The 144,179-nt window shown below is 43.1% G+C and overlaps 9 protein-coding genes across 14 annotated transcripts in view; 7 read left to right on the forward strand and 2 right to left on the reverse strand.

Annotated features, from left to right (window-relative positions):
- Positions 1-927, forward strand: part of LOC110488894 (fatty acid-binding protein 10-A, liver basic) — a 1,347-nt gene extending 420 nt beyond the window's left edge. The window contains exons 2-4 of the mRNA XM_021561342.2: positions 122-294; positions 519-608; positions 812-927. Coding sequence (XP_021417017.1) covers positions 122-294; positions 519-608; positions 812-862 — 314 coding nt within the window. The 3' untranslated portion in view covers positions 863-927. The remainder of the gene's footprint in view (positions 1-121; positions 295-518; positions 609-811) is intronic.
- An 8,099-nt stretch (positions 928-9,026) lies between these two features.
- LOC110488899 (serine/arginine-rich splicing factor 10) lies at positions 9,027-13,770 on the forward strand. 2 transcript variants are annotated; one of them, XM_036947491.1, is made up of 6 exons: positions 9,027-9,144; positions 10,911-11,015; positions 11,950-12,053; positions 12,338-12,527; positions 12,649-12,699; positions 12,944-13,770. In XM_036947491.1, exons 1-6 carry the CDS (start codon positions 9,137-9,139, stop codon positions 13,170-13,172), a joined length of 687 nt encoding a protein of 228 aa, XP_036803386.1. In that variant the 5' UTR covers positions 9,027-9,136; the 3' UTR covers positions 13,173-13,770. The 2 variants fall into 2 exon arrangements, with proteins under 2 accessions (XP_036803386.1, XP_021417030.1); XM_021561355.2 differs by lacking the exon at positions 9,027-9,144 and adding an exon at positions 9,387-9,622.
- Positions 13,771-18,774: 5,004 nt separating this feature from the next.
- Positions 18,775-23,219, reverse strand: pnrc2 (proline-rich nuclear receptor coactivator 2). The gene is made up of 3 exons (XM_021561369.2): positions 23,054-23,219; positions 22,206-22,424; positions 18,775-21,778 (listed from the first exon to the last, which is right to left on the reverse strand). The coding sequence occupies exon 3, from the start codon at positions 21,750-21,752 to the stop codon at positions 21,282-21,284; it is 471 nt and encodes a 156-aa protein (XP_021417044.1). The 5' UTR covers positions 21,753-21,778; positions 22,206-22,424; positions 23,054-23,219; the 3' UTR covers positions 18,775-21,281.
- Positions 23,220-33,553: 10,334 nt separating this feature from the next.
- Positions 33,554-44,130, forward strand: cnr2 (cannabinoid receptor 2). The gene is made up of 3 exons (XM_021561380.2): positions 33,554-34,189; positions 41,153-41,267; positions 41,432-44,130. Exons 2-3 carry the CDS (start codon positions 41,183-41,185, stop codon positions 42,529-42,531), a joined length of 1,185 nt encoding a protein of 394 aa, XP_021417055.1. The 5' UTR covers positions 33,554-34,189; positions 41,153-41,182; the 3' UTR covers positions 42,532-44,130.
- A 4,197-nt stretch (positions 44,131-48,327) lies between these two features.
- LOC100499584 (akirin 1(1b)) lies at positions 48,328-72,598 on the forward strand. Its single transcript, NM_001195162.1, is given in 5 exon segments — positions 48,328-48,564; positions 68,395-68,538; positions 71,650-71,778; positions 72,267-72,338; positions 72,523-72,598. Coding segments are annotated over 5 exon segments (561 nt in total). The 5' UTR covers positions 48,328-48,359; the 3' UTR covers positions 72,534-72,598.
- An 8,510-nt stretch (positions 72,599-81,108) lies between these two features.
- On the forward strand, positions 81,109-89,455 carry LOC110488922 (rhomboid-related protein 2). Of its 5 annotated transcripts, XM_036947532.1 has the most exons (9): positions 81,263-81,644; positions 82,766-83,017; positions 84,233-84,381; positions 86,387-86,499; positions 86,903-87,003; positions 87,107-87,167; positions 87,295-87,356; positions 88,104-88,295; positions 88,441-89,455. In XM_036947532.1, exons 2-8 carry the CDS (start codon positions 82,781-82,783, stop codon positions 88,278-88,280), a joined length of 900 nt encoding a protein of 299 aa, XP_036803427.1. In that variant the 5' UTR covers positions 81,263-81,644; positions 82,766-82,780; the 3' UTR covers positions 88,281-88,295; positions 88,441-89,455. The 5 variants fall into 5 exon arrangements, with proteins under 5 accessions (XP_021417085.1, XP_036803419.1, XP_036803427.1 ...); XM_021561410.2 differs by lacking the exon at positions 81,263-81,644 and adding an exon at positions 81,109-81,256 and having other exon boundaries at positions 88,104-89,455; XM_036947524.1 differs by lacking the exon at positions 81,263-81,644 and adding an exon at positions 81,219-81,256 and having other exon boundaries at positions 82,742-83,017; positions 88,104-89,455.
- Positions 89,456-93,489: 4,034 nt separating this feature from the next.
- On the forward strand, positions 93,490-96,104 carry LOC110488936 (gap junction alpha-9 protein-like). Its single transcript, XM_021561423.2, has one exon. The coding sequence runs from the start codon at positions 93,500-93,502 to the stop codon at positions 94,988-94,990; it is 1,491 nt and encodes a 496-aa protein (XP_021417098.2). The 5' UTR covers positions 93,490-93,499; the 3' UTR covers positions 94,991-96,104.
- Positions 95,948-99,728, reverse strand: LOC110488943 (c-Myc-binding protein). The gene is made up of 5 exons (XM_021561436.2): positions 99,590-99,728; positions 96,954-97,026; positions 96,811-96,859; positions 96,364-96,493; positions 95,948-96,251 (listed from the first exon to the last, which is right to left on the reverse strand). The coding sequence occupies exons 1-5, from the start codon at positions 99,602-99,604 to the stop codon at positions 96,207-96,209; spliced, it is 312 nt and encodes a 103-aa protein (XP_021417111.2). The 5' UTR covers positions 99,605-99,728; the 3' UTR covers positions 95,948-96,206.
- Positions 99,729-100,913: 1,185 nt separating this feature from the next.
- Positions 100,914-119,940, forward strand: LOC110488952 (ras-related GTP-binding protein C). The gene is made up of 7 exons (XM_021561449.2): positions 100,914-101,338; positions 103,405-103,608; positions 107,150-107,349; positions 111,091-111,205; positions 116,131-116,273; positions 116,537-116,685; positions 117,086-119,940. Exons 1-7 carry the CDS (start codon positions 101,156-101,158, stop codon positions 117,235-117,237), a joined length of 1,146 nt encoding a protein of 381 aa, XP_021417124.1. The 5' UTR covers positions 100,914-101,155; the 3' UTR covers positions 117,238-119,940.
- The last annotated feature ends 24,239 nt before the right edge of the window (positions 119,941-144,179 follow it).

Here is a 144,179-nt window from a genome sequence, read left to right on the forward strand (position 1 = left end):
TTTTGAGAAGGAGAGAGGACGTAAGGAATCAAGGAAATACAAGAGACTGAACTATAGATTCCCAACTATGACCCAAAATGAAAAGGTAAGCTAATGAGTCATCCTCCTGCCCGTCTATCAGCCCTCCCAGAAGATGTGATCAAGCTGGCCAAAGACATCAAGCCCATCACTGAGATCCAGCAGAACGGCAATGACTTTGTCATCACCTCCAAAACTCCTGGCAAGTCCGTCACCAACTCCTTCACCATCGGCAAAGAGGCCGACATCACCACCATGGATGGCAAAAAGCTCAAGGTAGGCAATCCACATTTACCTGTCTGTGTTGAATCTATACTTATGAAAGTATTGATTGATTGACTGATATAATGTTAAATCGACAGGTTTGAACTGAAGTCCAATAGTCTTGTATCTGCAGTTAGTGTATGTCTTGTTCACTCTTCCAAGTTTCTAAGCTCGTCTGTCCTCACTCGTTATTGCCACGCATTACTGATCACCTCTCTCTTCTCTGGCCCCTATAGTGCACTGTCAGACTGGAGGGAGGAAAGCTGATGTGCAACACAGATAAATTCTCCAGCGTCCAGGAGCTCAAGGGAGGAGAGATGGTTGAGGTAATTTGACCTAATGTTGGTAGCACTGAAAAATAACACACTACACATCTGTCAGTACAGCGTGTCAAATATAAGCATATACAGTTGTGAAATATGGGGCGCAGGTCAAACAAGCTGTCTATTTCTACATTAGGTGGTTTTATTTGTATAATTGTGACCTGACCACAGTAACTAAACACTTTTCACTACCTTCCCCATTTCAGACGCTGACAGTGGACTCTACGTCACTCATCAGGAGGAGCAAAAAGTTGTGAACCTGGAATGGTAGCAGGCAGAGGGGCAGTCCTTGGCTATTTAAATAAACTTGCTTGACATAAAACGTGTGGTTTATTATGTGTGCTGTGAACATGCTGCTGTGCATCATCTAATAAACAGTGAACACTGATTGAATAATAGAAAAGTATTCCATATATATTTCACATATGATTCAAAATACACAGTCTATCATTTCACTGTGCCCTTTCAAATACTGAATAGGCCTACAGTGTGATAATTCACACTCAAAACAGAAAAAAGTTGGATACATCAACTCATTTCACATTGTAAAACAAACCACTGAATCGCTAATGCATCATTTACTTTCAAGATGTACAACTAAAAGAAAAGCTGTGTCTACGGATTTCACATGACTGGGAATAGAGATATGAATCTGTTGGTCACAGATATGCATCTGTGGGATCAGAAAACTAGTCAGTATCTGGCGTGACTTGGGTTGCACATTTTGGGGAATATTCAGAGCTGGAAACTTTCCGTGGGAATTAACGGGAATATATGGGAATTAACGGAAATCTATGAAAATTAATATTAATACCATTTAAATGTAGATGTTTTTTGCATTGGATATATTTACCATATCAAATGGGGACAGAAACATAAACATTTTACCTTATCATAAGTAGACAATTTCAAATGAATAAATCCTTCCAATAGAAAAAACTAAATAAATGTAGTTACAAATTGAACTTTAATCAAATGAGTTGACTCTTCTCATGGGAGGATTTCACTGAACAACAAAAGAAAGGGAATATCAAATGATCCCCAACGATCCATCACATCTCCCAAAAACGTTTTCAACATACAGTTGAAGTCGGAAGTTAACATAGACTTATGACGGACTCAATAAAACTTGTTTTTCAACCACTACACAAATTTCGAGTTAACAAACTATTGTTTTGGCAAGTCGGTTAGGACATCTACCATTACCAATTACCACAAGTAATTTTCCCAACAATTGTTTAGAGACAGATTAGTTCACTGTATCACAATTCCAGCGGGTCAGAAGTTTACACACTGTGCTTTTTAACAGCTTGGAAAATTCCAGAAAATTATGTCATGGCTTTAGAGGCTTCTGATAGGCTAATTGACATAATTTGAGTCAATTGGAGGTGTACCTGTGGATGTATTTCTAGGCCTACCTTCAAACTCAGTGCCTCTTTGCTTGACATCATGGGGAAATCAAAAGAAATCAGCCAAAACCTCAGAAAAAATTGTGTAGACCTCCACAAGTCTGGTTCAGCCTTGGGAGCAATTTCCAAAAGCCTGAAGGTATCACATTCATCTGTACAAACAATAGTACGCAAGTATAAACACCATGGGACCACGCAGCCGTCATACCGGTCAGGAAGGAGACGCGTTCTGTCTCCTAGAGAACAACAACATTTAGGTGCGAAAAGTGCAAATCAATCCCAGAACAACAGAAAAATACCTTGTGAAGATGGTGGAGGAAACAGGTACAAACGTATCTATATCCACAGTACAAACCATTCCTATAATTGACAGAACTTGAAGGCTGCTCAGCAAGGAAGAAGCCACTGCTCTAAAACCACCATAAAAAAGCCAGACGACTGTTTGCAACTGCACATGGGGACAAAGATCGTACTTTTTGGAGAAATGTCCTGGTCTGATGAAATAACAATAGAACTGTTTGGCCATAATGACCATTGTTATGTTTGGAGGGAAAAGGGGGATGCTTGCAAGCCGAAGAACACCATCCCAACCGTGAAGGACGGGGGTGGCAGCATCATGGTGTGGGGGTGCTTTGCTGCAGGAGGGACGGGTGCACTTCACAAAATAGATGGCATCATGAGGCGAGAAAACTATGTGGATATATTGAAGCAACATCTCAAAACATCAGTCAGGAAGTTAACTCCTTTGTATGATTCTCAATCAGAGACAACGACAGACAGCTGCCTCTGAGAACCACACCCGGCCAAACACAAAGAAATGGAAAACATTGAAATAAAGAAACTACAATGCCCACCCTAGTACCCGCTCACCCCCACCCCCCAAAGGTGCGGTCTCCGACCGCAAAACCTGACTCTAAAGGGGAGGGTCCTGGTGGGCTTCACTTTGGTGGCGCATCTGGTGCAGGGACCCTCGCCACCGACCCCAGACTGGGGACCCTCGTAGCGGGCCCCAGACACGGCACCCTCATTGCGGGCCCCGGACTGGAGGCCGTCTCTGGAGGCTCCGGACTGGAGGCTGTCTCTGGACTGGAGGCTGTCTCTGTAGGCTCCAGACTGGAGGCCGTCTCTGGAGGCTCCGGACTGGAGGCCATCTCTGGAGGCTCCGGACTGGAGGCCGTCTCTGGACTGGAGGCCATCTCTGGAGGCTCCGGACTGGAACCCGTCTCTGGAGTTTTCGGACTGGAGGCCGTCTCTGGAGGCTCCGGACTGGAACCCGTCTCTGGAGGCTCCGGACTGGAGGCCGTCTCTGGAGGCTCCGGACTGGAGGCCGTCTCTGGACTGGAGGCCATCTCTGGATGCTCCGGACTGGAACCCGTCTCTGGAGGCTCCGGACTGGAGGCCGTCTCTGGAGTCTTCGTGCCATGACTCCTTACTGGAGGCTTCGTGCCATGGATCATCACTGGAGGCTTCGTGCCATGGATCATCACTGGAGGCTTCGTGCCATGGAGCATCACTGGTGGCTTCTTGCCATGGAGCATCACTGTAGGCTTCGTGCCATGGAGCATCACTGGAGGCTTTGTGCCATGGAGCATCACTGGAGGCTTCGTGCCATGGAGCATCACTGGAGGCTTCGTGCCATGGAGCATCACTGGAGGCTTCGTGCCATGGATCATCACGGGAGGCTTCTTGCCATGGATCATCATGGGAGGCTTCTTGCCATGGATCATCACTGGAGGCTTCTTGCCATGGATCAGCACTGGAGGCTTCTTGCCATGGATCATCACGGGAGGCTTCTTGTCATGGATCATCACGGGAGGCTTCTTGCCATGGATCATCACTGGAGTTTTCTTGCCATGGATCAGCACTGGAGGCTTCTTGCCATGGATCATCACTGGAGGCTTAGTGCCATGGATCATCACGGGAGGCTTCTTGCCATGGATCATCACGGGAGGCTTCTTGCCATGGATCATCACTGGAGGCTTCTTGCCATGGATCAGCACTGGAGGCTTCTTGCCATGGATCATCACTGGAGGCTTAGTGCCATGGATTATCACTGGGGAGACGTATGGGCAGTCTGGTACGTGGAGCTGCCATAGGGCTCACCAGGCTGGGGAAACATACACAAGGATTAGTTCTGGGCGCAGGCTGATCTTTCCATTAAGCTGCTCCAGTGGGCTTGCTCCGGGAAGTACACCTGATGGTCCCACTGGGCACAGACGTCAATTCAACGTGTATTCCACGTTGGTTCAATGTTGAAGGTGTCTGAATACTTTACGAATGAACTGTACCTAGTATCAGGCATAATTACATGTGGCCATTGACTAATTTTATAAAATTACTGCAAAATAGAGTTGGTGATTGAAATAATCAAAACTGGGGTGTATTAATTACGTCTTTCAATGGAAACTTTTACCGTTTTAAGAACCAAAAGGATGCAAACAGAGCAAACAGAATGAAATGGGGATGGACCTCCCTAAATTTGTCCAATACAAACTCTTGTTGTCCTTGCTAAACGTCTTCCGTTTGGAGTAAATGGTTTCTGCTGCAAAACGTTTTGCAACAGACAAAGTTATTTGCAACAGAATCAACGTAAGGAAAGTGGCCCTACATTGGTGTTCCGGTGCGGGGAGTGACACACCCAGGCTGCGATGCATGTGGTGATGGTCATCCCGTAAAGCATCGGCGCCAGAGACACATATTCTCAAACCCTGTCTTTAAAGTGGACCTACCCGGCTGACCCAAGTGGTCTGGTCAAGGTTGTGGTCCTTGTTGCCCGGTTGATGGCGTTCCGAATGGACCCTCCAGCTAGACAAGAGACCTCAGGATGCGTTTAGACAGGCAGCCCAATTCTGATATTTTTCTCACTAATACAGGGGTGTCCAACTCATTCCATGGAGGGCCTAGTGTCTGCTGGTTTATGTTTTCTTCCTTTCAATTAAGACCCGTAGCACTCACTTCCGTCATCATGAAGTGCTTTGAGAGACTAGTCAAGGATCATATCACCTCCACCCTACCTGACACCCTTGACCCACTCCAATTTGCTTACCACCCCAATAGGTCCACAGATGCACACTGCCCTAACCCATCTGGACAAGAGGAATACCTATGTAAGAATGCTGTTCATCGACAACAGCTCAACATTTAACACCATAGTAACCTCCAAACTCGTCATTAAGCTCGAGACCCTGGGTCTCGACCATGCCCTGTGCAACTGGGTCCTGGACTTTCTGACGGGACGCCCCCAGGTGGTGAGAGTAGGAAACAACATCTCCAACCCGCTTATCCTCAACACTGGGGCCCCACAAGGGTGCGTTCTCAGCCCTCTCCTGTACTCCCTGTTCACCCATGACTGTCTGGCCATGCACGCCTCCAACTCAATCATCAAGTTTGCAGCCGACATAACAGTGGTAGACTTGAGTACCAACAAAGACGAGATGGCCTACAGGGAGGAGGTGAGGGCGTACACATCACAGACAAACTGAAATGGTCCACCCACACAGACAGCGTGGTGAAGAACGCACAACAGCGCCTCTTCAACCTCAGGAGGCTGAAGAAATTTGTCTTGTCACCAAAAACACTCACAAACTTTTACAGATTCACAATCGAGAGCATCCTGTCGGGCTGTATCACCGCCTGGTACGGCAACTGTAAGGCTCTCCAGAGGATAGAGAGGTCTGCACAACGCATCACCGGGGGCAAACTACCTGCCCTCCAGGACACCTACATCACTCGATGTCACAAGAAGGCCAAAAAGATCATCAAGGACAACAACCACCCGAGCCACTGCCTGTTCACCGCGTTATCCAGAAGGCGAGGTCAGTACAGGTGCATCGGGGGTTGTTGGGACCGAGAGACTGAAAAACAGCTTCTATCTCAAGGCCATCAGACTGTTAAACAGCGATCACTAACATTGAGTGGCTGCTGCCAACATACTGACTCAAATCTCTAGCCACTTTTTAATAATAAAAAATTGGATGTAATAAATGTGTCACTAGTCACTTTAAACAATGCCACTTTATATAATGTTTATATAACCTACATTACTCATCTCATATGTATATACTGTACTCTATACCATCTACTACATCTTGCCTATGCCGTTCGGCCATCGCTCATCCATATATTTATATGTACATATTCTTATTAATTCCTTTACACTTGTGTGTATAAGGTAGTTGTTGTGAAATTGTTAGATTATTTGTTAATTAAATATTACTGCATGGTCGGAACTAGAAGCACAAGCATTTAGCTAAACCCGCATTAACATCTGCTAACCATGTGTATGGGACCAATATAATTTGATTTGATTTGATTTAGACAACCAGGTGAGGGAGTTCCTATCTAATAAGTGACCTTAATTAATCAATCAGGTACAGGAGGAGCGAAAACCCGCAGAGACTTGGCCCTCTGTGGAATGAGTGTGGTGCACTAATTGATCTTTTGACCAATCACATCAGATCTTTTTCAGAGCTAATCTGATTGGTTAAAAGACCAATTAGAGAAGAAGAAAAAAATCAGAATTGGGCTAGATGTCTAAATGCAGCTTAAGGTGTGCTGAAGGCCAACAAACACTAACAGGAGAATGCAAGTAAACTGAGTTATTGGCCAAATATTCTCAGCCTGGTATTGGACTGAGAAATCATATGTAGAATAAAAGGTGTAACCGTTCAGTAGTTATAGAACTCAGTTTGTAGCATTTCATTTGCACAACATTGAAACCATGAAGGGCACCTAGTTCAACTGCACTGGGACAGACATGATTTTTATTCTATGCAAAATCCCATATTATACAGTATATTATAGAATGAGCAGAGCTTTTGCCTACCCAAAATCATAAAAGTGCATGAAAATTATTATTTTGTTCCCCACTTTAGAAACCACACATTTTTAAACAAGTCATTCCAGTAAACTAGACCACTGAACCCATTCAAACAATGTTTAAAATAAATGTACAAACATTTAGGGTGCACACTTATCACAAAATTACAAACCTTCCAAAGAAAGGAAGGGGTGGAGTATCCACAATCAAATACTTGACAGAACATGTACATGACTAAAATAAAATCTGTATTCTGATTCAAAGAATGTGTGCACTCATTCAATTCAAGACGACAGACAATGAAGGGGAGATGAATGCTTACACATTTGAAATGACTACTTAGATGTGGCTTTTAAAGTCCAACTTTCACTAACAACCAATGTAGTGAAAGATATCACATTTTCAAAACCCATCAGACAGTTGGGTTTCAGTACCACCTTTGAGTGACTTTGCATAGGCACACCTAACTGAAAACAACCAGGCAAGTTGTGAAATGGTACAAATGAAATGAATGAAACTTGTGACATTTTTCCATATTTTTTTTATGGTTTTGTTTGAAGACACACACACACACAATCACATGCACAGATAGGCTCGCTAGGCCTACACAAGACACTTCAGTATCATGGCATTCACACATTTTGTTTGTGCATGCCGCCACCTATTGTGCGGTAGTGTATAATGTTACATATTGATACAAACAGAAAAATGCACCACCAACCAACCCTACAGTACCAGTCAAAAGTTCATACACCTACTCATTCAAGGGTTTTTCTTTATTTTTTATTATTTTCTACATTGTAGAATAATAGGGAAGACATCAAAACTATGAAATGACACATGAAATCATGTAGTAAACAAAAGTGTTAAACAAATCAAAATATACAGTGCCTTGCGAAAGTATTCGGCCCCCTTGAACTTTGCGACCTTTTGCCACATTTCAGGCTTCAAACATAAAGATATAAAACTGTATTTTTTTGTGAAGAATCAACAAGTGGGACACAATCATGAAGTGGAACGACATTTATTGGATATTTCAAACTTTTTTAACAAATCAAAAACTGAAAAATTGGGCGTTTCCAGCTACAAGTCATTTACAACATTAACAATGTCTACACTGTATTTCTGATCAATTTGATGTTATCTTAATGGACAAAAAAATGTGCTTTTCTTTCAAAAACAAGAATTTCTAAGTGGGTGTGTGTGTGTGTTACGAGTGGAGAAAAATACTCATGGGAGGCAATCAAAAAGTGTCAAATTTGAGATGGTCTATGCATATTCATGAGGCTAGCATAGCATCTCACTCTCCATTGCATACAGGCAGTTGACATCAATATTTTTAAAATTCTTCAAATAACAAGATGTATCCACCAATCCACATGTTGTTACGTTACAGCCTTTAAGTGTTTAGCAAATGGTAGGCTTGTCACATACAGTACCTATTTTTCAACATCCGGAAAAGATGCCTTTGCACATTGGAACATTGGACATTGGAATACATCAGGGTGTACATCTCAAGCACACTGGTAAAACACTGGTGTTGCAGTAATGAACATTTACCAACAGATGGCAACAATATGCCCTTGTACACACATAACAAGGACTGGTCAATTAAAACAAAAAAAATGTATTGCCTGTTGAAGTTGCATTATTTGGCTAATATTAGGTAGTGTCATATGAGTTATCCTGATCTTGCGAGCTTACATTCTGTTTCACTACACGGATATCAGTATAGCGAAACAGACCGTAAGCTCTCGCAAGATCAGAATGGTTTGTACAATGCTAAATAAAATGGTCTGGTGGCTTCAAGGAAATAAATTGTTAGAAATGCCAGGGTCGATTTCTAGTCCATCTGCCCCTGCTGCATACCTCCCCAGACCACTGGTTACCAGGGGCCATCACTAGTTAACAGTCACAAAGACAAAAAACCCACCTATTTCTACATTTTCTCTTCTTAAAATCAGATTTGAAACCTAACCCTAATATTGTCCCTAAAAAGCATATTTTTGTTTTCATAAATGTTTACGATATAGCCAATTTTGACTTGTTTTGGCTGTGTTATCTAGTGGAAACCTATCACCTTTGTGACAAAAAATATCTATTGGATTTTTCCAGTAATTGTCTTCAAAGTTGATTCGTTCCATCACTCACAGCTGAAGATATGAACATTTTAATTTTCATCCAATGTCTGCCATGCTTCTGGATGACGTGATAGCATTGTTGATGCTCGCGCTTGCTCCAGTGTGCACTGAGAAGGTGTTACTGACTCTGTAAAGCAGATTGCAGCGACCCCGAAACGGAGTATGCGAATGTGAGTAGATTACGTTGAAAACAACGTTCCAACATGGTCGACTGTCTCCAGTTCATATTTACCTCAGTGCTCGAGACCCTTCCACACAACTTTCTAAAACTAGGCCTTGGGGGTGCGTCTTGGTCAGTTTAGCTCAGAAAATGCTGCACTCCTCAATGGCCCCCTAATCGTACATAATTAGCGGGCCGGCCGTGGTTACTCATCATTTAACATCTAAATAGCCCTTGCCCAAATTGCCAGATGGCCAGGCCACCCCTGGTGGGCAGGGCTAAAATAATGTTATCTGAGCCTGCGCGCTGGCCTCTGTTCGCGGATAGATGAGACCACCTCGCTGCTTTTTGCTACAGCTAGAACAAGTCGTATAATTTACTGATATTATATCAGAAATTTCAACCGTAACAACAAATTTTACAATGGCTAGGTACATGAGGCCACCTAACCCATCACTCTTCATTAGAAACATCTCAGACGAATCCAGGTAGCTATGATTAAATCATTCGGACGGGCTAACGCTAGCTAACGTATGCTAGCGAGCAACGTTAGCTAGGTGGCTAAACTGTGTTTACTGATTTTTAACTCTAATTTACAATGAAAACTTGTAGTTAAGTGTTGTCGGTTGCTAGTTGTTTTTAAGTTTGTATGATGGGAGACGTTAACGTTCGTTGGATAGCTAAGCTGGTTACCTGAAAACGTTAGCTCGCTAAGCTTTGTATCAAAGCTAACGTTAGCATGTCTGCTAGGCTGCACATGAGTTTGCACCAAATAGAATGGTTTGCACAACAACAGGAGAGTTGTTTGAACCAATTGTGAATAACTTAATTATGCTGGCCATCTTTCTACCTGCGAGGTTGCCAGCAGTGGTGGAAAAAGTACCCAATTGTCATACTAGAGTAAAAGTCAAGATACCTTAATAGAAAATGGCTCACGTAAAAGTCACCCAGTGTAATCTTACTTGAGTTTAAAAAGCATTTGGTTTTCAATATACTATAATATAATATCAGTATTAAAAGTAAAACATATTTATATTAAGAAAACCAGATGATGCGATGTTCTTGTTTATTAAATTGTATTTACTGATAGCAAGGGGCACACTCCAATTCTCAGGCATAATTTACAAACAAAGCATTTCTGTTTAGTGAGTCCACCAAATCAGATGCAGTAGGGATGACCAGGGATTTTCTCTTTAGGTCCGCGAATTAGACCATTTTCCTGACCTGATAAGCATTCAAAATGTAACGAGTACTTTTGGGTGTCAGGGAAAATGTATGGAGTAAAAAGTACATTATTTTCTTCAGGAATGAAGTGAAAGTCGTCAAAAACATATGAAATTAAAGTACAGATGCCTCCAAAAAGTACTAAAGTGGTACTTTAAATTATTTTTTACGTAAGTACTTTACACCACTGGTTGACTGTTTCTTGCCTTTTGCCAACTCCATATCATGGAACTGGCTGAACCAGTACCTGGGCTTAACTGGCATGTATGCCAAACATGACAATAAGTGACAGGAGTTGGCATGATGGCACAAACAGACTGGCACTCAGGCTACCATCTACCTGGCTTGTAATGCATGAAATATCTTTTGTCCAATGTCACATTTTATACCTCCATTTCTATGGTAAGTATTATGCCAATTTACTTGAATCCGAAGGTTATTGGCCACAGTTGCAGGTTTGAACTTTGAATCACACTGGTTTAATATTAGCCCAAAAAGGTTGTACTTCGCTGGCCATTAGATTAAATGTCCTGTCATTTCGCAACACTTTAGGCCAGAGGAACTACGCCGCGAATTTGGTCGTTATGGGCCTATTGTAGATGTCTACATTCCACTTGACTTCTCTACACGGCGACCAAGAGGATTTGCTTACATTCAATATCCTTTATACTCATGTAATGTATTAATGAACATGTCTTTCATTCGGTGCGTTATTATTCACACGCGGGTATTGACAGTATTGACTGTCGCACGTCTTGAGTTTGCCTGCTGTTTTGAAGTATTTATTGTAAATTTGTCATAAAAGTAGGCTATACTGGTTTATGGGAGGGGAACATTTAATGTTAAACGCAGTAAAAAATGTGTACAGACATAAATCAACATCTCTCCTAACTAAAATTGCTTCTGTTACCCTAGAAATGTTAAAGACGTACAGTTCTGGAGAAACCCCAACAAAGAATGTAAAGACTGGTGTAGAGTAGTTTCAAGCCAAAGGGACCATAATGATTTCAGGCGACAGGAAATAGTGGGAGAAGAACACAAAGAGCAAAGTTAAAGCATGAAGATACAAGGAGGAGAAAAGAGGGCACGAAAGGCAGCTGTTTGACTACCAAAGAGAGGAAAATTAAAGGATGTATTGGGCGAAGACAAGCCGGAAATCTCAAGTTCTTCTGCCGAGCAGTTAAAGAGCATAAAGATCAAGCTGAAGCTTAAAGGTAACAAGCTTAATGTTTTGTATCCTACCAAATAGAACCCTTGCTCTTCACCTCCAAATATTTTGCTCTGTGTGTTCTCTGTACAAAAGGGCAAGACAATTATAACTTAATTGTAAGCAAGTTTACTGAAATACGATTTCAATGTTGCATTTGTGTGGCCTTTGTTCTCGTTTCCTCCCGAAATTTGAACAGAAGTTTCAGCTTCATGTTTTTATTCTTTTAGCTTACTATTATTCCATGTTGGCACACAATTGACTTACCAATTTGAAGCTTCCAGCCTCTTTACTGAATTTTTAAAATACTTTCGTAGTTGTATGTGTGCATACGTCTCCCCATTTCCACAAGTGAAAGTAAAAAGCCTTAACAGTCTGTAGCACATTCGAGGACGTGCGAGATGCAGAGGATGCCCTCCACAACCTGGACCACAAGTGGGTGTGTGGTCGACAGATCGAGATCCAGTTTGCACAGGGGGACCGAAAAAGTAAGAATGGGTTTTATTTAGGTGCCCTGTATGAATGCACTATTTACTACCTACCAATCAATTCAATGTGAAAAATGTCAAGTTTCACCGTCAACAGTTTACCCAATAATCTAAGTTGGAAAGTCTAACTAGGCCTACAGCTTCACTTTTATTGGTAATATCTTGACTCGGGTCTCTCAGACTAGTGAAATCATTGCCAACCTGCATGCCAAATTATTTTTAAAACCCTTCTTGCTCAACTATCCTTGTGCCCAGTACTTCATTTTAATGACTTGTCCCTCCAGCCCCCAACCAGATGAAGACTAAGGAGAGCTCTCCTCGCAGAGGGTCCCGCAGCAGCTCCTTCTCCCGCTACGACGACTACGAACGCGGCGATGGCCGTCGCAGACGCTCTCGCAGTCGCAGCTACGAAAGGCGCCGGTCGCGTAGCCCTTCCTGCGACCGCCGTCCTCGGAGGTCAGAGAGCCCTAGAGAGTGAGTTCCTCGATGACACTGAAACTAAACCACTGTTTCGCTTGTCAAGTAATCCTCCCAATTGCAGACCGAAATGCCTTTGTATACAGACTGGTTCTTACTTTCACTTTTCTCTCTACAGCTCTCGATCATATGGCAGGCACAGGCGAAGCAGAAGCCATGAAAATGACAGGTATCTTTGTTTGAAGCCTGAAATGTGGCAAAAGGTCGCAAAGTTCAAGGGGGCCGAATACAGTGCCTTGCGAAAGTATATCTATTATTCATTATTCTGACTTGTCTAACACGACACAGTGCAGTGAGATTGCATTTATAATGCACAAGCCTATGTGGTTTCAAAACACTACAGTTGTCAAGTCCGTGTATTCATTAGTGTGTTGACTGATTGTTCTGTTCATATGCCATCCTTTTTTCTACAGGTACAGGGGCCCTCCACGTGAACACCACAGGATGCACCACGCACCCCCGTCTCGTAACCGCTCTGCATCCCGCTCCCCCTCTCCTCCCAGATCTAGGCCCAAAGACACAAAGTCTCAGTCCAAATCCCCCAGCCCCGTCAAGGACTTCCACCCCTCTTCTGGCTCCCAGAAACAGGCCTGTCGACGCTCCTACTCCAGATCTGTGTCCCGATCTCGCTCCAGATCCTAGGACCCCACCACCCTCAAACCCTGTTATTCTGTAGCTAAAGATATTTTTGTTCAACACTACAACATATGAATATGGTATCTAGGGAGTGGTTATTCCACACCCCACCTCGGTTCATTAGTTGAGTTATTATGATATCTCTGGGCTGATGCCATACAACAGGAGAGCTGGTTGTCCCTACAGATGGATAGTACTTTTTTTTATGTTAGTTCAGTTTCATTCACCTCTGGAAAAACATTGTCTGTTTTTGATTTACATTCATATCAGTTTAATTCTATTAATTGAGAACCCAATGGATTTAAGTTCAGCACATAAGAATTGGTCAACTATGAAATGCAAAGGTACAGTTTTGGGCTAATGGGTATTAACCTCTAGCTACAGAAGAGTCCAAAAACCCATTTATAAGAAAAAACAAGTTAAATCTGGAGTTTGCAGTGATATCTAGCCATCAAGTTAACTGCTTTTATTTTTGTACATTTGATGTTGCTGAAGTCTCCCGCATTTTTTTTATTTGATATCAATTGTTATTTTGTGTTCAAATCGAGCAGCGGTGTTTTCTTTTTGTGGATTAAAAATGTTACGTTTTAACTTTTGTTAATCATCTGAGTTGTACAAAGATGTTGTTCTCTTGAAGCTACAAGACACCGGACAGTTTGTTAGGTACACCTATTCCTAACAAACTGTCCAGTGTCTCGTACCTTACCCCCCTCACCCCCACCCCAACAGCCAGGACCATTCTGCAAGGTGTCAGGCGTGTTCCACAGGGATGTTGGACCATGCTAGTGCAATGGTATCTCGCAGATTGGAGACAACACACATACATTTCCGCCTGTTTGATCTCATTACAAAGATGCTCTAAGTAAAATGAACTCGCTGTCATGTTCCAGGTGCTGTTTTTCCACTCAGTTGTCCAGTGTTGGTGATTGTGTGCCCACTGGAGCTGCTTCTACTTGTTTTTAACTTATAGGAGTGTAACCCGGTGTGGTTGTGTGCTGTAATAGCCCATCAGTGACAAGCATCAACAAGTTGTGCGTTCCGAGATGCTGTTCTGCGTCGCTTAGGTTACTCGTTTTGTCCATCCTAACGTTCAATTTAACAATAACTGAACGGGGACTTCCGTTCAGCCATGTGCATTAGTGATGTTGGGCGATTAGGCCTGGCTTGCAGTCGGTGTTCCAATTCATCTCAAAGGTTTTTGATAGGGTTGAGGCCAGGGCTCTGCAGGCCAGTCAAATTCTCCCACACCGATCTCAACAAACCGTTTCTGTATGGATCTCGCTTTGTGCACGGGGCATTGTCATGCTGAAACCATTTATTCCTCCACCAAACCTTAGTTGGCACTATGCATTCGGGCCGTTAGCATCTCCTGGCATCCGACAAACACAGATTTGTCCGTCAGATTGCCAGATGGTGAAGTGTGATTCATCACTCCAGAGAACGTGTTTCCACTGCTCCAGAGTCCAATGGTGATGAGCTTTACACCACTTCAGCAGATACTTTGCATTGTGCATGATCTTAGGCTTGTGTGCGGCTGCTCGGCCATGGAAACCCATTTAATGATGCTCCCAACAAACCGTTATTGTGCTGTGGTTGCTTCCAGAGATATTGGAACCGAGGACAGATTTTTACGTGCTTCAGCACACCTAGATGTTTAAACTTCACAATAACAGCACTTACAGTTGACCGGGGCAGCTCTAGCGGGGCAGAAATTTGATGAGGTGGAATCCTATGATGGTGCCACATTGAAAGTCACTGAGCTTTTCAGTAAGGCAAATCTACTGCCAATGTTTGTGTATGGAGATTGCATGGATGTGTACTAGATTTTTATACACCTGTTAACCACTGTGTGGCTTAAATGGCCAAATCCACTCATTTGAAGGGGTGTCCACATACTTCTCTCTATATATAGTGTATTTACTGAGAATATTGTTACTAGTGATGGGCACCATTATCAGTTGCATTTTTCCATTTATCGGTTTGTTTAAATACATGGCAAATTTGCAACTGAGCGAACATTAATATTTTCACTTCCACAGCTCTGTGAAGTCCAGACAACTGCTTGTGGATTGCCTTTTGGTGCCAGGTGTGAATGTTCTAGCATACACCTACGTAACCAGTTTAAATAGAATGGGAAATCACATCCAGTTGAAGGACCATCAGCAGGCTGCTAAGAGAAAGTCTGTGAGGGTTTTGTGCCTGCAGGAACAGTCGTGTGCTTTTTTTTGACATAATTGCGAAGAATAACCCGATTTTAAAAGGCCTTGCTGGTATCGATAAACAATATAAATATAATTCCAAATGATTAATGATGGTCCAGGCCCACTACTAATTGTTCGTCTGGGACGTCTAAAACACTATCCATGTTAAATTGTTACTGATTATTTAGGTCGAGGACAGACTGATCCGTGGAGAACGGACACCAAATTAGAATGGATGTTGGTTAATGCACGTGGGTGGGTGCTTAAATGAGTCCTATTTCACACATGTACAAGTCTATATTAATACGCATGTGTAAATTTGAAATGTGTTTTTTGCATATTCCAACTCCCCCCGAAACACCCCTGGAGTGTGATTTATAAAATACCCTATTTTCTAATTGGCCGTCGGCCCGTCAAAATAACAACTCATTTGCATTTTTTTGGGCTACGGAACGACTACCAATGCTATTCTACACATTTTTCCATGAGACAGAGAAAATGTATTTTTAAAGCAAATCACCAGCTTTTCTACACATTTTGCAATGACATGCTTTTGGGGTCTTTCCCGCCTGCCACAGAAAATACTAACAATATGGGTCGTGCTCCCCCTGGTCAGTAATAAGGCCCTGACTACCACTGCTATACAGACAGGCAAGTGCAAAGGCTATTTGTATATTGATGGAAAATGGCTGTCAACCACGTTTCCATCCAGTTTTTATGCGAGTATAGTTTCATTGTAATTTTCTAAACGACGGGAGGCGTATTATTATTTTTTAAATAACTCCGATTGAAGTAAATTTGGAGTCACGTGATGATATGGTGTGTGGTCCTCCCATTATGACTTAGGGAAACCATGCAGTTTATTAGGCTACAGATGAAATAAATGATATACTTCACAGGATGGTGAAGGTTGTTGCTGTTTTCCAATAAATATCGGTGACATGATCGGTACTTGACTGCCGTTTGACAGATAACATTATTCTCGCTCTCATCCATAACCTCAAGTAGACCAGGCAAATCCCGCTGTATCTGCAAACCATGCCAAGCCCAGCGTAGGCACATTTGCTATTTAACGCAACAGTTTTTATGACAAAACTATCAGTTGAGTTGAAAATACAATGGGAACACATTGAACTTTAGATGTGTATTCGGTGCGTGAAAATTGAAGTGAAAAGTATATTTTGTGCGCACTAGGTCATCACGGACTGATTTTATACGGAACAAGTCCATTTGGTGGAAACATACTACTGGTGGAAACATACTACTGGTGGGAAAATGATGCGAATATTTGCTTTATGCCGATTCTAGAATATTCGCATGAAAATATTTCAACAATTGGATGGACACCTAGTTACTGCAAAGCCGTCATCAATGCAAAGGGTGGCTACTTTGAAGAATCTCAATTGTATTTTTGAGTTGTTTTACACTTTTTTGGTTACTACATGATTCCATGTGTTATTTCATAGTTTTGATGTCTTCACTATTATTCTACAATGTAGATAATAGTGAGAATGGAGAATGAAAAACCCTTGAATGAGTAGGTGTCCAAACTTCTGACTGGTACTGTGTGTGTGTACAGTGCATTCGAAAAGTATTCATACCCCTTGACTTTCCACGTTACAGCCTTATTCTAAAATGGATTAAATAACAAATCCTCATCAATCTACACACAATGACAAAGTGAAAGCAGGTTTTTAGAAATACCTTATTTACGTAAGTATTCAGACCCTTTGCTATTAGACTCGAAATTGAGCTCAGGTGCATCCTGTTTTCATTGATCATCCTTGAGCTGTTTCTACAAGTTGGAGTCCGCCTGTGGTAAATTCAATTGATTGGACATGATTTGGAAAGCCACACACCTGTCTATATATGGTCCTACAGTTGACAGTGCATGTCAGAGCAAAAACCAAGCTATGAGGTCGAAGGAATTGTCCGTAGAGCTCCGAGACAACATTGTGTCGAGGAACAGATCTGGGGAAGGGTACCAAAACATTTAGGCAGCATTGAAGGTCCCCAAGAACACAGTGGCCTGCATAATTCTTAAATGGAAGAAGTTTGGAACCACCAAGACTCTTCCCGAGAGCTGGCTGCCCGGCCAAACTGAGCAATCGTTGGAGAAGGGCCTTGGTCTTAGAGGTGACCAACAAGCCAATGGTCACACTGACACGAGTTCCTTTGTGGAGAAGGACAACCATCTCTGCAGCACTCCACCAATCAGGCCTTTATGGTAGAGTCTCTTGGTCATAGTTTTGATGCACCTGTATTGACCTCGCCTCCTGGATGATAGCGGGTGAACAGGCCATGGCTCGGGTGGCTGAGGTCTTTGATGATCTTCTTGGCCTTCCTGTGACACCGGGTGCTGCAGATGTCCTGGAGGGCAGTGTGCCCCCAGTGAGGCGTTGAGCAGACTGCACCACCCTCTGGAGAGCCCTGCAGTTGCAGACGGTGCAGTTGCTGTACCAGGCCGTGATACAGCCCGACAGGATGCTGTTGCACCTTCACCTCAAGTCTGTGTGGACCACTTCAGATTTGTCAGTGATGTGACAGGAACTTGGAAGCTTTTCACCTTCCCCACTGCACCCTCGATGTGAGCGTGTTCCCTCTGCTGTCCATGATCCGTGATACAGCCCAACAGGATGCTGTTGCACCTTCACCTCAAGTCTGTGTGGACCATTTCAGATTGTTAGTGATGTGACAAGAACTTGGAAGCTTTTCACCTTCTCCACTGCACCCTCGATGTGAGCGTGTTCCCTCTGCTGTCCATGATCAGCTCCTGGCACCACTCTGCCAGGGCCCCTCACTTCCTCCCTGTAGGCTGTCTAGTCATTGTTGGTAATCAGGCCTACCACTAGTGTCAGAGTTGCATGGCCACGCAGTCATCGGTAAACAGGAAGTACAGGCGGGGGCTGAGCAGGCACCCCACTGGGGGCTGAGCAGGCACCCCACTGGGGCCTGTGTTGAGGATCAGCGTAGTGGGGGTGTTGTTGCATACTGTCACCACCTGGGGATAGCCCATCAGGAAGTCCAGGACCCAGTAGCACAGGGTGGGGTGCAGAACCAGGGCTTAATGATGAGCTTGGAGGTACCATGGCATTGAAGGATGAGCTGTAGTAAAAAATAAAATAAAAAATACATTCTTACATAGGTGTTCCTCTTGTCCAGATGAATCCATTGGGGCGGTATGCAAATTGTAGTGTGTCTAGGGTGACGTGATCCTTAACTAGCCTGAAAGCACTTCACTATGACAGGAGTGCTAGTTACCTTCACTTACTGAGGAGACGAATATTCTATGAGTGTGTAATCATCAATATAACCATGCGTAACTTTCAAATAAATACAGTAAGCTGTACTAAATGTGTGAAATGGTTTGGAATAATGAGCGCATTCAGGAAAAGACAGACACAAAGTAGGGGGGAAAGGGAAGGGATTTTATTTTTTGGGGGGTTACTTTGATCAGACCAATTAAAGCAGTACTTTAGTTTTTTTTTGTCAAATTCAAATCAGGTCTGGACATGTGGCATAATTTCATGAGCATTGGTGACAGTGAACAAATGGGACAAATTAAGAGCCAATTTGTTGAGAAACCGTTCAGTTTCAAATTTAGGATGAAGAGCCTTATACATGTATGAATCATTAGCAGAAACCAACAGGACATCTTTGTTTTAAAAATAAACAGCAATGCATTAAAAACACAGATATCAAAACAAAAGCAGTTGAAAAACAGTTTCACAATAACATAGGGCCAAATTCAATTATCTTCTAGCAGAAGAACAGCAGATAATTGAAGGTGGTTTTTAGATATACATTTTTGGTCAATGAATAACATTACCTAATCAAAAAATATAAGTCCATGTTGGTTCAACAACAAAAGTTTGCAATGTTGGGTTAAAATGTAGGCACAATCAAGTTGACAAACTCAATTCAGGGCACATTTTCCAGACAAATCATAAGTAGTCCTAGATAAAAATATATATATATATATTTCAATGGAGACTATCCATTGAAATAGTTGTTTTAATCCAGGTTTGGGGTTAATCTGTCTGGGAAACCAGCCCCCAGTGGCCGTCTTCAGGCTGTAGCACACCTGGAAACTAAAATAATTTAACAATTCATACATATCGAAGTCAACTCAAAAGGTCAAATGTAAGTTACGTTTTTTTGCACACTGCATTTTTTTTTTACCCTACACTGTGCATAATACAAAATAAAAAACATGTGCAAGATTACTGGCAATAATTACACAGTGCAGGGGTATTGACAAATGCTATAGGCAGATTTCTTTTTTACAAAAATATTCAGTATTTGAAGTCAAGACATGTCCTTAGCATGACTTATACATTCAGTGTTATTACTAAAAAATACTTTATCAAGCAGGTTTAAAAACACCCTGCTAAATGTACATATGCTACAAGTATTTTTTATACATTTCATTATTTACATGGCTCTTTAACTTATTTCAAGCTCGTGAGCTCTGTTTTGTCGTCTCTAAGATGGCCATTACAGTTCCCATTCTGCAAAGAAAATAAAAGACTGCCTCCCCTCAAATTAGAACCTAGAGGGAGATAGTCAATTAACCATCCACCAATAAAAAGGGCCTCTCAGCCTGTAACTTCTGAAAACAATTTTGATTGCAGTGCAAGAATAGGGTGCAGGAGGCAGTGAGTATCTGGAGATTGCTGCTGGATACTTTAAATGTAAACAGATCCACACTGGCCTTGCGCCTAACGTCCTCTGTGCCACGTTACGCACTTCTCTCAACTTTGCACTTCCTCGTAAGAAACTACCACACAGCAAACAGGGCCATGACACAGGAGATCGAGGTTGCGAAACTTACAGTCCCACATCCCTGTTGAATCTGGCCCTCTTCCGCATTGTTTACTGGGTGGGGTTTCAGTAGGGAAGGAGATAGTTTGAAAGTGGCTAATAGCAGTACTGATTGCATTGAAAAAGTGACCCAGAGGACCAATTCCCTGCGCCACTCAAGCCAACGTGGTTGATATGGCACTGGTAACCACGTCAGACATACAAAGGAGAGATGGCGAGAAAAAGAAAAATCACAACAAAAAACATTGCTTTGGTTAAGACAAAACTGACTCATTGATTAACTACATCACAAATAGACAAAATAATTGTAGGATAGAGCTGCAGGCCTTGGACCAGCACAACTGCCATAGTGCAGTGCGCACAGCGCAATAAAAAAGTACAGGAGTTGAACGTCCAAGGCCTGTGTGCCATGGCCTCTACACTTCAGTTTGAGGTTATTCTTGTGACCTGTACTCACTACTACAGCTGATTCTCGCCTGAAAGATAGCTCTGGTTTCCCTGCAGAACAGTGGCTTTTACATCCCCCAAAAACAAGATGGAAAATAATAAGTCAAACTAAAAAGAAATGCTACTATTGTAGATTGTGCTTCAGGCAGCACCAGGTTATCAGAGGTGAAATCCTTAATGATTAACAGAACTTAACGTGCCAAAGTAAGAATTACCTGTCCACAGAAATGGACTGTAAATGAGACCGCATGAACATGTGTATACTAATATCCAACCCTACCGTTTGGGAAGAGAAGCCCACAGACTTGCTATAACGGCCAACAAAAAAAGAACAAAACAAAAAAAAGAACAGAGCACGACGGATATCCAGTTCATCGTTAGTGACAGAAACAGACTCCAATGAGAACAGTCTCCCCCACCGACAAGGCTGCAGCGCTGTAATATCTGTGGTTTCTCAACAAAAAGGGTGTCAAACATTTGCAGAGAGATTTTCCAGCAAAATGCCTCCCACCCTGCGAAGACCTCAAATCTAAAATAGCTAAAAGTGTATTACAACGCTGGGGCATTCTAGGCAGGCAGGAGTCTTCAGAGGGGCATTCGTTCACACATTGGCTTTGAAAGACCAGGTCATGGGAGTCCATCTCTAGGCATGCACCTTGAGGAGGCTCTTCAGCTGGAAGGCCATCATCTCCCTGCTGTCACGGGTACCCATGGGGACCCAGTGGCTGGGGGGCTTGGGTAGCACGCTGGGGGAGGGTGGCTCGCTGAACTTGGCCCCTGCATAGCTCGGGCCACCACACTGGGCAGCCAGAAGTGTGTTCAGGTGGGACACAGCGCCCTCCCAAATCTGATCATAGGTGTTGGCAAAACGGACAGAAGCATTTTTCTTCTCAGCCGACGCGGCCAGCCGCGCCTCTGGAAACCAGGGGTAGGCTGCTCCCTTGCGGTGGCCATGTTGGTGAGGACCTCCCGCAGCCCCTGAGGATGCTACTGTTGTCATTCCATTCTGATCGCGGACAACTCTCTGCTTGGCCCGGCCCAACTGATGGTTCTTCTTGGGCAATGGGCGCTCTGGGTGGGACACTGGAATGTTGTACCTCTCTCCACCTCCCATACTGTACTTTTCACACAGTGTGTCACCTGAAGGAGGAAATCAAAGTTAAACTTGAAGCAATTCATTTCTAACATTTACAATTTAGTCGTTTTGCAGAAACGCTTATCCAGAACATACAAGTGCCTTGCTCAAGGGCATACAGATGTTCCACATTGTCAGCTCAGGGATTCGAATCAGCGACCTTTCAGTTACTGGCCCAACACTCTTAGTGCTAGGCTACTGTTACATGCTGCCCAAAAATAAAAAATTACAATTGTCCCCGGTTGACAAACCCCGTTTTAACAATCAGGTCTAAAATATACTTGATTTATATTTAAGACGGGCAAAATAGAACAGAACTTCTGGAACAAATGTGCATACCTGAATCTACTTCAAAGAGCTCAATTGGCTACGTGCAAAAACTCAGCCCTTCCCCCACCCAACTGGGAAAACAGTGTCGCATCCATTGCCTACCTCTTTGTTGTTAGAAAGTTGAATGTGCAGAGATGTTTCCTTAATTTCTCCTTTCCAATTGGGCTCCAGGTCCTCGAAGTAGTCTTCGATCTACTTCTCGCTGCACTTTTAGGTCCAGCAAGAACTGGAGTTGTCATGTGCCAATGAGCGTCGTTTTCCCGTGAAGCCGAGTAGAACATCAATTCACTTCAGCGCACGAAAATGCTCCAAGGCGGCGAGCTAAACAATAAAATGTTTTTATATTAATAATTCGGGTAAAATAGCATGATACTGCTCGCAGCGTTAGATAACAAGCCAAGTGTGTAAACTGTTGATGTTACAAACTGAGAATGGGGACAGCTTTCGTGTGCCAAACATGCATCGTCACAAAGCCAACTAATAATGTTAGCCAGTGAGCTAACTACATTCTACAAGTAGCAACAGTCAGGTAAAATTCATTTAAACTGGTACTGTAGTAAAATAATGGATATTCGTTGGAATACTGGAAAATAAAGCAGGTAGTTAACTAACGTCCATGTTTAGCTATGTAAAGCCACCACGTAAACAGCTAATAATCCTCTTTCACTGGCTTCGAAGAATGCGAACGTCTTCGTCAGCTAGCTTGGTGAACGTTAGCCGCATACAATTTTTTTTTATTTTAAATACGCATAGAGTAACCGTAATGTGTGCTTGTTAACATTACTATACTAAAGTTATGTATTCAGGGTTATCATCATTGTAAGTAAATAGCGATCCATCTAGGTCACAAATCTGGCAACAAAACAAAGAACACCACTCATATGTATGGCGTCACACATTCTAGCTAAATGAACTTAACCAATTTAGCTAAACACAACACCGGCTCTTACCGACTTCCTCAGGCTTGGTTGGTAAAAGCCGTTTGTCAAATTTTTTTTATTGAAGTCTGAAATCTCTGGATGGAGAATCTAGAAATGTGTGGAGCTTACACGGTGTAAAAGATATGTATACTTATATTCCCTCTCGACTGTCTGATTTGCAACAAAATGGAAGCTCGAGCAGGTATATGTAACTGCGCTGGCTGGGATCTCACCAATCACAACAGCTATGTGACGGAAGGACCAATCGGAGAGGCGATGCACACGCATTCATGTCTGTTGCCAGACTGTTGACGTCAAAAGACAAACCTCCCGCCCTAAGCTTCCTTTGTTGAGGTTATTTCCACGAAGAACTGGTGAAAACAAAGAAACCCACCCTTTAAATTCAAATCAAATTAAACAAATCGACATTTGTCCTTCAAACTTGACATTCAATAGCTGCTGTGTCGGCAAAAGCTAATACTGGGGTTCCGAATAAACGATTGACAAAATATTTCATGATACGAGTAATCTACACTAACCAGTTTTCCATCCAACCGTTTTATGCTAGCTGTTAGCTAGAGTGCACGTGCCACGACCAGAGTGGGCACATTCGCTATATAACGGGAAATGTGTTGTGACAAAACCATCAGTAAAGTGGGAATTGAACAGCAAAAGTAATTTTTATGTGTACCAGGTCATCACGCACAGCCTTTTATCAACAACAACAAGTCCATCTGATGGAAATAGAACTTGTGGGAAAATCTGCATTTTGTTTATATGGGTTTTTTATAATATTCGTATGACAATCTGTTGCCAATTGGATGGAAACCTAGTTTGTGAAAGAAAATCTGTCAGAGATAAATTCCTGCTGAGATTATGATATGATTGGCGACTCAATAGTTCAGTAGATTAGTTTAACTGAGCTAAAGGGTGGAGCTGCGCTTTCAGGGAGCAGGATTCTAACACGGAAGCTTATAAGAAATCCCGCTATGCCCTCCATCAAACAGGCAAAGCGTCAACACAGGACTAAGATCGAATTGTACGACACCGGCTCTGATGCTCGTCGGATGTGGTAGGGCTTGCAAACCATTACAGACTACAAAGGGAAGCACAGCCGAGAGCTGCCCAGTGACACGAGCCTACCAGACAGCTAAACTACTTCTATGCTTGCTTCGAGGCAAATAACACTGAAACATGCATGAGAGCACCAACTGTTCCGGAAGACTGATCACACTCTCTGCAGCCGATGTGAGTAAGACCTTTAAACAGGGCACTATTTACAAGGTCGCAGGGCCAGACGGATTACCAGGACGTGTACTGCGAGCATACGCTGCCCATTGGCAAGTGTCTTCACTGATATTTTCAACCTCTCCCTGTCCGAGTCTGTAATACCAATATGTTTTAAGCAGACCTCATAGGGCCTGTTCCCACACCTGCCTAAATGACTACCAACCCGTAGCTCTCACATCTGTAGCCATGAAGTGCTTTGAAAGGCTGGTCGTGGCTCACATCAACAACATTATCCCAGATACCCTAGACCCACTCCAAATTGCATACCGTCCCAACTGATCCACAGATGATGCAATCTCTATTGCATTCCACACTGCCTTTCCCACCTGGACAAAAGGAACACCTGTGAGAATGCTATTCATTGACAACAGCTCAGTGTTCAACACCATAGTGCCCTCAAAGCTCATCACAAAGCTAAGGACCCTGGGACTAAACACCTCTCTCTGCAACTGGATCCTGGACTTCCTGATGGGCCGCCCCCAGGTGTTAAGGGTAAGTAACAACACAACCCCATGATGATCCTCAACACAGGGGCCCCTCAGGGGTGCGTGCTCAGTCCAATTCCTGTACTCCCTGTTCACTCATGACTGCACAGCGTGTGGTGCCAGGTCAGAGACCTGGTCGTGTGGTGCCAGGACAACAGCCTCTCCCTCAACGTGATCAAGACAAAGGAGATTATTGTGGACTACAGGAAAAAGAGGACAGAGCACACCCCCATTCTTATCGACGGGGCTGCAGTGGAGCAGGTTGAGAGCTTCAGGTTCCTTGGTGTCCACATCAAACTAACATGGTCCAAGCACACCAAGACAGTCGTGAAGAGGGCACGACAAAACCTATTCAAGTATTTATTTATTTTCCACCTTTATTTAACCAGGTAAGCTAGTTGAAAACAAGTTTTCATTTGCAAATTAGGTCAAATAAGGGAGTTAAGGCAATAAATAGGCCATGATGGTGAAGTAATTACAATATGGCAATTAAACACTGGAATGGTAGATGTGCAAAAGATGGATGTGCAAGTAGAGATGCTGTGGTGCAAAAGGAGCAAAATAAATAAATACAGTATGGGGATGAGGTAGATAGATGGGCTGTATACAGATGGGCTATGAACAGGTGCAGTGATCTGTGAGCTGCTCTGACAGCTGGTTCTTAAAGATAGTGAGGGAGATGGGAATCTCCAGCTTCAGTGATTTTTGCAGTTCGTTCCAGTCATGGGCAACAGAGAACTGGAAGGAAAGACGACCAAAGGAGGAATTGGCTTTGGGGGTGACCAGTGAGATATACCTGCTGGAGCGCGTGCTACGAGTGGGTGCTGCTATGGTGACCAGCGAGCTGAGATAGGGCGGGGCTTTACCTAGACTTGTAGATAACCTGTAGCCAGTGGGTTCGGCGACGAGTATGAAGTGAGGGCCAGCCAACGAGAGCGTATAGGTCGCAGTGGTGAGTAGTGTATGGGGCTTTGGTGGCAAAACGGATGACACTTGAATAGACTACATCCAGTTTGCTGAGTAGAGTGTTGGAGGCTATTTTATAGATGACATATCCGAAGTCAAGGATCGGTAGGATGGTCAGTTTTACAAGGGTATGTTTGGCAGCATGAGTGAAGGAAGCTTTGTTGCGAAATAGGAAGCCGATTCTAGATTTAATTTGTTATTGGAGATGCTTAATGTGAGTCTGGAAGGAGAGTTTACAGTCTAGCCAGACATCTAGGTATTTGTAGTTATCCACGTATTCTAAGTATAGGTCCAAGATGCTTCTAAAGAGCTTCTACCCCCAAGCCTTAAGACTCCTGAACACCTAATCAAATGGCTACCCAGACTAATTGCATTGCCCCGCTCTTTTACACCGCTGCTACTCTCTGTTGTTATAATCTATGCATAGTCACTTTAATAACTCTACCTTCATGTACATATTACCTCAACTAACCTGTGCCCCCATACATTGACTCTGTACCGGTACCCCCTGTATATAGTCTCGCTATTGTTATTTTACTGCTGCTCTTTAATTACTTTTATTTCTTATTCTTATCCATATTCTTATTCTTATCCAACTACATTGTTGGTTAGGGGCTCGTAAGTAAGCATTTCACTCTAAGGTCGGCACCTGTTCTATTTGGCGCATATGACTAATTTGATTTGATTTGAAAAAGTATTATGTAATCTCAGATGTCATCACAAAACCAACTCAGTAGCAGCCATGATTTGTACATAGTCTATTTCTGAATATAACAGTACATCTTAAGATATTTATAGTGGCTTGTATTTATTTTTTATTACGGATTTAACATGGTTTCTCGTATTTGAAAAAAAGAAACAACATTTAACCGGATTTCCTGTAGCGTGGGTGGTGATTCATGTGAAAGGAAGAGAGCAGCTGCAACAGGCTTTCTCAAGTCTGGGCAAATTACTATCAGCGGTTACTTGCTAACAAAGGGCCCATGTATCACCATCCCCCTCTCCCCTCCCAAATCCTCAGGTTTCACGCTGTGTGACAATACATAGATCAAAACCTGCAGGCCGAGTTGTTGAAATTGGGGTCAATCTTGAGAACAGCAGGAAGGGTGTCCATTCCTTACCCACCCATGAAACTATGTTTGGGGACGGAGCCTGATTGGCCATCACCACGTACGCGTTGTTGTTTTGGCCATTAGTTTCTCTCTCTGGTCAAAGAGAGTCGCCAGTCTGGGCTTCTTGATTGCTGGCTTGGTTCCTTCTGCCTGTGGGGTAATTCACTCCACAGGTGGTTGGGGGAGAAAGGGAAGGCTGTAGTTTGGACAGCTGTTACGTGTTACAATCAACAACTCACACAGTTACAGTGCATGGCTGAAAGGGCCTCTATTCCTAACCCAGGTTCGTATCCAGGCTGTATCACATCCGACTGTGATTGGGAGTCCCATAAGGCGGCGCACAATTGGCCCAGTGTTGGCCAGGGTAGGCCGTCATTGTAAATAAGAACTTGTTCTTAACTGACTTGCCCAGTTAAATAAAATATATATATTTTTTTATTTACTTTTTTTGGGTGAAAAATACATTTTTCATCCTACTCACTGGGTTCATTAGAGAGTATTTAGTTTATTGTATGTGCATAGCAGGCTTCTCCAGCCAGTGTTGTTATATGAATAAATTGTGTGCTGTAGATATTTCTCAGGTATTTTCTCAAGATGGTAATAAGGTCCCTATAGCTTATTCCCTTTATATGTTTTTTTGTGGTGTATTTAGGGTTCAGGATTATTGACCATAGATCACAAGTTAAAGACCTTTTACTAGATTGCGTTACATAACCTTGCACTCTCAATAAATCCCACACCTAACTGGGTCACTGGTGGCCCTTATGTAGATAAACGTAGCAAAAAAAGAAAGATCCCTTTTTCAGGACCCGGTCTTTCAAAGATAATTCGTAAAAATCCAAATAACTTCACAGATCTTCATTGTAAACGGTTTAAACACTGTTTCCCATGCGTGTTCAATGAACCATAAACAAGTAATGAACATGCACCTGTGGAACTGTCGTTAAGACACTAACAGATTATAGACGGTAGGTAATTAAGGTCACAGTTATGAAAACTTAGGACACTAACGAGGCCTTTCTACTGACTCCAAAAGAAAAATGCCCATGGTTCCTGCTCATCTGCGTGAACGTGCCTTAGGCATGCTGCAAGGAGGCATGAGGACTGCAGATGTGGCCAGGGTAATAAATTGCAATGTCCGTACTGTGAGACACCTAAGACAGCGCTACAGGGAGACAGGACGGACAGCTGATCATCCTTGCAGTGGCAGACCATGTGTAACAACACCTGCACAGGATCGGTACATCTGAACATCACACCTGCGGGACAGGTACAGAATGGCAACAACAACTGCCCGAGTTACATCAGGAATTCACAAACCCTCCATCAGAGCTCAGACTGTCCGCAATAGGCTGAGAGATGCTGGACTGAGGGCTTGTGGGCCTGTTGTAAGGCAGGTCCTCACCAGACATCACCGGCAACAACGTCACCTATGGGCACAACTGTTGCTGGACCAGACAGGACTGGCAAAAAGTGCTCTTCACTGACGAGTCACGGTTTTGTCTCACCAGGGGGGATGGTCGGATTCATGTTTATCGTCGAAGGAATGAGCATCACACCGAGGCCTGTACTCTGGAGCGGGATTGATTTGGAGGAGGAGGGTCCGTCATGGTCTGGGGCAGTGTGTCACAGCATCATTGGACTGAGCTTGTTGTCATTGCAGGCAATCTCAACGCTGTGTGTTACAAGGAAGACATCCTCCTCCCTCATGTGGTACCCTTCCTGCAGGCTCATCCTGACATGACCCTCCAGCATGACAATGCCACCAGCCATACTGCTCGTTCTGTGCATGATTTCCTGCAAGACAGGAATGTCAGTGTTCTGCCATGACCAGCGAAGAGCCCAGATCTCAATCCCATTGAGCATGTCTGGGACCTGTTGGATCGGAGGGTGAGGGCTAGGGCCATTCCCCCCAGAAATGTCCGGGAACTTGCAGGTGCCTTGGTGGAAGAGTGGGGTAACATCTCACAGCAAGAACTGGCAAATCTAGTGCAGTCCATGAGGAGGAGATGCACTGCAGCACTTAATGCAGCTGATGGCCACACCAGATAGTGACTGTTACTTTTGATTTTGACCATTCCATTTCTGTTAGTCACATGTCTGTGGAACTTGTTCAGTTCATGTCTCAGTTGTTGACTCTTATGTTCATACAAATATTTACACAAGTTTGCTGAAAATAAACGCAGTTGACCGTGAGAGGACATTTATTTTTTTGCTGAGTTGAGGATTTTTTAGTTTTGGCGCACTATAGTCAGCCACTGTCAAGATGTAGGTCTGTTATTAACAGTATTTTCTCACTCAGTGTCTGTGTTTCATGTCTCTGTTGTTTGATAAAACACTCAAATGACATGCCCCTAAACCTGACCTAATTTTACCATTGCAAATGTTACCTAATGTTAACTTGGGTGGGAACATAAAACAACAATAGTGCAAGTCCTAACATACTACACTAGAAACCACAAAGACCGAATTTATAAACCGTTTCCTGCTATCATACCACTAGGTGTAAATGTGCTGCATCCTCTCTGATAATGGACTGTCCATTCGTACACCGTGTCTGGTTCGTTTGAAGTAATTGCATTTACCATTGCCATGGAGCTCTCTCCAAGCCGTCTGACAGTGACGGTTTATTTCAGGACACGTAAGGAGATCTGCCCTCATTTTATACAATTATAGGAGGATATCTTCTGTTTTCAGAGACGAGAGCAGCACCTCAGACCAGACCTCCATGAGAACAATAAATATGTCTCGCCTGTGTCTGATTTCAGCTTCCATGTTTTACATCAGAGCATGTTTATAATCTGTGGTAATAGTACACCGATGACAGTATACACTGTGAGTCTGTGACTTATTATAGAACCTACTGTTCTAGATTTTGAAGGCCGGGATTACGTGTTAAATATTTATAGCAGGTCCAAGTCTACGGGACAAAACAATTGTATAACGGTTACAAGGGATGAATTCCAAATGTGCTCGCCAACGTCTAACACTCATCTGTGTCTCTCACTGTAAAAGAGGGTTGTTGCAACATTTTGCCCGTCTATCAAGCCGTACACCTTGAGTGAGTACCCAGTGTGTACTACACAACACCGTGACAACTCCTTGCAAGGGTTGGGCCTCCTCAGGCCAGAAGCTATGTATGGTATTTAGGGCATTGGGTGGCTCTTCTAGGTCACAAAGGAGTATAGAGGAGGTACACATAAGATGTCACATAACCCACGTTGTCGCACTCCTGACATGGGAACACAAGCTAACCCTCTCACACTCACCCTATTTTAGGCAAGAGGTTGGGTGTGTTTGTGTAGAATTCATGATGACTACAAATGTAGTGTTTAGTGATGCATGCAAAGAGCTGAAAGGAAAACCAACAGGCTGTTGCAATTGCGTTTTACATTAGGTAATCTGTTGTAAGCAAATTACCAACTGTAATACAATGACTTTGACTTTGTTCCATTCATCTGAAAGGAGGGAATAGGACACAGTCAGACTACACTAAGTGAGGGGTCATATCAGTGCCTTTTTTTCTCTCTTTAAGTGAAGCGGTGGTAGATGGGAAGGAAATGTGATCTCGAGGAGACAGCACTCAGCATTATGGCCATAAAAATAGGAAACCTGCCCTGAAGCTCTTTCTCATTGAATGTATAAGGAGAAGATACATTTTTGCATTTGGTTCTGGGTTGTGAGACTGTTTTTTTCGCTTATTGTATAACATTTAAAATCATTCAATGAATAACCATAAAAGGTATAGTAGGTGCCAAATGCTGAGCTTGTGCACCTGTTGAGACAATGCCAGAAATGAAAAAGTGGAGGAGCCTAGCTGCCTGCTTGTAATCAGATTTCCTCCCTCTCCCCAGCCAAATTGGTCAGGTCACCTGGAGAGGAGGATAGTATACTGCCTTTACATCAGACACGATAGTATACAGGGCAGTGGAGAGGAGGATAGTATACTGCCTTTACATCAGACATGATAGTATACAGGGCAGTGGAGAGGAGGATAGTATACTGCCTTTACATCAGACATGATAGTATACAGGGCAGTGGAGAGGAGGATAGTATACTGCCTTTACATCAGACATGATAGTATACAGGACAGTGGAGAGGAGGATAGTATACTGCCTTTACATCAGACATGATAGTATACAGGGCAGTGGAGAGGAGGATAGTATACTGTCTTTACATCAGACATGATAGTATACAGGGCAGTGGAGAGGAGGATAGTATACTGCCTTTACATCAGACATGATAGTATACAGGACAGTGGAGAGGAGGATAGTATACTGCCTTTACATCAGACATGATAGTATACAGGGCAGTGGAGAGGAGGATAGTATACTGCCTTTACATCAGACATGATAGTATACAGGACAGTGGAGAGGAGGATAGTATACTGCCTTTACATCAGACATGATAGTATACAGGGCAGTGGAGAGGAGGATAGTATACTGCCTTTACATCAGACATGATAGCATACAGGGCAGTGGAGAGGAGGATAGTATACTGCCTTTACATCAGACATGATAGTATACAGGGCAGTGGAGAGGAGGATAGTATACTGCCTTTACATCAGACATGGTCGACTCTAGTGAGTGGGTCAATGCCGGACCAGGCCATCTTTTTCAGTCCAAATGTGTTCAATATATTGTATAACATTCTTCTATGCGTGTTGTAAAGCTAAAAAATAGTAAAACATGAATTTACTTCAGATTGCCTATGGGTAAATTAGTTCTTATAACCTGATTAGAATATATTAACATATTTTTTTATTTAATATGTCCTAAATGACAGTTTCTTAATTTAGATAGGCTAATAAAGTATTGTAATTTTCGTCCCGGTGGGATTTTTCTAATTTATTATTTCTACGCAACAAACTTCTGCTCAGTTCCTCTACAAACTTTTACCATTCGTGAGTTACTCCAATAGGTATAGTAGTTTTTGCAGATATATTTTTTCTTCACTCACTGGTTCTTATTGTCGCCCCCTCTTGTTTAATAACAACATTACATCATGGTTGTCTCATCGTGCATGGCCATAACTTAAATAAGGTTGTCATAGCAAAAACTCGGTGTCACTGAAAATAATTTCTGTATAGAGCAATATGCAGGAAATACAACTTTTTCACAATGAGGGGAATCTTGACACAATCATGCCATAAAAGGGAAGAGAATAAAGAACAGAGCATATTCAATTGGTGTTTCGAGCTCTCAGTTGTATAAAAAAACAAACAATGGTACCATGCTGAATAAAGGCTGCAGTACTTTTGAATCAGTGAAAAGGTTATCATTATCAACCCTGTGGAGTAAACACAGTATTTCATTGCACTTAACAGGCAATTTCTGCATCACTATTGGCTGGTTTATAGGTAGCCAGAGGTCACAGTCTCGGTCTTTTCTGTTCTTTAACCTTGTTTCTTCACACACCCTGAAACACAGCCCACTCTCACAGAGAGTGCTCTGTCTCCTCCCAATGCACAATTTTAACTGTTAATGTGCAAATGGAATTGACAAAAGGCAGAAAGCATGAACATGTTAGTACTTCAGGGACTGCAAACGGTCTCTTTTACTGCACTTTGGGGAAATGAATAAATTTATACATATATTGGAGAAATGGAAAGGTGAGGTTGGAGAGATGGGGATTAGCCAACCTCTCCATTCATGAGTATTATATGTTTTAGGACATTATTTAGGACATTACAGAGTGATGGCCCGCCCTGAAATAAATCATCTCTTATGACCTTTAATCATGACCTGTACGACTTCAGAACCTGTAGAATTTGTAAATGTAAAACTGGATAGCAAATAGTAATGCCCAGCTCCTAAATGCATAGTCTCACTCAGGTGACATAAATGTATGGCTTCCCTTTCTTTTTTTTTACTTCATCCTTCCCCAAGCAGTTTCAGTATATTCTCATGGTAGACCAGTGTCTCACTCTCACTCACTCACTGACTGGTTCTGGGGAGTGGAGATAGGTGGAACTGACTGGCGCTGCTGTGGCTGATGTAGCTGTCATCAGTTTGGTCCATCTTCCTCCTACAACACAGCAGAACTGACAGAAAATAATCCACACTTGCCTTTATTATTTTAGACTATGATGAGTCCTTTCCCAACAATACAGAGTTACTGGGATTGGACCCCCTCTTTTCCCTTCAATTTTCGCCTAAAATGACATACCCAAATCGAACTGCCTATAGATCTGAAGCAAGGATATGCAAATTCTTGATACCTTTGGAAAGGAAACACTTTGAAGTTTGTGGAAATGTGAAATTAATGTAGGAGAATGTAACACATTAGATCTGGTAAAAGATAAGATACTGGGGCGAAGGTTCACCTTCCCTAAGCACACAGACAAGACAACACAGGAGTGGCTTCGGGACAAGTCTCTGAATGTCCTTGAGTGGCCCAGCCAGAACCCGGACTTGAAACCGATCAAACATCTCTGGAGAGACCTGAAAATAGCTGTGCAGTGACGCCCCCCATCCAATGAGCTTGAGAGGATCTGCAGAGAAGAATGGGAGAAACTCCCCAAATACAGATGTGCCAAGCTTTTAGCGTCATACCCAAGAAGATTCGAGTACTGAGTACTTATGCAAATGTGATATTTCACTTTTTTTTACTTTTAATACATTTGCAAAAATGTCTAAAAACCTATTTTTGCTTTGTCATTATGGGGTATTGTGTATAGATTAGCGAGGGAAAAAAACAATTTACTCAATTTTAGAATAAGGCTGTAACATAACAAAATGTGGAAAAAGTCAAGGGGTCTGAAAACTTTCCGAATGCACTGTATATGGGGGTTAGAATGATGCTGTCTGATTTTTAGTCTGTGACCCATGTGCTATTTTTTTTTATAGCATTTATGAATTGGTACCTCGTTGCATGCTTTAAAGTGACTGTTTATAACATATAGGTCCGTGAAAGTTGTATTGCCTTGTTGCAGTGTCACAACTTAATTGGCACAGTAGGTTTCAACATTTGTGCATACACTTATGCCAATGTCTCTGTGCGCCAGTAGAGGCTGGTGCGAGGAGCTATAGGAGGACGGGCTGGTATGGAATAAATAGAATGGAGTCAAACGTGCCATTACAATGAGCCTAACACGCAGAAAGCGTGAACATGTTAGTACTTCAGGGACTGCAAATGGTCAGACATCAGTCTCTCTCTCTCCCTCTCTCCCTCTCTCTCTCCCTCCCTCCCTCCCCGACTGGTTCTGGGGAGTGGAGTTAGATGGAACTCAGTGGCGCTGTAGCTGAGGTCATCAGTTTGGTCTGTCTTCTTCCTACACCACAACAGAACTGACAGAAAAGCATCCACACAAGGTAAGCACTCTGCCCTTATTCTTGTACTATTTTATACCACGACACAGTCCACCCCATACAGGGCAGAAACATTACCTTCTGGTTTCTGAGCATCATAGAGCAAATAATTATTTGCACAATCTGTTTGAAACCTGTTACGAGGGAAATGCTGAGCATGATTGTTAGGTTCTGAAGCACAAAGCATGCTCTCCTTAGGATTTTGCATGCATTTAGATGTTAGATGATGCTGTCTGATTTTCAGTCTGGGACCCAGATCAGTCTGTGACCCATGTGTTCTTTTCTTAATTGCATTTATGAATTGGTACCTCATTGCATGTTTTAAAGTGACTGTTTAAAACACATCCGTCTGTGACAGTCTTCTTGCCTTGTTGCAGTATCACAACTCAGTTGACACAGTATGTTTCAACATTTGTTAAAATGTCTCTGTGGTCATACTGTAAATCTAAATTATTACCCATGAGTCAGTAATAGGTTTGTGTACTTTGCATTAATTAAGACATGTATGAGTGGTCCAACTACCTTCGAGGGACAGAAAAGTAACCTAGTGTGACCTGCCAATCAAAAGATATTTCAGGTCCACACAAAGGAGAGAGGAAAAGCCTGAGGTGGTGTAATAAGTGCATATACACTGCCGTCATCTCCCCCAAGCAGATTTAGAAATATTGTCACTAAAGTCAATAAGGTTCTCTGTGAAAAGTAATTTACTTCCTATTTCTCCAGCCCCCATATTCCAAAATATACTTTCATAAAGCAGGATATTTGTGATGAAAAAATAATAATGATGATCATTCAGAACCGGATCAAATGAAAACTAAATGTAAGCAAAAAGTGGGGCACTGGTGCAATGCTGAAAAAAAGTGACCTATTTGTCTGGCTATGAATGTCCTATTTCTATAGAGACAGCACGGCTGTAACTAGAGTTTGAGTTTTAGTGAGGTCCTTTTTGAAAGTTGAAGCTCATTGACTGCATTTCTATACAATTTAAATTTTCAAATGCTATTTGGAGAACAGAAAAAAACTAATAAATGAAACCCAGCCATTATCACCTTGGCTGCTGTAGGTTCAGTCACCTAAGTCGATATACAAAAAACACAAATCCAACATTTACCTAGAGCTAACTCTGCAAATAGCACGGCTAGGTGATTTGATGAGTCATAGACAATCCATCAATAACATAATAATATTCTTAGCAAAGGGGATTATCTTTAATGTATAATCTGTGGAAAATATGAGAATAGAAAGGTCCATAACTTTTACGAAACATCACAGCACAGTGTAAAAATATATGGCAGCTAGAAATCAAAAGTGGATGGTCTTCAGAGATGGGAGGGGTGGAGGGTAGCTGAAGGCTGGGACTAAAAACAAACAAAAGATAACTGATGTAAAATGTACTGTCGGTGAAATGTATGTAGTATGTATAAACTGGAAGTGGAAGCTTAAATATTGTTGTCCATTAGTTTACTCTGGTTAGGGGAGGGGTGGTAGGGTTAGGGGGGTATTTCTGTTTTAAAATGTTATAAATTTGCACAAAAAAAACAACAGTTTTCGCTTTGTCATTATGGGGTATTGTGTGTAGATTAATGAGGGAAAAAAATAATTGAAATACATTTTAGAATAAGGCTGGAACGTAACAAAATGTGGAAAAGGTGAAGGGGCCTGAATACTTTCCGAATACACTGTATATATTGGAAATGATTCAGACAGTTATATTGATAGAAGTCACAGTCTATCTGTAACATTAAAGCTGATCTACCCGATAACATAAAAAAACGATACAAAAAAACCCACATAGCCTATTACCTATGCAATTGTAACGTTATACCCCTAAAATGGGGAAAATATAAGAAATTATTTACACTGACACATTTACACTGACAACATTTACACTGACATTTACACTGACAAAAAGTATTACATATTTAAAACTGTATTGTTGGCATTTTGATTGCATTCTAATGTATGCCTAGGCCTATGAGGGAAGATAAGACCATGTGGAGATGTTCATATTGAAACATCTTGGTTTTTTTCAGTTCCTAACTTGTTTGAGAAGATTAGTACAGATTTTCTCAGGGGACCCCACATGGGGCCCGACCCCAAGTTTGGGAACAACCGTACTAACCACTCTCTCTGCTTCGTCCTGCATGCATTGCAGCCTGACTCAACCTCACCACTGAGCGCCACATCACTGTCTGTCTCAGTAGCCTACTCTCTGTAAAGCAAAGTTATTATGAGAACTTAGTAGTGTATTTTTTGCTCCTGTTGGGTAGGCTCCATTTAACGTTAGCTTCTTACTTCATCCTTATAGCAGGCTAAGTAGTACTAACAAGAGCCATTCAAAGTTACTGCAATAGAAGTCTCTGCCGGCAGATAGCCAGCTGACTGACATACATTACATTACCAAAAGTAAGTGGACACCTGCTCGTCGAACATCTCATTCCAAAATCATGGTCATTAAAATGGAGTTGGTCCCCCCTTTGCTGCTATAACAGCCTCCACTTTTCTGTGAAGGCTTTCCACTAGATGTTGGAACATTACTGCGGGTACTTGCTTCCATTCACCCACAAGAGCATTGGTGAGGTCGGGCACTGATTTTGGGTGATTAGGCTTGTCTAGCAGACGGCGTTCCAATTCATCCCAAAGGTGTTCGATGGGGTTGAGGTCAGGGCTCTGTGCAGGCCAGTCCAATTCTTTCACACTGATCTCGAGAAACCATTTCTGTATTGATCTCGCTTTGTGCATGGGGGCATTGTCATGTTGAAACAGGAAAGGGCCTTCCCCAAACTGTTGCCACAAAGTTGGAAGCACAGAAGTATCTAGAATGTCATTGTATGCTGTAGCTTTAAGATTTCCCTTCACTGGAACTTTGGGGCCTAGCCCAAAACATGAAAAACAGCCCCAAACCATTACTCCTCCTCCACCAAACGTTACAGTTGGCACTATACATTGGGGCAGGTAGCGTTCTCCTAGCATCCGTCAAACCCAGATTTGTCCGTCGGACTGCCAGATGGTGAAGCGTGATTCATCACTTCAGAGAATGCGTTTCCACTGCTCTGGAGTCCAGCTGGCGGAAAGCTTCACAAAACTCCAGCCAACGCTTGCGCATGGTGATCTTAGGCTTGTGTGCGGCTGCTCGGCCATGGAATCCAAATTCATGAAGCTCCCGACGAACAGTTCCTGTGCTGACATTGCTTCCAGAGGCAGTTTAGAACTTGGTAGTGAGTGTTGCAACCGAGGACAGATGATTTTTACGCGCTACAAGCTTCAGCACTCGGCAGTACCTTTTTTTGTGCATGTGTGGCCTACCACTTCACAGCTGAACTGTTGTTGCTCCTAGCCGTTTCCACTTCACAATAACAGCACTTACACTTGACCGGGGCAGCTCTAGCAGGGCAGAAATTTGACGAACTGACTTGTTGGAAAGGTGGCATCCTATGACGGTGCCACTTTGAAAGTCACTGAGCTCTTCAGTAAAGCCATTCTACTGCCATTGTTTGTTTATGGAGATTGCATGGGTGACTGCTCAATTTTATACACCTGTCAGCTTCTGGTGTGGCTGATATAGTGGAATCCACTATTTTGAAGGGGTGTCCAAAATGCGTTCGGAAAGTATTCAGAACCCTTGACTTTTTCGACATTTTGTACGTTACAGCCTTATTCTAAAATGGACCTTATTTACAGAAGTATTCAGCCCCTTTGCTATGCGATTCAAAATTGAGCTCATCTCCATCCTGATTCCATTGATCATCATTGAGATGTTTCGACAACTTGGAGTCCACCTGTGGTAAATTGAATTGATTGGACATGATTTGGAAAGGCACACACCTGTCTATTTAAAGGTCCCACAGTTGACAGTGCATGTCAGAGCAAAAACCAATCCATGAGGTCGAAGGTATTGTCCGTGGAACTCCGAGACAGGATTGTGACTCTTCCTAGAGCTGGCCTCCAGGCCAAACAGAGTAATTGGGGGAGAACGGCCATGATCAGGGAGGTGACCAAGAACCTGATGGTCACTCTGACAGAGCTCCAAAGTTCCTTTGTGGAGATGGGAGAGCCTTCCAGAAAGACAACCATCTATGCAACACTCCACCAATCAGGCCTTTATGGTAGAGTGGCCAGATGGAAACCACTCCTCAGTAAAAGGCACATGACAGCTCGCTTGGAGTGTGCCAAAAGGCAGCTAAAGACTCTCAGACCATGAGAAACGAGATTCTTTGGTCTAATGAAACCAAGATTGAACTCTTTGGCGTGAATGCCAAGCATCATGTCTGGAGGAAACGTAGCCCACATCTCTACAGTGAAACATGGTGGTGACAGCATCATGCTGTGGGGATGTTTTTCAGCGGCAGGGAATAGGAGAGCAAAGTGCAGAGAGATTCTTGATGAATACCTTCTCCAGAGCGCTGAGGACCTCAGACTGGGGTGAAGGTTCACCTTCCAACAAGTACAATGACCCAAAGCACACAGCCAAGACAATGCAGGAGTGAACATCTCTGGAGAGACCTGAAAATAGCTGTGCAGCGACAATAAGAATGGGAGAAACTCCACAGATACAGGTTTGCCAAGCTAGTAGCGTCATACCTAAGAAGGCTGTAATCGCTGCCAAAGGTGCTTCAACAAAGTACTGATCAATTAATCTGAATACTTATGTAAATGTGATAGGTTTTTTGTATTATAAATTAGCAAAAATATCTTAACTTGTATTTGCTTTGTCATTTATGGGGAATTGTGTGTAGATTAATTTAGGGAAAATCAATTAATCAATTTTAGTGTAAGGCAGTAACGTAGCAAAGTGTGGAAAAAGTCATGGGGTCTGAATACTTTCCGAATGAACTGTATAGTGCATCTATAAGTGCATATTTACCAGTTGTGCGCTCATTCTTCAAGAGTCAGTTTTTGTTTGTAGACATGGCAGTAGTAGCGGGAGGGTCAAATTGACACAATTGCCTTTTGTCCGGCGTCTCGCAAACAGCGTTTTCTTCCTTGTGTGGTTTTCTGGCAGACTAGATGCTGTGTTGCGAATTGCTGCCTTTTGCAGGTCGGAGTGCGGATTGCACACTTAAATTACATCCCCATCTAACCCTGCACCTATACACTATCCGCAAAACCCACCACCCTATCCCACTGCTTTCTCCCTAAATTATCATATACCAGGACATTGGCCTGGGAAGCTGGAACCCTTTCTCTCAAAACCTCCTGTAGATCTTCTGCACGAAAATCTTTCACCCAAATATTTCTCTGCTGCTTTAACGACTAGATCTATCTTCATCAGCTCAGTGCAGTTGATCACCATGGCTATAAACACAATAAATCCAACCTTACTCATCCTCTCTGGATACCTCTCTTCAGGCCTACTCACTGGAGGGCTCCCAGTCGGGTCACTCACCCTTGGGCTATCCTCTACTCTCTTCACTGCCACAGCATAGGAAACTTTCTGTCCCACTGTAACTCCTGTCTCAGCCTCCAGTATTTATGCTGCAGTAGTTTATGTGTCGGGGAGCTAGGGTCAGTTTGTTATATCTGGAGTACTTCTCCTGTCCTATTCGGTGTCCTGTGTGAATTTAAGTGTGCTCTCTCTAATTCTCTCTTTCGGAGGACCTGAGCCCTAGGACCATGCCTCAGGACTACCTGACATGATGACTCCTTGCTGTCCCCAGTCCACCTGGCCGTGCTGCTGCTCCAGTTTCAACTGTTCTGCCTTATTATTATTGGACCATGCTGGTCATTTATGAACATTTGAATATCTTGGCCATGTTCTGTTATAATCTCCACCCGGCACAGCCAGAAGAGGACAGGCCACCCCACATAGCCTGGTTCCTCTCTAGGTTTTGGCCTTTCTAGGGAGTTTTTCCTAGCCAACGTGCTTCTACACCTGCATTGCTTGCTGTTTGGGGTTTTAGGCTGGGTTTCTGTACAGCACTTTGAGATATCAGCTGATGTACGAAGGGCTATATAAATCAATTTGATTTGATTTTGATTTGAAGTGCGATCAGAACTCAGTCAGATCAAGAATATAAGCGTTCTGAGCATTGATCAACGCTGGGAGCAATATTTAGATGTTGACCCGTAAAATCACTAGGAAATCAGCACAAAGTCATTTTAATTTTGGAAATATGTTCATAAGTATTCCCACGCATTGCAAGAGAGACATACACTGAGTGTACAACACATTAGGAACACCATCCTAATATTGAGGTGCACCCCTTTTTGCCCTCAGAACAGCCTCAATTCGTCGGGGCATGGACTCTACAAGGTGTCAAAAGCGTTCCCCAGGGATGCTGACCCATTGCTTCCCACAATTGTGTCAAGTTGGCTCGATGTCCTTTGGGGGACCATTCTTGATACACACGGGAAACTGTTGAGCTTGAAAAGTGAGAGCCTCAAGGTCGAAGTGAGACATATCTAGAGGTATCTTTATGTCTATTGATGATGCATTTGTTTTTACCGTGCCTCTTGAGGTGGGCTAGAAGGGATGGATTTTTCTCTGCTGTAAATAGACAGAGTTTTGTTTTGAGGTGATAAAATAGGTCCCCGTGTTTAAATGGTTGTTTCCCGCAGAATGTCGGAAGCTTGTTTTTGGTGGATTTCATTTTCTGCTAGTTTTTGAATTAAACACATTCTCAAGACATTTATTAGCACATTTTTGCCATAAAGAGACCCTGAAATGATTCAGGGAGGCAATTCCTTCTCACAACGCATTGGAGGAAAGAATCAGAGGTTCCTCCCCTTGGACCGTCTCCTCCGATGCGTTTTGAGAAGGAAGCGAGGAACAGACATGCGAAAAGTCAAGGAAGTACAATTTGAGATGCACCATTCAGCAAATTCTGTTTAAGCAATCAGAGATAATGTCTCCATCCAGTGGTCACATTTGGTACTGTCTGATGACTTGTGACCCATCTGCATTTCTATGGGTATGTACAGTATGAGAACAATGTTCATACATTTCCCCTCTGCACCTCTAAGTAGATCTCAGAGCTAACCCCTGACCTGAAAGAGATGGATGGATGGGACAAACCTGTAGGGTCCTCTGTAGGGGCCATGATGTCCAAAGACAATGGCAGCACCCCCACATCACCTCTGGGTATGTATATTAGAATATTATGTCATTATATTTTAAATAGAATAACTTTGTAATAGAGACGCATGAAATATAAGGATGATAATGATTGGTAATGTGAGTTGACATTGGCTGCCATACAACATAGGCCAATCACTGATGTCTGAATTGTGTTCCTGTGTCAACAGTCAACCGGTCCTGTGCGGACCTGAAGTGCTATATGGTTCTGTTTGAGGCGGAGAAGATAGCCATCGGCTCCATCTGTTTCCTGGCCGGACCCTTCACTTTCCTGGAGAATGCTTTGGTCCTGGGTGTGATCGCCGCCACGGCCGCCCTGCGCCAGCGCCCCTCCTACCTCTTCATCGGCAGCCTGGCCCTGGCCGACGTCTTTGCCAGCTGCTTCTTCACCACCAGCTTCCTGGACTTCCACCTGTTCCACCGCCTTGATGGCCCCATCGCCTACCTCTTCAAGCTGGGCGGGGTGACGATGGCTTTCACCGGCTCGGTGGGAAGTCTTCTGCTGACTGCTCTGGACCGCTATCTGTGTATACATCAGGCGTCGAGTTATAAAGTGGTGTTGACGCGCCGCAGGGCCCTGTTGGCTCTCCTTGCCCTGTGGAGCGCCACCATCCTCATCTCCTTCCTCCCTTTGATGGGCTGGAGGTGCCCCACAGGGCTCAGCCCGCCCTGCTCGCGCCTCTTCCCATACGTCGACCACCGCTACCTGGCCTGCTGGGTCAGCTTCATCCTGGTGCTGCTGTCACTCATCCTGAGCGCCTACGTCCTGATCCTGTGGAGGGCCAATCGGCATGAGGCCTCCATGACGGGCCTCCAGGGGGCGCCTACCGGTGGTCAGGCCCGCATGCGGCTGGACATCCGATTGGCACGTACCCTGGGCCTGATTCTGCTCATAATGGTGGGCTGTTGGCTGCCGACCCTCTCCTTCATGCTGGCAGATGTCTCGGTGCAGCTCACACACACCCAGCAGAGGGCTTTTGCTTTCTGCAGCACCATGTGCCTGGTCAACTCAGCCGTCAACCCACTGCTGTATGCCCTGCGCTGCCGGGAGCTGAGGGTGGCACTGATGCGGCTGTTGGGGGGCCTGAGTGAGGGGCTGGGGTGCTGCCAGAGGCACGTAGGGGGAGACTCGACCACTACCCTTCCCTTAGGCGAGGGCAACAGCTGTAGCGCGCACTCCGAGAGTGAGGCGCCCAGACTCGTTAGCTGCCGACCGAACACAGTCTCAGAAATGGTTGGCAAGCAGCAGCTGGACATGACTGGAAAATGAGAAGGGGTGAGAGGCTTACTGTATATCAGGGTTATTGTAGTGGAGTGTTGTGAACTTGTGTTTCTTCTGTTGTGTTCATAGCGATGAGGAGGTAATGTATCTAAAATGAACTGTGATAACAGGGACTAAAACAAAGATATAGACCATGTTACCATAAATTGTGTTGACCCACCTACAAGCCAAGTCACTACGAGATAATATTATTTTATTAGAAATTAGGGGAATGATCCCAAATTAACACCTTTGGGAAAACAACAGCATTGTTAATGTTGGCAGTGCAAATGTAGATAGCTATGTGTATCCTATGCTTGTTTTAGCTTGAGTGTTTGTCCTTTAGCGTCCAGAAGAGGATCCTGCCGTGTTCCCATCTGCACATATACACCTGTCCTGAACAGAGGCCCTATGGATTGCAAACAATGTTCTCCACATGTGACTGAAAGCAGTGTCGAGATCAGAGGTGTAGGCAAGGCAGAGCCTGAGTGGGTCCACTCAGGAAAAAAAAAGAGGTCCACTCAGATTTTGTGTTATTTGAATTTTTAAAAATGTTATGCTCTTTACTTGTCAGTGTTTAAAATGGGATATTATGTCTTTTACCTAAATATGCAAACACTATTAGAATTCATAGCAAGCAGTGCACTGGGTTAGTCAGATTTGATTAAATATAACAAAACAGATGACCTGGAATGACATCACTTGCCAAAAAGAACTAACTGAAAGCCATACCCCCAATGAGCAACGAATATGACTGCATTGAGGCATATGTCACTGTGCTTCCATGACTATATGCACCATGCCACTGCCTATTTCATTTGTTCATTTAGCAAATAAGACAGCTCAAAATCCAGCGCATTTATCACATTCTACACACCTATATTTTAGTTTTAATTTGCTTTAAAAATCCTACATTTTCTCTCAGCCTCACGGCAAAATGTGTAGAATAGCATGAGATGAGCTGAAAAAACGGCACATACACCTCTAAACCCTATGGCAAAATGTGTAAAATTAAATTGGGCGCCCAGACAAATTTCTACAGGCCCAACCAACCACATATTTCTGGCTACGCCACTGGTCGAGATGAGTGGGGCACAGTTTAGAAAGATAGAGAGTCACACAACACAGAGACTAGAACACTCTTTTCTATAGAACATTATAAATATAAACTATAGTTCACAAGTTATTTTAGTAGATCAATCACAAAACAATCAAACACAAAGGTAGATGTTTTGTCTTGTTATCAAAATAACATATTTGTCACATGCTTCTTAAACAACAGGTGTAGACTAACAGTGAAATGCTTACCCACGGGTCCTTTTCCAACAATGCAGAGTTAAAGATAAAAATAGAAATAGCGATATGAGGAATAAATACACAGTGAATAATGAATAACAATAACAAGTTAAAACTCTAAGCCAAACTGCCCTGCTGCTAAGACAATTTGGTGTTTACTCTGCAGCATTTGAAACAAAGTGTTGTGTGTTTATACTGATCATCCTCGCAGTGGCAGACCACGTGTAACAACACCTGCACAGGATCGGTACATCTGAACATCACTCCTGCGGGACAGGTACAGGATGGCAACAACAACTGCCCGAGTTACACCAGGAACGCACAATCCCTCCATCAGTGCTCAGACTTTCCGCAATAGGTTGGATCGGAGGGTGAGGGCTAGAGCCATTCCCCCCAGAAATGTCCGGGAACTTGCAGGTGCCTTGGTGGAAGAGTGGGATAACATCTCACAGAAAGAACTGGTAAATTTGGTGCAGTCCATGAGGAAGAAATGCATTGCAGTATTTAATGCAGCTGGTGGCCACACCAGATACTGACTGTTACTTTTGATTTTGACACCCCCCCCCCCTTTGTTCAGGGACACATTATTACATTTCTGTTAGTCACATGGCTGTGGAACTTGATCAGTTTACATCTCAGTTGTTTAATCTTGTTAGGTTCATACAAATATTTACACATGTTAGGTTTGCTGAAAATAAATGCAGCTGACAGTGGGAGGAAGTTAATTTTTTTGCTGAGTTTAGATGGGTTGTCTGACAATGTCACAAATTACAGTATGTACAGGCATCGATGTGGCCGGAACGACTCTGTGATCTCACTCTCCGTACCAGAAATGACTAGGTGATCTCACTCTCCGTAGGCCAGACGGAATACCAGGATGCTTACTTAGTGCATGTGCTGACCAGCTGGAAATTGTCTGCAACGCTGACCATCAACATGGGGGCCACTCAAGGGTGTGTGCTTAGTCCCCTCCTGTACTCCCTGTTCACCCACAACTGCGTGTTCACACACGACTCCAACACCATCATCAAGTTTGCTGATGACACGACAGTGGTAGGACTGATCAACAACGACGATGCGGCAGCCTTTAGGGAGGAGGTCAGAGACCTGGCAGTGTGGTGCCAAGACAACAACCGCGACCTCAACATCAGCAAGACAAAGGGGCTAATCGTAGACTACAGGAAACAGAGGGGCAAGCACGCCCCCATCCACATTGATGGGGCTGTAGTGAAGCGGGACGAGAGTGTTCAAGTTCCTCGGTGTCTACATCACTAAGGAATTAACATGGTCTAGACACACCCTTGTGAAGAGGGAACGACAGCGCCTCTCCCCCCTCAGGAGGCAGAAAAGATTTGGTATGGGCTCAAAAAGTTCTACAGCTGCGCCATTGATAGCATCTTGACTAGCTGCATCACCGCTTGGCATGGCAACTGCAAGACACCGGACCAAAAGGCGCTACAGAGGGTGGTGAGTACGGCCCAGTACATCACTAGGGGCAAGCTCTCTGCCATTCAGGACCTTTATACCAGGTGGTGTCAGAGGAAAGCCCAAAAAATTGTCAAAGACTCCAGCCATCCAAGCCACAGACTGTCTGCTAAGCGTTACCATTGCACTAAGACTGGAACCAACAGGACCCCGAACAGCTTCTATCCCCACACCATAAGACTGTTAAACAGGACTGCTAAATAGCTAATCAAATGGCTACCCAGACCACCTGAATTGACCCTTTTTGAACTATCTTGCACTGATACACACTGGACACTACCTACACACATACTTACACTCACACCCCAACACACACATACACACACTAAATATGTCCATGCACAACATGCATACTGATGCCACACACACATACTCACACGTTCACACTCACCACATACGCTGCTACTGATTCACATACGCTGCTACTGATTCACATACGCTGCTACTGATTCACATACGCTGCTACTGATTCACATACGCTGCTACTGATTCACATACGCTGCTGCTACAGCTCAGTCTATTATCAATCCTGTTGCTTAGTCACTTTACCCTTACCTATGTGTACATAGCTACCTCAATTTCCTGGTACCCCTGCACATCGACTCAGTACTGGTACTCCCTGTATATAGCCATGTTATTGTTATTCACTGTGTATTTATTCCTTGTCTCACTATTTCTAGTTTTACTTCTTTATCTTTAACTGCATTGTTGGGAAAAGACCTGTAAGTACGAATTTCACTGTTAGTCGACACCTGTTGTTTACAAAGCATGTGACAAAGAAAATTTGATTTGAAGCAGTGCTTTGTTATGATTCTGAACGGTCAGATAGCAAGCAACAATGACAAGAAGCTGCCATGTGTGGAATCGTAGGTTGCTCATTTCAGCTAGATGTATCTTGTTCTTGATACCATGTCTTATTTTGAGGTGTTTTGTCTTATTTCATGTCAATGTTAATATGGCTCAAATTTGCCAGCTAGCTAACCAACAACTGTAAAAATGTATTTGAGAGACAATAAGTGCTCATTGTGCAAATGTATTTGTTTTCAATAAACATTTGGCGATGAAATATAGTTTACATGTTGTCAACAATGTAAGCCAACCCCATCTGTTTTGCCCCATCGTTGCACATGTGCCGGTTTTGTTGCTAAACAACCAACCCATCTATTGGTCTATTAACTCATTTATCGCCTGGGGATGTCACCATACAGCTCTTACACTAAAGGAGCATTATCATAATTTTAATAATTTCACAGTATTATTCCAACCTCAGTATATATATATATATATATATATATATATATATATATATATATATATATATATATATATATATATATATATATAAAATACACCAGGAAATCAAGTTATATATAAAATACATAAAATATAAAATACACCAGGAAATCAAGTTTTTGACTGCACTGGGCCTTTAAGGGAATGTGGCACAAATTTAAGGGAATTGTGACCACAAATAATTAGTCCATGTCAATACATAAAGCATGTCCCTCCCAGGTACTAGGGACCAGAAACCCAATGGATAACTCACTAATGATTTGACTTCAATGTTTATGTGTAACCATACATTAAATGTTACACTCTGAATAAAAAATATGAGAATAAATTAATCTAAAAGGACACATTCAAATGCTCAGCAGAAAAAGAACACCAAGCCTGCAGATCTACATTGTGCCTGGCCCCATTAACACTTTGTGGGGGTGAAGTGATAAAATGTCAACTTGATTCATTTAACCGAGAGCCTCCTCAACTGTGCATCACATGAATAAATGTGTCTGGTGTGTGCTTCAGTATCACCCCTTCTATCCACACACAGTGAGCTTGCAGCTACAACATATTGCCTCAGTGTCAGTGACCATTGAGGGTCACTTAGACAACGTGAACTTCTAATAGACAATGGTAGAGATATAAGCCATGGGGAGAGACCTATAATGATGCTAATGTCCATCATGCAAAAATAAATCTCCCCTGTGCAGAGGGCTCTAGGCTACATGGTATGCAATGCAATGTATCATTTCACCTGTAGTGTCACAATGGACTCAGTATGTCATTAAATGCATCACAATTAGCAAATGTTAAGGATGTATTCTTGCAGAGACAGTGACATATTAACATATTAACCTACCTTAGCCAAATCTGTCAATTTGTGGTTCAAAGGTTTTCCCTGTGATATTCTTTGCAATATCGAAAACACATGGAAGAAATAATATGAAGGCAAAAAGCAAGAGGGGAGGTGAGATTGCAAAGTAACAGGAACTAATTAAATCGAGCATCTAGAGCTAGCCTGAATGCCCGTCTGTTTTTGCTATCATGATTCATGCCTACTATCACTCATTGTCATGTTTGGCTTGGCAATAAACAATGTAGTTGGAAAGAGCACCAACAGATCTGGTGCTCTTGCTTGAGTTGCTCAACCGTCATTTATAAATACATCATTGATGGGAAGTGAAAGGACATTTGAAATGCCTTTGGTGTTCATTGATGTATGTGAAGAGGGAATACAGTGTTTTGATTTAGTATGTATAAAGAACATGATAGACAACAGATACTGACTGTGGCCTACCTGTTAAAAGGAGCAGAGAATGTTTCCTCGTCACCCGATTAGAAAACAATCGAGTGCTCACGTGAACCTCAATTTGAGTTAAACTAAAAACAGTCGTCATAAAAGAAAAGGGGTGGATGACAACAATAAACGTGTAAAGTTGTACATTATTGACCAAATTTACCACACATGTATGCTGAATAGATAAAATGTCAAATAAAATCTACATATCACGATTATGCTCTATATACGATACATTATACGTGAATCATTTATTTTCCTAAATCTAAATTCCCCCTCTTTTTGTAGAATGGTACGGCCGCCGATTGTGACGTATGGGAAATTCAGTGGATAGGCACGGCAGTTGGCTCGTTTACTGTCTCGGCAAACCGTTGTTGTGAATAGAGGGGAGCGGAAAGAGAAAGTCGGCTACAGCATTTTTTTTTTTAGAAGATATTTATCTACTGTACATCTTCGTTGTCTATTTTGCTCAGGCACCATGGCGTGTGGAGCTACGTTAAAGCGCTCGATGGAGTTTGAGGCCCTACTCAGTCCTCAGTCTCCTAAGCGTAGAAGGTGCAATGCACTACCGGGGGCTCCAAGCACCCCGTCCCCTCAAAGGTGCAACCTCCGTCCGCCAGTTGACTGCCCATCGCACTCGATGTCTCCCCCGACTATGGGAGGAGAACACAGGCTAACTCCAGGTAAGAAATGGCCAAAAGTTAGATTTAGCTGTATTTCAAGGGAATGACATGGGGGAGGGGGTTAGGGTGGAGTGGAATGGAATGGGTGTTTCGCGATAATGGGGGTTGGTTTATAAGAAGCTAATGTTAGCTAACGTTAACTTAGCTGGTTAGGTTCCTACAGTAACTAGCCTAACATTTGCTCGGTAGTTAAACGCAGTCAGATAGCTAACATACCATTATAGCGGGCTAACTAGTTAGCCGTTGACTAATATTAGTTTATTTTAATTGTCTGGCATGTTAGCTAGCTAGCACCGTTATCTATGACACAAAGCAAAAAAATGCATGTTTCGGCGTCAGCTTGCGAAGATAGCTAACCTGGCTAGCTGCATAACAACCCTAACCCAGCTAGCTAACGTCATGCTTTCTTTGCATGGTCTACAATCCATGATTGGTCTCGTGTGACTAAATTAAAACATGCGAAGTTAGCAATGACCAGTTGAGTTTGCCTAGCTAGGTACTTAGTGCTGTACATCGAACCCACTTTATTCCATGAGCAGACTTCATTTTATATAGTAGAACGCTGCATTGAAACGTCCAAGATTTCTTGTTTAGAAGTGTGGGGGTAGTTTTTTTAGAATTTTTGTTATACCTTCTCTGTTTTCCCTGGCCTGAGTTCATTGTTCTAACGCTTTATGCCTCCACCCGCTTGAAAATGTTATCTATCCCCTGTGAGAGTTGAGCGAGTGTGGGGGACTGCAGGGTTGGCAAGATAATTAATTACCTGGATATCTCGACTGCAATCCAACAAAGCTCATTGAATTTACCGTCACCGGAGTAGAGGCGAGCTATTTGACAGCATCTAATCTTCACAGCTGTCCAAACCATAATTAAAATCCTGCTCCCACTTGGCACCATTTGATGTTATTTCTTTGAGATTTGTGTATAATATTTTAACTGGAGGATTACGTTATGTTGATCTTTCTCTTTTTTGAACCCCTTGTTAATTTCATGCAGATTTTTTTTTGTTTTTGTTTGGTAAATCTTTTTAAATTCAAACCCTGCATCCTGCTGCAGTTCAATGGACTGGCAGCTCCTGTCACATCATTTCAATGAATCAAATCGAATTTTTACCTTTATATAACTAGGCAAGTCAGTTAAGAACAAATTCTTATTTTCAATGACGGCCTAGGGTTAACTAACTGTTGCAGAACGACAGCTCAGGGATTTGAACTTGCAACCTTCCGGTTACTAGTCCAATGCTCTAACCACTAGGCTACCCTGCGCCCCGACTAAAGGTGTATGATGGACTGCCTCCTGGGCCAGAGTTTGTATGGTCATTTTGTTTTTGAGGCTCTCCCACCCTTATCATTACCCAGGCCTGCGTCTTGATGTGAATGCCTCCGCTGTTGAACTGGTTTGTCTTTGTCTGGCCGATCTGTTTTTAAATGATTTATTTTCTAAATTGACTGCTTTTCCTTCAGCACCTAACCAAGGAAGTTAGTGGTTGCACCTTTTTACATATTTACAGGGATGTAAATGTATTAACTATTTTGATATTTGTCATTATACCCTGATGAAGACAGCTTGTCTGTTGAAATGTTGGTTATAAAGTCATGGCGTCTGAGCTCCCAGTGTGCAGCTCTCCTTTTCTACTCCGCTGGACAGCAACTCGCCTAAACAGGTGTTTTTATTTCTCCAGATTGATCTCAAAATAGGTCATCTATGTGAATCGTGTAGATCTGTAAGGTTGGGTTTGACCCATTTTGCTATAAGAGGTATAAAGTAGTGATCACACCGGGGGAAGATCTGTTTATCTCTCAATGTCTGCGCACAGAATGCATCTCGAAGTGTCCTATAACTAGAATATCAGAGTTTAGAGTATGATGCCAGATATGTCATATCAGAATGAGTCTTTCATCCAATATCACGTGTGGCAGCTGTGAGCAGCCAGCCGCATCCCCGAACCAGCCATTAGTCTACTCAGCTGCTTTTCTTCATCTGTTATTTAGCTGGGGTGTGCAGGCAGTGCTTTATTTTCTGTTACATTTGTTTAATTATTGGTGCAGCTCGCATCACATCTTTTCATTTTGCCCTTGACATGCAGGCCAGTCTGACTAGGCTTTGCTCCCACGCAGCCTCATTGCCACTGCCATAGAGGAAAAGCGGACCACGGTGACTGTCATGCTTGTGCCTTTACGTCACTGAAAACTGCCGAAGTTATGCCCCATATTACCGAAGTTACCTTATCCTGCGACAAACTGTCTTGTATTGTCATGTTACCTGGCTAGCTAGCTAACAACATACTGTGGCTATATAGACATTTGGGAGGCACAGGGGAAAAAGGGATAAATAGTATTCGATGTGTTGGATTGAGTAGAGATGTGAATGTCAGGGACAGGTTTTTGTGTATCACATGTGCCGAATGTATAGAACTGGAGCAGGCATCCTGGTGGTTCGCAAACCAAATGGTATCATGATACTTCTTGGTATCGTGATTGCGGAGGGGCACAAACCCTGTATCATGATACTACTTGGTATTGTGATACTTGGACCGGTATCACATCATTAGTACAATGTTGTTATTGTCACAACCCGACTCTGAAATCACCTTTTTGGGACCTCACCAGTTTGCATCCCTGTATTTGTCTAAAATTCCTGCCCTCAGAATATTCTGTGACACTGAATTCCCATGGCTCCCAGCGTCCCACCTTTGGTCTGGTTTTAGTTTTCTTCATGGCTCCCATCAACCTTTGAAAGGGGTTTGCGCTCTTCTCTACTGTATCTAATTGAATGCCCACAGAGTGAATAACTAACATTCCCCAAGCACTTTTGTTCTCTAACGATGTTACTCCAAAATGACAATGATATCAAAAAAGGTGAGCGGATATTAGGGAGTAGCTTTGTCATCTATCCTTGAGATATTTGTGCTTGGCCTGAACTGTGGGTTCTCACATAGGCTATGATAGTGGACGTGAAAGGGGAACTGTGACTGGCGACCCAGTTCTGGACAAAGCCAAACAAAGGCAGTTGACCTGGTCCTGTCTAGTCCATCGTACCGAACCAGATTGTGCAACTGACATGTAGACTAGTCCTGAGCCTGTTTTGTTTGTACAATGACATGTTTCATAGATACATTTTTTTTACCCTCTCTTTTGTAAGGGGACATCTGTGTATCCAGGGTTTATCTGCCATTGAAATCATTGGGCGAGCTGCCCAAGTGTCTTTTCGGGAAGCCTATGTCCAAACAGGGTGTATTCATTTTCTGGATGGGGATTAACGCTTTCTGTGTAAAATTAAACTGAAATCAGATATAAAGTATTTTCAAAAGATGATAGCTATCTACAATCATTGAAATAAAGCTAGACAGTAGATTGGAAATTCCATAACAGTACATTTATTCATTGTATTGTTTGAGCAAAATAAAACTGCATTGGCCATGTCAAAATGCAGGAAGTTAGCTTTAAAAAGGCTATTCTCTCTCGGCTCCATAGCAGAATGTGTAGAATCGTAGGAAATTTGGTTTAAACTGAAAACAACTTCTCCGCTCCTTTACAAAATGTTTTCGAATTCCATTAAATGAGCTTTCGTGGAATTGCAAGAAATTGGCTTAAATGCAACACTGTTAAGAGGGTCTCTAAAAATCTAATTTGGCTGTGCCAGCGGACCCACCACATCCCCCCCACCTAAGCCACCTTTTGATCCAGAAAACTCTTATCCATCACAAGCTAAGGCTGATGGCACTTTTGACCCAAAAATCAGAAAAGGGTTTTGGCAGGTTCACACACATGCAGGTTTCAACAGCTGAAGAAGCTTGTGTAACGGGCAGATGGCGGAAGAGGTGTCTTGTCTGCCTTCCTGTGTGCAATGGATTTGTCTTGCGGCTGTTTACCCTTATCACACAATCGCCTTAGCCTCTTCCCCTTGATTTGCTGTGTTTTCTTTCACCACTTTAAGCTATCCTCCAGCTTCATGCACACTGGCATTTTACTCAGTATCCGCCTCGCTTGCTGAATTCCATACTGCATAGCAGCTGCAGAGGGGAAAGGAATGTAAGATGTTGGTGTGTCTGCAGACATTGGGCCCAGATACCTGATCTTATGCTCACCTTTACCCTGCGAGAGGCCACACTGTAGCTCTTTGCAAGCTAGCTTCTCCGCTGTGGGTTTTCCAGTGAATTCAGTTTCTGTTCAGCGCTCCCCCCCTCACAAGCCAATCAGGTTTCCTTTGTTGTCGCTCCCAGGGCACATGGACAGGTTCTCCTCCCCCTTCAGCCCACTTGATTGGTATAATTATTAACTGATCTACGAGACTTTAATGAGGACCAGTCAACCTTTTTCATTCAGGATGCATTGGTGAGTATTAAAACTGTCACCTGTGATAAAGTGAAGGGTGCTATGGTAGAAGGCATCCAAAGGTTTACGTTTAGTGTCTGCTACTACAATCTGGTGTCACCATAGTCCAGAACTGGCAGGGAAGTTCATTGTATAATCTGCTTTCTATTTAGGGAGAGCCAAGATCTATTGAAAAAGACTACTTTAAATCTTGGAATTTTAACTAGCTCATCCATGTTTTTTAAACATTTTAGTCTTTGTCCATCCAAATGTCCAGATATTTATATGCGGGAACCTGATCGAATAAATATATATAGTTCACCTGAAATGTTTTTGCAAGAATTAGAAAACAGCATATTTAGTCTTGCCCGCCTTACATATGTCAGTATCCCTGCTGCAAATAGCTTGTGATTTTAGTTAGGGGTGTGACAAATGTTAACCGATAAAATGCATTTTAAACATTTTATTTTAAAATTCCACGCACATTCACAATGTCGCGGCCAGCAACGGTTTGGGTCTCATGGTGCATTTCCTTCTCATTTAATTTTTAAAAGTATTGCCTGCCATACAGTACAGTGCCTTTCTCTGCCATTTCTTTTACAAAGTTAGTGACTGATGTAGTGGTGGAGAGTGAATTCCTTGAGTCTTTCCACGTCGACTCCCATTTTCTTTGCTCAAATATTTTTTTATTGAACACACAATGGTGTATAGGTTTGTAGAGAAGACAAATGTGAAATTCTTATACAAACATAAAAGAGCAGACAGATATAAAAAGACCCAGAGTTCTAGGTAAAATAAAAAATCTGAACAAGGACACCCCCCTCCCCCCTATTGCTAGGATAACGGGGCAAGCACATGTTGCCCCAGGGTAGATGGAAAGATCACAGGTGAGAGTGCATTGAAATGTACAATTTCACAACCCGGAATGGTCCAAATGAGTGGCGAAATATAAAATATATCATGTTTTCCAAATCACTGAGACATAATTTGGTAGAGGGAACTTCCTCCTTTTTCCAAAACAATACATTTAAAAAAAAAAAAATCCCAGAATGAGACAAATCTGTTGGTGTTGGGGCTTGGTTAATCTGTATAGGGTTTCTGAGACTCCCAGGATGATCAGCAGTAGATCTGGTCAGTCAGTCTCCAGAACTTCAGAGAATCCCAAAAATTCCACACCAATAATCATGCAGGATAGAGCATAGCGGTGGAGTAGTGTACCTTCCACAGCATGACATTTATCATACATCCCCCTATATCCTATGCACCTCTAATTTTTGGAAGAGTGCAATCTGTAAGATCTTGGATGTCTGGAGTTAATTTAGGGTGTGTGGTTGGTTATACTCCCAAGATATCTTCCCAGTCTGGTACAGAAATGTCAGTGCTTAGCTCTTCCTCCCATTTTGCCTTAATGGCATCTGTAGAGGGTGCGCTAACAGTTTGAAAGCGTCATATAGACCAGATATCAGTTTGCCTGAAGTGGGACAAATTGACGCAACTGTCAAACATGGAAGGTTTAGCCTTTCCAGATGTAGGAATATGTTCTAGGTCTCTAATCTGTAGGTATCTGAATAAGTTACTTCTGGGAAGATTATAGGTTTCCCTCAGCAAATGAAAGGAGGCAAAGGTCCCTTCTATATATAGATCCCTTATGGTATTGATCCCTAGCTCTCCCCATCGTTCAAGTTTTATCAAGGTTAGAGGGTGCAAAGAAGGGATTCCTCACTATAGGTAGCGGACCCATATCATTCCTAAGGCAGGCCTGGGCAATTTTCCATGGAGGGCCACATTAGAATATATTTTTGCAATTGAGGGCCAGAGACCATTATAATACATGTGTATGACTGGCAGATATATCTACTATAAATCACTCCCAGATATGCTACTTATTGTACTTAACATGCGAACTACAGAGGGAAAAGTACACTGCATTCGGCACCACGGACAGAACTCTTGTGAACAGGTATGCACAAAAACACAGAGCTCAACATTACATTTAAACTACAGTGCCTTGCGAACGTATTCGGCCCCCTTGAACTTTGCGCCCTTTTGCCACATTTCAGGCTTCAAACATAAAGATATAAGATATAAAAATGTAATTTTTTGTGAAGAATCAACAAGTGGAACACAATCATGAAGTGGAACGACATTTATTGGATATTTCAAACTTTTTTAACAAATCAAAAACTGAAAAATTGGGCGTGCAAAATTATTCAGCCCCCTTAACCTGTTAGAGCTCTAGGGGCGCTATTTCATTTTTGGATAAAAAACGTTCCCGTTTTAAGCGCGATATTTTGTCACAAAAAGATGCTCGACTATGCATATTCTTGACAGTTTTGGAAAGAAAACACTCTGAAGTTTCAGAATCTGCAAAGATTTTGTCTGTAAGTGCCCCAGAACTCATTCTACAGGCGAAACCAAGATGATGCATCACCCAGGAATTAGCAGAATTTCTGAAGCTCTGTTTTCCATTCTCTCCTTATATGGCTGTGATTGTGCAACGAATGAGCCTACACTTTCTGTCGTTCGCCCAAGGTCTTAGCAGCATTGTGACGTATTTGTAGGCATATCATTGGAAGATTGACCATAAGAGACTACATTTGTGTCCGCCTGGTGTCCTGCGTCGAATTCGGTGCGCAATTGCCAGCTGCTTCTACTTTACCATTTGAGAAAAAGCATGTGTCCAAGAACGATGTATCAATGAAGAGATATGTGAAAAACACCTTGATGATTGATTCTAAACAACGTTTGCCATGTTTTCAGTCGATATTATGGAGTTAATTTGGAAAAAAGTTTGCGTTTTGAGGACTGAATTTTCGGATTTTTTTTGGTAGCCAAATGTGATGTATAAAACGGAGCTATTTCTAAAACACAAGGAATCTTTTTGGAAAAACTGAGCATCTGCTATCTAACTGAGAGTATCCTCATTGAAAACATCAGAAGTTCTTCAAAGGTAAATGATTTTATTTGAAGGCTTTTATGTTTTTGTTAATGTTGCGTGCTGGATGCTAACGCGAAATGCTAACGCAAGCTAGCTACTTTTACACAAATGATTGTTTTCCTATGGTTGAGAAGCATATTTTGAAAATCTGAGATGACAGTGTTGTTTACAAAAGGCTAAGCTTGAGAGATGGCATATTTATTTCATTTCATTTGCGATTTTCATAAATAGTTAACGTTGTGTTGTGCTAATGAGCTTGCTGATAGATTTACACAATCCTGGATACAGGGGTTTTTTCATAGCTAAACGTGACGCAGAAAACGGAGCGATTTGTCCTAAACAAATAATCTTTCAGGAAAAACTGAACATTTGCTATCTGAGAGTCTCCTCATTGAAAACATCTGAAGTTCTTCAAAGGTAAATGATTTTATTTGAATGCTTTTCTGTTTTTGTGTAAATGTTGCCAGCTGAATGCTAATGCTAAATGCTACGTTAGCCATCAATACTGTTACACAAATGCTTGTTTTGCAATGGTTGAGAAGCATATTTTGAAAATCTGAGATGACAGTGTTGTTAACAAAAGGCTAAGCTTGAGAGCTAGCATATTTATTTCATTTCATTTGCGATTTTCATGAATAGTTAACGTTTTGTTATGGTAATGAGCTTGAGTCTGTATTCACGATCCCGGATCCGGGATGGGGAGATCAGAAAGGTTAAGTTAATACTTTGTAGCGCCACCTTTTGCTGCGACTACAGCTGTAAGTCGCTTGGGGTATGTCTCTATCAGTTTTGCACATCGAGAGACTGACATTTTTTCCCATTCCTCCTTGCAAAACAGCTCGAGCTCAGTGAGGTTGGATGGAGAGCATTTGTGAACAGCAGTTTTCAGTTCTTTCCACAGATTCTCGATTGGATTCTGGTCTGGACTTTGACTTGGCCATTCTAACTCCTGGATATGTTTATTTTTGAACCATTCCATTGAAGATTTTGCTTTATGTTTTGGATCATTGTCTTGTTGGAAGACAAATCTCTGTCCCAGTCTCAGGTCTTTTGCAGACTCCATCAGGTTTTCTTCCAGAATGGTCCTGTATTTGGCTGCATCCATCTTCCCATCAATTTTAACCATCTTCCCTGTCCCTGCTGAAGAAAAGCAGGCCCAAACCATGATGCTGCCACCACCATGTTTGACAGTGGGGATGGTGTGTTCAGCTGTGTTGCTTTTACGCCAAACATAACGTTTTGCATTGTTGCCAAAAAGTTCAATTTTGGTTTCATCTGACCAGAGCACCTTCTTCCACATGTTTGGTGTGTCTCCCAGGTGGCTTGTGGCAAACTTTAAACAACACTTTTTATGGATATCTTTAAGAAATGGCTTTCTTCTTGCCACTCTTCCATAAAGGCCAGATTTGTGCAATATACGACTGATTGTTGTCCTATGGACAGAGTCTCCCACCTCAGCTCCCAAGATCTCTGCAGTTCATCCAGAGTGATCATGGGCCTCTTGGCTGCATCTCTGATCAGTCTTCTCCTTGTATGAGCTGAAAGTTTAGAGGGACGGCCAGGTCTTGGTAGATTTGCAGTGGTCTGATACTCCTTCCATTTCAATATTATCGCTTGCACAGTGCTCCTTGGGATGTTTAAAGCTTGGGAAATCTTTTTGTATCCAAATCCGGCTTTAAACTTCTTCACAACAGTATCTCGGACCTGCCTGGTGTTCCTTGTTCTTCATGATGCTCTCTGCACTTTTAACGGACCTCTGAGACTATCACAGTGCAGGTGCATTTATACGGAGACTTGATTACACACAGGTGGATTGTATTTATCATCATTAGTCATTTAGGTCAACATTGGATCATTCAGAGATCCTCACTGAACTTCTGGAGAGTTTGCTGCACTGAAAGTAAAGGGACTGAATAATTTTGCACGCCCAATTTTTCAGTTTTTGATTTGTTAAAAAAGTTTGAAATATCCAATAAATGTCGTTCCACTTCATGATTGTGTCCCACTTGTTGTTGATTCTTCACAAAAAAATACAGTTTTATATCTTTATGTTTGAAGCCTGAAATGTGGCAAAAGGTCGCAAAGTTCAAGGGGGCTGAATACTTTCGCAGGGCACTGTACTCAGTGTGAGGAGTGAAGTCTCTGAGCATTGACTAGAGCAGTGAAGTCGGGTATATTTTCTGATGTCGCTATGCGCAGGATTGCTGAGAGTCAGTAAGATATGATCTGTGCCTTGACTTGTCATTTAATCACTGAAAATGTCTGTTCACATATAGGTTGGCCCAAATAGTACAAACATGTTCTGAGCATGACTCCTAATCTTTGGGAAGTTTTTTTGTTTGAGATGTATAGAACCCCGTCAGTGCTATTGTTTTGGATAGTTCTCCAATCTCTGCATCAGACTGAAAATCGATAAGCTCAAGTTGCAGGTCAGTGGGAGTGTTTTCCACGTTGAAGGTGAAAGTGGAAACCAACAGCATGTCATTTTCCAACACTTTGAAATCCTCAATGATGAACTCACCGTTCAAAGCACGAGGCAGCAATGTGTACTTTTCCCGCTGGTCATCTGATAGGGAACAGACTTGTGTCGGAAGGTGGGTGAAATTGTTGGCTTCTACTTGGGGCATCAGGAGGAGTAATTTTTCCCCTGAAGGCTTTGACAAGGCTGTACATCTGATGTGCAAAAATACATTTCTCTTGTAGTTTGGAATTCAGTTCATTCATGAGTGCCATGATGTCCACAGTGAAGGCAAAATCAGCCAACAATTATTTATCTTGCTGTTGAGGGAAATCCACATTTTTCTTACATTTTCAGAAACTCCGAAATCTGACTTCAGGTCCACACCCTTTTAAGCACCTTCCCCAAACTCAGCCGTTTCACGTTTGTGTGGTAGAGATCTGCATGACCCGACTCTTTCTTCGAACAGTGAGACAAACTACCTGTGGTTCAAAGATTTTGAGCTTATGAAGTTCACCACTTTAGTGGCTATCCACACCATGGGTCATTTTTCAGAACACTTTTACAGAGCACCTCCTGATGAATAATGCAATGCAGGAAAATAATTTTCTCACCTGGGTTCAGCTCAGCTACTTGATCTTGGTTCCTTTCCAAAGGACCAATTTTTTTTTTTTTTTTTTCTTTTTTTTCCCCCGTCAAATTTGGGCACCCATCAGTAGTCACACTGCATAACTTTTCAAAACTCAGTCCCAGCGTTGCCACACACTTATTAAACCCCTCCAATAAATCTTTCCCTGTGGTTGTGCTCTTCATTGACTGCACTGAAGCAAGCTCCTCTGTAATTTCCAAGTCTGGGGTTATGCCTCGTAAGAATATCAACAACTGCGCCGTCTTGACGGGAATATTTTCAAACCGCTCGTCAGGGCAAAGTATTGCTGCAGTCAATTAAACAACCTTGAATGAATTCGCCCTGGGCGAATGGCTTGCGATGTTTAGCAATTAGTTGTGGGACAGTACATAGCTAGCTCTCGCAATTCTGTCGTTTTGCTGAATGCAGTTTTGTGAAAGTCCTTGCTGCTTTTGCAACTGAAAGCAAGTCTTTCGACGCACTTGCCCTCTACTCAGACATTCCTATTTCTCTGCATGCTTCGTCTGAACGTCTCGGGACAAATTGTAGTCTTTCAAGGCACTGATGATCTCTTTGCACACAGCTTTCACTGATATCTCAATAAATAAATATTTCAATGTCCACTTTTGCTGGAACACCCTGTATTCCTTGTTTAATTTTATTTGAAACAAATAGTAGCTAGCTAGAAATTTGTCTGTCCTCATGCAGTTAATTATACGTGCCTTCAAAATAAATCTCCCACAAGCGGTGGGAGTTAAATCATTACACAAAGGTGAGTATTCGTTGGACTTTTAATTTAAATAACAAATACGTTTTTCAAAACTTTACTATTGCAAATTCTTTGCTCTGAACATGATTCTGTGGGCAGTATTGAACCAGGTTGCGGGCCACATACGCCCTTAAGAGGCTACTCTGTCCTCCACTCGTTACCTGTATTAATGGCACCTGTCCACAACCTCCAAACAGTCCCACTCCAAACTCCACTATGGCCAAGACCAAAGAGCTGTCAAAGTACACCAGAAACAAAATTGTAGACCTGCACCAGGCTGGGAAGACTGAATCTGCAATAGGTAAGCAGCTTGGTTTGAAGAAATCAACTGTGGGAGCAATTATTAGGAAATGGAAGACATACAAGACCACTGATAATCTCCCTCGATCTGGGGCTCCACGCAAGATCTCACCCCGTGGGGTCAAAATGATCCCAAGAACCACACGAGGAGACCTAGTGAATGACCTGCAGAGAGCTGGGACCAAAGTAACAAAGCCTACCATCATTAACACACTACGCCGCCAGGGACTCAAATCCTGCAGTGCCAAACGTGTCCCCCTGCGAACTCTGGGGGCGGTATTTCATTTTTGGATAAAAAAAGTTCCCGTTTTAAACGAGAGATTTTGTCACGACAAGATGCTCGACTATGCATAGAATTGACAGCTTTAGATAGAAAACACTGACCTTTTCCAAAACTGCAAAGATATTGTCTGTGAGTGCAACAGAACTGATGTTACAGGCGAAACCCAGATAAAAATCCAATCAGGAAGTGCCCCATATTTTGAAAGCGCTGCATGCTAATGACTCCTTATATGGCTGTGAATGGGCTACGAATGAGCTTACGTATTCCCCAAGGCGTCTACAGCAGTGTGACGTCTTTTTACGCATTTATGTTGAAGAATAGCCATAAGGGACCACATTGAGCAAGTGGTCACATGATGGCTCCAGCAGAAAATCTTGCGTAAAGTACTGAGGTAGCCATTATTCCAATCGCTTCTAATGAGAAACCAATTGTCCCGACGGATATATTATCAAATAGATATGTGAAAAACATCTTGAAGATTGATTCTAAACAACGTTTGTCGATTTTTATGGAGCTAATTTGGAAAAAAGTTTGGCGTTGTAGTGATCGCATTTTCCGGTCGATTTCTCAGCCAAACGTGAAGAACAAAACGGGAGCTATTTCGCCTACAAAAATAATCTTTTTGGAAAAAAGGAACATTTGCTATCTAACTGGGAGTCTCCTGAGTGAACACATCTGAAGTTCTTCAAAGGTAAATTACTTAATTTGATTGCTTTTCTTATTTGTGAAAATGTTGCCTGCTGCTAGCCGGGCATAATGCTATGCTAGCCTATGATAAACTTACACAAATGCTTGTCTAGCGTTGGCTGTAAAGCATATTTTGAAAATCTGAGATGACAGTGTAATTAACAAAAGGCTAAGCTGTGTCTCAATATATTTAATTTGTGATTTTCATGAATAGGAAGATTTATGTCCGCTGCGTTATGCTAATTAGTTTGAGGCTATGATTACGCTCCCGGATCCGGGTTTGAGTCACAAGAAGTTAAAGAAGTTACAGGTCTGAGAGCCAGAAATCTTGCTTGTTTGTAGGTTACCAAATACTTATTTTCCACCATAATTTGTAAATAAATTCATTAAAAATCCTACAATGTGATTTTCTGGCTTTTTTTTCTTATTTTGTCTGTCATAGTTGAAGTGTACCTATGATGATAAATTACAGGCCTCATCTTTTTAAGTAGGAGAACTTGCACAATTGGTGGCTGACTAAATACTTTTTTGCCCCACTTTAGATGCTGGATCCATTTTATGAACCCGTCTCCAATATTACATTTCTGTAGAACCACTCTACTTGGTCTAAGGCTTTGTCAGCATCGAGATTTAACGGCAAGGTCATCGTTGGGTAACCTGAGAAATACAATGTTGAAGAGGCGCCTGAGATTATGAATGAGTTTCTGTTGGGATAATGCCGGTCTGGTCCGACTGGACCAATTTGCCCACTAAAGTGCTAAGCATTTTTTTGCAAAGATCTTCTGCTCTGTATTGGACTGTATGACCCTACTTCCAGAGCTTTCCCTTTCATGTATAACTGTAACAACTGCCTAATTCAAAGTAGGTGGGAGAGCTCATCGTCTTTGGCCTGAACAATCAGTTTGTGCAGGTAGGGAGAGAATGTTGTTGAATGTTTTATAGAATCCATCTGGGCCTGGGGTCTTATCACTCTTTTAGATATTTAATTGTTTCTCAGATTTCTTTATTCTGGAAGTTAAAATCTTCCTGGTTCAGGGCAGGGAGATTAAGTCTTCCAAAAAGTTGTGCATGATTAAAGGGTTAATGTCGGCTTTAGATGGGAATCTGTCATTGATGTCCGTGGGAGAAGAGCGTAATTTCCATAGTTACACGTTTAACTTTGAATTCTGTATTTCAAAGTTGTCTGGCCAGTAACTTGTATGGTTTGTCACCGAACTCAAAATATTTTATTTTTGTATAGAGGAAAGATCAAACCATTTTTATATGATAACCAGATTTGTATATTCTAAAGCGTATAATTGCATTTCTTTGTTTCTCCATAGATGGATGACTATTGTCCCCGTCCAGTAAGTCGACTCCCATTTCTCAGTGTCAAGATTTGGAATCGACTCCTAAGATTCAGTGTTTTTGGAATGGAGGGGACTGATTTAGTTGCTGTACTTCTGAGAACACACAACTCTTTCCTCTCGAGGGACACAGTATAGGCACGTCGGCCACTAGGCAGCCAGTCAGAACTGTGCACTAGGCCCATCTATTGGCACTCAAAAGCTGCATCTCGCATTGGAATGCTATATCTTGCATTTCTTGGCTCGCAACTTCAGTAAAGTAGGGCCTATCAATGAATAGGCTAGAATATTCTACAAACAGACTGAACACGTTCACATCCCTACTTGTAATACATGTGCTGTATTGTCATGACAGATGGCATCAGCTCAGATGTCTTCAGGGGGTAACTTAGTTGATTTGGATCTACGTGCAGAATTTCTTAAGATTACCTTCCAGGTTCTTACCTTAATGGGCAATAAATTAATCTGGTTTGTTTTTGAAGAATACTGCAACCTGACCTACTTTTGTGCTAATGTTCAACACAGCGTTAGCCTAGTACTTCTCTCCAGAATTTCTTCAATTCATTATACCTTAACTTCAGTTGGTAAGCCCTGTGGCCAGTTGCCACCCATAGTCATGCTCTAGTAGCAACCAATTATGTCTATACTTTAAGAGGGTCTTTGCTACATCAACTTGGCCTGACTCACAATACAGCCTTCTTCCTGGCGGCTTTGGAGTCTAAGTCCCCCCACTATACTTCAGCAATGGAGGGTGAAATGAGTCAGACGGCCTGTTTTTCCTCTTCACCGCCACCCGTCGTCCCCACGTACAACTTATCTGGCCTATCTCTTGCCTTGTACACTGTTTTTGTTTGTTCTCTCCCTGAGCTTTTTAGCTGAGGCTTTTCCCCCGCGCAGGAAGTCTGTGATTGATTGCTTTGGCCTGGCTGTGGCAGGGTCATTGTTGCTAGGCAACACCCTAAGATCGGTATTCTGGTGACTGGCGGTAGGGGAGGGAGTTCACTTGTCACTCAAAAGGTTACCCTGGTGCTCTGAGATCATTCAGCACAGCACACCCAGGTGCAGATATACCCTGGTTCGGAAAAGGGTGTCTCTTGTCAACTTAATGCGCTTGATCAAATCAGGGGTGAAAGTAAAACGGTCCAGTATGGTGTCCCAGCCAAATAAATAGCGGAGGTACGCCATACTGGTGTAACATCAGCATATCACAATAATTGAAACAAAATGTAATAAACTAGGCTTTTTACACCCTTATTTGTCATTAGCCAACTATGTCACAGGCATGAGAAATTAGCAAATGGACTTAAATGGGTGGTATAGCTTTTGCTCAAATGCAATGTGGTTTGATGAGAATACTGACATTTTGCCAAGGCAGAGATGAATGGCCGATGTGTGTGGACAGCAGTGGATGCATGAATTCTGGCCTAATGACAATTGGCAAAATGTCATTACACTTGGTGGTGTATTGTCTAACTGGTGTCTATTTCCATTCAACAGTTTTTGGATGCTGGAAATATGTTGCAAGTAGATGAATGTGTGTGGGTTGCACATTTTGGGGAATATTCAAAGATGGAAACTTTCCATGGAAATATATGCAAATTATTACCATTTTAAATGTGATTTTTGCATTGGATATATTTACCATATATGGAGACATTTTACCTTAAGTAGACATAATTGCAAATTATTAAATCCTTCCAATAGGGGGAAAAAAACTATTTAGTTACAAATTGAACTTTAATTAAATTGTTGACTCTTCACATGGGATGATTTCCCTGAAAAACAAAAAGGGAATATTCGCATTTCCCAAAAATGTTTTCAACATACATTTGAGAAACATCTGTGAAATGATAACCAAAGCTTGTGTTTCTAGACTGTCTTCCTCTCAGGCTTCCATGTCTTCTCCCTGGACCTCAATGTCCACCTCTTGAACATCAGACTCTGAAGCCTTATCTTCACTGTCACTTTCCAACCTTGTTGAGAATGGCTTGTTGTCAGGCTTAAAAAGCCTCAAATTTGCCTGTATGGCCACAAATTTTTCAACCCTTGTATTGGTCAGCCTGTTGAGTGCTTTGGTGTGTGTTCAAACAAGGACAAGTTGCGCTCTGAGGCGGCTGTTGGTGGTATTTGGAGGATGATAATGGCAACCCGGGAAAGAGCCTCCGATCCACAAAGTTGATGAGATATGTTGGCACGACTGCCATATTGCATCTCCACCCCAAAGCCCTTGCTTGGAAGTGTATTTCACTAGACTGCCAAGAACCTTATCCAGGCCAAGGTGGTTAGACACTGTAGTGATGACACCATAGGCCTTGTTGAGCTCTGCACCAGGCAGGATGCTCTTGCCAGCATACTTGGGGTCCAACATGTACGCTGCTGCGTGTATGGGATTCAGGCGGAATCCTAGTCTTCATGCTTTTTGATGTATTTCAGAACTGCAGTTTCCTCTGCTTAGAGCAGCAGTGAAAGCAGTACGGAATTCTTCTCTTACATCTGCAAGCAGAGTCTGAACATCAAAGGATGGCATTGTCTCCCTCAATCTGTGCAATGGCTACAGCTATAGATTTTAGGCTGCTTACCACTCTCTCCCAAAATACATCATCCAGGAGGATCCTCTTGATGGGGCTGTCCATATTGGCAGACTGTGACATGACCATTTCTTGGAGAGACTTATTCCCCTCAAGGAGACTGTCAAACATGACACCACCCCAATGGGTGTTGATGAGCAGCTTCAATGTGGTGCTCTTATTCTTCTCACTTTGTGCTTTGTGAGGTAGATTGCTGCTATAACTTGATGACCCTTCACATACCTAACCATTTCCTTGGTTCTATTGTAGTGTATCCATTGTTTTTAGTGCCATAATATCCTTGAGGAGCAGATGCAATGCATGAGCATTACAGCTAATTGCTGTGAGGGTAGGACTCCTCCACTTTAGACCAAGCAGCCTTCACGTTCGCAGCATTGTCACCAGTGCAAATACCTTTTGTGGTTCAAGGTCATTGACTGCCTTCAGCTCATCTGCAATGTAGAGATGGGTGTGTCTGTCCCTTGTCTGTGCTCATGTAGAATACTAGTTGAGGGGTGGAGATGTAGTTAATTATTCCTTGCCTACGAACATTCGACCAGCCATCAGATTGCAATAGTCTGCTTTCTTAATGATTTGCTTGACCTTCACTTGATCTCTACATCCAGCAAATGAGTAGACAAAGCATGTCTGGTTGGAGGGGTGTATGCTGAGCGCAGAACATTCAGAAATCTCTTCCAGCTAACTTTTTTGATTAATTTAATCCAAATTCCCACGCCTAACTTCCCATGGAAATTTACCGGAATGTTTATGACCCTTTGCAACCCTTATAGCTTAGTAAAGGAGCCCTTTTTTTAAGTGGTTTGTTTGACAATCAGATGCAAATATCATGACTTGTTTATGCTACATTAAAGGTAATTCATTTAAAAACTTAAATGATATCTTTTACGACGAGGCCCACAGAGATCCGATTTAGAATTACATAGAATCCCTATTAATTAATTAAATTGTTTTATTTAATGCACACATAGGAGGTCCCGTACCGGGAAGAAATGAAATCTACTTTCACCCCTGTATCAAATGGAGTGTTTCAAAATGTAGCCTACAGGAATTGAGATGCCGGTGACTTTTGCGGTCATGGCACTGACATAAAGAACCAAACCTTATGACTTGGGCTTAAACCTCATTGTAGGTAAGCTATTTAGATAAACAATGTGATGCTCAAGCTAATAGATCATTGCACCAATCTATTTGGGGTAGCATTGGCAGACAATCTCACACAGTGGCCTTTCAACGAGTATGTTCATGCAGCAACGTGAAACATTTGAGTCATGCCTCCAAACAACTGTTCAAAGGGGAAGCAAGCCCCTTTCATATACTCCTGTCTCTGGGGTAAGTACAGCTTTTATTAAGTTAACGTTTAGCAGTGGCTAAATAAACACTGCTTGTCAGATTCTCGCTGCATTGTTAACACAGGAAGGCTTCAGCTCATCAACTCCCTTGCTGCTCCTGTCCTGCTCTTCTTGTGGTGGTGTACTCTGCAAATTTGAAGCCTCCAGCTTGATAATACATGGCCGGCCAGTCAGTCACATGGCTAGCTACCTCCCTCTCGAAATGGCATCTGAGAAAAGCTAGTTTACAGTTTGTCTTGCCTAGATTCCGCTCTCTCCTTGCCTCAGAGCGCATTGGACGTAAATATTCAATATGTCTCTCCCCTCAGACTACTGCTTACAATGCATTTTGAGGAGGTGAAGAAATATGAATTGAGAATGCTGGCTTGCTTCTCCCTCAGAACAGCTCACAGAGACATGCATGTTTGCTCTTAACTTGATATGGCTGCTGCTCTCTCAACCCAAGATAAGTGAGGCAGGTCTCCCTAGATGGCCCTTTGAGGTGGAATAAGGATGTTACGTCACACTCTGGCTATCAACACTGGTCAGGGGAACGGCATAGCCTAAACATGTTTTTTTTTCTTGTTTTCGTTTCTAATATATCTTTGAACTTTACACCCAATCTGTGAAATTTCAGTTTAGCACCAGGTTGATGGGGTTTAGTTTTGTCTTTGTATGTTGGCTGATGTTCTTAGCCTAGTCAAAACCCTATGCAAGTGAGGTGCCAGATCTTAGTGGCTCTGATTTGAAATGGTTTCCAGTGGGATATGGACTCTAGCCAAGAAAAGTCTTCACTGATTAGGGGCTACCTACTTCCTCCAGGGTTGTTTGCTGAATACTGGAATTGGCCCTGGAGTTAAGTCAAGGCTTTAGTTGTAGTACCACTGCTTAGGCTAAAAAGAGTGGGTTCCACCACTGCTTGAGCACATGTAGGGCCTAGCTCTGTACAGATCTCTAGGCTCGTCCCTAGGCTTAGCGTTGCCAACATCCGGTTTTCAGGGCTAATGCTAATTCAACCTAGCTACCTTTTCTGCTGAAAACCGGATGTGGGAACTCCACTGTGGTGTTTTTCCTTAATGCCTGCTATGTTAGATTACCTCATCCCAAATGGCACTCTAATCCCTTCATAGCGTAGTGCCCTACCTTTTGATCAGAGCCCTACATGGAGAATAAGGTGCCATAGGGATGTAGCCTGGCTGAGGCCCAGCTATGCAGTGATCAAAGACCTTGGAGGATGAAACCCAACCCAGTTTCTCTGGAAAGGAGGCTGTAGCATGGCAGGCCAGTGCCCTGTTTCATGCTCCTTCCTGCCCTCTATTGCAGTCAGATGTCACCAAGATCTATTTAAATGAATCACTCTGCTTTGTGCTTGTTGCTCCTGCTTGTCAACAAAGGTCTCCAGCTTTAGCACCACTGCCAAGTAGACCTGTGCGTCAAATATTAGAGTAGTTTTCTTGCTGTGTTATTGCCGGACGTGCTGGTACAAGATAAGCGGTCTACTATTTTTGTCTTGGCTTATTTAGCCTCTCAGACATGAAGACCTGTTAAGCCTGACTGTCTCCTAGTCATCTATGGATTCGCACAATTCCTGAAAGATTTGAAGGAAGAAGTGAAACTGAAACTTACTGCTTTGCCTCTTCTTGCCAGTCATGGGATCTCAGAAGGGGTGGATTATTTTTGAGGAAGTGTGCTGTGGGGGTTGACACAGCTGGTGTGTTTGTCGCTGATGTTAGCCTCACCCAGCTTTAAAGCGCTCCTTCCTGTTAGTGCGTTTTGTTTTGAAAACCACATCAGCTGAACACTGCAGCTCACAGGATGTGTGCATAGCTGTGGACCTTCATTTAGGCTTGAGGGAAAACATTCTGCTCTCATTGAACACTACGCCTACTAGGCCTATAGCATGATTGTAGCTTGTAGTGATCAACAACATGCAATTTTGGAACACATTGGCATTCTCAGAAGCTGAATGTTTCTAGCTTTCTGACATGGCTGGTTTGCTATGATCAAAGATCATCTAAAATAAACTGTCACCTCTTATGTTTGTGCTTTCAAGGCAGGCTGTGGCTTGTCTTCTAAAATCAACTAGACGGGCACCATTTTCATATTAGTGGTCCCGGCATTATTTGTCCTGAGTGCTGGTTGTTCACGGCCCTGTTTATGACTGTGTCCCCTGTGTTCTGTCCCCTCTACAGAGCAGATCTTCCAGAACATCCGTCAGGAGTACAGCCGCTACCAGAGGCGACGGCAGCTGGAGGGGGCCTTCAACCAGAGTGAGGCTGCCTGTAGCTCCACCGATGCCCCCAGTTCCGCCCTCACTGCCCCCAGCTCCCCGCCAGGTGAGACCCTGTGAGAGAGATGGAGAGGGGGGGGAGAAACAACTGAGTCCCCTGCCAAACCCCATCACCACTCATATGGTGTTCAGTGTGGGCACGCAGCGGTAATCCAAACCCCAAAAATTTCAGCCACAGGCGTTACATAATGATGCTTGGAGTCGGTATACGTTTTTATAGATACCATTGGCTCAAGTCGGTGCCCTCTTCTTTTTGATGTCTCTAAACACAAACAATTAATTTTTTTTAATTAACTTTTAACTAGGTAAGTCGGTTAAGAACAAATTCTTATTTACGGTGACTGCCTACCCCTGGCAAACCCTCCCCTAACTTGAACGATGCTGGGCAAATTCTGCGCCGCTCTATGGGACTCCCGATCACGGCCAGTTGTGATAGAGCCCGGGATTGAACCAGGATCTGCAGTGACTCCTCCTTAGATCTCTGCATCACTTGAGAAACCATTGACTTGAATGCGACTATCTGCCACGTTCTAGTAATTACAGTGCCTTGCGAAAGTATTCGGCCCCCTTGAACTTTGACCTTTTGCCACATTTCAGGCTTCAAACATAAAGATATAAAACTGTATTTTTTTGTGAAGAATCAACAACAAGTTGGACACAATCATGAAGTGGAACGACATTTATTGGATATTTCAAACTTTTTTAACAAATCATAAACTGCAAAATTATTCAGCCCCCTTAAGTTAATACTTTGTAGCGCCACCTTTTGCTGCGATTACAGCTGTAAGTCGCTTGGGGTATGTCTATCAGTTTTGCACATCGAGAGACTGACATTTTTTCCCATTCCTCCTTGCAAAACAGCTCGAGCTCAGTGAGGTTGGATGGAGAGCATTTGTGAACAGCAGTTTTCAGTTCTTTCCACAGATTCTCGATTGGATTCAGGTCTGGACTTTGACTTGGCCATTCTAACACCTGGATATGTTTATTTTTGAACCATTCCATTGTAGATTTTGCTTTATGTTTTGGATCATTGTCTTGGATCATTGTTGGAAGACAAATCTTCGACCCAGTCTCAGGTCTTTTGCAGACTCCATCAGGTTTTCTTCCAGAATGGTCCTGTATTTGGCTGAATCCATCTTCCCATCAATTTTAAACATCTTCCCTGTCCCTGCTGAAGAAAAGCAGGCCTAAACCATGATGCTGCCACCACCATGTTTGACAGTGGGGATAGTGTGTTCAGCTGTGTTGCTTTTACGCCAAACATTACGTTTTATATTGTTGCCAAAAAGTTCAATTTTGGTTTCATCTGACCAGAGCACCTTCTTCCACATGTTTGGTGTGTCTCCCAGGTGGCTTGTGGCAAACTTTAAACAACACTTTTTATGGATATCTTTAAATGGCTTTCTTCTTGCCACTCTTCCATAAAGGCCAGATTTGTGCAATATACGACTGATTGTTGTCCTATGGACAGAGTCTCCCACCTCAGCTGTAGATCTCTGCAATTCATCCAGAGTGATCATGGGCCTCTTGGCTGCATCTCTGATCAGTCTTCTCCTTGTATGAGCTGAAAGTTTAGAGGGACGGCCAGGTCTTGGTAGATTTGCAGTGGTCTGATACTCCTTCCATTTCAATATTATCGCTTGCACAGTGCTCCTTGGGATGTTTAAAGCTTGGGAAATCTTTTTGTATCCAAATCCGGCTTTAAACTTCTTCACAACAGTATCTCGGACCTGCCTGGTGTGTTCCTTGTTCTTCATGATGCTCTCTGCGCTTTTAACGGACCTCTGAGACTATCACAGTGCAGGTGCATTTATACGGAGACTTGATTACACACGGGTGGATTGTATTTATCATCATTAGTCATTTAGGTCAACATTGGATCATTCAGAGATCCTCACTGAACTTCTGGAGAGTTTGCTGCACTGAAAGTAAAGGGGCTGAATAATTTTGCACGCCCAATTTTTCAGTTTTTGATTTGTTAAAAAAGTTTGAAATATCCAATAAATGTCGTTCCACTTCATGATTGTGTCCCACTTGTTGTTGATTCTTCACAAAAAAATAGAGTTTTATATCTTTATGTTTGAAGCCTGAAATGTGTCAAAAGGTCGCAAAGTTCAAGGGGGCCGAATACTTTCGCAAGGCACTGTATAGTTTTCTCTCCTAGTTCGGAGACTATTGCCTGGAATTTAGCTTATGAATGCTTTGGTCAGATTCGAAATGGGTCAAAGTACACTTAAAAGCCCAGGGTATGAATCATTCAGCCTTCCCCTGGATCCAGCTCCAAGGTCACGAGGGGCCTCGTTCGTGCCATGTGACCCTCCTTGATGGAATATTAAATTCTGCGGCACACCTAATGTCCATATTCATTTATTTAGAGGTAATGACCTCATCTGATTCATTCTGCAAGCCATCTACTTTCTGTGACAAATGTTTTTTATTATAATAATATAGGGTTTATTTGAAATATTTTGATAGTTCCTTACTCATTATGGTTAAGTTGTTTGTACCCCTAAGGAGCGTCCCAAGAATCTGCGCAAGAAATAAGAAAATTAAGCTCTGGTAATTTTTATTTTTTTTACTGTTTCTTTTGGGCTGAAGTTGCAACCACGGACACCGTCATGTTTGTTTCTATAGCAGAGGCTCTGGAATAGCTAACCCAGAGCCATGTGTATATACAAATAAAAGCCTAATCAGACTTGCCTGAGCTAATGGTTTTCACAGACTAAGTAAAATGATACAAATTCCTTTTGCTCGTGACGCGTGCCCCTCAAGTGATACAAATGTAACAGCCGGAGCGCACTAGACTTAAAACAAGATACAGATGCAACCAGGTGCCATTTTCATGTTTGAGACCAGCCACCTGGAAAGCTGAAACTGGGGAGTATTTCTGTCTAATAAAGCCCTCTTGTGGGTAGAAACTCAATCTGATTGGCAGGTCCTGGCTCCCCAGTAGGTGGGCCTATGCCCACCCATGGCCGAACACCTGAGTTCAAGGCACGCAGCACACCGGTTGGGAACCAGTGCTCTAGGCTGCTGCTGAGTCGAAGGCGACAAACGTCTGCGCAACAATTTCTTGCTTGCCATCTCTTCCTAGAGAGGACATTGTAAACTCTGACCTGGGCGACGTCAGCCTTTGTAAAATCTCACTGTGTCCCAGGTGCCTCGAGGAAGGACCAGCCGTCGTTCACACTGAGGCAGGTGAGCTACCTGTGCGAGCGTTTGCTCAAAGACCATGAGGAGAAGATCCGGGAGGAGTATGAACAGATCCTCAACACAAAACTTGCAGGTACAGACAGCACATTGCATATCACCATCCTTAAACCTCAGTCAAAAGGGCTTTTCACATTGCTTAGCCAAACCGAGCTGAAACAAGCTGAGCTGGCATGGTTGCACATCAACTGTGGAGTGGTTCGGGTCAACACGATAGTGTTAAAATGGCTTTAGTTTGTTCCTTCTGTCTTAAGAAAAATCTTAAATGTTATGGCACCCTGTGTGCAATAGGAGAGGCCTATTTGCTGCTCCCCCAGAACACATTTCATGCCTTTATCTAATGTCCTGCTGATTTTGTTTTTGTTTAATTAAGGGCTGCTCTTGGTAGATATGAATTTATAGACTAGACACTACTAGCCAAGACTGCTAATGTTTATAGAATATAAATCTGCTCTGACTGGAATGATCAACTGTTTGCATCACATGTAGAAAGGACACCAATATGTGTTGATGTATATCTGGTAATTGAATCTGCACCTTCACAGTTTTGATCTTCTGTTACAGAACAATACGAATCTTTTGTGAAATTCACACAAGACCAGATCATGCGAAGATACGGCGCAAGGCCTGCTAGTTGTAAGTATCAGGAGTTTCAGTCTTCACATTCTACCCATGCACAAATTTGCTTCTGAAGAGTAAACAAAGCAATCCCTACAGCCACATAAAATAGATTTCTCTGTTCAGAGTTCTAATGCATTATCTTGTCATCTCATGTCTGTCTTCATGCTGTTTTCATCCATTATTCATCCCTCTGTTTCAGATGTCTCTTGAATTCCCCATCGACGTACCAGCTTTTCTCACAAGATGGCTGCTCTTCTACTGCCCCTTCCTCAACTAGATTTGTGTTTTTTTTAATGCTTTTTGGGTGCCATGGTTTATCCATTTTTATTTTATTTTTTGTCAAACTGTCTGCTGGCCAAAACGCTATTGAATCAGAAGAAAGTGTAATGATTCGAGATATGCTATTGCCCTGGATTTTTGACGAAAGCAGCTCTGTCGTTCTCCCCAGTGCTGTAGTGGCTTTTCTGATCCTTCTGTATTATAACCTGCCAGCACTGCCCCCTCTGCAGAAGCTGTATTACTAAAGCCCCCTGGCCTCATCCAACCAGGTTTTTTTTCTTTTCCAACTCTTTACCTGAGGATGTGGAATTCTTTTGAAAATAAAATTTCTGTGATTTAAAATGGTTTCCCTCAATGACTTTGTTATGCATTGTTGAACAAACTGTTAGGTCTTTTTTAATTATCAAGTAAATGACTTAGTATTTTGTCAATGAAGGTTTATTTGTGCAGTGCATGTGCTTTAAGGTTGCATAATCAGTTGAAGACCATTACAGTGCATTCGGAAATATTTCAGACCCCTTCACTTTTTCCATATTTTGTTACGACACAGCCTTGTTCTAAAATTAGGTAAATACATCAATTTTATTTACACTTATTAAAGCTAAACAGACCTTATTCATACCTTTTGCAAAAGACTTGATATTGCGCTCCGGTGCATCCTGTTTCCATTGTTTCTACAACTTGGACTCCACATGTGGTAAATAAAATTGATCGAACATGATTTGGAAATGAGCACACACCTGTCTATATAAGGTCCTACAGTTGACAGTGCATGTCAGAGCAAAAACCAAAACAGGCAGTACCAATACCATTCTACGGTGAAGCGTGGTGGCAGCAGCTTGCTATGGGGATGTTTTTAAGCGGCAGGGACGAGGAGACTAGTCAGGATTGAGGGAAAGATGAACGGAGTAAAGTACAAATGGCCAAAAGTTGAGACAAATATTCATTTTCACGTCTGCTGCCTCAGTGTCTTTAGATATTTTTGTCAGATGTTACACTGAGGTATAATTACAAGCATTTCATAAGTGTCAGGCTTTTATTGACAATTACATGAAGTTGATGCAGAGTCAATATTTGCAGTGTTGACCCTTCAAGATCTTTGCAATCTGCCCTGGCATGCTGTCAATGAACTTCTGGGCCACATCCTGACTGATGGCAGCCCATTCTTGCATAATCAATGCTTGGAGCTTGTCAGAATTTGTGGGTTTTTGTTTGCCTCTTGAGGATTGACCACAAGTTCTCAATGGGATTAAGGTCTGGGGAGTGTCCTGGCCATGGACCCAAAATATCAATGTTTTGTTCTCCAAGCCACTTAGTTATCACTTTTGCCTTATGGCAAGGTGCTCCATCATGCTAGAAAAGGCATTGTTTGTCACCAAACTGTTCCTGGATGGTTGGGAGGTGTTGGTGCCATTCTTTATTCATGGCTGTGTTCTTAGGCAAAATTGTGAGTGAGTCCAGTCCCTTGGCTGAGAAGCAACCTCAAACAAGGTTTTACAGCTGCACCATTGAGAGCATCCTGACGGGTTGCATTATTGTCTGATATGGAAACTGCTCGGCCTCCGACCGCAAGGCACTACAGAGGGTAGTGTGTACAGCCCAGTACATCACTGGGGCCAAGCTTCCTGCCATCCAGGACCTCTGTACAAGACGGCATCAGAGGAAGGCCCTAAAAATTGTCAAAGACTCCAGCCACCCTAGTCATAGACTATTGTCTATACTACTGAATGGGAAGCGGTACCGGAGCACCAAGTCTAGGTCCAAGAGGCTTCTAAACAGCTTCTACCCCCAAGCTGTAAGACTCCTGAACACCTGAACAAATGGCTACCCAGACTATTTGCATTGCCCCCCCCACGCTCTGCTGTTACTCTTTTATTATCTATGCATAGGTCACTTTAATAACTAACTACATGTACATCATTATCTCAATTACCTCGACACCGGTGCCCCCCGCACATTGACTCCGTACCGGTACCCCCTTTAGATAGCCCCATTATTGTTATTTACTGCTGCTCTTTAATTATTTGTTATTTTTATCTCTTACTTTTTTAGGGATTTTCTTCTAAGTATGATTTTAGCCATTCTAAGTGAGATAATGGCGTTTCATATAAACCTGGGCCCAGTCAGTAACCATGCCCACGTGAGCCCAGACATTGTGTTGGCGTGATGGAACGCCCCAAAGACCAGAGTGCTTAAAAGGACTTGCTAACGAAATTTACATTAGACCAAAACATGCCGGGTTGCTGCCGGCGTGCAAAGTGATCCTAGCTGTACCCTGAATAATCAACCATTGAGACCAGAGAACGTGAGGCCGAGGTCCACACATTGAAATGGTTAGAACCTTTGTAAACCAGACCAAAACATGAAACTTTGCATGTAAAGTAGCCTAGGACATTCAACCAAAGATGAGAGGGAAGGACAGATCCCTCTGAACTCCATGTGGTACACCTGAAGTATCCATTCTACAGAACACTCCAGAACAGAAGAAGGCCTACAACTAGGAAGGACATTGTGACCTCTGGTGGACAACCAGAGACTTCCATTGAAGCACTTCCCATAGACGGATCGAGTGGTTTCAACAGACGACAGAGAAAGACATCTACGTGTAAATATATATTGCATTTCTTTTTCCGAATGGAGTGGTCGTTCATGTGCGAAGTATTCATATTTCTTTCCGTGAGCGTAGCTTCCAAATGTGTGTGAGAAGTTGGCTCTTTGTCTCTCCCTCTCCTTGCATACCCCTCCCCTTTCCATTGCGTAACCAATCGGTCATGCTTTTGTGAGTCCCCTAGGGACCTGTTTTCATTGTATTATGTATGTAATCAATAACCTATGCTGTGTGTGTTTACATATTCTGTGTGATTTAGTTAGTTAGTTAATAAATAATTAAGCCAATTTGTGTATCGTTGATTCGTCACTTAGGTTAGGGTTATGCAGATATCCAAGGATTATGCAATGATCAGAATGAGACTGGTGAGGTAATAATTTATTATTGACTGTTATTTATGTAAGAGATCTTTAGTGTTTAAGTCGGGAGATAGTAACTTGGTAAACAACTGTTCCCGTGATGCCCCAAATTCCTAATGAGTTAATTGTTACATGATTAATTTAAACATGGTATGTAATTTTTCGATAAAAAGCAGTCATCACATTAATGATAGTCACGTCAACAGACAGGTGTGCCTATACAAATAATGTCCAATCAATCAATTGTATTTACCAGAGGTGGACTCCAATAAAGTTGTAGAAACATCTCAAGGATGCGATCAATGGAAAAAGGATGCACCTGAGCTCAATTTTGAGTCTCATAGCAAAGGGTCTGAATACTTATGTAAATACGTTTTATTTTAATGCATGCCAATTATTGACTCATGAGCCAATGCACTTTGCGTCTAAAGGTCTATACCCAGAAAGCAACTAGCCAACAATAGCCCTGACTGACAGTTTGACTACCTTTCTAAAAGTGACATTTAGGTCAAAGTTTTGATCTTCTAACAGTTGTGGGCTCCGGTTACCTTTTGGCCCAAACAGCTTATACCAGTGTTTCTCAAACTACTCTTTAGAGTACATCCAACTGTTCCAGTTAGTAGTCCACTGACAGCAGTGGGATTCAAACCCACGCCCCCGAAGAGATTGGTGCCTTGATCCAGCGACTTAGACCGCTCGTCTGTCACACCCCCTAGGGGTCTCTCTCTCTCCCTCTCTCTGCGCCTCTGCCTCTCTGCGCCTCTGCCTCTGCTCCCTTGGATTCCCCTCCGGACCCGTTTACCCTGTCTCAACCCAGCTCACTCCAACCTGAGCCTCCACATCTGGTTTCCTACAACTCATCCAAGCTTCCCCGGATCTGCACTCCATATCTCCCTGTGTTACATAAATACCTTGGTTCATTCATCTCTGTTTCCTCGTCTGAGTCTGCTCTTGGGTCCCCCTGTTCTGCTCCGCTTAACAGTGGCTTCTGCATTATGTCACATGGATGACGCTGGAGAGACGAAGAAGGTAGGGGGAGTAAAACATTTAATAAATAACGAACATGGAACAAAAATGGAACAGCATCAGCAAACCGGTGACACAAAGAAAAGACAATCAATGCATCAGCAGGGAACAGAGCAGGGGAACTGACAAATACAGGGGAGGTAATAAACAGGTGATGAGTGAGTCCAGGTGAATACAATATCGCTGATTGATGATGGCAGGAGTGCGTGATGCAGGGCAGCCTGGCGCCATCGAGCGCCAGGGGGGAAGAGCGGGAGCCCCCCCCCCTCTAGAACAGCTAGATTCAGGCAAGAGTATCACAGGGCGGTATTGAATGTGTCACTGTCAGTCACCTTGATTACTCAACATTCTCATTACCTGTGCACCTACGTTGTATAATTTCATTCATAGGCTGGGTTGTAGCAACCTCATGATGGGTACAGGGAACATTTGAGTATCATTTAGTAGACTTAACCTATCGATGTTTCATTGCCCAAGGTGAATGGAATATGTATGACACTCATCCAATATCTGTAATAAAAATAAGGCCATGCTCAGAAAAAATCATCATCCTCCCTCATCTTAAACGGCACTGACCGCCACTGAACCTGACCACAAAGTCACAAAAAATGCTGATCTCCAGAAGACACAGGTGTAGACAATATGAGAGCCAGTCATCCCTCTGAAGTTCTTTACCAGGTCTTATTCTGTCCTCTAGTCAGTTATCTACAGTACTTGACCCATAATATCACACCATTAAGCCCTTACAACCTGCTACCGCCTTGACGGACGGACGGACGGGCGGACGAACGAACGCATGCACACACACACACACACACACAGAGAGAAAACATTCAAGAATAGCAAGGCACCCTTTACTGGCTCAAACAGCTGACCAATCAACATGTTACCAACCGTTGGGGGGTGGGGGGTGGGGGAATTGAAGATAGGGAACTGCAGTTGCCTTTGTGCCTCACGGATTGAGTGCCTCTCTCGGCAGGCATATGCTCACATGCCCCCCTCCGTGCAAAGCGAGCTAGCACAGGTAACAAAAGTTCATACAGGCGCTCTCTCCTACGGAGCTGCGCATACAGACCCAGCTGGCTCATCCTGAGTCATTGCAGATAGCCTTGGAGAGGGAGCTGGTGTGGCTGGAGCTTCAGCTGTGGCTTTGGTGGGGTGCAGGGAGACAGACCCACTGTGCGGGCTGGGGGGCAGAGCAGCCCAGAGCTAGAAAAGCCTGCATGGGTGGCTGAAATGACTGAACTCATTCATGCTGTGTCGCTACAGGCGGCACGAAACACACGCCCTGGTCCCAGGGTCTGCTGGGGGTGTGGCCAGCCAGGCCATCTGCGCCGGGATTGCCCCATGTCCCCCAGAGCTCAGGGAAACGGCTCTGGGTCCGCATAGACCGGGTAGTGTGGCTCTCTTTCCCAACCACCATCATCTTCAGGAGGAGCCCACCGGCACAGACGGGGAAGCAAGGCTCCACTTCCCCCAGAAGCAGACGAGGGCAAGCTGATGGAGCCTTTTGCTGTGGTGGGCCGGACCATGCCCCCCCCCCCCCCCCGAATGTCACATTCACTCAACCCAACAAACCCTTTACTCCAACAGTTAAAGTAGCAGAGACTCAGCACCCCGTGCTCGCCCCCCTGACCTCATCCTGGACACAGACACAAGCAATGTGGGCATGGCTGGGGTGCTGGCTCAGGTGGAGCCAGAGGGGGAGAGAGTGGTGGCGTACTTCAGACAAGCATGAGCGCCGCTACTGTGTCACCTGGCGGGAGCTCCTTGCTGTTGTGGCTTCCATCAAACACTTCAAGTACTACCTGGGTGGCCTGCCCTTTACTGTACGGACTGACTACTCTGCTCTCCAGTGGCTCATGTCTTTCAGAGAGCCAGAGGGGCAGGTGGCACGCTGGTTGGAGGAGCTTCAGCCGTACGACTTCACAGTGGTGCACAGGGCAGGGGCACGCCACTCCAACGCGACACCATGTCCCGTCGGCCCTGTACTGCAGACGGGTGCCGCCACTGTGAGCGGAGAGAGGGACGGGAGAGAGAGCTGTGTGCAGAGGGGGTCTGTGCCACAGTGTGTCGGGCGAGTGGGCCTGTCTGCTGTGAGCTGCAGACTGTCGATGTGGCTGAATGGGGGCAGCAGCAGGGACGGGACACAGACCTGCAGCCGGTTTTACAGTGGGAAGAGGTGGCAGCGCTCTCACTCGCGACCAAAGGGTTGTGGTCAAAGTTTGAGAGATGGCTGATGGCGTGCTACAGTGGGCATGGAAGGAGTCAGTTACGGGAGAGGAGAGGTGGCAGGTGGTGGTCCCAAAAGCATTGCGGGAGGCTGTGCTCCAGAGCACTCATGGGGGGGTGCGGACTGGACACTTTGGGGTCACAAAAACACTCCGCCGCCTCCGTCAGGAGTTTTACTGGGGGCAGCACAAGAGGGATGTGGAGGACTTTTGCCGCCACTATGACAACTGCACAGCGAGAAAGGATCCCCCAGGCCGCTCTCATGCTCAGCTCCAACAGTTCCCAGTGAGGGCTCCCATGGAGAGGGTAAGAGTGGATGTAGTGGGGCTGTTCCCCACCACAGACAGTGGAAACCGCTTGGTGCTCATAGCCATGGACTATTGGCCCGAGGCCTATGCTCTGCCTGACCAGGAGGCAGAGACCATCGTCGACACTCTGACAGCGGGGATGTAATGGAGCATTGGAAGTTAAGACCAGGTTTAGCCGTTGTTCTCTCTCTTACGTCTGGCCTTCACAAGAGAAGGTCACGATGGATTTATTGGGCGTCCATTTATTTGGCGTGGGCTACGGCCAAACAGTAGCCTGTGTGAAGTTGGGTTAATAAACCGTAAATTCGTAAACTCAATCCTCTGTCTGGACAATTGTTCCTTTATGATCTAGCCAGGTCATTACAATACATTAAAAAGTTATACTTTAAATGCAAATGTTTAATAGCATTCATTTTTCATAACAAACCGATGCATGTTTTATATACATTGTGGTTAAAGTAGAGTATGATTTCATTTAATAATTTAATGAGAATTGTTTTAACACCAACCATAGTAAAACTATTGCAAACTGTCTTTAAAAAATACAAAACATATTTTTTTTAAAGAGCCGTTTGGGAGCCAAAAGCTCTTTTTGGTGATCTGAACCGAACGAGCTGGCTCACTGAAAAGGGCCGGAATGCCCATCACTATTATGGGGAAGTGTGTCTGCACTCGTGCGGCAGCGGCAGGTGCGCGAGACAAAACTTTACTAGCATCATAGCATACCATACCGGTGAATCGTTGTGACATATCGAATAGGATTTCTAGTGTAATCAATGTGTGATAACTACGTAAAAAATGTATCAACGTGTTAAATGTGACGTGCAGTCAGTCATTTTCAGGTCCCGATTGGTGAACAAGCTTATTTGACATGTCAATTAGTGTTATTTGACGTATATATTTTTTGACAAGCAAAGACCCAAATGGCGTTCCATATCCAAATGCACTCTATGACTTGAGGAGTTATCAAGTTGGGGATAACTATTGTGACAATTCCAAAATGTATAATCTAACACTACTTCCTACCCCCATGGGCACTTATGAAGATCTGAGAGGATTGGTGTATACAGTATTGCCAAATAATTTTCAGGGTAAGTTGCTAGAGGCAGGTTGATTTGTTGCTAAAAGTTGCTAAATGACGTTGTGACGTCTTTGCGTGATTACGTAAAATGCGTCATTACGTAGAATACACAATAACATTACTCAAATTGACTGGCCATCTCTGCAAAACATATGATTTGACATTTGTTCAGGGACAGACTCACACTCTTTTCTGTACTTCTGGCTGTACAGTTTTGATTGAGACATGTTGATTGATGTTGTAAGCTCTGTTCAAGATCAAACATTCGTGACCAACTATATTCCTTGGGTTTGGCTCTCGAACCCGTGCTGCTGCAGTCAGCCAACATTGATTTGCAATTTGCTGAAATTGCTTCTGGCCTGCTGCTGCATGTGCACGAGCTGAGCCCCTGCTGCAAAAGTCACTCACAATGCACTTTTGCAGCCAGACACGTGTGTTGTGACTGAGTGTGTGACAGAGAATATCGTTTTTTTTGTGTCATTTAGAGGGAAAATGCATGCATTTGAGCATTTTAGTCACTTTTCAAAAGTTGCTAAAAGTTCCAAATAAATGTTTAAAAGTAGCTAAATGTGTTGCTATAGGTGCTGTTTGAAAAAAGGTTGCCAGGGTAGTCTGAAAAGTTGCTAAATCTAACAACAAAATTGCTAAATTGGCATCACTGGGTGTATATGTGAAAATCAACAAGCAGCCCAATAGTCAGTACATGTAAAACTTTAAAAAATGTAATAATTATGGGTGTCTCTCTTTTGTAATGGGCTCTTACACCCTCTAGTGGTACAACTCGTATTGTGCAGAAATTGCATTGATAGGATGCTTGATAGTACAACAAGCTTTTCCTTTGGAACAATTAAAATATTTGAACACCAGAATCGTTGATAAACAAGTATATGACTCGTTTGTCTGTGGTCCACGAAACAACGATGCATATCACACTTTTAATAATATGTTGTTGATGGAGGACATTTAATCAATGGGGACCTCCAGCCAAAGCCTCAAGCCCATGATGGCGTCACCGGTCTCAGGTGTTACCGGAAGCGCAGGTGAGTTGTTGCAAAATGCCTGCGAAATTTGCGCTACATTCAACTTTTTAGATTTATGAAATGAGATTCAGTAGTCTATTCGTTTCAAGTGGGGGTGCTTCAGTGGTTTGTTTGGAAAAGGAAGGAAGTTCGTAGCAGGAAAAGCGAAGGGAGGTCTATAATTATCTCAAGTCATTTATCAGAATTGACCGTCATTTTCCCAAGGACAGTAGTGAGGGTTTTACGCGCCTTGGAATGTCCGGACTGTTTTAGAATTGCTTGAAAATATAAAAACTAAATAAAAAGTATTAAAGAGAAACTTCTACAGTAATTTATATATTTTAAGATGCTAGTGGAAACGTTGAGTTGAATCATTTTACACGACAGCACTACCAATCAGTAACGTCACGTAAGTCACTTCTAAACTTTCCAAACACCATTGCCTGCTATATAGTTATTACGGAAAATGTGTAGACCAACTTCTGTACTGAATGGGACATGATCATGTGTGTGTGGGTTACGTTTACATGGTTCATATACAGGTAAATTGAAAAAAAAGCCACGTTGTCAAAAAAAGGGCTTAGGAAAATTAACTTTGAAATTGTATTGATGGACTTGTATTTCTGTCACTCATATTGACCCTACAGTGGCAGAAAATTAACTTTGAAATTGTATTGATGGACTTGTATTTCTGTCACTCATATTGACCCTACAGTGGCAGAAAATTAACTTTGAAATTGTATTGATGGACTTGTATTTCTGTCACTCATATTGACCCTACAGTGGCCGAATTTATTTGTACCCCCCCCCCCCCCCCCAGATTAAAAAATCTGTTACCCAGTATTCCCACACATTAATAGAGTGGCATATGTGATTGTATCCCAATGTAATCAATGTTTTAATTATTGTTTTTGCCAAATACTATATCTGTTTGGGATTCTTGCAGTACATTTTCTGGCCCCATGACCATCAGCTCAAGTAAATATCATCCCATGGCTGAATGTAATTGGGGAGCCCTTTATTAGGATAATTCCAAAAAGCATCTGCTCTGTGTTCCAGGAAGATTTGTATAGCTACTGTAATTGTCCCTAGAGACAACAATTGTATACGTCAAAGCTGAACTTCAGCTCTTTCTCATGTTTATCACAGCATCAAATACCTCACTAATGTGTCGTTAACCCTGTAGCTACTCAACCAATAATTCGGAAGACAATATCTCACCCTTGGGTTTGCGTCAGATTAACAAAACTAACCCATTTTACACAACATACACTCTTAACAAATCAATTGCTGTTACATTGAATGGTGCAATCCTCACCTTTTAATGGTTTTATTCCATAAGAAAATCCTCTGCCTGTGGTCTAGTTTCCCAGACACAGATGAAGTCCAATTTAATCCGTGTCTAGGAAACCAGTGTCTATCGCCACAATACTGAAAAGACAATGACATGCTTTCATAGAGATCTGAAATGTATTGTGTTCTTCCTGTCAATTCATTTGACTGTAGGACTCATCCACTCTATTTGTCTAGGCTACGATCTGAGTGATGGACAGAGACATTGAAGAGCAGGACCCCCTCGCCGTAGACCCTGTAGACAGAGATGGGAGACAGATGGGGGATGCGGGAGGTGATGATGATGGGAATAGGAAGGTTGGATGCTGCGAGAGGTTCCATCGCTCCATCTCCAAGTGGATGCTTCCGGAAGAACTCCACGAACAGTACCGGGAGCGAGCCAACTGCTGCCCCCCTCCCATCTTCATCATCCTCATCAGCATCGGAGAGGTGAGGGTTAAAACGCATCATGGTTAATACGCATCCTACTAATGGCAGCGCAGCATTGACAACAAGTAGCCTCTTTTGCATCTGCATACGTTGTTATGATTGTGTTATACCTGAGTGAATTTTCGATTTCAGGAAATGCTCTGGACATGGTATTTAAAGAGAGAGGTGCAGCTGATATTATACCTCCACCATGGTTCATTGGACAAAGCCTATGGGGAAATGTATTTAAAAAAAATAAATGCCAGAAATAAGGTCTGTGGTAAACACAGGCTTAGGAGATCTTATACGTTTTGTTCTATGAGATAAAATTAATCAGCTAATGTCACTTTTTGTGAGTTTTGAAGCACATAAAGTACAAAGGCTTCATAATTCATAAAGGTCATTTTAACTGACTGATATTATCTCTTAGAATAAAACGTCTCTCCTTGGCCTGTGTTAACCTCAGACCTTATTTTCTATGTTTATCCCAAAACCCTATTCTTTCCCCATTAATTTCCCCCATAGGAATGGCTGAACGAATCAGAGTTAACTCATTTCCGTTTTTTAGGACTACAAGCTGGCGAGCTCGATTAAATGGCCAACCATTGGTATTTGTGTATTCACACTCTCTGAGTTTGGATGTGGCTAAGGTCCAAACTGAAAAGCTCTTGTACCAGACATTCCTCTCTCTCCTTCTGCTGTGGGAGGTCTCGGCCAGCTTATCCATCTCAATGTCTGAATTCATCCAAGATTCTTAGAGCAATCCCTAGACCTATGCGTTGGCTCAATGAAAATAGAGTTTGAGCACAATTAACATTGGGACCAGGGTTTAAGGCTATCCTCCCAAGGAATGTGATTGTGATCATACACCGTGTCCATGACATTTCCCAGATATTTTAGTAGTATGGTGAGCTTGTTATGGCAAAATAATTGAGATGTGTGTTAGTTATTAAAGGTGAAATGAGTTTGTGAGTAGAAAAATGTGCGACGTCGACACAGTTTGTTAAAGGAATTTGTCTAGGGTTCTCTCTGCTCTTCTCATTAACTTTGTTGCCATTGTGTGTTATCAGTTTGGAGTATGTTTGTATTCTGCTATAATGGTCTGCTCTGCCCATACTGCAACACAATGCAAAAGGCTGACTCATGGCTACATTTAAAGCAACTGTTTTAGCCTTTCAGGACCCCTCCTGTCATTATGTAGCTAGTCACTGATCTAACCTGTGTCTGTCTGGACAGCTAGCAGTGTTTATATACTATGCGGTGTGGAAGCCACAGAAGCAGTGGGTCACCCTGGGCGAGGGCATCTGGAACAGCCCTCTCACTTACAAGTCTGACCGTCGGGAGGAGGCGTGGCGCTTTGTCTCCTACATGTTTGTCCACGCTGGGTAAGGGTCACCTCACCTCACACAGATGCCCAAACCCACTGGAGATTTACCATTGACCAAACTTTTTAGTAAAGGACTAGGCGTAATCCACAGTAGGCTGCTGAAGGGAGGACGGCTCATAATAAGAGCGAATGGAATGGCATGAAACGCATGGAAGCCATGTGTTTGAAACCATTCCACTGATTCTGCTCCAGCCATTACCATGAGCCTGCCCTCCCCAATTAAGGTGCCACCAACCTCCTGTGGCTTAATCTGTGTCCAAAAGAGTAGAGCATTGCAGGTCATTCCTCTTGCCACATCTCACTGAAATGATTCACTCTCTCCCATATCATCTGTTTATATAACATTTGGCCACTGCTAAAGCAGTTCTGGGTTCTTCAGAGCAGTGTGCACGTTGTTTGTGTTTGTGAGTCTTTCCACAGGTTCTGATTCATTGGTAAGACATTCACTCGGCTATCCACTCAATCATACTCTCACACTGGCAGTGCTAGGGGGTAGCAAGATGGTGGTGGAAGCCCCCTCTAGAATAGGCCTGTTTTAAATTGTCAATATATAACGAAAGTTAAAATATTTCAATCAAATCAATCAAACGTAATTATAAAACCATTTTTACATCAGCCGATGTCACAAAGTGCTAAATCCACAGGATTTCTCTCTCTCAAAATCCTGTTCTCACGAACGTGCTCTGACTGCTCAGCAAGACGGCACAGCCTACATAACGCCGTGCCTCCTCATTGGCTAAGCCAGAATTTCATGAATTTGAATGGTTGTAAAATCCTGTTAATTGAGATACTGTATCTTCGGACTATGTAAAAGTTGCTTATAGCTAGCTATACCCTATGAAAGTCTCGCCTACTTCCTGGTGCAAGTCCTGTGCTGTTTTTGAATGGGCTTCAATCTTATATTATCAAATTCATGAAAATGTGGTCATTTAAGATATGTACAATTATATTCGTATTCATGGCTTAATTTACTTCTACCTGATGCCTTTTATGAAGATTTTCGATAGCATTTTTTCTCCAGAATTGTGGAACGTACCCCATAATGACTTTTTACCAGAAATAATTTAAGAGGTAAAAATAATATTTTTGAGGATGTGTTGAAATGTACTCTGCTTGCAAATACGTGCCAACCAAGCCGTCAGCTAAAAGCTAAACGTTTTGCAGTTAACATTAACTGTGTTGTTTCATATAGGCAGCCTGACCTTACGTATCCACATAACATGATGTGGGTGACGAAACGATGGAGCCTCATTTCATTTTTAGTGAAGTGGGCGGGGGGGGGGGGGGGGGGGGGGGGGGGGGGGGGGACAGTTGGGTGACGTGAGGGAGCGTGAACAGGGTGGGACCAAAGTTGTGGAAAGCTGAACTTTATGCATATACTCTGCGATATCGTGTCGATTTTGACCAATAAAAGCTGACTATAGCTTCTAGCCCCTACTGGATTGGCCGTTGACGCTTGCGTTCTAGTTTTTCTCGCAGCCACATAAGAAGCTGGTGGTTATCCGATTTAACGTTGATATTTCAACATCAACAAAAATATTTAACCTTTATTTAACTAGGCAAGTCAGTTAAGAACAAATTCTTATTTACAATGACAGCCTAGGAACAGTGGGTTAACTGCCTTGTTCAGGGGGGATTCGATCTAGCAACCTTTCGGTTACTGGCCCAATGCTCTAACCACTAGGCAACCTGCCGCCCTATTAGCTGGAAAATATTTAATGCTAGAATGCAAAGTTGTTTTCACTTTGGTTGGCAATTTTACCAGCTGACACTTCTGCTTCTGATAGATTTTCTGTGGCTTCAGGGCGCAGAGGCTACCATTGTACACATAGTATCTAGCTAGCTTGTATTTTAGCTTGTGTGCGTGTGTGAGTACTTCATAGATTGCAAGTACCCCTTTGCAATGACCAAGCTACCCCAGTGAAAAATTCCTGGCGCCACCACTACTCCTAAGTCTCAACTCCCATGTCTCCATCTCCTCTCTATGTCTTCCTTCCCCACAGCGTGGAGCACATCCTGGGCAACCTGGTGATGCAGCTACTGCTGGGCATCCCGCTGGAGCTGGTCCACAAAGGCTTTGAAGTGGGCATGGTCTACATGGCAGGCGTCCTAGCAGGTGGGCATCCACATACACCCACCTTTTCCATTGACGCACAATCAATTAGACACAGTTGTCTTAAAAGGTCTGTTACGACTGAATGAAGTTGCTTTTAAGTTGACTCTGTTTTAGCTAGTGACATGAATAGTATAGCATGCGATTGGTTAACCAACGCAATGTGCGCGACAGGTTGCCTTAGTTATTATTAGCTCACTTGTTACATACCTCTTCTGGATTTTTGCTGATCATGACTGTACAATGCTAGCAACTCACAGGCACAGAGCTGTGTAGATGGTAATCATGTTTCACACTTAAGTCTGACATTCTTTCGCTTCTCAAAAGTTCGATTTTTCCTGTTTGGGTTTCATGGCTGAAATGTCTATAACGCTATAGATGACCTTCTCATGCATGTTGTCCTCAGGCTCCCTGGCCAGCTCCATATTTGATCCCCACAGTGCTCTGGTAGGGGCCTCTGGGGGGGTATATGCCCTCATAGGTGGATACTTCATGAACGCTGTTGTGGTGAGTTCTGGCTAACTGCTGATTCTACTATTTTAGCAGGTTTTTTTTTCTCTCTCTCATTATTTCCCTGTTCTTTCCTCTTGCGTAACTCCCTGGCCTACAGAACTTCAGAGAGATGATTCCTCTCCTTGGAGTGTTTCGTATTGGAGTGATTGTGATTATCGGTAGGTCCCTTCCTAGATCCACTCGACTTATTTTCCCACCAGTGCCTCAAGGTTTACTGTTCCAGCAGCGCCCACGCCTCTGTGGTTGTATTTCAGTAACTAAACGTTCAATGTTTTTTTTCTCAAGTCGGGACAGATGTCGGATTCGCCCTTTACAGAAGATTTCTTACTCACGACGTTGGCTTGAAGGTAAGACATCTTTTTTTGTTTGTCCTGCATGCCCTTTCTCTTCTTAAAATGCATGGCATTGAAAGATTTTCCACAGACAGATAAGTATTGTTTCAGCAGAGAGCAATGCTTTTTTAGAACAGTCTTTAGTTCACAACTGGAGAGGCTCTTACGCGAAGTCCAACCCTAGACCAATATAACAATGAGTAGATCTGGCTTTTATCAGTGTGCCTAAATAGAAAACTAGAGAGAAAAAAAACTGCAGTAGCAGTACCACCCAACTGCATTATACGGCTTACAGTTACACAGGACTGACTAATCTCTAAACCAGATTGCCCTCTACACACTCTGTCACACACACATCCTGTCTGTTCCCCCTGAATTATTGCACCCAAGCCATTCCTGTCACTAGACTGTGATGAGTGTGATCCTTGATTTTGTTTTCTGCTTTAGGAGAAGCGGAGAGCAAGATAAGGGTTGCAGCTGTTTGTCTTTCCAGCAGCCTAACTGACTGGGCTATAAGCTACTAATCTATCACCTACTTCCCCTCTCTCATCTTGCTTTTATTTGATGTTTCCTTGGTCTTTGTGAGAAGTGCGGTTTCAAATGTACTGTCTGCATTTAAACTGGTCCTGCTATTTTTACTGTCCACTACTAACCACAGCGAAAGGGCAGGGGATGCTAATTGTAAGGCTGTAGCACAGCATGACTTTGTTGGTTTGAAGGGAAAATTAGACTGAAATTAGACTTCTCCCTGGTCTCCCTCAGGTTTCGTTTGTGGCGCACATTGGAGGAGGAGTGGCTGGGATGACCATTGGTTACGTGTTCTTCAGCGCCTACAACCAGAAGCTCCTGAAGGACCCGCGCTTCTGGCTTTGCATAGTCGGCTACGTAGTCTTCCTCTTGTTCGCTGTGCTCTTCAACTTCTTCCTTTCCCCTGCATAATTTCACACTATACAAATGAATGCGTTTTGAATAACGGAAATAGGACATTTCAGGGACTTGGTAGGTTATCTAAAAAAATGTAAACCTCTACTGCAGGAGAGAAGAGATTTAAATTGAAAGAGGGATTCCTAGTTGAAGTGTAGTATTTCACTCAGCGCAAATGATCTTTGTTACATGTTTTTTTTTAGTGATGTTGATAATGAAATGCATTATTAATTTGATCTCTAGGTTTTGTACTGAACTCAATATACCTCAGTTAATTGGTGTTACGGGTATTTTTTTCCAGATGATGTTTGTCCTGATTAGTCAATGAGGTAGGACATTATTTCCCCAAGCAGGTCCTTTCCTCTAAGTTTTAGATTGGCCTACAAGTGTGTGTGTTTAGGTGTGTTTTGGGGGAATGTTCAAGCCATCAGGAGCAAGTGTGTCATCTGTTGGTTAAAGGCGTGTCAATTCGTAAACAAGCCATGAGAATGGCCCAATGCCAGGTTATTGTTTCACTTCCCTGTTGACAGGATGAGACACTGTCTGACAATAGCACATATCAATGTTAATCTGCTCACATATCCTTGGCTAAGCCTCTTTCAAGTATAATTTATTGAAGGCATGATATTCATTTGTGTTTCTCTTTAGCTTTTGCTACTTGCCAGCAGTTTTGAATTTCAGTCAGTCTGTTAATCCTTTGGTTGTTTAGGATGTTTGTGTACAGTGGAACAGTAGAGGGCAGCACTTTCCAATGTATATTAGGCATTGTCTATATAATTTCCATTGTGCCACTGTGTATTAGTCTACATAACTGTTTAGTATGACAGTCCGTGAGGAAAATGAAAAGGTCATTGAAAAGGCCTCATCTTATGCCATTTGTATGGCATATTTTTTTATTGGTGATATCTTCAAATGTTTTTCCTAAACTTATTTGTGGTGATATTTGTTAGTTGGTATGTGAAACCAAATGGCGGTTCAACAAACCTCTAAGAAACCAATACATACTTTAGGTATTTATTATGTAATTACAACTTTTACAATGTACTTTCAAAGTAAATGTCAGGTAGATAGCATAACATTCCAATTGTAAATGACTTGTTTTGTATTTGAAGCTCTTTTTTTTTATCTCCAGACTCAATCTTGTATCTTTTCAGCACTTTTACATTAAATGTTATTTTACATTTCCAAAATTCCCTTCGGATCTTAGATCTGTGTTGACAAAGCCACGCATAATCCGATCTCTGTGAAAATTATTGGATTATTTTTAGTTTTAGTTTTTAGTTTTTTTGTTGTGTAAACTCTATTTGGTGTTATACGACAAATATGTTTTGTCAAGATGAACTATCTTAATTCATCTGGCCTATAGCAAGCCAGACATGGGGGTTAGTGAATGGGTACGGAGCAGAATATTTGCTTGACTGATGTCTGACCTGACCTAGGGTGCCACGCTTCTATTATTAGCTAACAGTGGCTTCAAAAAAAGACAATTGATCGTACCCCAATGACAGCCACCACTCTAGCCAGTTTATGTGGAACATTCCATAGTTCCAGACTCGGAACATCAATACAGTGCCATTATTTAATTGTGTGCTTGCTAGTCTGCTTTGTGGACACTTAAACCATTGGTTAAGAGGGATAATGAACTTCAGAAAGTACTGATAAATTAGTAATGGCCAAGTTGTCATAAATATTGGTTCTTAAATTAAACAAACTGCTGGAAAATAGGCTAAATAAAATCCTCAAACAAGGTTCACCTAATGTGAATCCCTGACTATAAATGTATTTGAATCCGACTCATTTGGAAAGTGAATCAATCCCCCTAGTGTTGCCAAATGATTTGACCAATATTCTAAAGAGAGACCATTTCAGGGCAGTACACAGGGTTCTCAGGTGAATGGTACCCAGTCTATATTGGGTACCAGTCTGTTTGGGATTGAACAATGCTAGCTCCTGTAGTAAAGCAGAACCAGACTGGCACACCATCTGCTCAGCAATAATCCACCCAGGATTTGGGGTTAAGGTTTTGTACTGAGAACCAATATTTTCACATTTTCCCTTTTGTGCAGGTCATTAGTTAGAGCATGACAATCTGGTTTACTCATCATGGGGAGGTAGTAGTAGAACATGTTTGGATTTGGGCCAGTAGATATATGTAATTGATTCTTGAGCCAAATTTAAAATGAATGAGTGGGAGGTGCTTTGGAAATCTGGAAAGTGTTTGAGATAGACATTAGGGATTGCATTTGAAAGAATGTGTTTGAGTACTCTCATGAACAATTATTTTCAGTACGCTCATATTAGTTTGAAGTGAAACGGGTTTGAAGGAAATGTATCCTGTATGCAATTGGTTGTTCCAATTACTGGTTGTTCTGAAACACAACTGAAAAGAAAGCGTCATGTATTTTCACTGCACTTGATACACTCCACAAACTATAAACAGAGCTTGAAATTGTGGCAGTGCTTATAAATTTAACCGGCTAAATATACAGAACAAAAATGGGAGCCAGGCCCACCCACTGGGGAGCCAGGACCTGCCAATCAGAATGGGTTTTCCCCCACACAAAAGGGCTTTATTACAGATGTAAATACTCCTCAGTTTCATCAGCTTTCCGGGTGGCTGGTCTCAGACAATCCCGCAGGTGAAGAAGCCGGATGTGGGGGTCCTGGGCTAGCGTGGTAACAATTGGCCTGTGGTTGTGAGGCTGGTTGGACTTACTGCCAGATTCTCTAAATCGTAGTTGAAGTGGCTTATGGTAAAGAAATTAAAATTACATTCTCTGGCAACAGCTCTGATGGACAATCCTGCTGTCAGCATGCCAATTGCACACTACCTCAAAACTTCAGACATCTGTGGCATTGTGTTGTGTGACAAAACTGCACATTTTAGAGCGGCCTTTTATTGTCCCCAGCACAAAGTGCACCTCATACAGCTTAATATGCCACATCTGTCAGGTGGATGGATTATCGTGGCAAAGAAGAAATGCTCACAAACAAGGATGTAAAAAAAATGCCTGCACAAAATGTGAGAGAAATAAGCTTTTTTGTGCGTACAGAAACTTTCTGAGATCTTTTATTTCAGCTCATGAAGCATGGGACCAACACTTGACATGTTGCATTTTATAGTTACATTTCTAAATTTAGTGTACAGGAATTTGATTATTAGTAATAGAATATAAACTTTTAATCTAGTACTCGCACCCATCCCTAATAGACATCAATTGCACAGCACACAGATTGGCAAACTCCTATTGGTGTTAGTCTACTTGTTGATAGACAAAATGACAGATCCATGTAACTGCAGGATTATGCCAACTCCTGGACAAAAAAAAGCAGACAAAGTTTTGAATATACCCTTAACATCTGTGGTATTCAGGTTTAGGCTCAATTTGAATTGAGGCAGTCAATTTAGAAGTAAACTGAAATTCCAATTCAATGAAAAAGGGACTCTTTTCCACTACTTCTCAATAAACTGAAAAGGAGAAGCTATTTATGTCAAAAGTTCTGATTTTAAATTCAACTCACTTCCTGAATGGACTGACTTCAATTGCAACAAGCCAGAGTAATCGATTTCTTGTAAATTAATACAAATATTGTGTCAACTGCCAGAGACAACTTAATTACAGAGGGGAAGCACCAGAGTATGAAATCGGACATGACCCATTGATTGCATTAGAAGAGTAAAAAACTATAGATCTGAAAGAGTTGTGGCACAGTCCCATAGCGTTATGTTGTTTGGGAGGGATACCAGAACCAGTAACTGATTTCAAAATAAACTCCCATCACATTGCCTATGTATACCATGATCATCAAACATCATATAAACTGCACCAAACATCTCTCACGGGGGCTATGGCGTATAGCCTATAGACTCTACAGACGGCAGACAAGAGGGAACCTAATAAGTAGGCCGTCTGTCCAGTACAACACCTTCCCATGCTTCACTCTTATATTCCTAGCTATACATTCAAGCCACACTGGACTGTTGAAATTTAAGTTCAGCTAGTCCTTTAGGAGAAGCCAAATATCTTTTTAACCAAGTAATTCCACTGTTTCTTTTTAATTAAGGACATTATTTAACTAACCTATAACCCTGAATCAATAAATGGCAAGCATGAATAGGCTGAAACAATTGCTGTGTGGCTATGATTTATCTTGTACTGTATTGGTAGAACTCTGATTATTGATTTTATCTCGCTGACTGACCAGAATCTGGCACTGGCAGCTGTCTCAACTGTTCAGTCATACGTGGTGTACTGTCTGCACTGGAAACCCTGGTAAAATTTGGGTCACAGAAGTTCAGGTGATGCGCATCGACAGATGTGGAGGGGGCACAAACGATTTTCTTTTAAAGCTTTTTGGTGGCCTCATCGCGGCTGGATGACCCGTGGGGATTCAAATCACCGGCAGTCTGTCCATGCTGCTGCAAGGTAAATGGAAATGACTCTCTCATTGATTTCTCTCATTGTTTATAAGTTAAATCACCGAGGGGAATGGCTTTATTTTTGGCAAAACAGGACTACTGAAAGGAGCAAGAGAGGCAAATAATAAACATGATAATCGACGGCTTGCTTATTCATACATTTTGATATCTGCTTTACAAATATGTGATGCTCCATATTCATTGTAAATTTACATCTGTCTTCGATGTACATTGCCTTTTTTTCCCCTGATAAAGGTATGTTACAATTCATTATTTATATGTCAATGACTTAACCAAGTTTAGTTTTAAATTGTATTTATTGATATGAAAGGACTGATGCATTATTTTAATTGGTAAATCAACCTTTGTGGGATTAAAATAGTCTGTGGAATAATATATTTTTCATAGAGTATTTGTTAATGAAATACAGGTTTTAAAACAAACTGCATAGAAAATAACATTTACATGTACTTTTTATGATGTATTTTTGAAGATACTAGTGTAAGAAAGTTCAGTTGCTAATTGTTACACACCAAATTGTGGCTTGAAAGTTGGTTGAATGTTTTATATATAGATATTAATATGAATAAATGTTGTATTTCACAAAAAAAAACAATGCTTTTGCTCATTATTGGGGAGGAATGCCCCTTTATGTCCAATTAGAATTTCTGAGCAATATTTCTGTCCATTGAGGGGCCTTGGGCTAAAGAACCATCCAAAATGGCAAAAGTTCCATATAGCCTCTTTAAATGACAAAATTGCCTCGATCCTTTCTCTGCCTCCCACTCACAGACACAACGATGCCCTGGTAAAGATGGGGGATTGGAATTTCCTAGGGGGGATATTGGAGGAGGTGCATATCCACTCCACTATGGTGGGAAAAATCTGGCTCACCATTCTATTCATCTTCCGCATGCTGGTGTTGGGTGTGGCGGCCGAGGACGTGTGGAACGATGAGCAGGCCGACTTCATCTGCAACACGGAGCAGCCCGGGTGCCGGAACGTCTGCTACGACCTGGCTTTCCCCATCTCCCTCATCCGCTTCTGGGTCCTTCAGGTCATATTTGTCTCATCGCCCTCACTGGTGTACATGGGCCATGCTCTCTACCGCCTCCGAGCCCTGGAGAAGGAGCGGCAGAAAAAGAAGGTCCTGCTACGTCGCGAGCTAGAGCTGGTGGACGTGGACATGGTGGCTGCTCGGAAAACGATTGAGCGAGAGGTGAGGCAGCTGGAGCAAGGCAAGCTCAACAAGGCTCCGCTGTCGGGGTCCCTGCTGCGCACCTACGTGGCCCACATCATTACCCGCTCCGCCGTGGAGGTAGGCTTTATAACGGGCCAGTACATCCTCTATGGCTTCCAGCTCTCCCCTCTCTTCAAGTGCGAGCGTGAGCCTTGTCCCAACGCGGTGGACTGCTTCGTTTCCCGGCCCACAGAGAAGAGTGTCTTCATGGTCTTTATGCAATGCATTGCTGTAGTCTCCCTCTTCCTAAACATCTTGGAGATCATGCACCTGGGCTACAAGAAGGTCAAGAAGGGCATCCTGGATTACTATCCACACCTGCAAGACGAGCTTGACGACTTCTACTCAAGCAAAACCAAGAAAGACTCCGTGGTGCATCAGACAGGCATTGCTTCCTCCGGCTGCAATCCCACCATGGCCTCCGCGCCCAGTGGCTACAACCTCCTACTGGAGCGGGCCCAGGAGGGTCACACCTACCCCCCCCTTATCAACCCCTCTGCCTTCCTCCCTGTTCAGGGTGAACTGGCTGGTAAACGGAGCGTGGAAGAACTCAAAGATGCTGCACATAGCCCGACGGAGCACAACTCCAACTCCAATAACACCAGCAGTGACAGCCGCTCACCGCCCTGCGACTCAGTGACCCCGCCAAAGCAGGAGGAGCCAGAGGAGTCTGCACACCTTCCCCCTCACAGCGAGGAAGAGAAGAGGGGGAGCCCAGACTCTCCCAGGCGCCCAAGGGATGCATCTCATGCCTCCTCCTGCCCGACATTGCTAGTAGGCGCCGGAAGGAAAACATGGAGGGTCAACGCTCCCTCAAATTGTTCCACAGTGGTGGAGGGCAAAAGCTCAGACACAGATTCTTATGGGGGTGCTAAGGCCAGTGGTGGGTACCAAGCCCGGACTGCGTCGAAATCGGAACCCAAAATGCGTCCCTCCACCCCAGACTCACTGGGGGACTCAAGTTCAGGGTCACAGCACAGTCCGAGAACACCCTCTTCCAATCGCCGACCATCATCCACAAGCAACGCAAGTAGTAGGCGAGCTCCTACAGACTTACAAGTCTGAATGCTAAGAGTAAAACCTTATCCCTTGTCCCTCAGACAAAAAAAATACTTTATTTCAAACACAGGGATCAGAAGAACATGACATGAGTTGTGACATTGTGCGAACTGCTTCGGAGGGAAATCTGTTGCAGTAGTCCAGCAAAATGGATAGATGTGTTTTATAAGATGTCACCTCTGTTTCTGTTGATCTCTATGTGGTGGTTTATTTTTGTATTCACCAGCTTCAAAGCCTCCGTCATGCTTTGTGATGACGTAAGACACAGTAGATCAAACATTGGGTGTGGGGACTAGCTATTGGGAATATTGACCTGCTTTTAAATGTGTTGTGGCTAAGAGAGAAAAACACTGGAACAGTACAGATCACACAGCAGTGACACCGTTAATGCTTTCTGTAGGTTTCAGTTCATTTTAAACACCATTGTTTAGAGAGAAACCATGAAAATATGTCCTCATGGCAGCCAAATTCAGAATTTTGTTTCTCTAATTGGTCTTTTGACCAATCAGATCAGCTCTGAAAAATATCTGATATGAAAAGATCTGATTGATCAAAAGACCAATTAGTGGAAAAAGATCAGAATTGGGCTGCCTGTCTAAACGCAGCCAAAGTAGCTTTTGACCACTGAAAATAGAGTATGTAGACTAAATGATGTATATGTACATTGCATGAAAGAATGACCTAATTTCATATTTATAAAAGCATATATCTTGGTTTTTATTTTGCATTAACTACTGTATGTCCATACTATCATCGTAAAACCATGTATGACGGTTACAATGGCCCTCCACGTTCTTTTAGGCACAGCTTTTCTTTTAAGGGTTGTGGGGTATTTCAGTTTCTTATGCATTTCAAGTAACGCCAGCAGAGCCTCTGTGTGCACACAGTACAAAAGTGATATCATGAGGTAAGATTTCTATATTGTAACAAATATGTGAACGTGATTAAAAAGGAAAACACCCATTACGTTAATGTTTGTTTACTAGATACAAAACATTGGTGTACAGTAGGTTAAGTACACAAAGCAGAAAAGGGGGGTTTGCTTTTATGAGGGGAGACAGTCAAAGGACAAAAGCTATTATATTTCAATATATCAAATATACAAAAAAAAAAGAAAAAAGAACAGAGGTGAATAAAATCCTTTGCCTCCAGTTGTTGGTTTCGACTCGCCCTAAAAATCTGAGTTTCTAACTAAATTACTTCAATAAAGCCGAGGCACATCCTAGTCGGCAGCTCCATCCTCTTGTGTAGGCTCATAGCGTTGAAGCTAAGGAAGTGTGTAAAAACAGAGATTCAATTATTTTGTTCGTTTTGAAAAGTTCAAGCCTACGATGTACAGATCTTCACACTCAATGAAAAATAATCATAGGCAGGCCTACCCTGTTCTTGAGTCCTTTGTTCTCCTCGGCCAGCAGCTCACACCTCTGCCTCATGTCTCTTAGGTCCTGCTGGAGTGCCTCAGTGTCTGCAGACTCCTGGCCAGCCACACCCAAGTGCTGCTTGAGGAAACTGGATAATATTAAAGAAATTGCAGTGTGCTGAGGGAGGAATTCAACTCATTCTCAATCTTATTGTCATTGAAAATGAGTAATTTTTATATTTTAGAAAAGCATCCCATCATGAGCTGTGACAGTCAACACTTGTTCTGTCATCTGTGTGAGCACGTCGGGTTGCTATACCACTAAAGGCAACAGAAAGGTCAGACTCTGAATGTGAGGAGGGGCCTCAGTGGAGTTTCATCACCTTCCAAAAACATAGCTATACATGTCTACATTATGTAGGAAATATTCATTACAAAAACAGAGCAAACATTTTTAAAAGGATACTCAAGCGCATTGTTGGGTTTCTCCGTCTCTTCATACAATGCCACCAGCACTGTAATAAGGAAAGGCACAAGCCGTTTTCGTAATTTGCGTAGGTCAAATAAAATTAACAATTAAAGTTAATGAAATATTTGAAATAAACACACCACTGGTGAGGCTGTCAAGGACACCAGCCTTCTCCAGGTATCTTTGAAACTGCTCTCGTTTGGACTCTGAAGCCTGTAGACACATTGGCATGGAGACAAATGATACTTGATTACCTGATTAACAAGATGGTCTATATGGAGGCGGTGAGGGCCCTCGGAGTGTGGCGTCAGGAAAATAACCTCTCACTCAATGTCAACAAAACAAAGGAGATGATCGTGGACTACAGGAAACAGCAGAGGGAACACACCCCTATCCACATCGACGGGACAGTAGTTGAGGAAGGTGGAAAGTTAAGTTCCTCTGCGTACACATCACTGACAAACTGAAATGGTCCAACCACACAGACAGCGTGGTGAAGAAGGCGCAACAGTGCCTCTTCAACCTCAGGAGGCTGAAGAAATTTGGCTTGTCATCTAAAACACTCACAAAATTTTACAGATGCACAATCGAGAGCATCCTGTCGGGCTGTATCACTGCCTGGTACGGCAATTGCACCGCCCTCAACCGCAAGGCTCCCCAGAGGGTAGTGCAGTCTGCACAACGCATCACCGGGGGCAAACTACCTGCCCTCCAGGACACCTACAGCACCCGATTTCACAGAAAGGCCAAAAAGATCATCAATGACAACAACCACACGAGCCACTGCCTGTTCACCCAGCTATCATCCAGAAGGCGAGGCCAGTACAGGTGCATCAAAGCTGGGACCAAGAGACTGAAACAGCTTCTATCTCAAGGTCATCTGACTGTTAAACAGCCATCACTAACATGGATAGGCTGCTGCCAACATACAGACTCAAATCTCTGGCCACTTAAATAAATGGACTTAATAAAGGTATCACTAGTCACTTTAAATAACACCACTTTAATATGTTCACATATCCTACATTACTAATCTTATATGTATATACTATATTCTATACCATCTACAGCATCTTGCCTATGCTGCACACCATCACTCATCCATATATTTATATGTACATATTCTACTCATCCCTTTACATTTGTGTGTATGAGGTACTTGTTTTGTATATGTTAGATTACTTGTTAGATATTACTGTATCGTCGGAACTAGAAGCACAATCATTTCGCTACACTCACATTAACATCTGCTTACCATGTGTATGTGACCAAATAAATGTGATTTGATTTTTTACTTCCAATTTATTCAGGGTTCCGTAATTAGCTAGTTCATCCACGATGCTGCTAGATGTTTGCTGGCACCATTTTGCCCAAGAAAGGGAAGGAACAAGACCCTGTGCATTCATACCTCCCTTGATGTAATCACTGTTAATAAAACATGATTGAACAGGTGAACTCAAGGGCTTCACCACACCACAGCTTTCACCTGTCCAGTAATTTCTAATCAATGATTCCACCAAGGAACCTAATTCAAGCTTAAATGGGACTAGTATGATTGCTATAAATATTATAGCCTTCCTTACTGTGTACTGAAAAAAACATCCAAACTGAGTATTGTACCTCGGTAATAAACTATCTAGCTACAGGTTAAGTTAGCGAGCCAGTAATGGACTAAACTCCATGGTGACGTTTGTTTCTGATTAACTTCACCAACTGAGTGTCGCCGAGAACAGGCTTTGTGGTAATCTAGCTCAGACTACATCGATTCGCCCAAGGTCAATACTTTAAATTATAAAACTTGTACTCATGTTAGAGTGGCTTTGTTTGCTTTAAATCCATACTTTTCAATATACGTTCATTCAAATACCACAACCGACTGTTTGCTCATTGCTCTAAGATGGCAACTCATCGCAAATGCGCATGTGCTAAATGAATCTCAACAAGGAAACATTCCGTGGTTGTATCAATATTACCCCAAAGGCAGTACAATATGAAGATAAGCTAAAACTGCTCCGTCAATTGAAATCTCCATCACACTGTAGGCGACTTCATGGTGATGTTAGCGCATGCGTAGAAATACGTTGTCGGATCGAACGGTCGTCTCACGCTGAACTGCGCATGTGCAGCCCATCAACCCAAAGGCAGTCCTTTGATATAAAGTTGTTTTTGACGAAAATTAAAACGTGCCAGTTTGTGACTTTCACGAAATTGGACTAATAACATGTTCAACTACTTAAGATATTGGCTCGAATCTAGCTTGTGCCTTTAGATTTCAAGAAAATGAACTACGGAAAACATTTTCACTCATCTCATTTTACATCCCAAACCTGCCCGGTTTGGTCTGTTTCGCAAGCTTTCTTTGAAGTCTCGCGATGTTGTGACTCTGGGTTTGGAAACTGACTGTACCTGTGGTATTTGATTACCGTTTATTGGAAAAGTATGATTTTAGCACACAAAGAAAGTCATTGGTACAAGGTGGGCGTTTCATAATTATTATTTTTTAAAGTGTTAATCTTGAGCGAATCGATGTAGTTGAGACTACATTCCACAAAGCCTGGTCTCGGCTCCACTCAGTTGGTGAAATTCATCAGAAAATTCCTTCACCATGGATTGGAGTTTAGTCCGCTACCTAGCAAATGTGTAAAGGGCTAAATTAGCACACTAACGCGTGGCAAAACTTTAAGCTCTCCTGGTTGTTTTACAATGCCATTGTTGTATTTTACACACTACATCGTTACTCACGCCAATGTAAAACATTATTATGCAGTCCACTTACTCTGTAGTGTGCCATTATGAAGTTAACGTTAAACTTTACTGCTAACTGAGGTTCTTACGACTCTCACTGCCTGCAACAGACAGTTTTCCCTGTTAGCCTTGACGTCAACACAAGCACGCTCGGGTTTAGAGCATGCGCAGTGTAGTTTATTTAAATACTTTCTGTACTGTCTTTTTCTGCCCTCTGCTGGTGATTTTGTAGTCTTCACACAGACAGTTCTCACTTTTTATTTGATTAATTTCACCTTTATTTAACCAGGTAGGCTAGTTGAGAACAAGTTCTCATTTGCAGCTGCGACCTGGCCAAGATAAAGCAAAGCAGTTCGACACATACAACAACACAGAGTTACACATGGAAGAAACAAACATACAATCAATAATACAGTAGAAAAATCTATATACAGCATGTGCAAATGAAGTAGGATGAGAGAGGTAAGGCAATAAATAGGCCATGGTGGCGAAGTAATTACAATATAGCAATTAAACACTGGAATGGTAAAGTGTGCAGAAGATGAATGTGCAAGTAGAGATGCTAGGGTGCAAAGGAGCAAGATAAATAAATAAATACAGTATGGGGATGAGGTAGTTGGAAGGGCTGTTTACAGATGCAGTGATCTGTGAGCTGCTCTGACAGCTGGTGCTTAAAGCTAGTGAGGGAGGTAAGAGTCTCCATCTTCAGAGATATTTGCAGTTCGTTCCAGTCATTGGCAGCAGAGAACTGGAAGGAGAGGCGGCCAAAGGAAGAATTGGCTTTGGGGGTGACCAGTGAGATATACCTGCTGGAGCGCGTGCTGCTTTATATTTTGATTGAATGTGGATTCATTCCACAGATGGAAAACAATACTGGAATTACTGGAACAACATTAATTGTACAATTTTACTATGATTCAAAGAGATACATCCATCGTGAATTGACCCCCCCAGTCAAAACAAAATAAAACAGTCAAACTATACATTTCCAGCCAAAATAACTCCAGGTGAAAGGTCACAAAACAAACCTGTGCCCTAGCAGAGATACTGTATATAATGACGAGATGCTCTTGTCTCCGCACTAACTGGCGCGAAGGCAGACGGTCTGCTTATCTGTCTAATTTTTGATCGTGTTTAAATTAATTTCTGCGTTCGGTCTGCTTTTATCGCTGTATTCCCGCGGGGACATATTTTGACGGGAATTGACCCTCTCGCTTCGTTTCTTCCTCTCTGGCACTAGTCTACTTGGTCAGCTGACTGCAAAACATCTGACAAGGGTAGAACCAGTCTCGACAGATTGACACCCTGGTTATCCAATTATTATTCGCATCCTATGTACATCATCCAATTAGATTCGGAGGTGGTTCAAGAGCAGGGTTTTCGGCGAAAGGGAAACATAGGGGACCCGAAGATCTAAAGGATAAGGGAGAATATTACAACACACTCTGGATTTGCAAGTAACATTGGCATAATTGATGCATTTAAACTGTATTTTAGGTTTTATCGGCGGTGTGGAAGGATCTGTCGGTAAAAGCAGGACTGCGTAAAACTAATAGGGTGAGGGGGGGATTGGGGAAGCGAGAGTTGTTGGGTCAAAATGTCGATTCAGTACGAAGTGGAACCGTTGGCAGACAGCTACGGGGTTGCGGACTCGTTTCCCAAAGATTTTGGATATGGAGAAGAGGAGGCCGACATCGAGGATAGCCCAACTCCATCTGACAGCAAACCTAGAATTCTGTTAATGGGTTTGCGAAGAAGTGGCAAGTCGTCAATACAGAAGGTAGGAAGCGATGTCGGCGGACATGATTAATCTGTCTTTACATAACGCCTTATTTTAGTTCAATCAGCAACTATAGCTATCATCACCAGTTATTGGGATAGCTTGCTAACATTGCCACAACTTCTAAACATTCCTGAGGTTAATATAGTAACATGCATCCATTCTGAATGCCAGACTTTACTTCTATGTGAAATACCAGATGTCATCCTGGTCTGAGTAGCAGTAACTTGCTATATGACATGCAAGCAAACACTTCAGTATAGCTAGCATCTACAGAGATGGTCTGGTTTAAAACCTCCGTGGTGTTGCATTCTTTCTTCTAGGCAGTGGTGTAAAGTACTTAACTAATTTGTTTCTAAAGTATTGTTGTGGTATCTGTAGTTTACTATTTATATTATTCTGGAGAACTTTTACCTTACTACATTCCTAAGAAAATAATACATTTTTACTCCATACATTTTCCCTGACACCCAGAAGTACTCGTTACATTTTGCATGGCTAGCAGGACAGGAAAATGGTCCAATTAAAGGTACTTATCAAGAGAACATCCTTGGTCAACCCTATTGCCTCTGCTCTGGCGGACTCACTAAACACACATGCTTCATTTGTAAATGTTGTCTGAGTGTTGGCGTGTGCTCCTGGCTATCCGTAAAAATAAAATAAAAGATGGTGCCGTCTGGTTTGTTCCCTATATTAATAGGGAATTTGAAATTATTTATACTTTTACATTCAATACTTAAGTGTATTTTAGCAATTACATTTACTTTTAATACCTAAGTATATTTAAAACCAAATACTTTCAGACTTTTACTCAAGTAGTATTTTACTGGGTGACTCACTTTTAACGTTACTTGAGTCATTTTATCGTTACAGATCGTTTACTTTTACTCAAGTATGACAATTGGGTACTTTTTCCACCACTGTTTCTAGGGAGGTTCAGCCAACTATTTCAATTGATGTTAGCCAGTGAGCTGGCTAGTTGGTTCAGCTAACGAGTGCAAACAACATACAATTAATTCAACCGTATGTATGTAAAATAAACGTTTGCTAGGTTACTTGTTGATCATTTATCAGGTGAAAACATGTTTCTTGCTCGGTGCGATCACTTGCATGGATTGGGCACGTGACTGCCTGCCTGTCTAAAATCTCTTCTCTGGCGTTCCAGATCTTGTGAGACACTCGCAATCAGCATTATATTGCTAAACAACCTCACTCATGACATCAGAGCTACAGCCACACTTTTTACAAGTCATATTATCACTTATATGGTTCAATAAGTATGCTCTTTCCAGGGAAATGCAATTAATTCTAGACGCACCATATAACTTCACTCATTAGAATAAAAATGTTCCATCCCTGTTTGCTAGTTTTAGATGTAGTTGTTTTGTAGCAGACTTTTTTTGCGTTCTTGTTAAGATGTTGGGGGCAATGCCTTCACCCATTTGATACAAGGAGCAAGAAATCATGTAACCTGAAATTAATCTGAAGGTATTTCTGCTTCAGTAGTAGAAGATACAAGACTTACAACACGTAACGTATTAAAGAGACTTTCTGGTACTTTTTCCTACTTTTTAGCCAGTACTTCTGAAAGTAACCTACGTGGTGGCAAATTGAGGTAAAACAGTAATTCTGCTCATATATTATGCATGTATGAACTACACATTGACACATCCAGCCCAAGGCGAGAGGTTTAAAAAATAAAATACTTCTAGTCTCCAAAGTACCAGAGTGTGTTTTTCTAAGGGCGCCAAACTATTTAGTTACATGGTTTATTTGTGTTTTTCTCATATTTTCATTCATAGGCTATGGTTGTGCAGAGCTACACTGTTGTTGAAGGCCCATCTAAATCCATGACCCTAAATACTGAGCCGCAGAGTACGTTCTTCCCTTAAGCCTCTTGCTAGTTCCAAAACATGTGATTTGGCTTTTTCCTCTGGTAGCAGTGACCCCAGGTACTACTACAAACTCTCAAAATTGAGTGTCTCTCTTTGGTCTTTTGAGAAGGAAGCAGTAGGTCTAGGTGTGGTCATTTTGTCTTTACAGCACTGTCTAATTTCCTGTTTCAGGTGGTATTCCACAAAATGTCTCCTAACGAGACGTTGTTCCTGGAGAGCACCAACAAGATCTACAAGGACGACATCTCCAGTAGCTCGTTTGTCAACTTCCAGATCTGGGACTTCCCGGGTCAAGTGGACTTCTTCGACCCCACCTTTGACTACGAGATGATCTTCAGAGGCACGGGTGCTTTGATATTTGTCATTGACGCACAGGTGAAAAGATTGAGTGGAAAAGTGTATTAAAAACACAATGGTTGACTGACTTACTGACATGTTGAACACCATAATTGATAAATTATGAAATATAAATAGAATTACTAGAAAGGGAAAAAGCCCTTCAGACCACAGCATTTTAACAATACTCATGTCATGGGTAATGTCTGAACCTGTTCTATGGTCTTTAAATGAAATGTATTCAAACTGACTAAACTGTATAGTTCATACATTTAATTAGTGTTTATAGAGAAGTGGATGATTTAAGTGTGGGCTAGACTACTTCTACTCTGCAACAGGATAAGCTTCTGATGTTGAAACGTTGAATGACCCAACACTTCAAAGACAATTGATTGTCACAGACGTTTTCTGAAGACAGTGCACATTGCTATCCTAACTGCTGGAACAAAGGGATCTTAACCATGATCTAAATCAAAGCTAATTTAATCAGGGAGGCCATTTATCATTTATCTCAATTTAATGATCACATTGAAAGAAGTTACCAGTGTCACTACATTTTCTATTTTTCTGGTTTGTGTTTAGTAGAGCAGGCGAAGAAAAATGCTTTCAAACATTTTTCAATGGAATACGAAATTGAGCGTTTCTCATTGGACGTGTCCAGGTAGTCCCCCCCCCCACTGTTTCACTCCATTTTCTTCCGTTTGGTGCCTAATGAACTAGGGGTGTGAACGTTAAAACGTTTAAAGGAAATTGGCATCCTTAACGTTAACACGGAACCCAAATCGGCTGCGTCCATGCGCTATCGTGCACACATTTATTTTGTCCACCTACACCAAACGCGATCACGATACGCAGGTTAAAATATCAAAACAAACTCTGAACCAATGTCATTAATTTGGGGACAGGTCGAAAAACATTAAACATGTATGGCAATTTAGCTAGTTAGCTTGCACTTGCTAGCTAATTTGTCCTATTTAGCTAGCTTGCTGTTGCTAGTTAATTTGTCCTGGGATATAAACATTGAGTTGTTATTTTACCTACTCCGACAATCCACACACAGAACGGCCAACCGACTAATTTCTAGTCATCTCTCCTCCTTCCAGCCTTTTTCATCTTTGAACTTATATGGTGATCGGCATCTACACTTTCATAGTATTACCACGACCACCGGCAAAACAGTTCGTCTTTCAATCACCCACTTGGGTATAACCAATGAGGAGATGGCACGTGGGTACCTGCTTCTATAAACCAATGAGGAGATGGGAGAGGCAGGCCTTTCAGCGCGATCTGTGTCAGAAATAGAAATGGGTTCTATTTTAGCCCTTGGCGTCGCAGATGCTCGTTGGCGCAATAATTGAATAACATGGATTTCAAAATGCATTTTGCGACGTGTCTGGTCAGCATGTAAGAAAAATCCCTAACCGAAAATCGATGTATTTTTTATTTTTTTACTTAGATGAACAAAGTAACAGCATAGTAGGGCAGTTTAGGTCAACTCTAGGAGGGTTGAAACGTGAGGATCAACTTCTCTGCTGTTTTGGTGCCCTTGCTACCTCGCTGTGAACAGCGTGAAGTGAACCCGTGCATATACTGTGTGTGACTGTGAGAGCGAACTGTTGCATCTGGCTCAATATCATAGCCTTTTCATTGATGATAGGCCCTGCTTTACTGAAGTTGTGAGACATTGCAAGCTAAGAAATTGTGAGGTACAGCATTCCATTGTGAGATACAGCTTTTAATTATCGATAGATCGGCTAAGTGCACAGTTCTGCCTGTCTGTCTGGTGGCCGACCTGCCTATATTGTGCCCTTCTCTCCGTCCCTCGCTAGCACGCAAGTGTTTGTAGCTGAATCTAATCTTGACACTCAGAAATGGGAGTCGACGTGGAAGGAATCAAGGAATAAATTATTTTGGTGTCAACTATCCACCACTACGTCATCATAGTAACAGTTCGTAAAAAAGGCAAGGGACAACAATGAAGTCCTGTATGGCAACACTTTGAGAAGGAAATGCAAACTTTGCATGGTGGAATTGAGGTACATTTAAAAAAAAAAATGTTTATTGCATTAATGGATTTTTTTTGTTTTGCAGTTTAAACATTAAGAAAAATTGTCCATTTGTCACATTCCTGTAACCTGCAACAGGACACCGTGTCCACATTGCTGGTGTTTTCGCACAACCTTAATAATAAGGTTGTTAATCCAGGAATTGGTTTTAAATCAAACATTTTTGGGGGGTGAACAAATGTTTAATTTTGTAATTTATATGGTTGGTAGCAATGTGAAAATTGTTGCGCAAGTCTGTTGCAGTTCTTGTCAACTACAAAACCCACAATGCAATACTCTCTGGGCAGGCTGGCTGGCTAGCTAGCAAACATAGCTACACACAATAATACCAAAGTCAATATCAGCATGTGAAGTAGCCAGCTGTAAAATTGCCTAAAACGGCACTATCAATTTAGGCGTCTCTCACCGAGTTTGCCTCTCCCCAAAGTGAGTACAGAGTACGTTGCTATAGCAATAACGGCCCTTTCCCACATTTCCAACAGACACACAGGGCACATTGCAATATAGTACTTGAAGGAGAAACTGAGTTGAATACATTTGGTTCACTGTTTAGATTGAGAACATCTAAGGGGGAAAAAAAACAGTATATACTTTGTCATGAGGATTTTTAAATGGATGTATGTGTTCTAGACAAATATGCCCATACCATCTATTGGCTGATTTGGAGATCTGGAGTGCAGGTAGGCCTAATTGTTATAAAAGCGTGATGAAGTGTCATATTGTGTTATCCCATATCTCCAGTGACGAGAACCTTGTAGCTATGACCTGTTCCTACAAGATTTCCTGATTTCAGACGGACCACTTATAAGTTAAATCATGAGGGAAATTGTTATTTTACCCACTGATAGAACCTAGGCGATCACCAAATTGTCAGGAGTTTCATGATTTTTCTTTCTGTGGGTGGATTATCCCGTTAATGGTAATTATCTGTGCGGTTTAACTAGGTTGTAACCACTTAACGTGTCCTAGGTGTTGTATGTCCAACAAACCTACTGTATCCTTTTGCCAGTTTATTAAGACTTCCAGCTGAGTTAAATTTAGGAAGTGTTTGTACAAGCCACTGTACTGAGGCAGAGTGGCACTCCATATCTCACTAGCGTTCAGTATCTCTCAGTGCAGATGCAGAATTCGCAGGGAAATAAATTGACAAGCTTGCTCAACACATCCAATGTTGTCACTCACTTTTGCAGTGGGACTTTGAGATTTCGCAATCTGAAGTATTATGATGGTTATGTTGAAATCTTTGATTGCTTTAATCTAAAAAGTAGCCTAATTCTCCAGGAATTCTGGCAAACTCTCCCCACCACTGGGATTGTGACAAGTAGGATATGAGCCTAGGGGATTGCGTTATGCATGTTGGATAGTTTGGATGTGGAAATGTGCATGCAGGCAGCAAGATGCATGTAGTCTACTTTTTAGGCACACTTGTACACTACTTTGTTTTAAGCCACTTTTTCTATGTGTGTTTGTCTCTGTTTGTGCTTGTGTTCTTCTTTGATCTTCTTTCTGCCCAGGATGACTATGTGGAGGCGTTGGGCAGACTCCACCTCACCGTGTCGCGGGCCTACAGGGTCAACCCTGAGATTAACTTTGAGGTGTTCATCCACAAAGTGGACGGCCTCTCCGACGACCACAAGATCGAGACCCAGAGGGACATCCACCAGAGAGCCAACGACGACCTGGCAGACGCCAGCTTAGAGAAGCTTCACCTCAGGTAGATCCACAGACACTCACCCTCAAAGGGATAGTTCAGAAAATCTAACCGTCCCTTTAATCCTCCCCTTTTGAGTTTACAGTATGCCAAAGGAAAAGCATTGAAAGCCTACAAAAAGAGCAGCTACACTAAACTAATTAGCCTTCTCAGCTTATTACCTTGCTATTGTTGGTTTAGTATTCTATTGTAAGCCTAATTCTCTTTTTTTTTTTTTCTACTGTTCAACCCAGCAATGACCTCATGGGAGTTCAGGTGATGTGCATTTGACTAAAATGTTAGCAGTTTTAGCATTGGTCAGCCATCTTTTTTTTCACAACATAAGCTAGTCATCTGTGCAGCCAAGTAATTTCTTGTGGCCTCTTGTCACTTTGATTATTTTCTATATATCATGATTGGTTTTGGAATATGGCTGAAATCTGAGTGAATCAGATCACACTTGCGATTCCACTGATGTTGATACAGTGAAAATAGATTCAGGTAGTTTTGTGTTAGTGTTAGCCTAGCTGTTATAACTCTCTCACTCTGCATAAGGAATGTTGGCCAGTTTTAGGCTTGTAAGATTGGGTTCTCAGAAATGACTTGCCTTACACAACACATGGATGAAAATATTTGCCGCGATGTGGGGCAAAACACGTCCCTTGTTTTGGTCCAACATTTGACTGTGAGTGGGGCAGTAACATATTAATGACAAGCACACTTGTCAGTGTGTGGTCCTGGATCATAGGGTTTGCTTGTATACTTCCTGCGCATGGTTGTCATACTCCGAGCATTACTGTTAGATTCCACCCCGGCCTCTTAATGAACAAACGCCACAGCGAGTGTTCATGTTGCAAACTGTCTATGTTAAAGGATCAGAACGATTACATGTCGCCTATATATCATGTACCGTTACGCTTATACTGCCTTCAATGTTTGGTATTTCCTCTCCTGAAATTGAAACCATAGCCTCAAATTTGATTTCTGCTGAAATGGTTGTTTTTGATGGGGGATATCATCACATGCCCTGATGATCATTTCCCAGATATTGGCCTAGGCCCTTTATACATTAATGATACTGAGCCTAGCGAGTCATTTTATGAAAAGACAAACTGGTTCAAACACGCTCTGCAGCTTTCCAGTACTAGGTTTTTCAATCGGGCTGTGTGCTTTTCCTTTCTTGAGATGTAGGCCTATTTTATGAAAGGTGAGATTGCTGTTGGTGCACGCCAGACAGTTGGATCAATGGTGGATTTATAGTGAAGCTGGGAGGAAGGATGTCATGTTGAGTTGAGTTGTTGTGTTCTGTTCTGTTCTCTGCACTGCAAAGACATCTCTGTGCGAAGTCTTTGGATCTGTTGGTTAGAACTGCGGTCTCTGAAGTTTCCCAATTGTCAATTTGGGACAATGAAGTTACAATCACTACTGTTTTTATAGAATTCTTTAAAATGTTACGCTACCTTAATGCTTTTGTAATACGTTGCTAATATTTTCAATTCTGCAGTTGAACTGTCCCAAAATGTAGCATCATGGTCATTATTAAGTGATTGCTTATCTTTGTGTTTTTAAAGCTGAGAAATGCTTTCCGTTTCTCATGTTCCCTACTGTTTTGTGATATGATCCAGTCTCACTTTGTGCTTTTACTTGAATTACAGTGCACAAGGAACTAAGTCATCAACTCAGTCCTAACCTGTGCAAGCCTATAGCTACAGTGAGGGGGGAAAAGTATTTGATCCCCTGCTGATTTTTTTACATTTGCCCACTGACAAAGAAATGATCTGTCTATAGTTTTAATGGTAGGTTTATTTGAACAGTGATAGACAGAATAACAACAACAAAAACAGAAAAACGCATGTCAAAAATTGTATAAATTGATTTGCATTTTAATGAGGGAAATAAGTATTTAACCCCCTCTCAATTAGAAAGATTTCTGGCTCCCAGGTGTCTTTTATACAGGTAACGAGCTGAGATTGGGCCTCCCAGGTGGCGCAGTGTTTAAGGGCACGGCACTGCACTGCAGCGCTAGCTGTGCCACCAGAGAGTCTGGTGGCCATGTCGCAACCGACCGCGACCGGGAGGTCCGTGGGGCGACGCACAATTAGCCTAGCGTCGTCCAGGTTAGGGAGGGTTTGGCCGGTAGGAATATCCTTGTCTCACCGCGCACCAGCGACTCCTGTGGCGGGCAGGGCGCAGTGTACGCTAACCAAGGTCGCCAGGTGCACGGTGTTTCCTCCGACACATTGGTGCGGCTGGCTTCCGGGTTGGATGCGCGCTGTGTTAAGAAGCAGTGCGGCTTGGTTGGGTTGTGTTTTGGAGGACGCGTGACTTTCGACCTTCGTCTCTCCCGAGCCCGTACGGGAGTTGTAGCGATGAGACAAGATACCACGAAAAAGTTATTTGATTTTTTTAAACACACTCTTAAAGGGAGTGCTCCTAATCTGTTTGTTACCTGTATAAAAGACACCTGTCCACAGAAGCAAGCAATCAATCAATCCGATTCCAAACTCTCCACCATGGCCAAGACCAAAAAGCTCTCCAAGGATGCCAGGGACAAGATTGTAGACCTACACAAGGCTGGAATGGGCTACAAGACCATCGCCAAGCAGCTTGGTGAGAAGGTGACGACAGTTGGTGCGACTTTTCGCAAATGGAAGAAACACAAAAGAACTGTCAATCTCCCTGGGGCTCCATGCAAGATCTCACCTCGTGGAGTTGCAATGATCATGAGAACAGTGAGGAATCAGCCCAGAACTACATGGGAGGATCTTGTCAATGATCTCGAGACAGCTGGGACCATAGTCACCAAGAAAACAATTGGTAACACACTACGCTGTGAATGACTGAAATCCTGCAGCGCCCGCAAGGTCCCCCTGCTCAAGAAAGCACATATACATGCCCGTCTGAAGTTTGCCAATGAACATCTGAATGATTCAGATGACAACTGGGTGAAAGTGTTGTGGTCAGATGAGACCAAAATGGAGCTCTTTGGCATCAACTCAACTCGCTGTGTTTGGAGGAGGAAATCTGCCTATGACCCCAAGAACACCATCCCCACCATTAAACATGGATGTGGAAACATGGTTTGGGGGTGTTTTTCTGCTAAGGGGACAGGACAACTTCACCGCATCAAAGTGACGATGGACGGGGCCATGTACCGTCAAATCTTGGGTGAGAACCTCCTTCCCTCAGCCAGGGCATTGAAAATAGGTTGTGGATGGGTATTCCAGCATGACAATGACCCAAAACACACGGCCAAGGCAACAAAGGAGTGGCTCAAGAAGAAGCACATTAAGGTCCTGGAGTGGCCTAGCCAGTCTTCAGACCTTAATCCCATAGAAAATCTGTGGAGGGAGCTGAAGGTTCGAGTTGCCAAACGTCATCCTCGAAACCTTAATGACTTGGAGAAGATCTGCAAAGAGGAGTGGGACAACATCCCTCCTGAGATGTGTGCAAACCTGGTGGCCAACTACAAGAAACGTCTGACCTCTGTGATTGCCGACAAGGGTTTTGCCACCAAGTACTAAGTCATGTTTTGCAGAGGGGTCAAATACTTATTTCCCTCATTAAAATGCAAACCAATTTATAACATTTTTCACATCTGTTTTTCTGGAATTTATTGTTGTTATTCTGTCTCTGTTCAAATAAACCTACCATTAAAATTATAGACTGATAATTTCTTTGTCAGTGGGAAAATGTACAAAATCAGCAGGGGATCAAATACTTTTTCCCTCACTGTAACTTCCCATTCTTTTTTATATCTTTCAGTTTCTATTTGACAAGTATCTATGACCACTCAATATTCGAGGCCTTCAGTAAAGTGGTTCAGAAGCTTATCCCACAGCTGCCAACACTGGAAAACCTTCTAAACATCTTTATATCCGTAAGTACCAAATTCCCTCTTGATTTAGTTCTCGCTGTTTGATTTGAATGCTTTTTTGCATTTCTTTCATTTGTTTTACCTGGGTTGTGTTCATTCGTGTACACCATAACATAACATTATTTCAACGGAAAATGGAAAGTAATGTTTCTCATTGGACGAGTTCAGCTAGTCCCTCCCTGCTACTTGGCTGTACCTGCACCAAAACTCCAGTATTTTTCAGCACTTTTATTTCTATGTCTGATCAATACTTGTTTCCTCATGGCTCCCTCTTGTCCCTCTGCAGCAATATGTGTGGAATATCGAATCACAATAAAATCCCATTGTTGAATAGCAGTACATATAGAATCGTGAGAATTGCAGTACATATAGAATCGTGAGAATTGCAATACATATTGTATCGGCACTAAAGTATTGTGATAATATTGTACCATGAGTAGGGCTGTTGTGGTGATCGTATTACCGCCACACCGGCAGTCATGAGTCCTGACCACAGTCAAATTCCACATGACCGCTGAGTCACGGTAATCTCCACTTATGCACTGTGGACATGCGTTGGTACGTAGTACCCAACTCGCTAATGACCATCAGGTCCTAATGGCCTGGTACTCAGGGCTCTGTTGACCCTCTAACCACTCTGATATCAATGCAAATGCCATTGAAAATCACATCAAACACTTTTCATCAAAACGGTATCATGCTTTTAGAATGCACCTCACTGTAATTGATCAATATTGAAGGAAGAAGTGCAACAACCGGTTGGAACTGAGTGGAACACATGGTCATTGTAGATGTTGTTCAAAGCCTTAACACAATAATTTGGACAGCGCTTTCTATGGCGACGATTAATTCAAAACACCCATATTATATATGAGCCCGACAACCCCCAGAAATAAAATGTTTGCCGTTATACAATACATACCAATTGGTTTGGTCTTTACTCTAGTAATCACCTTTGAGTGTGGACTGTATTACTATGCATACTGGATGGACTGGTTACCTTATGCTGCGCTCCAAACTAGAGTTCGACCAATTGTGATTTTTCATCTCCGATATTGATTATTAAAAAAGCAGACACCGATTAATCAGACGATTTAAAAATAAATAAATAAAATTTAAAAAAATGTATAAATATATTTGTAATAATGACAATTACGACAATACTGAATGAACACTTTAACTTAATATAATACATCAATAAAATCAATTTAGCTTCAAATAAATAATGAAACATGTTCAATTTGGTTTAAATAATGCAAAAACAAAGTGTTGGAGGAGAAAGTAAAAGTGCAATATGTGCAATGTAAAAAAGATAACGTTTCAGTTCCTTGCTCAGAACATGAGAACATATGAAAGCTGGTGGTTCCTGTTAATATGAGTCTTCAATATTCCCAGGTAAGAAGTTTTAGGTTGTAGTTATAATAGGACTATTTCTCTCTATGATTTGTATTTCATATGCCTTTGACTATTGGATGTTCTTATAGGCACTTTAGTATTGCCAGAGTAACAGTATAGCTTCCGTCCCTCTCCTCGCCCCTACCTGGGCTCGAACCAGGAACACATCGACAACAGCCACCCTCGAAGCAGTGTTACCCATGCAGAGCAAGGGGAACAACTACTCCAAGTCTCAGAGCGAGTGACGTTTCAAACGCTATTAGCGCGCACCCCGCTAACTAGCTAGCCATTTCACATCGGTTACACCAGCCTAATCTCAGGAGTTGATAGGCTTGAAGTCATAAACAGCTCAATGCTTGAATCACCGCAAAGAGCTGCTGGCAAATGCACAAAAGTGCTGTTTGAATGAATGCTTACGAGCCTCCTGGTGCCTACCATCGCTCAGTCAGACTGCTCTATCAAATCATAGACTTAATTATAACATAATAACACACACAAATACGAGCCTTTTGGTCATTAAAATGGTAGAATCCGGAAACTATAATTTCCAAATCAAAACGTTTATTCTTTCAGTGAAATACGGAACCTTAAGTCTAAATATTGCTGTTATTTCTAAATATTGCTGTTACATTGTACAACCTTCAATGTCATAATTATGTACAATTCTGGCAAATTAACTACGGCCTTTGTTAGGAATAAATGGACATCCCACAGTTCGCAATGAGCCAGGCGGTCCAAACTGCTGCATATACCCTGACTGCTTGCACGGCACGAGAAATGACACAATTTCCCTAGTTATAAGAAATTCATGTTAGCAGGCAATATTAACTAAATATGCAGGTTTAAAAATATATACTTGTGTGTTGATTTTAAAGAAAGGCATTGATGTTTATGGTTAGGTACATTGGTGCAACGATGGTGCTTTTTTTCGCAAATGCGCTTGTTAAATCATCACCCGTTTGTCGAAGTAGGCTGTGATTCAATCGGAAATTAACTGACACCACATCGATTATATGCAACGCAGGACACTCTAGATAAACTAGTAATATCATTAACCATGTGGAGTTAACTAGTGATTTATGTTACGATTTATTGTTTTTTATAAGTTTAATGCTAGCTAGCAACTTACCTTGGCTTCTTGCTGCCCTCGCCTAACAGGTAGTCGACCTGCCACGTAGGCTCCTCGTGGAGTGCAATGTGAGGCAGGCATTACACTCCACGGCAGAACGAGGAGGGGCAGAAGGAAGGGCCTGCATGGCAGGATTGGACTAGTAACCGGAAGGTTGCAAAAACGAATCCCCGAGCTGGTAAAAATCTGTGGTTCTGCCCCTGAACAAGGCAGTTAACCCACCGTTCCTAGGCCGTCATTGAAAACAAGAATGTGTTCTTAACTGACTTGCCTAGTTAAATAAAGGTGTTGGAGAAAAAATAAAAATAGGCAAATCGGTGTCCAAAAATGGCGATTACCGATTGTTATGAAAACTTGAAATCGGCCCTAATTAATCGCCCATTCCGATTAATCGGTCGACCTCTACTCCAAACTGCTGTTGAGTCTGGGAGAGAACGTATAGGTTTAGGCGATGCTGTTCGTTGAATGTGCAGGGTGGCTTACAGAGTTCGCCTACAACTTGTAGTGCATTTGTATAGCCTAGTAATAGGGAATTGTTTTTATATTTTCCAAATCAATAGGCTGACACTACCTTAAGGTACAGAATATCTCACCACTGTGCATTTCCATCTCCTCCCGTCTCTCATTCATTCCTTTCTCCAGAGTGACTGTCAGCTTAATGAAATATGTTTTGAAAACAACTTACTATCGATGATCCCAAACAGATTTCACTTGGGTTTCCCTAATCAAGCACTGGGTAGCTGCAGTAACAGGGTTGGAGAGCCCATGGCATATAGAGGCTGCATGCTCCTCAAACAGTGGTTGATGCAGTGTGTAATAACCAGAGTAACCTACCCGGCATAATTGTTTTTTTTAAAGAACTGGCGGGAAAGTGGCCTCCGTTCGTTATTCCCCTGTTCCTGCCCATTTGATAATGGGACATCATGCAACTCATATATATGTTTTGATTTCTAAGACATTCTAAGGTTTGTATACATTCACAACTAAAGTTGCCAAATAACTCTGAATCTTGCATATAAGACCTGTTCCAAATGATCACTCTCTTTTACGCTCAACATAGCCACTTCATATGCGTACTCACATTGGAATGGGGAAAAAATATTCTTTCTGTTTTATTCAGCTAAGTTCAATTATATTATTTTTAGTATTAAATCAAATAATGGCACAGGACTTAAGCATATCTTGAGCATATCTGCTAAATGAACAAGTCTACTGCCTATGGCATGGCACATTATCTGGCACAGCCAGATAACATACAGTAGGCCAACTCGCATTCTGTTCTTCTGAAATACATTTTCCTCATATCGTTATGTTTCTTTAGACCTGCCTAAAATAAATAATGGATTTATTGTGAGGGTATTAAATTGATTTATTAGACTTTTTAAAATGTAGATGTTCCATAGGTGCTCATCAGCGGCTTGTATGTGTGCAGGCCTGGAGATGCTAAACGTGTTTCTGTTCATTAACAGTCAATTACAGTGGGACTGGAAGTCTTTTTCATGACAATAACCGTCTGACAAAAATTAATGCACGGCACAGCCCTAACCATGAGGTCCCTGGCAATTCCCAGCCCTAGCAGAAATGGTGTCTGGTGTGTGACTTACATTGTGACGTGTGTCATCGTCATCATCAGCCCTGATGACCCTTTCATACACTGCTTTTATGGCTGTTGTCTAATACCAACGTTCCAGAGTCCAAAGTCTCTTCGATCCCGGTCAAAATACGTTTTGCGGGCCTCCCGGGTGGCGTAGTGGTTAAGGGCGCTGTACTGCAGCGCCAGCTGTGCCATCAGAGACTGGGTTCGCGTCCAGGCTCTGTTGTAAGTGGCTGCGACCGGGAGGTCCGTGGGGCGATGCACAATTGGCCTAGCGTCGCCCGGGTTAGGGAGGGGTTGGCCGGTAGGGATGTCCTTGTCTCATCGCGCACCAGCGACTCCTGTGGCGGGCCGGGCGCAGTGCGCGCTAACCAAGGTTGCCAGGTGCACGGTGTTTCCTCCGACACATTGGTGCGGCTGGCTTCCGGGTTGGATGCACGCTGTGTTAAGAAGCAGTGCGGTTGGTTGGATTGTGTATCGGAGGACGCATGACTTTCAACCTTCGTCTCTCCCGAGCCCGTACGGGAGTTGTAGCGATGAGACAAGATAGTAGCTACTAAAACAATTGGATACCACGAAATTGGGGAGAAAAACGGGGTAAAAAGAAAATACATTTTGCATTGGTAAATAAAATGTATTTTCTTTACTTAGTAAACCCTTGCTGTTGACATGAACTGAAAGATAGCTCTGATTTCTGCCAAGCTTGCTTTTAGAAGAACCAAATGGGCACTCATGGTGTTTCTATGTCCCTCCTCCTTCCCTTCCTCCCCTATAACCCTATTCCCCCTTTTCCCCTCCTTCCATCATCAGAACTCGGGCATAGAGAAGGCCTTTCTGTTCGACGTGGTCAGTAAGATCTACATCGCCACAGACAGCAGTCCGGTGGACATGCAGTCTTATGAGCTGTGCTGTGACATGATCGACGTGGTTATAGATGTCTCCTGCATCTATGGGTAAGTCCCCTAGAACTGAATTCCTGTCAGATATGTATGGTATACAGCTGTGTGCGTGCATGCTTTTGTGGTAATTTTTGTGACAACACTTTACTTCAAGCTGAACGGTATAAAATCGTACTTTTACCCCTTGTTATAAGCGTGTATGAGGCTTTCAACGTCTTATTATAAAGTTTGAAATGTTAGGTCCCTGTATCGAACACACTTCCAATTTGAATGAGTTCCCTTACGTTGACTGTTCTATTTTGTGTGTGTTGATCCAGTCTGAAGGAGGATGGCAGTGGTAGTGCCTACGACAAAGAGTCCATGGCCATCATCAAGCTGAACAACACCACAGTCCTCTACCTGAAAGAGGTCACCAAGTTCCTGGCGTTGGTCTGCATCCTCCGAGAGGAGAGCTTTGAGCGCAAAGGCAAGCCATCCACCGCCGGACCTTCCTCATTACTGCATTAAGCAGTCTCTCGATCATGTGTGACTTCACGCCCACAAGGGCGACATTCAGACCGATGCCAATGGAGGAGTGGCACAATCTTATTTAAGGAAGTAATCATGTCTTGAGTCTCTTGAATTTCAAGCTTCTCAGGCGGTAGCACGCATATAAGTGGTTAGTTTTTCTTTGCCACTGTAGATGTTCTTCACACAGGGCGTTATTGGTTTATCTTGATAGGGGGATACTTTATTCACGTCTTATTCTTTGTTTCAACAATACGTGACTTATGGAGTAATCGACTGAGTGATGTTCAAAGTCTCTAAGATCACAGAAGTGAAAATATATTCAATCCCTTCTCTCATTGACACGTATCTCTCCCCAGGCTTGATAGACTACAACTTCCACTGTTTCCGGAAGGCCATCCACGAGGTGTTTGAGGTGGGTGTTTCCACACCGTGGACGGGCTCCCAGGCGGCCGGCACGCCCTGCACCAAGGCTGTGACACTCAACGGCACGCCCCGGAGCACTGTCTAAACACAAATAGACAGACGGAGAGAGAGGATAGGAAAGGACAGAAAGATAGAAAAGAAAGATGGGGAGGGATCGTGCGGAAAAGACTAATGGATTGGGGTTTTCAGTAAACCAATCATAACTCTCGCACCCAGATCCTAAAAATCACAGGAAGAGGACTAGAGCTAAAAATTCAAATGAAGAGTCAGGGCTGAACCCGAAGCTCAGAGGGTAAGGAGGACTGCGAGCTTACAAAGCTAGGATGAAAGGGAAACTGAATGCAGAGAAACTAGGAACATTCGTACATTTCGTGTGAATGCAAGGCATTGTTTTCCGCTGTTTGGCACTCTTTGCCACGAGTAAAAACAGCTAAATGAAAGTCCAACAGGACTGGTATACGTAAGCAAAATCGTATTTGGCATTTGGGAACTTTCAGTGAGAGAGGCTTGACGTGCTTCAAGTCCCAAGAGACCTGAGGAAGCTTGGTAATATCGTTGTCTGTTTTAGCTGCTGGTTCATCCATGTGAAGAAGTACTTTTAAAAAAAAAATGTAAACGTTGATGTAACCCTCGATAAGGAGAAGAAACTGCATAGGCTGTAACGGGGATCAGTATAGTTGTGTAACCCTGTGCATACTTATGGGTCGAAGTCTCTAAGAAATGCTTGGTGTTTATCCAAAACGCACATGGTAACACTTTCTCAAGGCCTTATTTAGATAGAAAGCTTGCAGCAGGCAAGCTCAATCACTACTCACCCGCCTGTATGCTGCCCAAGACTTTGCTTCTGGTTTCATTCATTCTGAAGAAAACAGGGTTCCTCAGAGTGCAAAAGGGATTGTAGTGTCCACTTTTTCTGCTTTTGTTCGTGTGTGTGTGTGTGTGTGTCTGGAAAAGAGGATAGTTGGGGATTATGGATTCATGACTGCCCCATGTTGATTTGCCAGTGCAGGCCCTATGCTCAAAGTTGCTGTAGTGTCATACTGTATAATGCTATGCCATGTTGGAAAATTGCGCTAAAGAATAAACCTGTTACCAGCGGTTTGATCAGTGATGCTTATAGATTCTGAAACAACATTATAGATTCTAACTAGGATTTGTTGCAGTTGGATATCTGATTCATTAGAATCTTGCACAGACAAAACATTCTATATTTTGTCTTCTGAAAATAGTCCATTGCATTGGCTTATTCTCTTGGTTTGGCTATCAAATGATGTATGCAGTACAAGCACATTCTAGATATATATATCTCCCTTGTGCATAAAGTAGTCAGTTTAGCCATATCTTCTGACACTCAATCGTAATACTGCCCCGCATGGATGCTTGCCATAGACCAAATGCTACTAACAGCCAACCAACTATACCAATCTTCAACTAATGTGTGCAACTCATACATTTATGACATCACAAGTTCTTTGAGCATGACCCTTCTCTTTACTGAAGCAGGTGGAGTCCGATGCCATTAGGAATGAGCTAATCTGGTCCCAGATCTGTTTGTGCGGTCTTGCCAAGGCGTGACAATGAATAAAAGAGTTGGCAAGACGGCACAAACAGATCACGGACCAGCCTAACTAGGAAAGGTCTCTGATGGGACCTATACATTCCGGTTGTGTGGCACCAATTGACATTATATCATTTAATGATGGTTATGATCATGATAAACAGAATGGTGGCAATGAAATGCCAGTCACCACTTCAAACCCTGCCTTACGTGACTAGTTGTTTAATTCACTCATCCCCCATCGCACAGGGGCGGCAGGTAGCCTAGTGGTTAGAGCGTTGGGCTAGTAACAAAGGTTGCAAGATCGAATCCCCGAGCTGACATGGTAAAAATCTGTCGTTCTGCCCCTGAACAAGGCAGTTAACCCACTGTTCCTAGGCCGTCATTGAAAATAAGAATTTGTTCTTAATTGACATGCAAAGTTAAATAATGGTACAATTAAAAACATTTGTTTTTAAATCGCGCCGTCTGACGCATATAGGACAGCAACAACGGCTTTCCACTTCTGGCACTTTGGAAATCTTCTCCATTGTGCTTTAGCTTTGCTGATGTTGATCAGCATTTCAGTGTCTATTAGGTTTGTCTCAGAGCCTCAAGGAGTTGGGCCATTGCTTGTTTGTCTGAGGAGGTTGGCGTTTAATGCATTAGGCCAACAGATGTGGAGTATTCTTCGCAGACAAGTTGCGTGTAAGGTGAATTGTTTATTCTGGTCAGTCACTTTCCAACACTCTGTACCATACAACACAACACTGGTGGATTTAGAATTTGATCTTTGTGCTGTTATCTATCATCTTGACTTACAAATTTGTTGGAACTTTATGAAGGTTTCACTTTAGCTGAGGGTTCTGCTCAAGGACTTTGTCAGTTTTATCACAGCAATCCACACGAAAAAAAAAAAGAAACGCAGCATGAAGCCGATATGAAAACCCATTCCAAGCATGTATGCAACAACGTGTCGTCAAGCTAAATGATTCTCAACATAACATTGCTCATTGTATTTCACTGTGGGTAAGAGAGACCAGGTCTAACCATGAAAATGAATCCTGGGAAAAAATGACCAAATTGCATTATTCTGCCCTGAATGCAAGAAAGGTTGTTTTTTTTGCCTGTGTTTGTTTTGTTCATTTGATTTTTGCAAATAGTAGACATTTGGGACTATAGTAAATCCACTGTTGTCAGTTCTGCCAAAAGTTTTATCATTCACATGAAATAAATACTTGCACATCAAAAGCAAATGTTTCTGGTTTTACTTGATGTTTTAGTACATTAGTTATTTGCCAGAGTAGGGCACAATGATGTATTGTATGAAATCTGGTATCTGGCACAGTATCATAGGCTCGTGCTGGCTTGCCAAATCAGCAGGCTCTTTTGACACCTGGAAATGAACACTAGATGGTGCCAAATGACTGTTCTCATTTCTTCATTGTGTACTGCAATTCAGTTGTTTGCCAAACTACCTGAATAATTTCACTATGCATTTCAGGGATGACTACATTGGCTATGATAGACTCGATGCAAATGTTTTTAACCCTAGCCTAGCCACAACCACAGGGATCGAACCAGAAAAACTTGGGAGGTGAGATGTCCAGGCAGAGATGACTGAGAGCGGCCTCCACTGGTTCGCTGTGAAAGAACTTGCCCCGAACCGAGAGAGATGGAGAACAATGGCCTTCGTCAATGGCCTGTGCTGAAGGTCAAGTATATAAATACGACACACTTTTTTTCAAAAAAACAACAACTTGCCTAAAAACATCTGTATTTGATATATATATTTTCCATTTATAATAACACAGGCTAATCAAATCATAGGCCTACGTATTTAGCCTATCATTTCAACAATGCTATTATTTGAAACCTTAGCCCCAAAAAATTGCAAATTTTGTTGAGTTGCTGTGGTTCAACATTGTGGTCTTAAAAATAAATAAATAAATGTACCAAACCATAAACCCCCACTGGTTTACTGTGCAAAATATCAGTTGAATGGCTCTGCTATGAAAGTGCCTTGCCAGTTAAAATAATCCTCACAGCCACTGATGACCCATTATGTGCAGAGGTAGGCGAGGCAACTAAACACCACTTCCCCACAATTTAGATGCAGTAAAACACTGACAGCTTTTTTTTATCCACTTCATTAAGCCTCTAATTTCTTATAAAAATCCTGCATTCATCTTGGCGACGGCTTCCCCGCGGTTCTTCAAACTCTCCTCCAACCTCCCCGCGTTGGTTTGATGGCTCCTCAAATAGGCTCTAATTTAAGATAAATAATGCATTCCCACTGTAGTAACCATGCCAAGGAATCTACAATGTGACTTCGACATAGTAAAATCATAAATTAACAATCAAAGTATAAGGTCTCTCAAACCCCACACCCTAAACTGAGTACACCATTCTGCCACCTCTGGTGTCTTGGCCATCCCACCCCTACGGAAGGGCAGCTCCCGCTCAGCCCAGTCATTGCTCTTTTCTGTCCTGGCACCCCAATGGTGGAACCATCTTTTCCCTAAAGGTAGGACAGTAGAGTCCCTGCCCATCTTCCCAAAAACATCTGAAACCCTCCGTCTTCAAAGCGTGTCCTAAATAATCCCACAGCACCCCCTGACTTTGCTGATAGTAAGTACATTTTTATTTTAAAAATCAGCTATGACTGAGGTATGTGGTTGTCCCACCTAGCTATTTTAAGATGAATGCATTCACTGTAAGTCACACTGGATAAGAGGGTCTGCTAAATGACTATAATGTAAATGTCTCAAACTGTAGACAAATCACATTCTCTGATAGACCGCCTGCCAGCCTGATGTTATGTGAATAATTAAGGTATTGCTCTGCAGTTTTAAGATGTTTTTATTTTTTTCACAAGTTGAAATAGGTTTGACCTTTTAGGTATGGTGCGAATAAAGACTTGAGGTCCTGGCTTACTATGCTAAAGTTGAAGTCAATGTTTTTGGGCTCTACTGCCGACATTGGTCATAGACCTAAAGTCATTGTGATCTGATGATGGTACACTATATACAGTGCATTCGGAAAGTATTCAGACCCCTTGATGTTTTCCACATTTTATACAAAAATGTATGATTTCTCCCCCCCCCCCCCCCCCCCCCCTCATCAATCTACACACAATACCCCATAATGACAAAGCAAAAACAGGTTTTTAGAAATTGTAGCAAATTTATTACAAATAAAACAACTTAAATATCACATTTACATTTAGTATTCAGACCCTTAACTCAGTACTTTGTTGAAGCGCCTTTGGAAGCGATTGCAGCCTCGAGTCTTCTTGGGTATGACGCTACAAGCTTGGCACACCTGTATTTGGGGAGTTTCTCCCATTCTTCTCTGCAGATCCTCTCAAGCTCAGTCAGGTTGGATAGCATTGCTTCACAGCTATTTTCAGGTCTCCAGATATGTTTGATTAGGTTCAAGTCTGGGCTCTGGCTGGGCCACTCAAGGACATTCAGAGACTTGTACTGAAGCCACTGCTATGTTGTCTTGGCTGTGTGCCTAAGGTCGTTGTCCTGTTGGAAGGTGAACCTTCACCCCAGTCTGAGGTCCTGGGGCAGGTTTTCATCAAGGATCTCTCTATACTTTTCTGTTCCTTTTACCCCTCAATCCTGACTGGTCTCCCAGTCCCTGCCGCTGAAAAACATCCACACGGCATGATGCTGCCACCACAATCCTTCACTGTAGGGATGGTGCCAGGTTTCCTCCAAACGTGACACATGACATTCAGGCCAAAGACTTTAATCTTGGTTACACCAGAGCATCTTATTTCTCATGGTCTGAGATTCCTTTCGGTGCCTTTTGGCAAACTCCAAGTGGGCTGTCGTGCCTTTTACTGAGGAGTGGCTTCCGTCTAGCCACTCTACCTCTATTTGCAGTTCGTTCCAGTCATTGGCAGCAGAGAACTGGAAGGAAAGGCGGCCAAAGGAATAATTGGCTTTGGGGGTGACCAGTGAGAGATACCTGCTGGAGCGTGTGCTATGGGTGGGCACTGCTATGGTGACCAGTGAGCTGAGAAGGCGCGGCTTTACCTAGCAAAGACTTATAGATGACCTGGAGCCAGTGAGTGTGGCGACGAGTATGAAGCGAGGGCCAGCCAACGAGAGCTTACAGGTCGCAGTGGTGGGTAGTATATGGGGCTTTGGTGACAAAACGGATGGCACTGTGATAGACTGCATCCAATTTGTTGAGTAAGTGTTGGAGGCTATTTTGTAAATGACATCGTCGAGGATCGGTAGGATGGTCAGTTTTACGAGGGTATGTTTGGCAGCATGAGTGAAGGATGCTTTGTTGTGAAATAGGAAGCTGATTCTAGATTTCATTTTGTATTGTAGATGCTTAATGTGAGTCTGGAATGAGTGTTTACAGTCTAACCGGACACCTAGGTATTTGTAGTGGTCCACATATTCTAAGTCCGAACCGTCCAGAGTAGTGATGCTGGATGGGCGGGCAGTTGCGGGCAGCGATCGGTTGAAGAGCATGCATTTAGTTTTACTTGCATTTAAGAGCAGTTGGAGGCCACAGAAGGAGAGTTGTATGACACTGCAGCTCGTCTGGAGGTTAGTTAACACGGTGTCCAAAGAAGGGCCAGAAGTATACAGAATGGTGTAATCTGCATAGAGGTGGATCAGAGAATCACCAGCAGCAATAGCGACATCATTGATGTATACAGAGAAGAGATTCAGCCCGAGAATTGAACCCTGTGGCACCCCCATAGAGAACTGATTGCTCAGTTTGGCCAGGCGGACAGCTCTAGGAAGAGTCTTGGTGGTTCCAAACTTCTTCCATTTAAAAATGGAGGCCACTTTGTTCTTGGGGACCTTCAATGCTGCAGAAATGTTTTGGTACCCTTCCCCAGATCTGTACCTTGACAAAATCCTGTCTCGGAGCTCTACGGACAATTCCTTCAACCTCATGGCTTGGTTTTTGATCTGACATTCACTGTCAACTGTGGGACCTTATATAGACAGGTGTGTGTGTGTGTGTGCTTTTCCAAATCATGTCCAATCAATTTAATTTACCACAGGTGGACTCCAATCAAATAGTAAAAACATCTCAACGATGATCAATGGAAACAGGATGCACCTGAGCTCAATTTGAAGTCTCATAGCAAAGGGTCTGAATACTTATGTAAATAAGGTGTTTCTGTTATTTATTTTATACATTTGCAAAACATTCTAAAAACCTGTTTTCGCTTTGTCATCATGGTGTGTTGTGTGTAGATTGAGGATTTGTTTTTTAAAACAATTTTTGAATAAGGCTGTAACGTAACAATGTGGAAAAGTCAAGGGGTCTGAATACTTTCCGAATGCACTGTAAGTACATAGGCCTATGTGTGATGCTGGCCTATGTTGATACCAGCTGAGCTCTCCAGTCTGTAAGCAAAACAAAATATAGTGATGAAAGGCACAGCAACAGACCTTTTATTAATGACATACTTTTACTGTCCAACATAATGTGGATTATATCAAAGTCAATCGCATTTAAAACTTTTTTTCAGGCAGGCTGACATGACTGCCATATAAACTGACACGTTTCATACTCCAGAATCCCTGTAGCACTTCCTTTCGGTCTCTGGATGGCACTAGTGTCTACGTTTTTGAATCTTCCTGAGTCACTAATGTTCTGTCTTCCCCCATCACTCTTTCTCACTGTGGTGGGCAACATGCAAATCAAATGTTAACATCGCAGACTTGCACAGTGAGAGAGAGGAAGAGCAGCTTGATGTACAGCTGTAATTTGGCGCTATAGCAGCTCCTGAAATTGCCTTGCTTTATCAAAACCGACGCTTGTCTCATCCTCACCATCTAATAAGAAAACTCACCCAATAATGAAATTAAACCAGCAGAAACATACTTTTGCCTGTCTGTGATGTCACACTCGGCTCCATTACGTTGCGAGCACATGCACGTCTAGTTGAACCTTTTATCTTATTTGCGTGCGCTGTCATTATAGCAACGATACAGTCAGTGAAACCCTTAATAAAGCTCTAACTCCTGTGAACTATCTTTTTGATCTGTGTGTTAGTATTAGACGTGATGAGGAGGAAATGAAGTCGACTCGGGTAGGCATGTTGGAATTTGTGACAAATGTGAAGGTAGTTAATTGATTTCTTTCTATTTGTCAGGCAATACATCCTCACCGTGTGTACTGTCGTACTTTCAAGCAAATTAGGATTCATTCATTAGGATTGTATGGTTTTCAAATCAAGAGTCACTTTTGGTCTTAGATCAGCCTTTATTTTAGAGTAATTACGATTCAATAACATTATGTAACACATTTAGTAAGTATATGGAATCCCATTTGTACTAATTTGAAAGTAGAAGTCTGCTTGGTACACAATTCCCCTGTTCTCCTATATAGATACCCTGAAACGATGCCACTGCAATTGTGTTGTCATGTTCAGTAGCCTTGAAACATGGGTCTCAGTGCGGGGGGCAGGAGCACCTATATCTGGGCCCTGACTGTCAAACCCCCTTGCCTGATTTCCTCTCCCCTCCCACCCTCTGACCCTGCACTGGAGGGGGAAAAGAGGAAGAGGAGAGACGGAGAGGAAGAAAGAGGGAGGTAGAGGCAGCCGTCTCCTGTATTTCCGTGGCTGGTCAGCCAGTAGACCATGTAGTGCAGGGCCAGTCAGACAACAGCCAGCTAATGGGCAGTAGCAGAGCAGTCACAGTGACAAAAGGAGCAGTGACAGATGCCATTATCTCAGCCTCATGCAGATACAACTGGATGCAGACACAGGCCTGGAGACAGACAGACAGGCAGGCAGCCCTGTGTTTGTGTGTGTGTGGAGGGGGTAAAGTGGTGTGCGTTTGTGTGTGTATCGGATGTGTGGGTGTGTGGAGGGGATATGGGATGGTGTGTGTGTCTGCGTGTGCAAAGTTAATGAAACGCGAGAGAAGCACTGGATTATCACTGGGACTAGACTTGCCTGTTCACACTCGTCCATACTCCTCCAAGTGTGTGTGTGACTGACTGTGTGTGTGCAACTGACTGTGAGTGTGTGTGCTTGAGTATGCATGACCAGTGTAGTTACTGCTAGACATTTGGATCACTCACCCAGTTCTCGCTCAGTATTCAGAGGGATCATGAAAACCATATTGCATGCTCTCCGCGTTTCATCTGGTGTTGGGTTTATAACATATGCAGTTTCCACTTCACCAAGGATGTTCTGGTCATTTGGAGAACCAAAATGGGGCCGTACGGGGGATGTGGCAGCATGTTTAACAGGCTTGGCAGAGGGAGAGAGTCATTAGGCAGCGTTTTTGGGGTATAACAAATTTGTGCTAGCTCTGCTCAGTGTGGTGTGGTGACATGGGACAGTGATGTAGACTGTGGAGATGGATGTTGACAGTGGAATGTCAGCCCTCCAGTCATTTTCTAGACTGAGACTGAACACTGGGTTGGAGTTTCTGGACCTTAGCCGGAGGGAGGGAGGGAGGGCGAGGCAGACAGACAGTCTGTGATGGAGGAGTGAAGGCCTCTCTGCAGTGATACATTTCCTCCCATCGTCTTTGAATCTCCACAGGTGAATGATAAATCCAGTTAGTTGTGAGGAAACAGATCTTGGCTTTAGGCCTCTCTTTACTCATTACTGCTACTTCGCCAATTCAGCCTCAACCACCACTGAGGCTTGCACACAAACACACAGCCCCCCCCCCCCCCCCCTGCTGAGTGTCTGACACTGTTGCTGCCAGACTAATCAGGGCACTACTGTACCCCCTCCAGCCCTGCGTTCTAAACTCTCTCTCTCTCTCTCTCTCTCTCTCTTTTTACCCAGCAGCATTAGAAGAAGACAACATCTATTAAAGGATTCGGTGCAGTCATGATGAGGCCTTTTTCTAAGAGAGGCCTGTATGTGAGCATAGGAGACAGAGGAGTCTAATGCTGCTGGGTCTTCTCAGGAAGAGGAGCGCATTACAGGGAGACTGCAATGAGAACCATGGAGCCCTGATACACACACACACAGACACACACACACACACACACACACACTTGTGCATGTAGAAGTGTGTGTGTGCACAGACACACACACCCTTCTATGGCACTGTGAAGCAGCAGCATGGACATCCAGCAGAGCGATGTCCTGATGCTGTGTGAAGTGCAGTCTCTCCATGGTAACTACTGGAGCCATGTATTCAAATGGCACTGCGAGACACCACCCCCACTACGTTCTATACTTAGTCTCTGTCCCTGGGACTCTGCTTTCTCTATTTTGCTCTAAAGCTAACTCTCTTGTTGTACTGACGAGCTTCTTATAGTCTGGTCGTATACTTAGTATTCTCATCGGAAGTGATCTGTCTTCTTTATTCTTCTTTATTTAAGCAAGAGAGAGAGTGTGTGTGTGTTTGCCCCTTAGAGCATTCCAGGGGCAACACACTGAGAGAGTGCAAGTGAGAAGTGAGTGTGACGGATTGCATCCTGCCGCCGAGCGTGTGTGTGCGTGCGCATGAAAACGAGAGCAACTACATGTAACCAGCCATGGGACAGAGGATTAGAGGAAGATGGCTGTAGAGGAATGGAGCGGAATGTGACAGTGGATGGAGATGTGCTGATACGTAACACAGAGAACACGAGTGGAGAGGTGGAGAGAGACCAATAGGCACGGACAGGTGGACACAGACAATAGCCCAGCCTACATCCATTGCATCCACTGGTCCATTCTCAGCCTCTTGCTCCTTATACAGTATCTGGGGCCAGGCAAGCAACACACAGGAACACATTAACACAAGATCGACATGCTAATGGTATGGCCCTGCAATTTGTGCAGAACATTGGAGTATGGGCCCTTTGAACTGTACACTCACTTGTACTCAATGCACACACACATGCATGCACAAAACCTGACACGCACGGACACACCCACACACACACTGATGGATTCACATGTGTGCACACTTGGACACGTGCACACAGAAACAGTGGGAGATGGGTGTTTTGCAGCTTGGATCCACACCAGTGGTTTCCCTCACTGCAGTATTGTTATTTAAATGTGGGAGAGCGATCAGCGAGCATTAATGGCATCTTCAACACTGCAGAGGCAATTCTCCTCCAGTTCCCTACTCTCCTTTCTTTCACACATGGCTCGTGGGCACACCTTGAGGGGCATATGAATACCAAATATCACCGGCGTCCGCAATGCAACACATTTCCCAGTTTTCTGCACATTTTGGCATTGTAGTCAGCAATACTCCAGTTTGCAGTTTAGTAACGGCAAATGATGTATTTGTCATCGCTGCACATTAGTAATCATTTAGAACACATGCATGCAGGTAGTATTGTGTCGATGTATTTGGGCTTGTTAGAAGTAGGGGGGTTTTTAGGTTGTTTTCAAAGCTCTGTGTTTTGATGAAACTTTAGTGTCAGGCCTGCCCTGACCTTGTCTGTCTCCCAGACTTTGACGTTCCTGAAGCCCTCGTGATGTTTACTCTGTCACGGACAATCAGAGCCCGGCTTTAACACCTGTGGTGATGGGATCATTTGAGCTGCGTAGAAGAAATCCCCAACTCAACAGTAAATAGAATGAGACTGGACAAGCACCCCTGGCAATCGCCCCTTAGCCCGTACCTGTTTTAAGATTCTTTTTTTGTTGTAAATCCAACTAGGACCATTGGCACAAAATTCAACACATTCTTCCCCTTTTCTAGTTCTCAGGTGTGTCCTAATGCTTTATTTTAAGAAGGCATAAATAGTTATTTTTTTCATCCCATAATTAGATATTTTGTGGTTTTTTATGTTTTGATATTTGATATGGTATAGAGGCTTCCTGATGTTTAGTGGTCAAGCAATTTAATAACATGTCTTGTGGGCTCAGCAGTGGAACACTTAATATTCTCTATATTCAAGTCAAATTTGAACAAAACGGTTGAATGTCGACAGATGTAAGAACGACAAGTTAAACCGTACAGATAATGGGGACATTTCATTGCATATGCCGAAGTGCTGTGTAATTGGTGAGCAATTTACATAAGTTTTGTCCCACAATTAGCTAGACAATGAAATTCTCTGTCACATTTTCATTTTAAACAAGAGAATGAAAGCACATAAATTCATGTCAGTTAATGAACTTGCAGAAGACATGTTAAATAGACGAGGGGCACAATGTTCACATTTTAAACAGTTCACCTTCTTCGGACAGACTGACTTTTTATTTAGCACAAAACATTTCTTTACAATTTAAGATTGATAAATGTAACAATTGTAGAGCTACTTTTTTTTTTTTTGTTCTTAAATCCAATTTTAAATGGAATATTAATGGAAATGGAATAGAGAACATGACAAATGTGGTGCATGTTCACTAAACTCAGTCCACCACCTTAAGTTGGGAGCATGGCTGACTCATGGGGCTACGTGTGTAGGTGTGTGTGCTAACACATGCCATTTCTATTTGTGCGTGCGCACACACACACACACACACGTCTTTCTCTGTGTATTTGAGTGGATGTTTGTGTGTGTGGGGGGGGTGCAAGCCTGTACACACACACACACCACAGTAGGTGTTGTCAGAAATGATCCCATTTTCATTACTCACCAGTTCAAAGGAGGAGGTGAGGCCCTGCCTTGCAGCAGTGATAAATGCATTACCCCAATAAACCCTGTCTCCACAGAGGTGCTGAGTAGGGAGACACACAAACACTGTTGTGAGGGAGAGAGCGGATCAGATGAGAAAAGAAGAGGAATGACAACGAAGAAGTGATGAAGAGGGAGAATGAGGAGGGGACACAAAGGAGGAATAAAAAGGAGATGCGAAAGAAAAGTAACAGATGTCAGAGAGAGGAAAGAGAAGGGACCGGGAAGGACCGACCCGAGAGGAAAAGAGGCAGACAGACGCCGAGGAGGGAGGGAGGGAGGAAGCGAGCGATCAAGGGAGGGTGGGAGGAAGGGAGGGGGTGAGAGACAGAAGGTTAGGGGTAGAGGAGGGCTAATGCAGAATTTGTGGCACTGGGTGTGTGGAAGGAGGGATGTAGGGAGAGCTCCGGGATCACTGATGTCCAGCTGGCCCCTGCCTCTGCCCCTCATTAGAACAAGGCCATGTCCCCGTCCCGAATAGTAATACAGGGAGGAAGTGGCGAGGGGGCAGGAGGAGAAGTGTATGTGTGTGGATAAATGGATGTGTATGCTTGCATACATGCACAAGTGTCTGTGTACCTCTGAATGTGTGTCTTTGCTAACTGTGGATAGGCCTTTCGCCCGGCCTGGCCACCACCTCCAGTAATGAGGTGAGAAGAAACGGATTCAAACCTTTTAGAGGAAGTGGACCAGTGTTGCATCAGTTAAACACACAAGGTCACGATCCTTCATTACCACCCATTAAATGACATCAGAGCGCCAAAGCCACACGCATGCAAATTGAAACGGGCGGCGAGTTCATCAAAGTCAAATCAAAACCTGAACCAATGCAACGGACAGGACTTTTCAACCTAACCACCAGGTCTTCCCTCGCTCTTTTTGCACTCTGTAAGGAACAATGATGTGGGGGTGCAGGAGGGCGGTGGGGGGAGGGCATGCAGCATACAATTAAAAGGCGGAGCAGTGAGTCAAGGGGACTGACCCGGGTGGAGAAAGTGTTGTGTGTGTGTGTGCGCCACATAATGAAAGGTTGAACTTTGCAGTTGCCGGGGTGGCATACCAAATCAACTTGCCACTGGGAGAGGCTAGTAGAGGGGGGAGCGGGACCGAGTGAGAATGACAGAGGGCCGGAGAGAGGGACTGAGTGCGAGTGGGAGGGAGAGGGGCCGAGAACAAGCAATGGGGAGAGAGGGACTGAGCAGGAGGAGGAGGGAGGGGGAGAGAGCCGGAGCGCGTCGTAGCCACAGGGGCTGAGTGACAGAAATTAATAATTAGTGACAATGATTGACAGCGCTCCCTCCATCTGCGGCTCTCCGCTGCCTCGCAGGCGCTCGCCTCCGCCGGCGACCGGCGGGCACAATGAGTTCCAGAGGGATTCTGGGAGAAGCACATGATTGACAACTGCCGTCCTGGAGAGACGGGGACAGGGAGCGTGGAGGGGCGGTGAGTAAGGGAGGGGGAGGATTGAGGGGGCAGGGAGACAGAGTTAGGAGGAGGGAGGGGATGGGGTGCTTTGGGAGAGGGGGTCAGAGATGGTCCCCACACCACAATCCCTCCACCACACCACGACCCCTACACCACAGCACGACCCCCTACACCACACCACGATCCCTCCACCACAATAGTATTATGCAAAACAAACAAATTTACCGCAGAGAGGGGGAAATAAACAGAAGAAAATGAGAAGTGTTCAAGCCCTGGCTTCTGCTGTAAGGGGAAATGTGTTTGCTTTGCTTCTAAATAGCCATCAGCTGTGAATTTGTCAGCCTTCTCTCCTCTGTCACCTCTTCTCATTCGGTCTCATCCCCTTCTTCAACCTGAACTGCCATGCAGCTCTCCCAGCTGTCTGTCTTTTACTGTCAAATCTGACACCATATTGCCATAAAAAAAGTGATGTGATTATACATTTTTGGTACAACAATAGAATTTCACTTTTACCCAACACTATCAAGTTGTAGGCCTGAACAAAGGTGAAGTTTGCCCAATATCCCCATGTATTTTTTAATCAGGACATTGCCCCCCCCCCACCCCCCAAATCTCTTCTCCATCTCTCTGTCTCTCACTCTCTGCCCAGCGAGCAGACAGACACATGTATCCCATGCCAGGCCAGCTCTAGCCCTCTTTGACATGGGCCTGGCTAATATGCTCCAGCACAGCAAGACGGTCTCCAAGGCTTACAGCTACAACACTGTAACAAAGTACTGCTATATACCTCAGGGGCGCACAGGGAAGAATGTGCAGAGCAAAGGAAAATCCAGTGGGGAAATGGTTCATATCACAAGACATTATTGATCCCCCCCCCTCTGTTTTTCAGCGTTTCTTCTGCGGTCGGCTGGGGGTTTCCTAAGTCATGCCCTGGAAGTGAGTGCAGTAAGTTGTCTCATTTTTCAGGATAGTCCACTATTATTTCACAAATTGTTATGTTGAAACGGATATGGAAAGGATTCTTTGGGGGACTCGGATGTTGTAAGACAGAGCACTGACTGTTTGATGAGGGAGTGCATGTTTTTGAAAGGAGCCAAGGAGGAGAATCTTGTTGTTTTTGTGGTGTACCCCAATGTGTGTGTGTGTGTGTGTGTGTGTGTTTTCAGACCAGTCACACACCTGGCAGGCTGTTTATAGTTGATTTGTACTGGAGGATAGTGGGGGGTGGGGGGGGGGGGGCTGATAGAAGAGGTGATTGAAGAGGTTAATATAGCATTATTGGTCATCTCCTTCCCCCCTTATATACCCTTAAGGGTCTCTCAGTCCTCCCACCTCACCAGCTGAGGCATACAACTTTTGTTTCTTTCCTTATTCCTGGACACACACACACACACACACACAAACAGCACCCTCCTCCCTCCCTCCCTCCCTCCCTCCCACACACACACACGCATACAAACACACCAGTTAACAGACATGGGGGCACACGTGTAGTTGTAGACTTGACAGTTGGTTACTGCAGGGCCCGGCAGGTGTGGTGTGTGTGGCCCCAGAGGGCCCCTGACTCATAGGCAGAGAGGTGTGTTCTGGGTCCTGGGCTGACTAGCCTGGAGTTTACTTCACCTCCACTACACTGATTGATTGGAACCGGCCTGGACACACACGCTCCCATCGCCTTTGGACATCAACCCATCTTTTCCTACCGCCAACCCTCCAACATTATGTATTCATCTATTTTTTTTTCCTCTCGCTCTGCCTCCCTCTGTCACGTTCTTCTTGTTTTTTTGTTCTTTCAGACCGTCCCAACTCTCCAACTTAGAAAGTTGACTGTGTTAGTATAGGTGATTCACAGAAGAGCTTGGGTAGGAGGTTGAATCATTGTGGAGTATGAATGAAATAGTACGATAGGCCCTTTGCTCCACTAGTGGCTAAAAGGAACAAGTCACGTAGGAGAGCCGGGTGTTCAGTGTACAGTATGTTCATTCTGGTAATTGGTAATGGAATGACACGTTGATAGTGACATCAGACATAATGATATATTTTAGTCTTGGTCAGGAACTGTGTTAGAAAAATGCTCTGTACGAGATCAGATAAAAAATGTCCCTCTTTTCACGGATTAATTTATGAATACTAAGTGATTGATGTACAGATGAGAGGGTGACCGTGATGAGGTTCTTACCCTGACACACTCTCTCCATATACCTCTATTTATTTCCTTCTCTCTGTATCCATTCCTCTCTCTTTCTCTCTACTTCCCTCTACTTCCCTCTCTCCTTATCTCTTCCTGCCTCTCCTCTCTTTTCTCTCTCTCTCACTCGCTCTCTTTCTGTTTCCTTCTCTTTCTCTGTCTCCTGCTTTCTCATCCCCTCTCTCTGTCTCCTTTCTCTCTCTCTCTGTCTCTCTCTCTCACCGCCACCGGAACAAGCCTGTTCTTGGTCAGTGTCGGCTGACGGTCAGAGTCCGAGCTCGGTGCGGTCTTGAAAGGCGCCGCGCCACACACACCTGGCCCGCCGGCTGCCTCTTTGGTCTACATCACCTTTTGTCAGCGCCATGTTAATGAAGCTTCCGCACTCACTGGGGCGCCTTTTTTAATGAGCACGGCATTTGATCGCAATAGACACCCGACCCTGGTTTCGCCCGCGTTGTTTTAGTTCTGGACACCACCGTTGTGTGTGTGTTCTGAGGAGGCTAGGATGAGTAGGAGGGAGGGGTAGGTCAGCTGATGAGAGAGTTTTTTTGAAAAAAGGGGTGTTTGTCATCTATTTTTTTCTTTCTCTTTTTTTTCCTTTTTTTGTACCCAAGTCAGACGTGCCTCGTGGCTCTCCCTTTTCAAGCAGGGAGATGAAAGAGGCCCCCGCGTGTGGCTTCCAACAAAAGTGCCAGCGATCACAAACAAACCTTCAAATGAAACACATCAAAGCCGCTGCCCCAATTGTTAGCCTCTCGTATCCGAGGAAAATTGGCTCATTAAGGGCAAAAAATGACATTGTTTACATTAGCCGGGGCCCTGATTAGATCCAGCCATGTTTGTTGTGTTGTCCGCCTTCGCCCCGCTGCCGCTTACCAACAGACCACTTCAGCCACAACGCCGCACAATCGCTCCTTTGAAGGCTTTCTTCATTTCTCCGGGCAAAAAAAAAACAAAAAAAAGAAGAGTGGGACGAGAAACTCGCAAACACACACAGGTGGACATGATACCTGGGGCTTTTTCACTCTCCTCCCCCTCCTCGTTTCTCTCTCTCTCTCTAGAACTAATTAGGTTGCCTGTGGAAATGGAGCCGATTGGAGAGGACAGTTGGGTCCGTGATGAGACTGTTTGTGGCGTAATTGTGCTGATAAAGAGCAGGGTGTTGTTGGAGAAAAAGAAAATAAATGCTTGACAATGAAAGGGACCCGGGCTCTTTTAGCGCCTATGGGGCTCAGCTCCATCTCTTCAATGAAAATAATACCTTTTGTGGTCTTTTGAGCCTTTTGTAAGCGGAGATGAGTTCTAATCGTCGCGTCCCGTGTTTTTGGACAGGCCGGCCATGCGCTGTGTCATGAATTTGTTGCTGTGTAAGAGCCCTTCTGCTGTCATTCATCTACCACTCAAGCTCTCTTTCTCTTTCTTTCTTTTTTTCTTTCTTTCTTTCTTTCTTTCTTTCTCTTTTTTTCTATCTTTTTCTCTCTTTTTTTTCTCTCTCTTTTTTACTCTCTCTTTTCTCTTCAAGCCTTTGTCCAGCCTGGATCATTCCCACTTATGGTACACATGGCGATAGAGCACAACTGTGATCATTGAAGATCTATAATCAAATTCAATCTTTAAAAACCGATTCATGATCCATTATGAGTTACTTTACACTGAACAAAAGTTACCAGGGGAAAGTATTTGGAACTGAAAATTCAGGAGGTGTAATCGATATTTTGCACAATTAAAACTGCAAGAGCAACTAACAGTTTACCTATGCTTTTTTATTTACTTTTTTTGTGCGCTGCTCCTGCAATTTACTGGATGTGTGTACACTACTTCCAAACAAATGGTACTTTGCCCAGTAAGGCCTGAGTTATAGTGGTGCTGCCTGCCTGCCTGCCTGCCTGCCTGCCTGCCTGCCTGCCTGCCTGCCTGCCTGCCTGCCTGCCTGCCTAAACTTGAAGGTGAGGTGAGCGTCGCTAACATCGTTGCATCGCTAACGACAGCCAGTGACCCTGGCCGTGCCCTCCGCTGGCCCTCAACTCTCCTTATTCCCCGGGCTGCCTCAGAGAGAGAGAGCCCTCTTTCCTCACACACTGATGACCTCTCCCAAACATAATAATAACCACTGAGCGATGGCCACTGGCCCCCAAACACCCAGCCCTCAGGTCAGGGCCCCACATTATTTAGACCGTTTCCTCCTGAACTCTGACTCCCTATTTACATATCTTCAGTTTTTTTCCTCTTTCTTTCTCTCCTTTTCTCTTGTTGTCTTTCAGTCTCTTCCTTTCCTTCCTCTTACTCTCTCTGTTTCTGTCTTTGTTTCTCTCTCATTCCTCCCTTCCCTTTTCTCTCTTTTTATTTTGCTTTGTGGCAGTCATGTCCTAAAAACTAATAATTACCATTTAGAATATTATGGAATCTGTCAGGGAGGGGGGCCCGGAGTTTGCTCCGTTGCCTATAGAATTGTTGAGATGTTTGGTTTGTTTGGAATCTGAATTTCCTTGACTTTTGACCGCCTCAGTCTCCAGGGGGGAGCTGGGAGTGAAAGAAGGGCACGCAATGAGTTACATTTGCCATTTTAAGGACCCATATGAAAAATAAAAATTGGTAGCAGCAGGAAGGAGAGGGAGGAGAGACGACATTGGCGTTCTGGGGCAGCCACCATTTGAATTCATGAGGTTGGGTTGTGTGTCTCTGCCCACACTTCTCGATTAGAATATAAAGTTGTCTTTACTTGAACTGTCTTCCTCTTTTTTTGTTTCTCCTCTCAGAGTAGGGCATCACACGCTTAGATAATTCGTTTATTTTCGGATTAGAATTAGTTGAATTTAAGTGGTTTTAAAAAATTATGTTATTGTATTGTATATATTGCATACATGTCGTGAAATACATAGTGAACAAATATAGTAAAATACACTGAGTGTACAAAATATTGTGAACATAGCTTTCATCCAGTCAGGCTATGCTCCCTTAAAGATCACTTTCACAGTCAAAATGCAAGCCGAGCTCTACAGCTTAGATTTCTTTAAAAAAAACATGACTTCAAAAATGTTCTGCAGGAATGAGGTTTGTGCAGTAGGCCTAATACATTTTCACAGCATATTGCCGATATTCTTGGCCCACCAATATTGTGCGTCTAAAAACATATCACAAAATAGATCAGTTCGTGTAGCACTTGAGGCACAGCTGAGCATAAATTGAAATAATTTGCTTTTTATTTTACTGGACTGATGGTGCATCTGATCAAATAATGATATCCGTGATCTTCAGGTCGGAGCTCTACAAAGATGCCAGAGTTTCCCGACTTGGAATTCCGACTTTGATTTCCCGAGTAACTGTAGTTCCCAGTTGTCTTGAACGCACTGAAGTCAGAGGGGGGGGGGGGGCTTTACTTGGTTCATCGCACCCTAGCCGCGACTCGTGGCGGGCCGGTTGTCTGTAGGCTGACCCCGGTCGCCTGTTGAGCGGTGTTTCCTCCGACACATTGGTGCGGCTGGCTCCCGGGTGGCGGATGTTAAGGATCGCTGTTTGGCGGGTCATGTTTCAGAGGACACATGACTCCACCTTCGCCTCTAAACGAGCCCGTTGGGAAGACCGTGTTGACAGTGCTGAATAAAAAATTAAACACGAACAACAACAAAGCAGGAGCGTAAAGCCTTTATCGTTGGCTTTTCCTCAGAAATGTTTGGTGATCGACTAGGAATGCCTTGAAGATCGACCAGTTTGGTGATCGACTAGGAATCCCTTGAAGATCGACCAGTTTGGTGATCGACTAGGAATGCCTTGAAGATCGACCAGTTTGGTGACCACTGGTGGAGATGAAGGGAAGGAGACCTGTTCAAGAAGGATTTTTAAGCCTTGAGACAATTGAGACACGGATTGTGTGTGTGTGCCATTCAGAGGGTGAATGGGCAAGACAAACAATTTAAGTGCCTTTTGAACAGGGTATGGTAGTAGGTGCCAGGTACACCAGTTTGGGTTTTTTATACTCAAAAATGGTCCACCACATCCAGTCAACTTGACACAACTGTGGGAAGCATTGGAGTCTACATGGCCCAGCATCCCAGTGGAACGTTTTTGACACATTGTATGGGCCATGCTCTGACGAATTGAGTCTGTTCTGAGGGCAAAGGGGGGTTGGGGGGCGGGGTTCAATGTTAGGAAGGGGTTCTTAACATTTTGTACACTGTGCATAGAGATACAGTTAAACTCAATGTAACACAGTTTTCATCATTTATAACGACAGTAACACATTTATTAAGCCCTTAGTTCAGACGTCATCCTAGGATGGAACCACCACTAGTCAGGCAAACCACAGCAGTATAAATCTATGATGAGAAAGACCGGGAGAGATTCTCTCTCTTTCTCTGACAGCCTCATCAGAATGATGTCACGTACCGTATAGCTCCCTGTCTCTCTGCTACGCCTCTATATCTCCATGTAGGAACAACAGTGAGAGGAGGGAGGGGCTGGTGCTGAGAGAAGACGGGGGGGGGGGGGGCAGGCCCAGTGGGGGACTACATTAGGAGGGTCTGTGTCCTGCTCGTGGGACAGGGGTCCGGTCCGTGACCTTGCGGATAATAACTGTCACAGAGGTCAGCGCTTCAGGTTCACGTCCCCGGGCTGCTCTTAAGAAGGACCTGGGAAGAGAATAAAACCCCATCACTTCCTCTCTTTCTCTCTCTGTCTCCATCATCCCATCTTCCTCTGAGTGCCCTCCACCGCTCATGTCACCGCTATCAGTTTAAATAGTGCATTATGCAAAGCAGAGATGATTTAGCTGGGGGGTATGATAGGGAGAATTGCTTGGGGGCGAGAGAAAAAGAAAGAGGGGATTTTTTTTGTAGAATGTAAGGGGAGTGGGTGAGAGGTTTTGGAGGGGTGGAGGAGTTTGGGGTGTAAAGGAGGGTTAATATAACTGACATGGGAGTCCTTCATTCTATCTAAGCTAGCCTCTAAGACAGGTAACTCACTTAGTGGATCGGCTCACTGAGATGGGCTGTTGAGAGGATCTTCACTTTGGTGTCTCTCTCAATATGAGCCAGAGGCGATACAGGGCCTAGGGGTCCCACTTTACCATGCAGAGGGGCCACTGGAGAGCCACCGCAATAAAGATGACTTAGGCAGGTGTGATATGGCCGGAGGGGAATTTGTGAAAAACAGATTTGATGAATGAAATTGAAACCCAAGAATTATGATTTTCTTAAAATCAAAAACCCCAGGTTGACTTAGGAGAGTCATCCATATAAGATCTATGGTTATATCGTCTAGTTAAATGAATTTGGTTTGACCTGACTCAAAGAAAAAGGTTATTGCGGAATAAGATTTGGGGAGGTTGTGGTTCCCGATGTGCCACTGCTGATACTGTGGCTGAACAAAATATTTCCAAAGTATTTTTGATTTCCAATTTATGCCACAATGTTCTCTAAAACAATCAACTTCTCAAAATATGCAGCCAAAACCACCAAAGCAGCTTTCACGGTTAGCTTCTATAGTATTTTGAGACATGCTAATAGTGCTTTACAGTCAAAATATGAACATGTGAATCTCTTTGTTTGTCTCATATCTCAGTCATGTGGCTAATGATATGCACAAGTTCATTTGGCATGCTCTGTTCTGTTTATTTATCTCTCCAACCTTACTGGAGCGACGACGCAATGTGACTGTTTAAAGCGTCAGATTGCGATTGTTTGAAAGGCGGCCATTTTGTCCGTCAAAGTGGCCATTGATTAGCCCAAGGCATCCCCCTGGGGTGAGTTAAATGGTTTCTGTGTATCGCTATTACGGAGGTTAACAATCGTTTTTTTCTCACTGAAATGAAGGGCATTGACCCTAATATGGGGCTATGTAGCTCCCATAATAAGATGATAATGATCCTGCCCCCTCCCCCCACCACCAAACTGTCAGTTAACAGTATTAGATTACCTATGCATTGCTTACGAGAGAGAGATGGAGGGAGAGAACTTGAAATTATAATCCTTCAAATAATTTCCTCTCTCTGTCTATCCTGACGTTTTCTTCCGCACACTGCCCCTCTTCTTCACGTGCATGCTTCACTGATGACTGTCGTAATTGCGTGTGCACAAGCACGATTTCCCCCGAGGGGGTCCCCAAATTAAAAGAAGTCATCCCATCCCTCCAGCTCCCACTCCCTGCTCCAGGGACCCCATGCTTATTTGAATGGAACTTTATATTTTTCTATCTTATTTGCTAAGCTTCGTGTCACTAATGAATAAATAAACACAAGCGTGCAGTGGGTTGACTTTCACGCCTGGGTGCTCCGGCTTTGATGAGATCTCCTCTTCTTATAGATAAGCTGGAGAGGAGAGGACAGTCGTCTTTAGTCCTGCCCCACTGCTCTAGCTCACTTGATGTAGATAGAGGAGATGTTGAGTGCTGCAGTCTATAGAATCAGACACGTCTCTAATGTGTCTCTGCTGCTTTCTTGGACCTGCCATTGTTTGACAAATAGATTTGGTAAAATAAGATGCATGTACTGTAAATAAATGAAGGTGAAACAAAAAAATCTATGATATTCAGAGGCTGGTTTTCCTTCTAGCTGGTTAAAATTCTGATAGAGGAAGTCACTTTCTAGTGGGTCTCTTGTTCCTTTTGAGGACATGAAGCAGCTACTTTTAAAGGCTTGCTCTGTGATACTTACAGCAGCTTTTGATCATTTAAATGAATGATATATATACCCATTGATAATTGAAGAATATCACGTATGAATACATAATGAGCTGAGTTCAACTGTCTAACCCTGTCTATGATTTACAATGTCGCATGACTGATAATATAGTCTTTGTTACTAGCTTTAGAAGTAGAAAGGTAGCCGTGTGCCTAAGAGCCAAGAGCGCTAACCATGTGCTGTGCTGAGCTGAACGGGGCACAGGGATTGTGGCACTAATTAGCCCATAATGGCATCATAAATTATGGTCAAATAAATGCCGGTCGTCGGGCAGACGTTTTAATGAAAAGTTGTAATGGGTCACCCACAGACGCCTGAGGGGGGCTAGAGGTCCTCACTCATGCCATGGCCATTCATCACCTGGCCTCTCGCAACAGTTGCTGGTACTGTGCTAATGTGTTATCCACCAAACCAGAGAACCATGGCATAAACAACACTGGTATAGAGGTACAGCAGCCTAGTGCTAGCCATTATGGCCATGGAGGCTGGACAGCAGGCCTGTCGTTTGAGTGAGGGGTGTGTTGGTGCACCCTGGGTTCTGTCGTTTTAATGTTAGATTTAAGAATGTTCCATCCTCCTCGATCTTAATATGACCAATATTGTTAGGGTGCTGTAATTGGTATTTAATGAATGCCTTGTCGGTTTGACATCCCTGAAACACAATGTGGAGCATCCAAAATTAGACTGGTCCCACATCTGTTTGTGCTGTCTTGCCATTTGTTGTGCTTGGCAATGACCATAGGAGTTAGCAAGATCGCACAAACAGATCTGGAACCAGGTTATACAAATGCCAAATGTCTGGAGTTTGTTTGCAAATACCAAATGCGTACACATGACCAGACATGTCCTCCTTGGACATGTGATGCAATGATGGCCATGACTTTTCACTGACTTTTCACTTTCCTTCTGAGAAATCATTGACTTACTGAGTGTCAATGCCTTGAAAGAGTGGTGAGATGAAATAGTTTTGGGACTTATTGATGTTTTTTTTGTCCCCCCCCCCCCCCCCCCCATACACGACTCGATGGGTTCTAGCCGATCCTGCCAGAGTGAGAAGAATCATTAACGAGGCTGCTGTGATTTACGTCCTCTGTAGATGGGCCACCCAAATGATCTGTCTTGCCATCGCTCTCATCAATCACCCACAACCAGAGGGCACTGCAGGCACACAGAGTGGGGCGCCGCATGGAGCGTGGGGTGGCACTGAAATGCACCGAGAGGGATGGGTGGGGGGGTGTTTCTGTTTGTGTGTGTGGGAGGTGGGTATAAATATGTGTGTGTGTGTGTGGAATTATGTGTGAGTGTGTGTATATGCATGTGTACGTGTGTATCTGTTCGCACAATCTGCACCTGTGTGTGAGTGGGGGGGCTAATGACAAATTACTGCTTTTACACACCGGAGAGGGATGAGTGATTTTACTGACCATTGGCTGAGCAGAGTGTTGTGGTTGGCAGCCTTCCACACAGTGTTGTACACTCTGAGTGGGTTGGCAGCCACTCCAAACCTCAGTAGGACAGCATAATGCACACAGTTTGGATTCCATCGCACTATTGCGTCACAAAATAATATATTCAAGCCAACAACACACAGTGAAATGGATCAGAGCTACCTCGGTTCCGTTGACCTTATCCTAACCCTCCTATCTCATCCAAATTACATTGAAAGACCATACAGGATATGTTGAAATATACATACAGGCCTATTAATCTGAGATACACTATACATACAAAAGTAAGTGTACACACCTTCAAATGAGTGGATACGGCTGTTTCAGCCACACCTGTTGTTGACAGTTGTATAAAATCAAGCACACAGCCATGCAATCTCCAAAGACAAACATTGGCTGTAGAATGGCCTTACTGAAGAGCTCAGTGACTTTCAATGTGGCACCGTTATAGGATGCTACCTTTCCAACAAGTCAGTTCGTCAAATGTCTCCCCTGCTAGAGCTGTCCCAGTCAACATTAAGTGCTGTTATTGTGAAGCGGAAACATATAGGAGGAAGCAGTGAAGTGGTAGACCACACAAGCTTACAGAACAGGACTGCTGAGTGCTGAAGCGCGTAGCACATAAAAATCATCTGTCCTCCGTTGCAACACTCCAAACTGCCTCTGGAAGCAACGTCAGCACAAGAACTGTTTGTCAGGAGCTTCATGAAATGGGTTTCCATGGCCGAGCAGCCATGCACAATGCCAAGCATCGGCTGGAGTGCTGTGAATCTCGCAGTCATTGGACTCTGGTGCAGTGGAAACGCGTTCTCTGGAGTGATGAATCCCACGTCACCATCTGGCAGTCCGATGTACGAATCTGGGTTTGGCGGATGCCAGGAGAACTCTGCCTGCCTGAATACATAGTGGCAACTGTAAAGTTTGGTGGAGGAGGAACAATGGTCTGGAGCTGTTTTTTATGTTTCGGGCTAGGCCCCTTAGTTCCAGTGAAGGGAAATCTTAACGCCACAGCATATAATGACATTCTAGATAATTATGTGCTTCCAACATTGTGGCAACAGTTTGGGGAAGGCCCTTTCCTGTTTCAGCATGACAATGCCCCATGCAACAAAGTGAGGTCCATACAGAAATGGTTTGTCGAAATCGGTGTGGAAGAATTTGACTGGCCTGCACAGAGCCCTGGCCTCAACCCCATCGAACACCTTTGGGATGAATTGGAATGCCGACTGCAAGCCAGGCCTAATCGCCCAAGATTAGTGCCCGACCTCACTAATGTTCTTCTGGCTGAATTGACACTGCAGCAATGTTCCAACATCTAGTGGAAAGCCTTCCCAGAAGAGTGGAGGCTGTTATAGCAGCAAAGGGGGGACCAACTCCATATTAATGCCCATGATTTTGGAATGAGATGTTTGACGAGAAGGTGTCACATACCTTTGGTCATGTAGTGTATGTTAATGAAAATGTATAATTACTGACATTATCATTAATTAGCTGGTGTTTCTTTGCACCTTTAATATGTTATATCAATAAGCTCTCACAATTTCACTGTAGAATTTGATGTTTTTTGTTATTTTCTCCAAACATTGAATTTCGAAGTTACTCCAAACGTCAAATTTCAAAGTGTTTTGACAGCCTGTTGTTCCCCCTAATCGGCATCGTTCTGTTTATCCAAATGTCAAATTTCGAAGTTAAGGGTTAAGATTTTGGATTGGGTTAAAACATTTAGCCATTCATCAGGCATTCATTCCGAATGGTTAAATTAATGGTACAATTTTGGGATAGGTTTAAAACAATTAAAACAAAAACCTTTAAAACTCGGAGTCCACCACTGGGCTGAAACATTCAACCTTCTGATCCGGAGTCATAGGATTAGTCTCTAGCAAAACCCAAGGCTACTAAGTAGGCCCAACTTGAGGGTAATTGCGCTCACTGTTGCCCCTAGTGGCCGGATTTGAAGGCATTCCTGACATCCTCAGGACATAGGGTGGCAGGGTAGCCTAGTGGTTAGAGCGTTGGACTAGTAATCGGAAGGTTGCAAGTTCAAACCTCTGAGCTGACAAGGTACAAATCTGTCGTTCTGCCCCTGAACAGGCAGTTAACCCACTGTTCCTAGGCTGTCATTGAAAATAAGAATTTGTTCTTAACTGACTTGCCTAGTCAAATAAAGGAAAAATTAAAAAAAATAGACCGATGTCCAATTTTGAAGTAAATCTTCAGCAATCTACCTGGTCATATACAATATGAGATACATTTTATATACCAAATTAAAGAGCCTACATCTGACACAGCCTACTGAGCCTGACTAACCATATAATCCTTTCTTCTCTTCTCTGTAGGACTGTTGGTTTAGCAACTTGAAATATCACCTAATGGGGGAGACGAGGGAGAAAAGAGGGGGGGTGCAGAATTAGCCTAGTTGTATAAGCAATTATTGGGGCAGGGTATGTTGCTAAGCACCCTAATATGTATCTAGAGGCGGCATTATTCAATTAAGGTGGCGGCTGGTAGTGCGCGGGGGACAGAGCACCGGTGACAGCGGCAGTGTCTTCTCCTTATGAAACAACCTATTTAAGCTAAATCAACTCCCACTTAAGAGCGGTGGTAATAAGCACTGGTGCGACACTCGCCAGCCCGCAGGGGCCCATCCGTCATGCTGTAATACGGAATCAGAATGAGTGATAACACCTTGCTAGGCCGCTATTCTCCTCGGTCCAAGCCGAGGTGTTGCTACACACACAGACGCACACATAGTGACACAAAAATGAACACACACACACACAAACATGTTTTGTTCTTCTATCCTTGTGGGGACCCAAAATTAATTTCCATTAAAAAATATTTTTCCCTAACCCTTTCCCTAACCTAAACCATAAACTAATTCCTAACCCTAACTTCTTACCCTAAACCTAATTCTATACCTAACCCTAAACCTAAGCTTAAAATAGCCTTTGTCCTCAGGGGGCATGGGAAATGTCCCCACGAGGGAGAATTTTCCTTTATTTACTATCCTTGTGGGGACTTTTTTTGCAATTTTAGGTCCCCTCAAGGATAGAAGAACCAACCCACATAGCCACATATGCACGCCAGGCAGCCAGCCAGCCGAAGCTTTACAGGCTTATTCTCCTATACCTCTTCCTTGCCCACACCTACCTACCTATATACCAAA

The sequence above is a fragment of the Oncorhynchus mykiss genome, chromosome 2, assembly GCF_013265735.2.
Source record: "Oncorhynchus mykiss isolate Arlee chromosome 2, USDA_OmykA_1.1, whole genome shotgun sequence".
In the NCBI taxonomy this organism is placed as follows: Eukaryota; Metazoa; Chordata; class Actinopteri; order Salmoniformes; family Salmonidae; genus Oncorhynchus; species Oncorhynchus mykiss.

What these genes read in the sequence shown, in the direction of transcription:
- pnrc2 (XM_021561369.2), bottom strand. Translation starts at nt 21,752, where the DNA reads ATGGGAGGTGGAGAGAGGTACAACATTCCAGTGTCCCACCCAGAGCGC.
- LOC110488936 (XM_021561423.2), top strand. Translation starts at nt 93,500, where the DNA reads ATGGGGGATTGGAATTTCCTAGGGGGGATATTGGAGGAGGTGCATATC.
- LOC110488943 (XM_021561436.2), bottom strand. An exon ending in CCTTGACAGCCTCACCAGTG is followed by an intron (nt 96,860 to 96,953) that starts GTGTGTTTATTT and finishes TCCTTATTACAG; the next exon opens with TGCTGGTGGCATTGTATGAA. An exon ending in ACAAAGGACTCAAGAACAGG is followed by an intron (nt 96,252 to 96,363) that starts GTAGGCCTGCCT and finishes ACACTTCCTTAG; the next exon opens with CTTCAACGCTATGAGCCTAC.
- cnr2 (XM_021561380.2), top strand. Translation starts at nt 41,183, where the DNA reads ATGGATGGATGGGACAAACCTGTAGGGTCCTCTGTAGGGGCCATGATG. An exon ending in CACCCCCACATCACCTCTGG is followed by an intron (nt 41,268 to 41,431) that starts GTATGTATATTA and finishes CTGTGTCAACAG; the next exon opens with TCAACCGGTCCTGTGCGGAC.
- LOC110488922 (XM_021561410.2), top strand. Translation starts at nt 82,781, where the DNA reads ATGGACAGAGACATTGAAGAGCAGGACCCCCTCGCCGTAGACCCTGTA. An exon ending in TGGAGTGATTGTGATTATCG is followed by an intron (nt 87,168 to 87,294) that starts GTAGGTCCCTTC and finishes TTTTTTCTCAAG; the next exon opens with TCGGGACAGATGTCGGATTC. An exon ending in CTCACGACGTTGGCTTGAAG is followed by an intron (nt 87,357 to 88,103) that starts GTAAGACATCTT and finishes GGTCTCCCTCAG; the next exon opens with GTTTCGTTTGTGGCGCACAT.
- LOC110488899 (XM_021561355.2), top strand. Translation starts at nt 9,558, where the DNA reads ATGGCTAGGTACATGAGGCCACCTAACCCATCACTCTTCATTAGAAAC. An exon ending in AGAGGATTTGCTTACATTCA is followed by an intron (nt 11,016 to 11,949) that starts ATATCCTTTATA and finishes AGTCTGTAGCAC; the next exon opens with ATTCGAGGACGTGCGAGATG. An exon ending in TGCACAGGGGGACCGAAAAA is followed by an intron (nt 12,054 to 12,337) that starts GTAAGAATGGGT and finishes TTGTCCCTCCAG; the next exon opens with CCCCCAACCAGATGAAGACT.
- LOC110488952 (XM_021561449.2), top strand. Translation starts at nt 101,156, where the DNA reads ATGTCGATTCAGTACGAAGTGGAACCGTTGGCAGACAGCTACGGGGTT. An exon ending in TTAGAGAAGCTTCACCTCAG is followed by an intron (nt 107,350 to 111,090) that starts GTAGATCCACAG and finishes TATATCTTTCAG; the next exon opens with TTTCTATTTGACAAGTATCT. An exon ending in TTCTAAACATCTTTATATCC is followed by an intron (nt 111,206 to 116,130) that starts GTAAGTACCAAA and finishes TTCCATCATCAG; the next exon opens with AACTCGGGCATAGAGAAGGC.